The 138,590-nt window shown below is 35.6% G+C and overlaps 5 protein-coding genes and 1 pseudogene across 7 annotated transcripts; 3 read left to right on the top strand and 3 right to left on the bottom strand.

The window, feature by feature from the left end:
- Positions 1-5,781: 5,781 nt before the first annotated feature.
- LOC132558710 (zinc finger protein 543-like) lies at positions 5,782-18,235 on the top strand. Of its 2 annotated transcripts, none has more exons than XM_060223305.1 (10): positions 5,782-5,858; positions 7,446-7,538; positions 8,526-8,701; positions 9,554-9,825; positions 10,602-10,794; positions 11,888-12,129; positions 12,539-12,803; positions 13,456-13,838; positions 14,778-15,104; positions 15,505-18,235. In XM_060223305.1, the coding sequence occupies exons 1-10, from the start codon at positions 5,851-5,853 to the stop codon at positions 16,135-16,137; spliced, it is 2,592 nt and encodes an 863-aa protein (XP_060079288.1). In that variant the 5' UTR covers positions 5,782-5,850; the 3' UTR covers positions 16,138-18,235. The 2 variants fall into 2 exon arrangements, with proteins under 2 accessions (XP_060079288.1, XP_060079287.1); XM_060223304.1 differs by having other exon boundaries at positions 8,526-8,713.
- Positions 18,236-63,914: 45,679 nt separating this feature from the next.
- LOC132558712 (tRNA N(3)-methylcytidine methyltransferase METTL2-like) lies at positions 63,915-77,907 on the top strand. The gene is made up of 8 exons (XM_060223308.1): positions 63,915-63,984; positions 65,411-65,604; positions 67,936-68,027; positions 69,723-70,114; positions 70,473-70,640; positions 75,379-75,535; positions 75,914-75,979; positions 77,180-77,907. Exons 1-8 carry the CDS (start codon positions 63,982-63,984, stop codon positions 77,461-77,463), a joined length of 1,356 nt encoding a protein of 451 aa, XP_060079291.1. The 5' UTR covers positions 63,915-63,981; the 3' UTR covers positions 77,464-77,907.
- A 214-nt stretch (positions 77,908-78,121) lies between these two features.
- On the bottom strand, positions 78,122-84,757 carry LOC132558711 (ribonuclease P protein subunit p25-like protein). 2 transcript variants are annotated; one of them, XM_060223307.1, is made up of 7 exons: positions 84,741-84,757; positions 83,625-83,788; positions 82,106-82,198; positions 80,622-80,656; positions 79,471-79,512; positions 79,075-79,149; positions 78,122-78,696 (listed from the first exon to the last, which is right to left on the bottom strand). In XM_060223307.1, the coding sequence occupies exons 2-7, from the start codon at positions 83,763-83,765 to the stop codon at positions 78,513-78,515; spliced, it is 570 nt and encodes a 189-aa protein (XP_060079290.1). In that variant the 5' UTR covers positions 83,766-83,788; positions 84,741-84,757; the 3' UTR covers positions 78,122-78,512. The 2 variants fall into 2 exon arrangements, with proteins under 2 accessions (XP_060079290.1, XP_060079289.1); XM_060223306.1 differs by lacking the exon at positions 84,741-84,757 and adding an exon at positions 84,559-84,712.
- A 14,163-nt stretch (positions 84,758-98,920) lies between these two features.
- LOC132558708 (polypeptide N-acetylgalactosaminyltransferase 5-like) lies at positions 98,921-108,806 on the top strand. The gene is made up of 11 exons (XM_060223301.1): positions 98,921-99,323; positions 100,016-100,169; positions 101,142-101,305; positions 101,698-101,862; positions 102,420-102,636; positions 103,367-103,484; positions 103,844-104,026; positions 106,006-106,143; positions 106,882-106,983; positions 107,909-108,040; positions 108,663-108,806. The coding sequence occupies exons 1-11, from the start codon at positions 98,921-98,923 to the stop codon at positions 108,804-108,806; spliced, it is 1,920 nt and encodes a 639-aa protein (XP_060079284.1).
- Positions 108,807-112,959: 4,153 nt separating this feature from the next.
- LOC132558715 (polypeptide N-acetylgalactosaminyltransferase 5-like) lies at positions 112,960-123,574 on the bottom strand. The gene is made up of 11 exons (XM_060223311.1): positions 123,193-123,574; positions 122,503-122,656; positions 120,405-120,571; positions 119,840-120,004; positions 118,776-118,992; positions 116,985-117,102; positions 116,402-116,584; positions 115,652-115,789; positions 114,658-114,759; positions 113,849-113,995; positions 112,960-113,103 (listed from the first exon to the last, which is right to left on the bottom strand). Exons 1-11 carry the CDS (start codon positions 123,572-123,574, stop codon positions 112,960-112,962), a joined length of 1,917 nt encoding a protein of 638 aa, XP_060079294.1.
- A 1,841-nt stretch (positions 123,575-125,415) lies between these two features.
- Positions 125,416-127,251, bottom strand: LOC132558706 (uncharacterized; annotated as a pseudogene).
- Between the last annotated feature and the right edge of the window lie 11,339 nt (positions 127,252-138,590).

Below are 138,590 nucleotides of genomic sequence, written 5' to 3'. Positions count from 1 at the left end.
TACATTCGAATGTGAGATTTGTCAAGAATCTTTTAAAACCAAAATTGGGCTGGGACAGCACATAAGACATCGCCATCCTTGTGTTGCAAACAAGAGGCGAATACTTGCGGTTCAAAAAGATCTAGAACGCAAGAGAAACATGAGACGAGCAAATGGTGTAATCAGTAGTGAGACTGGCAATAATTGTCCAAGAACTGAACGTACCAAATCGAAAATTTTCAATGAGGATGAAGACAGGCTAATCAGGGAGATGTCCACTGCGGATCGCTGGGCAACTTGCACTGAGCTAGCCAAACTGCTCGACAATAAAACCAGTCGGCAGATACGCACCAGACGAACCACACTGAATTTGTCGAAGAAAACTGCCAATGCCCGAGCTACACAGAGTAGTATCGAGGAAATACAGTCCAATCCAACCGTGCCAATGGCCATAAACTCTGCGAAAAGTAATGAGAAATTCGCAGAAGCAGTGCAAACACGGGGCAGTGAACGGTTCGTCGGTAAGAGTGCGGAACTGCTCTTAAGAGCAGCTGCCGGAGAGTATGATCAGGAGGAGATGGGGAGGTTGTTAGCCACACTCAAATCCGAATGCGAGGGGGCAAGGGAGAAACAAAGAAAAAGGATACCCAGCCCCAAGCAGAAACGGAAGTCAAGAAGTGGCAGGCAGCCAACCCAGTCCCGATCTCAAACTAAAAGAGACGAGTACGCCTACCAACAATTCCTCTATGAGAATGATAGGAAGGCTCTCTCCAAACTCATACTTGATGGCAAAGGTAGTTCAGAAAAATGCCAAATCTCAGCCGAAACCGTACAGGCCACGTACGAAGAACGTTTCGGTGGCAAGTCCCAAGAAGTCGACTTGTCGACGTATCCAAAGCCAGAGCCTGTTAACAATGAGAGGCTGGTAAATCCGATCAGTGTAGAAGAGGTTAGGAGTGCCTTCGCAAGAGCGAATAAAGGTACGTCGGCTGGCCCCGACTGCATTGACCTCAAATTTGTTATAAAGGTCAATCCTAGTGGAGAATTTTTAGCCAACATATTCAATACTTGGCTATGTGCAGGAAAGGTTCCTGACGCAATCAAGGAGAATAGATCAATACTACTGCCTAAGGGATCCGAAGGCCTAGACTGTATTAATAACTGGAGGCCATTAACGATCTCTTCAGTACTTCTTAGACTATATACCAGCATATTGGCGAAGAGAGTACTGGGTGCGTTCAAAATGAACGAAAGGCAGAGAGGTTTTATCGAAGCTCCTGGTTGTGCCGAGAATTCTTATTTGCTCAAGAAAGTAATTGAAGATGCTAAAAAGCACAGAAAGGAGCTATGTGTAACGTTCTTGGACCTAGCCAAGGCGTTTGACACGGTGTCTCACAAGCATCTAGTTGCTGGGCTAGAACGCTTCGAGGTCGATAGTCATTTCATAGCAATCGTCTGTGACCTCTACAAAGACGTTTCAACCATCTTTCAATTAGAGAAAGAAGAAACGGGCAAGATACCTATGACAAGAGGAGTTAAGCAAGGTGATCCGCTTTCTCCACTCCTGTTCAACATAGCAATGGACCCATTACTATGTAAAATCAGTGAACAGGAAAACGGCTACAAATTTGGGCCCGAGCGTAGCGATAAGATTGAAGCCCTCGCTTACGCAGATGACAACGCTCTCACTACTGGCACACCACGAGCGATGACCAAGAACTGCAACCTGGTACAAACGTTCTGCCAAGATACCGGTATGCGGCTTAATGTGAAGAAGTCGGCAGCGATTTACTTCAAACCGGCATGTAAAAATACCTATGTGGTAAATAACTTTCCCAAACCACCTACCATAGGGGGGGAAGATATTCCACTAGTTGGTCCAGAAGAGGTAACAAAATACCTCGGTAGTAGAATCAATCCCTGGACTACGATAGATCGAAAAGATCTTGAGTCGGGGTGCATGGATATGCTGAAGAAGATAGGAAAGTCACGGCTTAAACCGAGGCAGAAATTAGTTGTTCTAAAACAATATGCACTGCCAAGGTTAACGTTTCCCTTATCGATGGATCACTATCCAAAGGGAATTTTGAAAAGTTTGGATAACATGATTAAAAGACATGTTAAGGAATGGCTTAAACTACCACTCTCTGCGCCTAACGCTCTTCTTTATTCGAAGCAAGCGGCGGGAGGCATTGGCCTCCCGCAATTTGAACGAAGTGTCCCGTCCATGAGAATCAATACGCTGCGATCAGTGTGCCACTCGAGCGACAGAAAAATCCAGCGTATGGCTGAGGTCCTGGGTACCAGCCAAGAGATTCAAGAAATAGGGGAACAGGCTGGTATTAAGATACCAACCACAAAGAAAGGCAAGGCAAAATGGCACAAGTTAGTTGAATCTGATTGGACAAAATTATCATGTGCTGGAAAGGGTAGAGGGTCACTCCGCCAATCTCGATCAAATTCCTGGCTGAGCAGTAAGTTGCACTTCTGCGAAGCAGACTTCTTGACAGGGTTACAATTACGTGGCGACACAGTACCATGTAAGGTGACCTTAGCTCGGGCAAGTAATACTCCAGATGTATTATGCCGACGATGTGGGCTTCAATCGGAAACGGTTGGCCACATATCCGGAGTGTGTCATAAAGTCAAAAACTACCGGATCAAAAGACACAATGTCTTGGTAAATGCACTGTCGGAAAAAGCCAAAGGTGCTGGCTGGATGGTTTTGACCGAGCCAAGGTTCAAGGTCGAAGGCAGAACTTATGTGCCAGACATGGTTCTGCAAAAGGACAATCGAGCATTAATACTGGACCCTACAGTAGTGTATGAAAATGGTGACTCACTGGCACAAGCCAACAACCAAAAAGTCACAAAATATAGCATACTGAGGGACACAATCCAGAAAATGCTGTCTGTGGACACTGTAGACATCAAAGGGTTCGCCATTGGTGCTAGGGGTGGATGGAGCAAGAGCAACTCCAAAACACTGAAAGGGCTCGGAATTCACGATAAAGGATTCGAAGAGCAACTTTGCCGTTTGGCACTTAAAGGAACCATCAACCTTATACGGTTGTTCATGGACGGATAGTCCTATTCTGGCATTACCTGACTAAAGACTAGGTTAACACCATGAAACGAGCACTAGAAGCAGGCACGCCGGGCTACTCCATTCTTGTTTCAGGAACAAAAGGTGTAACCATGTCCATCATGTGAGGACTCTATAAAGGGAGGAGTCGAGCGTCAGACCCTCCGGTTGCGAAGAGACAAGTTGCCAAGGTACGGCCTTGATCTCTAGGCAGACAAAGCTAACTAAGCGCCGCGGAAAGGATGGCTCACCCTTGAAGCTAACGACGTTGAGGTAGAAAAGAGGCGTCGATCGCTTGGAAGGCTGAATCTGTCTGGCTGCCCACAAGCCATAGTCTCGAATAAGACTAGGTATGCAAGAAAATCAGATATACTCTGCTATCTGACAAAAGCAGCCAAGTCGACAATGATAGACGCTTTAGGGACAGAAGGGGGTGTGGCATCTCGTTAGCTTCGTTAACTTGGCCCATCACCTGTCACGTGGACATAAGCACGAAAAGGAATAGCCTAGCGGCAATTCTGTATCAATAGCCAAATGCCTCGTCATCTAATTAGTGACGCGCATGAATGGATTAACGAGATTCCCACTGTCCCTATCTACTATCTAGCGAAACCACAGCCAAGGGAACGGGCTTGGAAACATCAGCGGGGAAAGAAGACCCTGTTGAGCTTGACTCTAGTCCGACTTTGTGAAGAGACATGAAGGGTGTAGCATAGGTGGGAGTGCAAACGAAATTGAAATACCACTACTTTTATCGTTTCTTTACTTATTCAGTAAAGCGGAGAGCGGGGCGCAAGCTCCTCGATTCTGGAATTAAGTCACCGGCCTCGCGCCGATGGTGATCCTCTCTGAAGACAGTGTCAGACGGGGAGTTTGACTGGGGCGGTACATCTGTCAAAAGGTAACGCAGGTGTCCTAAGGTGAGCTCAGCGAGGAGGGAAACCTCGCGTGGAGTAAAAGGGCAAAAGTTCTCTTGATTTTCAGTACGAATACAGACCAGTTATAACCAGAGACGTATATATCACATATGTCTCTGTTATAACCTACTTGAGAAATATCTTATGAAATTGCACATGTTTCGTACAAAATGTATATGACGGAGTCTCTAATCTTATAGTAGACTTTTTGTCAAAGGAAATGTCTTATGTACATATATATATATATATATATGACAATTCATGAATTAGTAAAATACATCGTTGCATTTCTCCATGAATAATTATCAACTTCATTTAGTCAGCTACTCCTGTAGTGCAAACACGTGTACTTCTCTTGACGATTTCCTAAGAATTCGTTTTAAAATATTCTGTTTTATTAGAAAAATTCATGAAATGCCTGTTTCGAGGGGAACGTTTAATGAAGGAGCTGGACAAGGTTTAGTAGATCAGAGACGTATATATCACATATGTCATTGAGTAGATGTTAATCCATGGTTTTACATCTCAACCGGAATGATTACACCTTAAATGGACCCCATTGGAAATAAGCCTATTTTATAGGCTTTATGGGTAATCCAAGGCCAAAGGCATTTTCATCTGGTTTTATCAAATTTCTCTCTTTTTTATTGATATTTCCAAAATTTTCAACTATTTTACTTAGAAGATTTGCAAGCACAGTGTGATTTAATTTCTGCGATACTAGTTTAAACTGTGATATTTTAAGGTATGTGAAATTCTTCTGTGATATTTTATATTTTATAATTAATAATTTTAAGAAATCCACATTAATTTATTACTGATTTTAATTGTTATTGAATTGCTTATGTAATGTGATATTTGTAATGTGTAATTTCATTATGTCTTTGCCTGAATAAACATAATAATAATAATAATAGTAATAATAATCTGGTGTTCACTGAGCCGTGAAATCATCGAATCTCTTCTCTCCATATAAATGTCCTAGATATTTACTGCCTGGCTACAATGTACATGATAAGACCCCCGAAGTGAGAAGTGAAACTCGTTTTTATAATAAAATAATATAAATGAAAGTTGATGATTAATCATCAAAATTATATGTGTCGAATGGAATGGAACCTACGGAAATTTTGTCAGCTTTTTATGATACTCTATTACTAGGTTGACACAATAAGAATGTATTTCAATTGTAAACAACGTAAACTTTCGGAGTTACGTGCTGTAATTGCTTTGCTGTTAACTGGCATTACAAAGAGGTGTAGACCGTCCATTTCGATCCATTTAGGCTGTCAAACTATGATAGACTGAAATGAAAGTGTGGGAGATCCGAATGTCCCTGGTTTCCGTAATATCCGACAGACATTTCTTCATCCGTGAGTATAACAATCTATAGAGCGTTGATGGGCGTGAATGAACTATTATACGTCCATGGTTGTTTTACCGCGGACTTAAATTAAAAAGTTCATGGGTTTTCTTCGCCGAAGCTGAGTGCTGGTGTACTACAACTCTAAATCTATTCGCTTCGTAATGGTACAATGTACAATGTGTGATTTTAGTACAACGCAGGAAAATATGGTGCTCAGTGAATAAACACGCCTAATATCTTTTAATCCTGTTCTTTCAGTGTTAAAATTGTCTTAATTAATACCTATTCTAGTTATTGCTTGAAATTTTGGTAATACAATATTTTGCATACATATATTTTCTGTTAGTTACAACGACATCGAACCGTGTCAATGCTATATTACCCGAGCAATAGAATGGTATACACAAATAAGATCGACACCGTACAAAGATGGCTGACGCTAAACATCGTTGGTAGTAAAGAAGAGGAACACTAAGGTTGTTTTCCGTCTACGCTGTAATAGAATGGCGACGTGAGTGAAGGAAATGTCCATATATATCTAGCTCTAAGTGCAGTACATGTTGATGAAATATGAATGAGAAATTCTATGTCTTGAGAAGATGAACAGCATCTGAACTTCAGTGCACCACAAGCACCTGTATCTGGAAACTTGTATGATGCAAAGTGGACCGGATTTCACTGTAGCTGATTACATTCTAGACACAAGTGTATGTGAATGCTTTGACTCAAATCAAACCCCAATCAAGCTGGAATAGGCAGGTCTGCATATTTAGTTCAAAGTCTTGGATCATTTTTAAACATATAATTTAAGTTCTTCACTTGTGAGCAAATTCTTAGGAAAGGTGGTGACCATTCGTAAATAATATGATATTTACATAAAGACCAGACCAATTTAAAAAGCTGAATTAATTTTGTTGCTTTAGTAAATAAGTGTTCCAGGGATAAAGTAGATATGTGTAGGTATTAAAAAAAACAAATTATGAAACGAGTTATTTAACTCCCTTCCTTTATCAGAATGTCAACATGGTATCTGACTTTGATAAGCTCTATAGTGGTAACATTTCGTCTACATAACAGTAATTGATGCAACCTAGAAATATTCTTCTGGAAGTGGGAAAGACATGGAGTAAAGATGCTCTGCACTAACCAAGGCAATTGTTAATAAAAAATGCTATGACAGAATTTTCACATTTCTGAATTTGTTTGACTTTCAATTTTTACCAAACATAAATGTGATTATACACCAATGTAATTGTCATGAATTAAAATTTCTTTATTCCTTCAAGTGCCCAGTGTATAATTCCAACCAATATCTTGATGTCATAACATATACACATGCACACAAAACATCAACGTAACAATAATTGTGCGATCAATCACTGGCTGTAGTGCACGGAATTGTCTTCCTTTCTTGAAGCACTAGCCAAAGCTTTATTCTTTCCAGGCACTGCCTGACTTATATTACTACACACAGAGGTCATGAAATTGCACAGAATTCACTAACTGGTCTCCAAATTGATATGATACTTTTAGATTATTTCTGAAACTTTTGACAAGATCCTCATAGAAGATTTCTCAATAAACTAGATTTGATAATGATCAAAAGAGATTTTGGAAGAGCCATACAAAGTAAGATATCAACATTTCTCTCTCATGGATTGTAATCACAGTAATTCTAAATGGTATTTCCTCATCAACAATTTCTGTTGAGTTCAGTGGCCCTTAGGGAACAAAAAAGACCTCAGCTATTCCATGCAACATTTCTAGGCTTAACTGGTGACCTCGCTGAAATGGTTGAAATACATGTTTGGACTTTGTTGATTTATTTTTTTAATAGGTTTTACATCCACTCTTATGACTCATTCATTGGACAAGTCTCTGTTGGTGATAAGTCACCTATTATATAGAAACAAAAGATCAAATTAAGTGTGATATAATAAATGTCTGGTGGTGGATTCTGGGATCATTCTTGGATCAGTGTTAGTTTTAGTTAGGTGGTACATGATATTCAGGAAAATTGATGAAGAAATATAAATTTTTTGCATCAGTATTTTCATTTTCTGTATTGTAGAACTTTAATTACTCATTTTATTTGTAGGTCTACAAACAATTCTGACCCAGTGCAAGATAAATCTAATGTTAGCATGGTTGCCCTTCCGATAGTGGATGCGGAAAATGTGACCTGGACAAGGTAAGTGTATGTTTTTTTTTGTGAAAATGTATGTCAAATATCAGTTAATATGCTGAAACCCAGTACCAATATTTTCTACAATTTTGTAAGCTGCATGTGAACCTAACTTTGCTGAGACCTTAATTACTGTAAACTAGTTCATATTTCAAGTATTTGATTTTCATGATTTTCACAAATCTTGCAGTCTTTGTTCATTGCTGTGTCGCCTGCAGAGCTGGCAGACACTTAGGGATCATTTGTCCGTCGTCGTTAGTGTCGTTGTCATCCGTACGAAAGCTTTCCAGACTTTTTTCGGTAATGCTTTGAGTTATCAAAATGAAATTTGGCAAATGGCTTTTTGTTGCAAGGGTACAGAGTAAGTTCGATTCCCGACTGTCTGTGACCCTTTTTGGCACAGTTATGCCCCTTTCAACTTAGAAAATTTCCTGGGAATATTGTTTTCCGGACTTTTTTGGCTTATGCTTAGAGTTATCAAAATGAAATTTGGTATATGGCTTCTTGTTGCAAGGGTACAGATTGAGTTTGATTCCCGGCTGTCTGTGACCCTTTTTGGCAGAGTTATGCCCCTTTCAACTTAGAAAATTTCTCAGGAATATTGCTTTGCACAGTTTTCCCTTTATGCTTCAAGTTATAGAAATGAAATTTGGTATTACAACTTTATGGTTGCACATCCAGTTCAATTTCTGGGTGACCAAGACACTTTATGCAGGCGGCACATACAGTTCCGAGGAACTCTTGTATTATATAATTTCCATTTTGTGACCATGAATATTGGCAACCTGTTTCATGCTATGGTACATGAACATTACAGAATATATGACTCAGGAGCTTGTTTGTAAACAAAGGAAGTGATTCCAGAATTTTTGCTTTGAGGTGGTTTGAAAATTTTGATAATTTCAATTTGTTAAAATAATTACAACATGCATTAATCATCAAAAACTGTTAGGAGAACAATATTAAAATCTTTGATATTATTTTTGTGCTAAGGTTACTGGATCAACCTGGAATAACTTTCCAGACCTTCCCTGTCCTTGACCTGAATGGCCAGCCAATCACAGTGAATGTTAACGCCATTGACAGTCATATACAAGCTTCAGCATCGGGATTGACAACATTGGTCCCCAATAATCCTACTATGACACATACTGACAGACCAATTTCAGGTAATGATGGACGTAAGTATCACTGTGAGTTCTTTCTAATTAAGCTGGATACACTTGCAACCAAAATTCAGGATTACAAAGTTTGCTTTGACATTGAGTACATTTCATCAGGGTTGAGAATTCTGATAATTCAGAGAGGAGCCAGTTAGAGATTTCTGTATGTTACAAAATTAAGATGAAAAATTTTATTTATTTTACAACAGGTATAAAACATTTATGCTGTTGTTGCCCAATGATATCATCGGCTCCACTACATACTGTAGGTCTCCAGTTTCTTACCACATTCAAACCTAGGCTGCCGATGTGAAAGTCTGTAATATAGCTAATGTATTACCGAATGCCCTACTTATACCTGATCACCCTGTATGGTACAGAAATCAGATACAATATCTACAGTATGTAGAATAAAACATTACTATAAAATAATGTAATTCAGTTACCAACAGTCCATTATGTTGTTTTTCTTGCTCTCCAGCAATGTATGAATTTCATATCCCCACAATAACCAACAGTCGACTTTGTTGTTCTTCTTGTTTTTACAGCAATGTGTCAGTTTCATAAATCCCACAATCACCATCAGTCAACATTGTATTTTTCTTGCTCTGTAGTAATGTATGAATTTCATAGACCCAAAAATATGCAGAGTGCTATTTCAGTTTCCATTGGTTTCTAAACAATTGCATTTCCTTTCCAAACCAAGTATGTCAGTCTGTGCATTATTTATTTTTTTAGAATTTTTGAAAGGGGATTAGGGGATTTGAGGTGTGCAGGTTTATGCCCTTCCTACAACTATAGACATGTTTTATGAAAGCAGCTTAAGATGCATGACATATTTAATTTTCTCATTGTCAGATGTGATGGTCAGGAATGGAAGTCAAGGTAATAATTTCCTCGCGGCTGGTAACAACGGTAACAATCTATCGTCAGTATTTAGTGAAGGTATGAGCATTGTGTCTTCTCAAGATGGTCTCCCAACAAACTCCAGTATACTGGAGTTAATGGAAGACCCCTATCAGCCTGGAAATGAGACATTTTTAAAAGCTGAGGAAACCAGTATTTCACCCAACGAGAATCAGCTGGTACCAGCTGGTGACTCAACATTGCTGAAAACCAGTACAGAAGAGGTAACTGCCATAGAATGTAGGGGTGTATAAGGTTGAAAAGGGTTAGTTTGAATAGAGGGTATAGTGTAGACACTTATTCTACTTGTGTTTGGAAGGAGTTTAGATATGCTTAAAATTACAAAATAGCACTACACACAGGTACAAGGATTAAACAGATGTGAAAATTCTAATGACACACAAAATAAAAAGTTACTAGTAATATTGTAGAGAGATTACCGTTGGGTGTAAATAGCACTACACACAGGTACAAGGATTAAACAGATGTGAAAATTCTAATGACACACAAAATAAAAAGTTACTAGTAATATTGTAGAGAGATTACCGTTGGGTGTAGACAATTGAAAATTTATCAGACAACAGACAGACGATAATATTCACAGTTGATATGGCTTTGTTGAATGTTAGCAGTGAGAGTTGGTAGAGCATCAAACCCAGTTAAGGTTTGTGGTTCAGTGATCAGCCAGTTTGTCCCTCGGAAAGCTGAGATCACAGATTGTCCTGTGCAGCTATAGGTTTTTGCATGACACTTGAATTAATCTGGTTGTATTGTATGGTATGGAACAGACCTCCTGTCAGTGAGGTAGCTACCAGTTACTTCACAGTGACTCACCTCAAATCGACTCTGGCTGTTAACGGGCGATAAACAATCCAAATGATCATTATTGTAAAATAATTGCTTAATGATATTGTAGATCCCTTGATATGAGGATTATAATTTTCAAAAAAATATTTAGGAAATATAAAATTTTTCTCATTTTGAATTTGTTTCATTTCAGATATTCTCAAACATCCAAGCGTTTCTGTCGGATTCTGTTCTAGAAGCTCTTATCAACACAAAGTCCACTTTTCTAGCTGACCTCCAAAATCTGAACAGTCTTGTCTGGCAGAAAGAGGCCCACACTTGGTGTGTGTCTGGCAAATTATCAGAGCTCATAGGACTCCATAGTAAACTTCTCAAACTACTCAATGGTTAGTATACTAGAAACATCAGTCATTACTTTCATTTAAATTTTGTTCCTGAACTACTTGTGTTATCATAGCAATAATTGCCATTTAAGATAAAAATAATTACATCTTTAACATCATAGAAAAATATCTGTCAAAAAATAGAGCTACATGTACAATGTACCTTTGCTGTTGATGATATTTATTGATTTTCTTTTTCTGTTCAAAGGATATGTTGCTTTTATGAATCAGCTGTTTGATTATTAAATTTATCGACATAGAGATATTTCCATGTGAATTGGTTAATACATTGAAATCTTGGTACTTTTGTAGCAGTAAAAACTGAAAAATAATTTAAAAGATATAAATTCCAGCAACTATTATTTTGTATTGAAAAAAACCCTGGTAATATATGATTATCAATAGAGGCAGAAAGATGAGTGTATTTGATTAAACATGGATAATTGTTATATGTTCTTGTTGAATTGGCACCATTTATCTGTCACATCTTTGTTGTTGTGGAAGGTTTGGTGATATTGTAAGGGAGATAAGTAAGGACATTTTCATTTGAAATAGAGAAGTAAGGAAATTGAAAAATGCTTGAAATGGAAACGAGGTTTAACTGAATGTTGTTCATTGATTTGTGTTTAAATGGACACAGTTTCTAACAGTGCTAACTTTCTGATAATGCTTAATACCCAAAAAGAATTGAAATGGATTTTTGTGTTAATAATAGACACTGGCTGAAATCTCCTTTATTTGTCTTGATTATTGTGAATAAGTGATTTTGATAGCTTTCTTATCTATATTGATGTTCAATCATGATAAAATTGATATAATTTTAAGGTTCAAAGATGATACTAGCATTATGCCATTACTTAAAAAATCAGGACTGTCAAAAGACCAGAGTGAGTATAAATAACTAGTGGAAAAGACACTGGCAAGCAGGAATTCCATCGCAAAACAAAGACATGAAATGGATTTTTAGTGTCAGCAAAACATTGACTGATCCCCTTTTGCATTGGCCTCTATAGGTATTGTAAAGTGTCTGACTGAGTAGCCTGTATAGAAATGATAGGCTTTTCTGTCCTGTTAACACGGTTATTTCTCACTGTAGGGAACAAGAAGGCTGGTAGTGAGGGAGAAGTAGAGACCTGTACAACCACTGACAAATGTATACAAACAGAACCCACAAGTGCCTCTGATTTTTCTGCCATGTGTGACATCCTCGTCCCTACTGTGTCTGCTTTTGGACGTGGAATCAGACAACCTGCCAGGTTCAATCAGTACAGTTTCATGGCAGAGGCTGACGATAATCAGGAGGAAGAACGACCAAAGAAGTCACGGAAAAAGAAAAAGGTATCTTAATAATGAAATGGAGAAATTTCAGTATGATGGGATAGCTAAGTGGTAACACAGTCATCTTTCACCTGGGTAATGAGGGTTACATAAACTTATTGTATATAAAAACGGAATAATGTTTCCTGCCAGACCACATAACTTTCTCCCATGTGCATTAGTACTTAAGATAATCCCATATTAAGGTCCCTCTTTCATAAAGGCCAACAAGTGTGATTAATATAAATCTACCAGTTTTATTTACAGATATTGTATAGAGTCTATGTAAGGATGTAGATAAAGTAAAAAATATCCAGATTTTTCAGCGAAATATTGGAGTGTATTGTAGTTACACTTTTAGTTTTGAATTGCTTTTCAATTTCATTTTTAATTTAGAAATATGAATTTTGTAAACTTTTTTGTTTTCCAGCCAGAAAATGGACCTTTATCTGACAACAAAATGTCCCAGGCTGTGGGTGGTAGAACTAATGATATATCAAAGCCACTGGAAAAGGTCAATTTCTTCTTGTCAAATGCTAAGGAGAACCAACAGCAGGGAATGACTGGCAATGTTGATGCTGTAGAAACAAACAAGCATCTAGGTGGAACAGAATATATGGGGAGTGAAAACCAACAGCCAACAGATGGGGTGGAGGCAGTAAACAAGAACACCAATGAATGTGATGAGAATGATGGTAAGAATTCACATCAGATCAAGTCACGATGATCGAGTAACGATTATATCAGGTTACAAACAAGTAAGATAGGCTAGTTTTCAGTTGATCTCAAGTTCAATCAGTTTTTTATCACTGTCTGCCGTGTTAGTGACGATAAATTTTCAAAATGAATGATCGATAAGTGAAGGAAGAAAAAAAACCCTAACACATTTGTTGCGACCTGAGGGCCATGATAACTCTTCACACTTCTTGAGTTGTTGGATCTCTACCTGAGGTCCTCAGGGAGCTGAGATCACAGATAGACCCATGCTATAATGGTTGTTTCCTTACAAGACATTTGGTACGCATAGCTTGTGATAGACCTCTACATTTTGTTGAGTGAGATAGTCAGTAGCAACTACATGGAGACCCAATTTCCAAGTGACTGTGTTATTACTGTTCACAAATAAACTTGATGCGTGGTTGGCCAGGATGTATTATAGTTTTATGTAAATGAATGACAACAAAAAAGTAGTAGGCAATAGAAATCTCATATGAGACTGATTGTTTATGTGATGGTATATCATTGGTCTGTGTATTATATCATGGTTGTGTGGTGCAGTCCATTATCATTATTTCTTAACTTGTTTATTGGTCCGCCCAAATTATAACACTTCTTGTTCTGATACAGATGAGCCAAGAATACCTAAGAAAAAGACGAGGAAAGATTACGAAAGTTTAGCGCCATTTAAGTATTTCTGCAAGATCTGTTCATTCAAGTCGAAACGAGAAAGTCACTTTGCAAAGCATATGAAACTGCACACAAACAACACTGAACTGTATGAGTGTAAACAATGTGATTTTAAGACAATTCGAAGCAGTACTCTGAAGTGTCATGAGGTGTGTCACAGTAAGTCTCTTTTCCACTGTGAACACTGTAAGTACCGTTCCACCAGCTCCGTCCTCCTACATAAACACATCAAAGGCAAACATTGCCCAGCCTCCGACAAAAGACGTCATACCAGAAATCTTTTGTACCTTCGATGTCAACAATGTTCCTTCAAAACAGTCAAGGTGAGGACCTTACGTTGTAAACATTCATATTTTACCTCAGTATTTTTTAAACTAAAGGTATCGGGCTAAAATATGATTGCACTAATAACATTTTACTTATGGTGTTTACATAGCAAATATTATGCACGCAAAAATTTATTGTCATAGTTATTTGCCAAAAAATGAGAATGTGCTAACATTTTATTGTGCCAAATTAAGTACATTTACAATAATCAATACTGTAGAATGATAACTTTCTCTAATATTAAGAAGTATTATGGAAGTTATTAGAAGCAACATCTACTCTAAAAACTATAAAGGCTATTTTTTCAGTTGTTAAAATATTCATGGTTTACTGTAAAAGTTTTTACTTTCAAGGGATTCCAATTTTCATTATTTTTGAGGAATAAAATATTTGTAAAAATCGAATACATCCTTGTTTCATGACTTTCTTGAAAAATGTACCTTTAGTGCTACTAGCTTTTGGTGTTTCAAAGTATCTAAATTTCATGATTTTATTAATTACTTCCTTTAAAATACAGAAAAATAAATTGTGCATAATCTTAAATCTAAATCTTGTCAGTCTTCTCTGAAATCTACACCTTGTCATGCTGTCAGAAATCTACAACTTGTCAGTCAGTCTCTGAAATTTACAACTTGTTAATCTATCTCTGAAATCCACTCCTTGTCAGTCTTTCTTGAAACCTACTACTTGACATTCTGTCTGAAATCTGCAACTTATCCATCTATCTCTGAAATCTGTGACTTGTCAGTTAATCGCTGAATTCTGCAACTTGTCAGTCCTATATATAGATGTATAAGAAATTTTCTGATGGTTTATAATGGTAAGTATATTAGAAGCGTAATAGTTTAGATATATTATTCCAGTCTATTAAACTATCTAGTGTATATGTAGAAAAATTTGAAAAAAAAATAAAGACCTTTAAAATTTTTTTTAAGGCTCAGAAATTTGCTCAGCATTTAAAAACCCATGGTTCAACAACACTTATGTCTGAGGAGACAGCAAAGCTTCTACAGAAAGTGGAGGAAACATCAGCTGTGGAACTTCAGTGCAAGGATTGTAATTATAAAACCATGCGCAAGGAACATTTGGCACGTCATCGAAATAATGTACACACTGACCTTCGACCTTTTCTTTGTGACCTATGTGGCTGTTCATTCAAGCGTGCAGATACCCTTACAGCTCACAAGGTCACACATATTGACAAGAAGTATCGTCTATATCAGTATAAATGTAAGGAATGTGAAAAAGACTTCAGGTCACGGGTGAGTAAAAAATTTCATCTATATAATTTACTTTCAAGGATTATCATGTGTTCTAGCTTATGGTCATTTCAGTGAGTCAGATTTAGAACTTGTGAATCAACCAAACAGCTTTTATAAAATATAAACAACATAATGTCCTATGATTTAACACATTATGATCAGAATTGTGTAATTAATTTGATTTAATGTGAGAATAATTTTTGGTTTTCTATGAAAAAGGTATTTTTACAGTGTTCATGAAGATGAGTTCAGTTAATGTCCTCTCTTTACTGTTAAAGTCTGAAAGTGATCAATCCATCGATCATTCTAAAATTTTCTAGAAAATGCTTTGATCTTGTTTATTGTAGCACCACTTTTTTGTGTAAACAGCGATGACAAGTTTAACATTTATCTCTTGTAGGCTCATCTTTCAGAACATATGGCGATGCACTCTAGTTTAAGGATGTACTTGTGTGATATTTGTGGTGTTGGCTTCAAACGTAAGTCCTGTCAACAGAAACACATGAAGTCTATTCATCTGAATCCACGTTCCTTCCAGTGTAGAAACTGCAATAAAAGCTTCAACACCAAGTATGCCCTTCTGCGTCATACTCGAACACATGACACGGCAATACCCAATCAAGTACACCCGAATGAACAAGTCTCCCTGCAGCAGATTCAGATCACCCATGCCTTCCAGTGCTCTGAGTGTGAAAAAACATTCCACACAAAATATTTATTGTTAAGACATATGCAGACCCACGATCCAACAATTCAGATACCGGAGGATATGGTAGAAGAGGCGTTACCTCAAATAGAGGCTCAGATCTCTACGTTTGAAACACTGGATGAACAGGCATTAGATACTCAGGGTTTGGACGGTCAGACGCAAGAGCTTACTGTCCAAGACATCATCACAGGAGGTCAAGTACTGGAGGAGTATGATCAGACCAATTTGACCAGCAATGAGACCGCCATAGCTACTATTTATTTGAGCAACCAATTGCCTCTAAATTTATCTCCAGTGTTGTCCGAACAAGGCACATTTAAGTAGGCTGGATACTGTGTTTAAATTTTGGAGAAATAATATGCCTACAGTCTATTTGGTTAAAGATAAATTTACATATTGTATCCTGATTTCTCAAAATGATATTTTAAAAAAATGTTCAGCTCTTCATGGCAGAAAATTTAATAAATTTTGGGCAACTGAACCGAAGTGCAAAAAAATCCGAACCTCTTACTACATAAGTGTCATTTTGTGGCAAGTAAGTGTACTTTGCTGGTCTTATTTCACAAGTAAGTGTACTGGTCTTATTTCACAAGTAAGTGCACTGGTCTTATTTCACAAGTAAGTGTACTTTGCTGGTCTTATTTCACAAGTAAGTGCACTGGTCTTATTTCACAAGTAAGTGTACTGGTCTTATTTCACAAGTAAGTGTACTTTGCTGGTCTTATTTCACAAGTAAGTGTACTTTGCTGGTCTTATTTCACAAGTAAGTGTACTGGTCATATTTCACAAGTAAGTGTACTGGTCTTAATTCACAAGTAAGTGTACTGGTCTTATTTCACAACTAAGTGTACTTTACTGGTCTTATTTCACAAGTAAGTGCACTGGTCTTATTTCACAAGTAAGTGTACTGGTCTTATTTCACAAGTAAGTGTACTGGTCTTATTTCACAAGTAAGTGTACTGGTCTTATTTCACAAGTAAGTGCACTGGTCTTATTTCACAAATAAGTGTACTGGTCTTATTTCACAAGTAAGTGTACTGGTCTTATTCCACAAGTAAGTGTACTTTGCTGGTCTTATTTCACAAGTAAGTGTACTTTACTGGTCTTATTTCACAAGTAAGTGTACTTTACTGGTCTTATTTCACAAGTAAGTGCACTGGTCTTATTTCACAAGTAAGTGCACTGGTCTTATTTCACAAGTAAGTGCACTGGTCTTATTTCACAAGTAAGTGTACTTTGCTGGTCTTATTTCACAAGTAAGTGTACTGGTCTTATTTCACAAGTAAGTGTACTGGTCTTATTTCACAAGTAAGTGTACTTTACTGGTCTTATTTCACAAGTAAGTGTACTGGTCTTATTTCACAAGTAAGTGCACTGGTCTTATTTCACAAGTAAGTGCACTGGTCTTATTTCACAAGTAAGTGCACTAGTCTTATTTCACAAGTAAGTGTACTGGTCTTATTTCACAAGTAAGTGCACTGGTCTTATTTCACAAGTAAGTGTATTGGTCTTATTTCACAAGTAAGTGCACTGGTCTTATTTAACAAGTAAGTGTACTGGTCTTATTTCACAAGTAAGTGCACTGGTCTTATTTCACAAGTAAGTGCACTGGTCTTATTTCACAAGTAAGTGTAATGTCATATACAACAAATTTTCATTTGGTGACAATAACCATGTACATTGTATTTGGATTGGAAGCGTATATTACTATTTCACATAATTTTCTAGATACCTTATAATAATACAGAAGAGAGTTTAAGGTTATGTTGATTTGCTTCCTACCTCAGTTGTGTGTTGTATGTTATACATGTAACACACAGTCACTAAAATTTAGCTTGTGAGCACATCTTTCAATAGCAGAGTGTAGTTAATTGTTTATCAAAAGTTGATCTCTGATCTTCATCTCACTGCCTAGTGTTACACTCCTTTGTTAGTTTTTATTCTCAGTTAAGGGTATGGTGCCATATTCCCCAGTATAAGCCCATATATGGTATTAAGCCCATTTATGGTAATAAGCCCATATATGGTAATAAGCCCATTTATGGTAATAAGCCCATATATGGTAATAAGCCCATATATGGTATTAAGCAAGCCTGTATGAATTGATATACAATGTAATTAAAAGCACAAATATGATTCCCTTATCTTGCAATAAGCCCAACCCTCCTGAATTTTGAGTGAGATTTGGTATATGGTATCCCTTGGATTTTTAAGCACACACACAGTGCTATACTGACCACCCTAGGCTTAATGTTTTGTTTATCATATATTACAACAGCAGTTGAATTATTTGAGAAAACATTATCGTATTTCACGTCTGTATTTATTGTTTTCAATAATTAAGTATATTCTTCAGCTTTCTGAATTGTGTTTGCCAGCTAGGCTGATTAAATTATCTATTTATATTCAGTGTAAAGCCAGTTGTATTGTTATGATAATATTTCTTTGGATAGTCTTATCTGCCTTTTAGAGATCCAATTTACATAATAAAAAATCTGTCTTCAGTTGATTCTTTTAATTTTATTGACTATTACGTGATAAATAATTTCATACAATTCTCAGTCACACTTGTCCAATTTTGTCTCATTCGTCCCATTTTACCTTCACTATGGAAACGTGTATCCTGGTCAAATTTCAACGTTACTGTGGAAACTTGTATGCTGTCCAAGTTCAACGTTCCAAGGGAACCATGACAATCGTTGGTGGGACTCTAATGGATGTGTTTGTCCAAGATACAATTATATAAGTGACTTACGACAGTCATACCAGCGAAAACCACAACTGAATGCAAAGTATAGTTGTAAAGGGTATAGCACAATGCTACAGCTGATGTACCTAACAGTTCTAGTTCGCTATACATACAGTGTAACACTTCTAACGAAGTGAGCATAAAAACAAGAAATTAAACCAGTTGGAAAAATTTATTTTTGTAAACTGTTGACATCAATATGTACACATATACGCTTTTAGTCCAAATTATTCTGGTGTTCTTCCAATTCTTTTCGCCGATAAAAGAAGTAGCTAGAACATCAGAATAATTGGGACTAAGGTGCTAAATATGGTCACTTTACCATCGAGTTATGTAACTATTATACACACATGATCAGGAAACATACTGACAATAATGAAACGTTCAACCAGTATTTCTCGTACGCTGCAGGCCGGTGAATGAAACATGGCGAATTAAGTTAGTATAGAAAGTAACAAACCACCAACCGATAGACACCATGTAATGTACAACAAAAATATAGGTTTACTGAAGGACTATAGGTACACATAGTAACATAAAGCCAGACTACAATCTCAAAAACACACTCAGAATTTGTTTACCAAAATACAAGAACTTCATAAGCACTTTCCCGGGTAGTAAAATCATAAATTTTCATGAAGCTTAATTTTCGTGGTTTTTCAAAAAAAAATTAAATTCTATTTCTAAGACGCTTGATTTCGTGGATAAATATAGCTCAATTATTCAATTTATAATTATTCAACAGTTCATGGACATATGGATTTGTGGATTAGCAGTATCCGCGAAATCAACGAAAATAAATCACTAACGTAAATGTTTGTTTCTGCAGTATATTATTTCTATACATAATATTACATATGATATATGATATTCAATTTGATTAACACTACCATGGCTCATTGTATCCAGTAAAAATTTGATATATCCTGTTTTCATGCTGGTAAAGAACGACAATTAACATTCACACATAAATTCGAACAGTATTAGTTTATCGAAATAAAATCGGAGGGTACTCCATCAGGATCGGACAGCTTATATCTTAAAGACCCTGATCAAGAATTCTATAAAATTTGCAATATTTGTTGGAAATTCCGACTATCGAAACGTCAAGTTTTGTTGTACAATTTTTGTTTAGCTGACGTTGACGTTACGCTGAATTATGAAGATGTACTACAAAATTATTATTCTATGCGAAAAAAATGTTCCAAACTTCAGCAATAGTATTTTACTTATTTAGTAATAACAATTTAAAGAATGTTTGTAAATTACTGTTCAATACAATAAATGAAATCTAAATAGTTATCTATGTCTTGTAATATTGAATTCAATTCTGTCGAATTGGTGCACGTGTTAAAAAGCAGCCTTTTTCTGTCACTGCCGGATACAGCAAAAATATATATGTGGCAGGTGTATTCCCGACAATGGCAGTGTCAGGTACAGGGTATATAACACATTGAAACTCATCCATGTGAGACGTCTAGATATAGAATATGATAGGTTTGTAAAACGGAGATCTCGCTTCTGATATCATTAGGATTTCCTTTCTACGGTGGTACATTTAGGACATACACAATGCTATTTTCTATATTAATTATATTGAGTGCTCGATATATTATTTTTAGCGCTTGATTTATTGTGTCGACCACTCGACATGGACTTTACTGATGAGCGGCTTCATATATCATAGTGACGGCCAAGACTATGGGCGACCTTCTTGACAGGGATGAAATCATACGTCTTTTTCATCTACAATACATTAAGCGACAGCCTTGCTCTATCACTGAAGAATATCGACAAAGCTTTAGTTGACGAAGAATTCTTCTAATATGACAAATTTATATCGTAAATTCAAATTGTGACAACAAAACAGTCACAGTTTCTCTTTGCTTCAGCCAAACTCCTAGTAAATACGTATGATTGTTCATAGTCTTTACTATCAGTATAATATAACTATACTATTATAAAGCGGTTTAGTAAAATCCAAATCGAGCGCTCGATGTAATATGTCGAGGATTCGAGATAAGAGTGCTCGAGACAATAAGTCGAGCGTTCAAAATAGATAATATAAAAAGATGTTTTTTTGTTTATCCTAAATTTACCACAGTACGTTTTAACCTTAAGTGATTTTATTAATAATCCACAGCGTAAACAGTAATATGAAGTAACTTCAATTGCTGAAGGTAAAACGTGAAATCTCAGTCTTGAATATTTGAAAAGAGGCTTTGATATGGAAACATTGGAAAGGATACACAAAATATGCAACGTCTCTGACGGAACATAACAATTTAGTTTAAACTATGTATAACATCCGATGTACAAAATACACCAATGGCTCAATACAGATACATGTTTACTGCGTCATCGAAATGGCATGAGAGTGCTCCTTGGCTCGGAGTCTAAGCTGGGCGAGACTGGACGCTCTCATCTCACCATTGTTGGCCGACATGTTGTATTGATAGGCATCACAGGACGCTAGAGAGTTTCCTGTTTTCAATATAAAAAGGACAAGTTATTGGGCTCTCTGTTAATAGTAATGTGTATGATTTCAATTAATTCTTCTCATATTTGATTAGATACAAAATTCTTAGAGACACTATCATAAATATTATTTATCTTTTAGAACTTGAGACTTCCATTGCAAACTATGTAATATATACATGATTCATGAGAGTACACACACACACACATATATATATAGAGAGAGAATCAAACAATTGACATGGCAAATAAATTCTCTAACGTTTTCATTTATTTGCTATGTTAAATGTTTGATTTTCTATATATACGATACTATCTATATATAGATTATTAGATTAGTAGATGTTATACATAAATTGCTTATACAATGCTTAATTTACCAACCAATCTCCAAAGAAAAGAGTAATACAACACAATGTTGATAAGAAATTATGTATGTTATGAATATATTTGATGAAACACCCATGACATTACATAGCACTTTGAGACAATATTCTTTTATAAAAGATCAGATAGTCGAAAAAATACCTGCATTTGGACTTTGACGCCTGTCATATCGGAATCCACCGGCGATGTATGGTGCCATCTGATTGGACAGTGCGTTCCCAAAGGACTTCTGCCAGTCGTTCAGGTTGCTATGGAAATACATTCCAGATAGAGGCATGGTTGAGAGTGGAGCGACGTTTGGTAAGGACGGATTGGTTCCTGTCGACATAGAGGATGGACGATTGGTCCGTCGGAAAGTTCCCAAGCCTGGAAAATATTATCACGTGATGGCGATTATTGAAATAACGTTCGTGCATCCTCTTCAAACACCAAAATCTTCGACAAATGTAGGAGACATGCATATATGATGGAATTGGTCGGCTTTTACAGAAGCATATTCCGGTCACATTTCTTTAAAGTCACAAAAAATCGAGGTGGAAACTCGAAACTTTGAAATAGCCGAAATTTTGAGATAGTCAAATTCTCGAGAGAGTAAAGCAAAATTTCGAAATAGAAAGTCGAAATTTCGAGATAAAAACAAATATATATATGCATTACATCTCAAATTTATACTATTTGTACTATCTCGAAATGTCGGGTGAAGAAAACCTTGCGTGACCGAAATAAGCTTACATAGATTTTCCCCAGTCGTTCTTTTTTATTGTCTCTGTGACGCGTTGGTTTAGTTCGACTAAAATGTTACTACTATAGTTTACAAGTAATAGCCCTATTAAGACCTTATATAAGTAAATAAAGTGGTGGTCGACTCCCCAGTTTCACACGGAAAGACATCAATCACCAGTCCTATTATTGCTGCTTTCCCGGATACTCTTTCTTCCATTGTGAAAATTGTGGTACAGAATTTCGATACAATAATTCTAGTAATTCATAGAGAGTACACTTACTAATATTTGGGAAGCGAATAAAACCAAATACACTTTTTCATCACACTCGGCATAACTAGATATGTGTTGATGAAATAACGACACCACATTTCTGTTGTTCACTGTATGTGTGGATGTTGTTTTCTTGCTACTGTAAAGTCACTAATTTTCGTGAGGGATTTATTTTCGTTGAGTTAATATGTCTGTGAAATGCTGAAAAGATAAACGTTGTACTTACGGTTTTGTGAGCAAGATTTCACCAAAACTTAAGTGTTAACAGAAATATATATTTTTGGATTAGTAGAAAATTTGAGTCCAACAGAAATGTATGATTTTACAATAAATAAAGACATTTACCGGGAGAAAGTTGATCTTTGTCAGCCATCCGCTGATGCTTTCTCCATTTTGCTCGCCGATTTTGGAACCACACCTGTTGTAATAAAATTTGAAGTAAAATTTCATTTTACATTTTAAATAAATAAATTTAAAATAATAAGTTATATCTAGTCATGTATACAGTAGTTTATGATTTTGGTTTCATGAAAAATACAGCCAAATGTTGCTTCACAAGTAAAATACTTCCAAAGGAATTTAAAACAATTTGAAACAAAATATCACTATAAAAGACACTACGACTTTATGTGTAAAATAGAATGAAAAAAACTAAACTGATGTTTAAAAAATAAACAAAAAAGAAACGAATGAATAAAAAAAATACAAAAATAGCAGAGAGTAAAAATGTTTGGTATTTTGTATTATATCAATATATATATGTACACCAAACACAATGTAGATGCTAAATAAACAATCAAATAGATAAATAATGCAGATGTTATACTAACCTGAACTCTGGCCTCTGTGAGATCGATCTTCATTGCGAGTTCCTCGCGGTAGAAAACATCCGGGTAGTGTGTTTTGTGGAATGCTTTCTCCAACTCTTCTAGCTGATAGCTCGTGAAGGTTGTCCGGTACCGTCGCTGTTTCCTCTTCCCGGGGAGACCTGTTGAGGTCAAGTCAACATGTGTGAAGGTCAAATATATTTATAACTGTAATCAACAACACCGGTTGTATTTTTCTCTCTTTCAGTAAATTCACCAATATTGCCAATAGCTAACGAGAAAATAGATCCCTTCGAAAATCACTAGTTTTATAGTATCTGCATAGAAGAATTATATCCATTAAAGACGCACAAGTGAATGGCACTATTTAATGTATATTTAAAATAAGTAACTTGTCATATTGCTGTATCGTCCTTCTAAGACTCGTCAGTAATACTAAAGGCTTACATTTAAAACCTAGAACGGCGACGGAAGAAAATCGAAAGTAATGGAAAGAAATGCAATCGATTTTTTTTTTCTTGTGTCCATCAATGTCCAAAGAATGCCAATAACGTGTATACATGTATTTTGAACTGTTTCACTTGAATACATGCATGATGACGTCATGTGTTGCCATGGTAAGAGTCAAATGGTATAAAGTGACGTAAGACAGATGTTTACTCCCATATCGATATTGACATGGGGTATTTCTGATCAATCAGAGTACAAACTTATATTTCATAAAAACAGTAACTACCTTGTTATCAGTTTAATAATATTCGTTGCATTTTATGGCACACTTGTAATATGGCTTAGTGGAGCTGGAAGTTCATGTTGTTTCTAGTGTGACGAAATAGTTTCATGACGTCAATGACATGGTGACGTCAACAAAGAAAAACGAAAGTGACAATCTTGCCAATTAATTTATATTTCCAGAAAAGTATGTTTTCACTAATGTTTACAAAAGTACTTATCTATCTCAGGTGATAAACAGAAAACTCCATGTCTATATAATATATAATTGATGATTGGTCGTTATTTTTTTCTGTCAGTTTAGACAATGCAAAAGAAACTCTTTGACTCTTTTTATCAATCTCATATTAATGGAAACTTATATGAAATCTTCCTTTTCAGTCATAGTTCGCAGAACTGTTCTGTTAAACAATATCACATAAGTACATTCGTATAGTCATAGCACCGTCTTACAATATAGACTGAAAATGTACAGAATGTGGGGTATACTTGACAGAATCTACTTCATGTTCAGATCATTCAGATATTGCATAAAAATGTTATTTTCATGCCTGCTGGTTTCCTTTAAGACCATATATTGAGCAAAAGACATTTGGCTACCTCCTCTGTTTAGGAATTGAAAACTTCAACGCTTGTGTACAACTCAGTCCAGACCTAAATAGCTTGCAGATTATGGGTATAAGTGCGCAAGTGCAAGAACAAACAAAACATCAGCAGAAGCTGGCGTATATCTACAGAACAGTCACACAGAAAGTAAGAATATGTGTAAGGCCATATTTTATAATCATGTATTGAGCAGTGCTTGTTATATGTATAATGACTTCTCAATACAAATCCGGTACCAGCAAAATAAATTAAATATAGTAGATAGTTAAAGTCACGTTATCTGATGGTTTGATACTAGTATCACTTATTTATATACATGTAAACAGATTTAATTTACAGACTGACATATACAAAATGGTCATTATATATACTTTTTATATAATTGTAAAACGCAAATTCATGGGAGCGACATACACGAATACTTTACTGTGTGAAAATCAGTTTGGTGTATGAATCTAATTACGTTCGAAAAACATGGTGTTGGAATACGATATCAAGATCTATAGCGAAAGGGTTAATGAGTTAGAATACCAGCCCCAGAAACAATACCCATTGTGAGGGTTCTTTCCTTTCGTGTCGTGTGCCTGTTTGTGACCGACGGGACAAGACTCGGGCGCGCAAACTTGCAGGACTTCCCTCAGTAAATGGATGGCCGTGGTCTACGACAGTAAATAGACGTTAACATTCTGTACAGCAACGGCGGAGTGATGGCGTGCTTTGTATAAGAATCGTCCGCATCAAATTCTGTTCTAGACATCTTCATGTCAGAAAAGGACAGGTATTTCAAAACTATTTTTAGGCAGAATGTGCATGTCTCGCAAAACTATATTCTATTTTGAGGTTGCTGAACTGTAAAATGACAGAAACAATTAACGAAGAGAAAAAGGAGAGAATACTGTTATACAGTTGAAATATTGTGGAGTCAGCACCTCTTACAGACAGCAAGTAACGTCTGCTTTCTCCGTGTCCATTATGGTGAAGGTTTGACTAACTTACTAAACATTTTCTTAGACTAACGTTGACTAATATTTATATCAATATTTATGCATTGAAATATTTCATATTTTATTAATGTTATTCTATTGATCTAGTATTAAAATACAAATACTTCATAAAACTCCATTTCGCGAGCATCACTTGTGCTCACAATCACTCCTTTACTGTTTTAACGTGAAATATATCTCGTTGTGCAGTTGTATACCTTGTTTCCCGTTTTTTACAAACAACACATATAACATCACAATCAGAATAGGACATTTAAACGATTTATATACAGTGCTTTTTATTTGTGTGTTACACAGATTGTAAGTACACTACCACACTTCTGAAAAAAAATATGCTAACAATTATAAAACTGTGCTGGTAGGTGCATGCGAGCTTTAATTGGTGTTGGTTGAAAATAGCATACCAGTGTAGCATATCAGCGATTTGTTTTACACACCAAAAACAAGTTGTCACTATTAAGATTATTTTCTTCTCATTTACAACGAAAAGTGATAACAAAGAAATGGATAGATAAGTACTAAGGTAGTTCGTAGTACTAGCAATAAAAATAACACGTAGCTACTACAGGTATATTGTCAAACAATAACTCATATTCTTACCATGTTAAGTTTTTTTAGAAATATATTTGCCCATAAAGTATTAAAATGCACTAAGAATATTTTGCGGCAATGAAATATTCCATCTGTTAATGTGAGATATCACTGTTCTACAAAAATGTCGACGTGACAGTTGATATATAGAAAAGTATAACAGTACCTTCCCCGTTATCAGTTTGGTTTCCCGCTCCCGAGGAAGTAGCACCATGGTTGATATCCTCCTGAAATCTTTGGAAATCAGAGGCTGATGATGACCCACATTGATTAGGGTCGACATGGTCTCCTAACTTGTTATTGGGACTTACAGAGTTGTTAAATCCTGAAACATATAGAAAATTAATCAAATCAGGTACTGTACATCGCCGTAGTGTTTAACATCAGACCGAGTTATACAGGTAGTGTTTAACATCAGACCGAGTTATACAGGTAGTGTTTAACATCAGGCCGAGTTATACAGGTAGTGTTTAACATCAGACCGAATTATATAGGTAGTGTTTAACATCAGGCCGAGTTATACAGGTAGTGTTTAACATCAGGCCGAGTTATACAGGTAGTGTTTAACATCAGGCCGAGTTATACAGGTAGTGTTTAACATCAGACCGAATTATATAGGTAGTGTTTAACATCAGACCGAGTTATACAGGTAGTGGTTAACATCAGGCCGAGTTATACAGGTATGTTTAACATCAGGCCGAGTTATACAGGTATGTTTAACATCAGGCCGAGTTATACAGGTAGTGTTTAACATCAGGCCGAGTTAAACAGGTAGTGTTTAACATCAGGCCGAGTTATACAGGTAGTGTTTAACATCAGGCCGAGTTATACAGGTAGTGTTTAACATCAGACCGAGTTATACAAGTAGTGTTTAACATCAGGCCGAGTTATACAGGTAGTGTTTAACATCAGGCCGAGTTATACAGGTAGTGTTTAACATCAGGCCGAGTTATACAGGTATGTTTAACATCAGGCCGAGTTATACAGGTATGTTTAACATCAGACCGAGTTATACAGGTAGTGTTTAACATCAGACCGAGTTATACAGGTATGTTTAACATCAGACCGAGTTATACAGGTAGTGTTTAACATCAGGCCGAGTTATACAGGTAGTGTTTAACATCAGACCGAGTTATACAGGTAGTGTTTAACATCAGGCCGAGTTATACAGGTAGTGTTTAACATCAGACCGAGTTATACAGGTAGTGTTTAACATCAGACCGAGTTATACAGGTAGTGTTTAACATCAGGCCGAGTTATACAGGTAGTGTTTAACATCAGGCCGAGTTATACAGGTATGTTTAACATCAGGCCGAGTTATACAGGTATGTTTAACATCAGACCGAGTTATACAGGTAGTGTTTAACATCAGACCGAGTTATACAGGTATGTTTAACATCAGACCGAGTTATACAGGTAGTGTTTAACATCAGGCCGAGTTATACAGGTAGTGTTTAACATCAGACCGAGTTATACAGGTAGTGTTTAACATCAGGCCGAGTTATACAGGTAGTGTTTAACATCAGACCGAGTTATACAGGTAGTGTTTAACATCAGACCGAGTTATACAGGTAGTGTTTAACATCAGACCGAGTTATACAGGTAGTGTTTAACATCAGGCCGAGTTATACAGGTAGTGTTTAACATCAGGCCGAGTTATACAGGTAGTGTTTAACATCAGACCGAGTTATACAGGTAGTGTTTAACATCAGACCGAGTTATACAGGTAGTGTTTAACATCAGACCGAGTTATACAGGTAGTGTTTAACATCAGACCGAGTTATACAGGTAGTGTTTAACATCAGGCCGAGTTATACAGGTAGTGTTTAACATCAGACCGAGTTATACAGGTAGTGTTTAACATCAGGCCGAGTTATACAGGTAGTGTTTAACATCAGGCCGAGTTATACAGGTAGTGTTTAACATCAGACCGAGTTATACAGGTAGTGTTTAACATCAGACCGAGTTATACAGGTAGTGTTTAACATCAGGCCGAGTTATACAGGTAGTGTTCAACATCAGGCCGAGTTATACAGGTAGTGTTTAACATCAGGCCGAGTTATACAGGTAGTGTTTAACATCAGGCCGAGTTATACAGGTAGTGTTTAACATCAGACCGAGTTATACAGGTAGTGTTTAACATCAGACCGAGTTATACAGGTAGTGTTTAACATCAGGCCGAGTTATACAGGTAGTGTTTAACATCAGGCCGAGTTATACAGGTAGTGTTTAACATCAGGCCGAGTTATACAGGTATGTTTAACATCAGGCCGAGTTATACAGGTATGTTTAACATCAGACCGAGTTATACAGGTAGTGTTTAACATCAGACCGAGTTATACAGGTAGTGTTTAACATCAGGCCGAGTTATACAGGTAGTGTTTAACATCAGGCCGAGTTATACAGGTAGTGTTTAACATCAGGCCGAGTTATACAGGTATGTTTAACATCAGGCCGAGTTATACAGGTAGTGTTTAACATCAGGCCGAGTTATACAGGTATGTTTAACATCAGACCGAGTTATACAGGTATGTTTAACATCAGACCGAGTTATACAGGTAGTGTTTAACATCAGGCCGAGTTATACAGGTAGTGTTTAACATCAGACCGAGTTATACAGGTATGTTTAACATCAGGCCGAGTTATACAGGTAGTGTTTAACATCAGACCGAGTTATACAGGTAGTGTTTAACATCAGGCCGAGTTATACAGGTAGTGTTTAACATCAGGCCGAGTTATACAGGTATGTTTAACATCAGGCCGAGTTATACAGGTAGTGTTTAACATCAGACCGAGTTATACAGGTAGTGTTTAACATCAGACCGAGTTATACAGGTAGTGTTTAACATCAGACCGAGTTATACAGGTAGTGTTTAACATCAGGCCGAGTTATACAGGTATGTTTAACATCAGACCGAGTTATACAGGTAGTGTTTAACATCAGGCCGAGTTATACAGGTAGTGTTTAACATCAGACCGAGTTATACAGGTATGTTTAACATCAGGCCGAGTTATACAGGTAGTGTTTAACATCAGACCGAGTTATACAGGTAGTGTTTAACATCAGACCGAGTTATACAGGTAGTGTTTAACATCAGGCCGAGTTATACAGGTATGTTTAACATCAGACCGAGTTATACAGGTAGTGTTTAACATCAGACCGAGTTATACAGGTAGTGTTTAACATCAGACCGAGTTATACAGGTAGTGTTTAACATCAGGCCGAGTTATACAGGTAGTGTTTAACATCAGGCCGAGTTATACAGGTAGTGTTTAACATCAGACCGAGTTATACAGGTAGTGTTTAACATCAGGCCGAGTTATACAGGTAGTGTTTAACATCAGGCCGAGTTATACAGGTAGTGTTTAACATCAGACCGTCTTATACAGGTAGTGTTCCGTCCTGTTATGACAATGCTTAAAGCAATACAAACAATGCTTGAAACAAGATGTATATATATATCTTAGATATTATAATGTATTGTCGATCAATTCACTCGATTGTCAAATTTGAAGGAATGGAGACAGCTTGATCTTTGGGTCATATCGTAAGTCTACTTAGTATTGTTAATATCCATGGTTATATGATTAAAGAACAGTTTATTTTATCAATCATTCCAGGCGATCAGAAAGATAATGATACCGTATATAAGGTACCTATCTATATCTAGATGTATTTGTACAATACGATACTACAATGGTACGTACCTACCCATATCTAAATGTACAATACGATACTACAATGGTACGTACCTACCTATATCTAAATGTACAATACGATACTACAATGGTACGTACCTACCTATATCTAAATGTATTTGTACAATACGATACTACAATGGTACGTACCTACCTATATCTAAATGTACAATACGATACTACAATGGTACGTACCTACCTATATCTAAATGTACAATACGATACTACAATGGTACGTACCTACCTATATCTAAATGTATTTGTACAATACGATACTACAATGGTACGTACCTACCTATATCTAAATGTATTTGTACAATACGATACTACAATGGTACGTACCTACCTATATCTAAATGTATTTGTACAATACGATACTACAATTTTGTTCAAATTCTTTATTAATCTTGAGTCTATCGACTGATCGGTTTAAAACAAAATTACAAACAGTTTAACTGTAATTATAATATACCCATACATGTATATGATCAATTATGTCACAATTTTTGTATCACTTTATGAATAAGTATGAATACTATTGTTAAGTATTCTTTTGTTTTTTTTTTTAATGTTATTCCCTTTTGGATCACTATGTGTTTTACCGGTTGATGGCCCTAATGTCCTTTTATGTGTTGACGGGCCGTTAAGAATGTCATAACAATACTATAATTAAGTGTTACACCCCGTCTCCTAGACGCCTCACCTAGCATACTATATGTCCTACATTTGTTTACGTGGGTAGATTAAGTGACCGGACAGTGGTCAGAGTATGTATTAAAAACACCAACTTCAAATCTAATTATACTTTTAAAAAACGATTCTTGTGCTAACCAGAATTAATTCCACTGGACAACCTGACGTTATAAAAAACGTATCATTATCTAACGCACCATTTTACAATACGTAACCTAGACGTTATAAAAAACGCATCATTATCTAACTTACCATTTTACAATACGTAACCTAGACGTTATAAAAAACGCATCATTATCTAACGTACCATTTTACAATACGTAACCTAGACGTTATAAAAAACGTATCATTATCTAACGTACCATTTTACAATACGTAACCTAGATTTTTCCACATAGATATTACATGCTGGCCAGACAAATTGACTCTTTGATATTGTAAACATGCCTGATACAATTGGCGCAATCAAATTTTGGTGACTTTTTTACGATTACAATGAATGCTTTACGCATTAACAATAATTACTGTGTAGACAGAATACAGAAATAGTAAATATTACAGTTAAATATAAGTGTAAACCGTTAACCCCCCTAAAATTACGGCTTATATAAGTACAGTTATAATACAGTTGAATACAAGTGTAAACCGTTAACCCCCCTAAAATTACGGCTTATATAAGTACAGTTATAATACAGTTGAATACAAGTGTAAACCGTTAACCCCCCTAAAATTACGGCTTATATAAGTACAGTTATAATACAGTTGAATACAAGTGTAAACCGTTAACCCCCCTAAAATTACGGCTTATATAAGTACAGTTATAATACAGTTGAATACAAGTGTAAACCGTTAACCCCCCTAAAATTACGGCTTATATAAGTACAGTTATAATACAGTTGAATACAAGTGTAAACCGTTAACCCCCCTAAAATTACGGCTTATATAAGTACAGTTATAATACAGTTGAATACAAGTGTAAACCGTTAACCCCCCTAAAATTACGGCTTATATAAGTACAGTTATAATACAGTTGAATACAAGTGTAAACCGTTAACCCCCCTAAAATTACGGCTTATATAAGTACAGTTATAATACAGTTGAATACAAGTGTAAACCGTTAACCCCCCTAAAATTACGGCTTATATAAGTACAGTTATAATACAGTTGAATACAAGTGTAAACCGTTAACCCCATAAAATGACCGCTTATATAAGTACAGTTATAATACAGTTGAATACAAGTGTAAACCGTTAACCCCCCTAAAATTACGGCTTATATAAGTACAGTTATAATACAGTTGAATACAAGTGTAAACCGTTAACCCCATAAAATGACCGCTTATATAAGTACATTTATATTACAGTTAAATATAATTTTAAACCGTTAACCCCCCCCCCCCCCCCCCCCTAAAATTACCGCTTATATAAGTACAGTTATATTACAACTAAAATAAGTGTCACTTCGTCAGAACACTGATGTTTGTCGGTGTGTTAATACCCGGACACGGGAGGAGTCGCAGAGACGGAAAACCTGTCAACCAATCAAACAGCTAAAATAAGATGTATTCGAACAATTTTTATATAACGTTAGAAGTTTACATATGTTGACTACACAGGTTTTCTTGCAAATTTCATGTCTGAAACATTGTTTTATAGCTGTATATATATATCTATATCTTTTTTATCAGCTTTTGACTTTATAATCTATCTCCCATATATAATCATACTACATCTGAAGTCTTAACAGAAATTATTTTTACGAAGTTTATATTCAGTGATATTTGTTTATTTTAGGACATCTGACCGAGCAAGAGTTTTGTTGTTATAATAACATACATAATAATGTTACATTGTTTACATCATTGTAGCCAACAAGAGAATATTGCCTTTAAATTCAAATTTAAATCCAATTAATGAATTAAAATTATTCTCATTAGTTTCGTCTTATACAACTCGTCAGTGATACTAATTTTCTGAATTGTCGAAACTAAGAAAGCAACTAAGGAAGATCCAAATTAGTTGAAATAAACGAACGTTTAAGTTTTTATCCGTAGGTAAAAATAATTCTGTTATATGAGAATAAGTAGATGTTTGAAGTTGATATCGTTTAAATTAGTTAAATTATTCAAAATCAGACGGAATGCACATCCTGTCAGTGTTAAGAAACCTCCTTAACTTGTTAAACTTAAGAGATCATTGGATATCAATCACCATTATAATTTTGTTCCATATTATTTCTGCGGAAAAAATCTTACACGACTGAGAATGAACTGTATATCACTTAATAGCCATGTGTATATACCAAATTTAGTTGGAAGACCCAGGTGGACATGTAGCGAGTCTGCTGAAACTACTGTACACTTCCTTATCTCCTGTCCTAACTATTGAACACCTCCTCCTCTCCTGTCCTAAATACTGTACACCTCCCTCTCTCCTGTCCTAACTACTATACACCTCCTTCTCTCCTGTCCTAACTACTGTACACCTCCCTCTCCTCTCTCCTGTCCTAACTACTGTACACCTTCTCTCCTGTCCTAACTACTGTACATTTCCCTATCTCCTGTCCAACTACTGTACACCTCCCTCTCTCCTGTCCTAACCACTGTACACTTTCCTATCTCCTGTTCTAAATACTGTACACCACCTTCTCTCCTGTCCTAACCACTGTACACTTTCCTATCTCCTGTTCTAAATACTGTACACCACCTTCTCTCCTGTCCTAACTACTGTACACCTCCTTATCTCCTGTCCTAACTACTATACACCTCCTTATCTCCTGTCCTAACTACTATACACCTCCTTATCTCCTGTCCTAACTACTGTACACCACCTTCTCTCCTGTCCTAACTACTGTACACCTCCTTATCTCCTGTCCTAACTACTGTACACCTCCCTCTCTCCTGTCCTAACTACTGTACACCTCCCTCTCTCCTGTCCTAAATACTGTACACCTCCTTCTCTCCTGTCCTAACTATCGACAAACAAGATCACAAAGTTCGAGAAGGCTTTCTTGTGAATATGATACCAACCGTCTGTTATTCGAAAATCCTAACATACAAGGTTTGTATAAATTGAATATATTTAAATCTGTAGAACCATTATAAATTAAATATAAACAATTTTAATAAAATCACTATGAAATTTGTCTTGTTTAACATCCTTTGTGACACTTGTCAGCACGATATACAGACTTGTTGATATTCTACATAATGTACATCCACGAGATATCTTGTGGTCTAAGTCAACAATAAATACACTTAACTTATATAACTAGTTTACAAAGGTATTCAATACTTTACCATATACACCTATATGACGTCACATTGTATTAAGATACAAATTACATGACAACATTTGTCCTTTGCAGTAATGCAGGCCTTCTTTGCTATTCTTCCCCTTTGTTTTTCCTGCCAATAATTCCCGATCTACCCCTCCTCCCGCCCTCCCTTCTCTGTTCTCTTCTTCTCCCTTTGTTAGTGATATCAGTATGTAACAGTGTCGTCCCATCGCTAATTAATGCTTAATACTTTAGAATTTGTAACTATTTCGTTGCAGCGTGGATACTAAATGAAATTCAGTTTAAGCTAAAATCGGTGTTATTTTTAGTACTAATATTGGTTTTCTTCATATATATAATTATATTACATTTTTCTGCAAGCTTCTGGCACAATAGCAGAGCCTTCACAAATACAGTATTAAATATATCTACAATTAGATACAAAGCAACTCTCACATTAAATTTATGTATGTATATTCTGTGAATATTATTAAATCTCTTCGGTGAAATACTTTTTGCTCGTGTCAACCTAATAAATAAACTCAACAATCTATTTGATCGCATGAATTCATGATTTTGTCATTGACATATGCCTTATGCCTCGTTTTAATCTATACCATGGTCAGTGAATTAAACTCGCGAAATCCCTTTGCTATATTGCAAATTATCATACTTATTCTAAAGTTATATTTCTGTTAGATATTGTCTATTTATTTTATAATAATTGATAAATTATATTTACACTCTTTTTCACAAATCTTTACATCCATACTTTGCTTTGTGACTTTAATTTTACGACAACATCTATACTTAAATCCAGCTAAGACACTTTAATCATCGTTAATGTCACCATCCCAAAATAAATTAGTGAAGAACCGATGCCTTTGTTTGTTACGTTGCTTTATATTGTCAATCCGTTGTACGACATGAAATCTAAAGCATTAAAACGACAACATATAATGTTAAAGATCTATCTTCTATAACTAAAGCTAAGTACTCGGTCATATTCTCTATGTGCCGTCATTCAGCCTTGCATTCTAATTTGAATAATATGAAATATTTTGGTTGTTGTCCATGTGATTTTTACTATCAATATAATATTATATCTTCAATTCTTATTTTCTATGCTTGATGGAATTATATCAAAAGGTGAAATTATATTTTTGAAAAATTTGATATTTATCTTAGCCTGTTTTGCATAGTCGATCTGAATTTCTTTTTTATAACCAACTTTAACCAGTATTGTATAATATGTAAACGTATAAAGATTATGCATTGTTATGTAATTGTGTACTCATTATTGTATGTCCTTTAGCATGATACCATTAGAATTCTTCTGAGTTTACTTTGAAATAAATCAGATCAACCCTTTCTTCGTCATAACTGATTTTCATATCCCTAAAGATATGCACGAAAATGCTTCATTACTCCAGAAATACAAACTGCCGGAGGGTACACCATTAAGTAAGGACATGACAAGTGTAGGACTTTTTACTGAGAAGCAAGAAGCCATTTAATATCCTTATAATTATCGCTTTGGTTCCGATAATCAATTACTAATAACTCATTTCGTTTTTAGATAAATTTGTCTCCGTGACATCTTAAAAGTGTTCGACAGATGCTATGAAACTAATTAAAATTCAAATTGTTAATAAATTAATGATTGGTTACTCATAGGAACGTTATGATCATTTTACGAAAAAAGGAAAAAATCTAGCATATTCATTTTATAATACTACAAGGCGAGAGTTTTGTACACTGGCGGATAAAAGCACAGAGTACGACATATTGAAAATACCCCAATCAATAAACATGTTCATTTCGATATGAAACATATCTCGTTTGTTTATGCTAAAACAATAAGAACAAAATACAGTCAAAATAATTGAACTATTTTTAACTGCTTTAATTATAGATAGGTAAATATGCATTATATTGCTATTTGCCCGACAATCGGAATTTAATGTGTTTCTGTTATCTTTACCTGTTCAAACGAATATGTACTTGTTATCGTGTATGTTAATAACTTTTATGTATACCAACGATAATTTGTTATTCATTTTACAATTTAGCTCAATTTTAAAACTTGTTTTGAAGGAATATTTTCACTTGTGAGTCTTTTGTACAATGTTTTATGTAGATACTTTGAATACGATAATACGGTATTATAAATCTTTAAAATACCCGGAAAAATAGAAAATATGATTATTTTTGAGGTCCGCTCATTTTCGAGTTTTCAGTATCTATTGATTGAAAAACGCTCTCTTTTTTGTCACATAAATATCCATTTCCTTAGTACGTCAGTCCCGCTCACACAATCCATGATAAACGTTGATTACGGGTATAATTGATAAACGTTTACAATCTAGCCTCGCACGTTCATGAATAAATCAGCAATTTATTTTTAAATATATTTTGTTAAAACTTCTATAGAGAATGCTAATATTTATAGAAAAGGTACAAAGAATCTATTATAAATTTGACAGCAAGCATCAATGTTCTATATACAGTTGTCTATAAAGTTATACCCGGCACACCGACACTAGTATTAGCTTCTAATCAAGTCATATAAAAATTATCGTCATTTCATCAATTTATATATATATCTATGCATAGTTTAAAAATATCGTGACTGCAACATTTCTAAGACTTAGATTGTAGGCAATATTTTAGTAATATATTTTAGATTTTCCTTGAAGATTCCTGATAAAATATAATGTAATGTAGCTATTGTTGCTAATTCTTGATTGAACTGGCACACAAATGTGGCAACAGACATGCATGTGACTAACACCTTTATATACCATAACAGAATAAGGTAAAATAGATCCGAATCATGAATGAAACTGCATCATGAAGCAGTTCTTTAGGGACTCATCATTAATGCTAGTGGCCTAGAAAGACCGTAAAACTTAAGAGGAGACAGAAAAGACTTGAAATTGAAGAACATATTAAAAACACAGATACACTTACCCCGAAAATCAATCAATTTCATTGTTTTCCATACTGCATTGTTTTAACAGAACGTACATTTGTGTCTGAACCGTGCGGCTGTTTGTATAAATTAAAACGCAACATATTTTCAGATATATGTGATAAGATAATGAAATATATGTAAAAGGATATTTACGATAAACACGATAGCTCTAAGCCCAATATTTACCTATAAAACGGTTACAGAAGTTATCTCCATGGTTTTCTGTTCCATGGTCATCCTGGTCAATAACGGAGGCTTCATTTGGCGCCAAAATACCCGTGATGCTGTAAGGTGGGGTTGGGAGTCTTCGAAGGTCAAGGGTGGATATATCCGAAGGTATCCCGAACTGATTTGTGGCCTTACTACATGTGTCCGACACATTAACGTCTGTTAAACAGGTTTGGTGCTTCTCCATTGGTGGTTCAATGTTTTCGCTAAGATGACCCGCCAAATAAAATTTAGAACTCGGCGAGATTTGATTTTCTGTCAGATTGAACGTGGTGAATATGATTTAATAGAAAACATTTTCCCGTTTGTATAGCTTCTCTTTCAGTTATCTACACAGATTCAGCCAATCCGGCCGAAATTGTTTTTATCCTTGGTAATTGGAATTGTGATACACCGAGCTGGTTTGAGTTTTAATGGCAAATTGGGCTTTTGAAAGGTTTCCGGAAAATGGTAGACCCGTCATAAGGTAACTTTAAAGGTTTCTTTCCCGCCGAAAGCAAATTCTGTCGATTTCCGGAGAACCAAAGGATTATACACAATGGCTTCCCATCGCTGTTACCAACCTCAAACTAAATTATCACGTATACATGATGTTTGGATGAAAGTTATTTATCTTATGAAAAGAAGTATAAAAATGCAATACGTTACCTTTCAAACTCGATTAAGTATAACAGATATAAACCCGTTGGTAATGGATTTTAAAATGCCAACATCATTAAAGTTGATGTAGTTATAAGATTTCACCGAAATAGAAACAAACTACCAGTATTCTGTTCGTAATTAGTGAAGTTTGACAAGCGGTAATTGGAATCACTAAAATGTCTTCAACACATTATTCTATGCTGTATAAATGTTATGGCCGGTGCTGATCAGCCCGGATGCTGCCTAGAATATCTAAGGTTCTCTTCTCCTTCTCAGGTTTGTGTGCATTGATCATCGAATGCATTGTATGTATATTCTAGTATAGTCACAATACTCGTCATATCTCTATAACCAAGTAGTGTTCATTCTTTATCAGATACCAAACCTCAGTATTAAATATCATGTATGGTAACTAAAAACATTTAAAAGTCACATTGATAAGCTCTTAATTTTGGATCGAAACTTTTTGACATGATTACAATCATGATAGAGTAACCCTGATTGTTTATTGCTTTAAAACAACATGCTTTAATTTGTTAAAAATTGTTTAACATTAATATGCTACAATTAGTATAGATTACAATCTGTTACTTAATGACAATCAGCTGGAGATGAAGTGTTTATATGTACAAGAATTACTGTTAAATCATAGATTTTCGTGGGATTCAATTTTCGTGGATATTAATCTCAGCAGTTCGTGGACATATGAATTGGTGGATAAAGAGCGCCCACGAAATCAATGAAAATAAATCACTCACAAAAATAATGTTTTTTGTTCATATTTTGCACTAGCTTTAAGCCATTTGAGTTTGAGTTAGTATTATGTTGCCATGTTGGTATGGTACACTTACAGAACAACAACTAACTCGCGCCATTCCTCAAAAGGCAATAACAAAATATAGTTCAAACACACGATTTGATCATCATATATAGATATACTTAAATAAGACTTTCTAAAATATTACTTTCGTTTACAATGGATAGGAATCAAGTTTCGAAAATGCTCTTACGTACATGATGTATCACACAATTAAAACATTCATGAAGCAAGTGAAACGAAGAACCGCTACATGATTTAAAAGTCAAACTCTAAATTGGAGTTGCTCCATCATTCAATTAATTTCGCAATTTTCAAATCTCTGGTAATCTTAGAACAACGTCAAGTATATGAGTTTATCCTGGACCGTGGTAGTGTTCTGATGAATTAAAACATGGGAACAAAGACATAGGGATAAATGGAGGAACACCTGTTTATTCACAAAAGCAAGTAACATTATCTTTCCTTTAAACCCTTTGTTACCACGTTCCTTTGAACTTCAATATTTTTTAAAAGAAATTGCTACACAGTGAGTGAATCACGCCAGCTATAACAGCCAAGGCGTTTTTCTGACGGACACGGAAGCGATGTTCTCCCCGGCGGTCTAGACTGTATGTATTTGGCTTCCTGTCATCTGGTACCGCTGTGGCATTTTCATTTGTGACCGTTTTCAGGTGTGGATATAGCGCATCATGGCAGAGCTTATTACATGGACTTGACACGTTAGAACAAAGAAGTCTGAAAAAAACTCAATGACGCAAATGTTGAGATGTTGATACTGAGCAATTATCTCATTAATACAGAGGGCAAATAGAACGAAAAACTGGAACATTATGAGTTCTTGCACCTGGAAATGGAATATATCTCCCTGGCATGAAATCTACAAATCTACCCCTGCTTTCTCGTGTGTGTGTTTGGGGGGGGGGGGGTTACTTTTACGAGAAATGTATACAGTATTATATATATGAATATTGTAAGGAAATGGCGATACCCTCGACACTTCCATTGCCCCCCCTTTAATTGTGACCTCGTTAACCAATAGCTCCCTCCCGTTGTGGAGTGTGACCTCTATAACAAATAGATCCCTTCTGTCGTAGAATGTGATATCTATAAGAAATAGATTCCTCCCGTTGTAGAGTGTGACTTCTATAACAAATATATCCCTCCCGTTGAAGAGTGTGACTTCTATAACAAATAAATCCCTCCCGTTGTATTGTGTGACCTCTATAACAAATAGATCCCTCTCTTTTTAGAGTGTGGCTTCTATAACAAATATATCTCTCCCGTTGTAGAGTGTGATTTCTATAACAAATATATCCCTCCCGTTGTAGAGTGTGACTTCTATAACAAATATATCCCTCCCGTTGTAGAGTGTGACCTCTATAACAAATATATCCCTCCCGTTGTCGAGTGTGACTTCTATAACAAATATATCCCTTCCGTTGTAAACTGTGACTTCTAAAACAAACAGATTCCTCCCGTTGTAGAGTATGACCTCTAAGAACAACGGGAGGGATAGATTTGGTTAGAGGTCATACTCTAAAACGGGAGGAATCTGTTTGATTTAGAAGTTACAGTCTACAACGGGAGGAGGAGTCACACTCTACAACGGGAGGGATTTATTTGTTATAGAAGTCACACTCTACAACAGGAGGAATCTAATTATATCTTTACATTATTAATGCTACAATTTTTAGTTTGATTATACAATAGTGATACAAATTACATACTTCAACTTGGTAACTATTTTCATTTCATTTTAATGGAAAACGGAATTAATTGATCGACAAGGTTGACACGCTGCGCTGTTCTATATTTTTTTTATCATAGATTTCACATTCTCGTTTCAGCGAAATGATAACATTGAAAAACGTTTAATAAGATAACTGACATTAAAAAGATATATATTTGTTTTGAAGAAAAAGAAACACGTGTGAAAGTTCATCTAACCTTTCTCTTATAGAACCATGTCTATTTACTAAGGACATCATGAACGTAAGATTTCTTTCATATATTTTACGCCTATCATATTATGTTCATTCACAAATTTTTGACTGTCTTTCTATAAATACTAACATCTCTTTTAAGAGTATTCTAACATAATGTTGCGTTTAAAATCGATAAGGTGCTGATATCTTAGCATATCCAGTCCATTTATTCCATAGTGCCGCCGGGTCACATTAGAAGACGGTCACAAAAGCAAATGCCACGCCGTCTGTAGAATCGCCGCGGTTCGTTAGTGTTGGTGGTCAGAAAAAATGGATCAACTTGAGTTATTAGGTTTAAACAAAATACATGTCATTTTAAAACGTTTCGTTCTCTATTCTTATATTCTGTTTGTATGAGACGTAAGGTTCAATTTATGGTGTGTTCATTTATGCATTAATTGCTACTTAGTATATGAGTTAAAATATTTATCCGCATTTCCGATGACTGAGACGATTTTCTCTTACTTTCAACATGTATATCCACACTTTTATTCCGCGTGAGATGAACAGAATCTTTCTCTCCCTTGGAGGTGATATGGGGGATCACAACCTGTGGGAAATATGATTGCGTCAGCAAACACAGGGCTTGCCTATTGTTTGCAACATATTCGTCTTTCCCCGTGCGTTGAAATCCTCCTTTCTCACCAACAAGGAAAATCATTATTTTTTTCTGTTGCCCTGCTGACATTATAAGTTATTTATTTTATATCCTCAATGCTTGTATAGTTGCCGTGATATCATGGATATGAAAGTTAACGTGACGTCATACAATTGTGACTGTTAAATGGCTGCCGCACGTTTTTCAATCGTTTGTACTCCCTATCAGTCATCGTCAGCTTGGGTCATTGCGTGCATAAGTATATATGATTTTTCCGCGTTATCGCGTTATGTACCGCTTTGATTTCATAAAGTACTGAAATATCGCACTGCCGAGACCATATTACAACAATTCTCTGATTGTTCCATAATAATTAAGAATCTGAATAATACGTTGATGATTCTACCAAAGGTCTTTTAGATCATCAAGTACAGAACTTGTCACTGTGCTGCTGCTGTATACAATTTTAAAAATATTCCGCTAAAGGATCTAAAATCGGAAACGAAGGGAGATTGCGCTTTGTATCTATGAACTATCATCAGTTATTAAAAAAATACGCAGATACACATGTAATCAACACCTAGTTTTCAAAGGATGAGACAATCAAAGCCATCTTTACAAATGTTCAGGATCACTTTAAGATACAGTATTTAAGTTGAATCATTATGTATCATATGAAATTGTTTTTAAGCTGATTAATATGATCCAGCGTCAGATTTTGCAGCCAGATTAGTGTCCGACTAAATGAAATATGGCATTTAAACGATGTGTGATAAAATCTGAGGAAGCGTTTTAGGGGAATATGTAGTGAATAATATAAAAAATTATATAAAAAATATTTATCAGTCGATTCAGACCACTCCCACGAAGATATCTGGAAAGGTTTAATAACAATTACAAGTTTTCGGGTATTTGGGTGTGTTATCAGACCGATGGAGTTATAAATCTTAATTAGTACACAAGTGTATTGACAGACGTGACTAGTATATGTGTACTTAAATTAATGTGTCGGTGCTTCATCATTCACATTACATAACCAGCGTAGATATCAACATGTAATAGGCAAACGTAAATTGGCTGTCTCTAATGGAAACTGAAATTTTTAGTGTGTAATATTTTCACAGATAATTTCAGATCTGATTTCAAGCCAAATATTCTTTATCAATGTCTAAAGCAGAAAGTTTGTCTAAAGCAGAAAGTTTGGGTTAAAACAAATGCTGAATCAGAAATCATTCATTCCAATTTTAATGTGATACAACTTGTGTACAACATATTTACGTTTGTTATCAAAACTGATGCTCCTCAATTCAAGTGATAATAATGGTGACAGAAAACGTTCTACAATTATCGAGGAAAGCTCTATCATTTCAAAGAATGGAGATAAGTGACGATTGAACAATCGCGCTGCGTGATAATGGAACTTGAGTTGTATTTTCTGTCTTTAGATTCCGATGGACAGATACATATTTTAAAAAGAACTGTTAGTGAATTAGAGTACCTATATACTAAAATCTCTATGTAGCACCGAAAATAGAATTCTTCACCACATTTCAAAAAGTCGATAATATTGGATAGTTGTGACGGATATTCCTCTCTCCTCATATTTCCTTCTCGGATGTTCAGTTTTTTGGGTCGTTTCAAAGTCACTCTCTCGTGATGATATGATTTGCTTTTAATGTCTTGGTGTATCTTACGTCCATATTTGTTAATCTCTAATTAATCGTGATAGACTTAAGTGAGAAAGTTACATATATACGATATCGAAGCTATGCCAAATTTAATCAACCTGACCTTTGATACAAACGCAACAGCACCACATTGCCATAGATGAATTTGGAGATAATAAAATCGCTTTTTAGTCGTAATATTGTTCGACACTGCTGCCAAAGAAGTGTCGATATCGTTACGATGTATAAATACATAAGTTATTCATTAAATTGTGTACTTCGTATGTCCAAAGAAAAAACTTACAAAACCTGTCCTGACCAAATTACGATGTAGCAATGGAAACCCCATTTACAGTATTTAAAGACAGGACAATTTGCAGAGTATATGTCGATGGAGCTACTATGTGGATTGAAACTTCAACAGTGGCGCACCCACAGATTTTAAATAGATTGGAGCGAACAGTGATCCAGAATGCAATGTTACGATATAACAATGTCGAATGATCGTCTGTATATTTGTACCTAACCGTAGATAATCATATAATCTCTACGCTAACAGTGCAACTGAGTACATGCTAACTAACACTCAACATGTCATAAGCTCAGATAGGATACAATTCGATTCTCTTTTTAAATAAATGAAATGGTGATTCATACAAGATCGTTTGTTTATAGTAGAATGCATTCCCTTTATGGTGACAGTGTCTGGAATCGTTACCAATGTTTTGCATCAATTAATTAAAATCAGATTGGTGTACAATTGAAGTATAAATGTGATTTTGAGCAATGATTTCATCATCCTTCAGTGTAAAGAATCTAAAATAAAGGGATGATGATGGACTAATGCCAACTATGTAGAAATCACGTTCTCGAATTTATGGACCTGACAGAACACATGTTATAGATAAGTTCTTATATAGCGCGTCTTTTCATTAGTTGGTCGTAATGCATCCAAAACCGACTTGTGTATATGTTATACTAGCCATTCAGAAAAACAATTGAGCAATGACCTCATAATCAACTTAAAATCCTTATTATTGATGATAACAGGACCTTTGTGTTATACTGTATAAGATCTGGAGGGAGAAGAGAATGAAATGTACACATGTTTTCAACATGGAACGATATTATACATGGATTTAAAGATATTCACAGGCGTGTGCTTGGTAATATTCTATGCCTATACAGTTATTATGGAATATTGAGGTTTGGTTGCCGCAGCAAAATCGTGAAAGGACTAGAACCTTTCCCTCGATCCTTCCACACAGTAAAGGCAATGTCCACGTGATTTCATTAGGAAAGTCAGAGACCACGCACCCGGTTTTTACCGAGACGATTGGGTCCAACAAAAAAATATTTCCCTTGGTTTTACTCCGGATTCCATCATACAATAACATCCTAAACACGCTTCGATCCAGGCAAAAATTAGTAATTTGATATTAGCTGGTATGTGTTGATTCCCAAGTAACCTACAATCACATAAATAATATCATTTCAAACTCAAATAACAAATCTAATTTAGATACTTAAAAGCTTCGCATGTAAATTTGCATAATTTGTCTGAGCAGCGTCCAGAACGAATGCTGTGTAAACACGATGAACATCCTCCGACGGTGGCAGTCGTTTCTCATTCGCCAGCACACAGCGCTTGAGACTTCTTAGTCCCGTCTGCTTTAAGCAGATCTCGTCTTCCATGTGCAGTTCGTACATCTGGTGCATCTGGTCAGAATGTCTGTGAATAACGACCACCAGCAGACAATGCTGGATGGTTCTCATACGAGCGGTCCTATCGGGTTAACGATTCGATCTTAATCGTAGAAAATCATTTGATACAAATCCACACAATGCACAATCAATCTCTGCTGAACAATCAAACACGGAAAACGATAACGCACCTGGGAATGAAAATAAAACCTTTATTGATATATAAAATTTGTTCAATATCCGAATTATTCCTTAGCCTAAAATGTCAGACCATCAAGTGCCACTCAAACGTATGACAGTTTTTTTCTCAAACCAGAACCAGTTTAATCTTTCTCCGTGCACTTTTATTTGTACTGCAGTGAACAAATAAACCTCTTTATGTATCCATTGTGATCAGTGTGATCAGTGTGTTTATTTTCAAACATAATTCGTTTTAACTCGATGAGCAAGAACATCTGATAATCAGTTTCCAGGTTTGTAAATAGTGCATTTCATATTTGTGAAAATTATCAAGATGTTTTCCGTTCCGCCCCGCTTGAGTATTACTTTGTTACACAGTAAAAGTTTATTAACTAGTCAGTTTATCACTGTGTCGCTTCTGTCCTTACATCATCATGGCGTTGGAATTGTATCGCGATCATTGAATTTATCATTAACGTGTTGTAATCGTATTTGATATGTTTCGCATATAATTGTCACATCATGGCATTAGTACATATACGTAACACTATCATTAACATGACTGAAACATGAATAGGCAGGTTAAGATTATACGTGTTGATGATTCTGACATCGCTGTCCAAAATATTGGTATCTGAACTGGTCCATCGGTGAGATGATTGCCAGCTCATCGATTTTCTGATTCTTAATGAATTCTATTTTTTATAGCCCGCAATACTGCGGTTGCAGCATCGAGAACCAGTGACGTGTACAAGCGCGTTTTCTTGTCAAAGAATTGAAGATGTTTTTCATTGAACAGTATTGAGTTTTTCATTTTTCTCAGTCTGTTACCTTGTGAGCGGATACTGGTGTTACTGCAAGAACATTCGATACATTTGAGGAATATGTATAACGCAACAACATTACACTTCACGTGCATAACTTCCAAGTATGTGCCAAACTTTGTTATCATTGCCGAAAGAAATTCGTCTCGATAGGTCCGTTCAAGGTCATTCGGAACAAAACTGATAGCAACCGCAATGTTAGGGTCAACATTGTATAGTATTGGTTCTATCTCCCATAGACTGACCAAAGCTTTTCTGGGATTTCCTTGCAAATAATGAAACAAGGCGAGATTTGTCATACCCGAGAGTCCACGATCGTCGTACAGACTAACAGGATATGTCAACGATATCCCAACATTGTAAAAGATTTCCACTTGTTCACTTACAGACCTTAGGCTGGGGGTTCTTTGCAAGTAATCGGCGAAAAGTCGACAGAGAAGTGATCGAATGCATGCAATCATATTCACCGATACAATTCTTTCCAGATCAGTAATTGTTGTAGCCAGTGCTTGATACACGAGTTTGTTATCTTTCGTCCCTAACTCACCCAGAGTAAAGGAAGTTGTACCCGCCTCCATTAAAGCAAATATGTGTTCTACAGATATTTCCGAAGTTGAAGTTTCAATCAAAAGCTTGTGAATCTCACTTTGCAAGTTTCGTCTTGGACGTGACATGAGCGCATCGAAAAGCTCGTCAAATTTCTCATCACAAACACATCTCAGGAACATTTTTGATCCCTTGGGTAAAACATAGCTCCCAAAAGCATCTGCGATCTTTTTGCAATCTTCGGGAAGCATATGATCAATGAGATTGTTTTCTGTCACAAACAGTTGTGGCAGTGTCCTTGTATGAAAGCAATGTTGGAGAAACAAAAGGCAGACTGATACACAGAGCAGAAAGTTTTCATCTGACCATACGTCTGGCTCAAGTTTTTCACATATCCACAGGAATGCAGTCTTTACGTAGTAGCTTTTGAGAGTATCCTTTTGTAAATCTTGGTCTTTCTCAATTTTCCCTTTGATAAGCTTGAGAAAATAATAACATGCAAATTGATTGTCCGACAATTGTCGTATCAAATATTTTTCTGCAGATGCAAATGATAAACGAAAATCTAGTGTTGGTTCCTCGCTGTTTGGGTGTTTGGCAGCAACAACAGTATATCGGATGTCCATCAATTTAGACAATACATCTTTATTTGGCCAGTGTCGTTTCCGCTCTAAATAAGACTTAATGAGGTGCTGTGGATTTTTGCATTCAAGAGCAAAAACCCAGTCGCATTTGAGTTCTTCAAACGTCAGCGCGGGTCCATGAATTGACATAGGAGGACCTACAGCGTTTTCCTCACGGGCCTCAAGTATGATAGTGTTCATGGAATTACGTATAAAAATGTCTCTATTCCTCTTCATGATGTCTCTGGGGTCGTAAACTAGTATGGCAGCCCTCCTATTACCTCTATGGAATTTGAGTCTGCAATAGCCTTTATGACAGTCTTGTGTGTCAATGACGAACATCTCCTCAGTGAGAGTAATATCTGAAAACGGAAAACAAACTGAAGCAACTTTATTGTCATAAATAGCTAAAATATCCACGTCATTAGCGAGAAAGCCTAGCCCCTCACTTCTGCTTCCAACAGTCTCCAACCGAATTGGAATATATTTAATACCGATCGTTGTAGCGATTTTAGAAAGCTGCGTAAAGAAATAGTTGTATACATCATCTTTCGCCTCAATGAATTTGCGACATCGTATGTACTCTCTCATACATCGAAATAATTCCTTGTTAACTATTCCAGCTAGCGGGTCTTGCTTTAAGTATGTTGCTGTTTCCAGCAAGTCATGTTCCAACTGTGTGTTTTCGGGTTCGAAATGTTCCCTCCTTAATAGATATTCTAAACCATCCAATGCACTGAGAGTTTCCATGGATTCCATGAGACACACTCGAGCGGTTCTTTTTCTCCTACATTAAGAACTTTTGAACTTCATACGTAACGTTTTTTTATCATTAATACCAGAGTTAGTGAAAACCGCTTTTAAAGTAAAACAAAGTACCCATCCTCGTCAGAAATAGTATTAGTCTACACACGAGTCTGTCACCACAAATGTCCTCTGGGTTGCTGAAGTCATTCAATCCTCATTTGTCTCCTACTGTTACTATCAGATATCATATTTTAAATGTGTTGCAACTTATTCGAGTTGAGCTCCAGTGATCAATTTTCTTGGAGCACTGGGTAAACATTCCTGTGTAAATTTTCTCTGAACTAATATCATCACTTGCATCCTTTCATTCTAGTGTTAGTTCAGAAAGTCACCAATCTTACCATTACAATCTACATACTGATTAATGTCGGGTCCTCTTTTCTGTACGATCTACTTCCTTGTTACAAGGAATTCGATATGACCAGGTACTTATGTAAAAATATGTAAGAGTATAAACATGTATACACATGTGTATTATCATACGTCATCTGGGACATCGTGTATACCAAATGGGATAAGTTGTAAACTTTCGGTGTGTACTTTAAATACGTCTGGCTTCTTATATTACAACATGTTCCTACTGTCAATGTCGCTGTAATTTTAAATAGCGTACGTGGCTATCAGTTTACTTTATACTCGCGTTTATAAGCCCTTTATACATCAAATGGTTGGCCTGCTTTCCAGTTAAGTTACCCTCTGTAATATTTCTCCATTTCGCCCTTCTCATTTTAACCTTAAACCCTGTCAAACGTTTCATTTCTGAGTTATGTGCGTCTGTAAAATCTTATGTTTTCTTGGGATTGAAATTTCGTGGTTTTCTCAAAAATAGAATTATTACATTTTCGTCGACAATTGATTTCTTGGATAAATCGTGCTCATAAAATTGAAATGTAATATAGTTATAGAAATTGATAAAGATAGATAAGTATGCAATAAAAGGTGAACAATAAGAGAAAAAACATAGATTTTGAAGCCAACTTTGGCAGCAAATGAGACAAGATTATGACAACAATATTGACAATTATTTTCTAATTACCAAAACACGAAAACATTTTTGGACAGTTAGGCATTATAAAATACATTTCAATGATATGTATTCGATATGTATGGATTGATTGTGTTTTTTAAGGGAATAAATTGAACAAAATGTTTAATTCCTAAAACTGTCAAAATCTGGATTGTTAGTTCAGAAGAATGTATCTATATGTATATGTGACCCTGGTAGTGAGAGTAATATGGAGACATATGTGTTGTATATGTTTAGCGTGATATAAGCATATCTACCACATTTACTCCGGTCCTACCACATAAACTATGGTGGGATGGACATCCTTGAGGTCCTATTTATCGTAAGTGATAAATGCTGATATAACACCATGTACAGTTAGATAAATATTGTTAAAGTTGTTAGTTGGGATGAAGAAATAAAATCGCAAGAAAAGCCTGACATAGAAGATATTTCATGATTTCCAAATTAAATGCATCCTTGTTCACGAAGTCTCGAAAACATGAAACAGTTAAATTAAAGTAGCATGTAGTAAATGACAAGCAAGAACCCTTTATCCATAGCTGAATTCATGGCGAAAACGTATTAGCGAATTCGGACAGCTTTTCAAGTGGATCATAAATATGTTTTTGTGTAATACTGTTATCACATTGTAATTCTAACCTCTATGAAACAAGCATTTCCATTGGCCATTTTTTTTATATTAACACCCAGAAACGTGAAGAAATAGACGTCAGTTTGTAACGTCAAGTTTGATTGGCCAATACAAATGGCCAACGGGCCCGTTATCGATATCAAAAATATTAGTCTGTGATTGAATTATAAGGATAAACTGTGATTAATTAAAGTTAATCTTGAATTACTGTAAGTGTATTCAATCATGGACATGACCAGGAACAATATCAATATCATGGATATTTGAGTTATAGAATTCATGACACACACATTTTCTTATAAAAGACAAGTCGAATTATCGTGCATGAATTCACCATCAATAAATCTAAAGCTGGCGAAGATGATGGAAATAACACGGTATTAATGCAACAAAACAAAAGAAAGGAAAAGAACAAAAAAACAAACAAACAAACAAAAACAAAACAATAATAGAAAGACAATTTTTAATGAGTTCTACATATTTATACTACTGGAAACGAGGCGATACATCGGTATGACCTATTCGGTGTTCACTGGCGTGAAGTGAAATCGAAAGCCCCTCGTGCCTTTTTATCTACATACCACGCGTCTGGGGTCTGATTGTCCTATCTGACATGGGATTGTCCTATCAGACATGGGATTATTGTACTATCAGACATAGGATTGTCCTTTCAGACATGGGATTGTCCTATCAGACTTGGGATTGTCCTATCAGATTGTCCTTTCAGACATGGGATTGTCCTATCAGACATGGTATTGTCCTATCAGATTGTCCTTTCAGACATGAGATTGTCCTTTCAGACATGGGATTGTCCTATCAGATTGTCCTTTCATACATGAGATTGTCCTTTCAGACATGAGATTGTCCTTTCAGACATGAGATTGTCCTTTCAGACATGAATTTGTCCTATCAGATTGTCCTTTCAGACATGAGATTGTCCTTTCAGACATGGGATTGTCCTATCAGATTGTCCTTTCAGACATGGGATTGTCCTTTCATACATGAGATTGTCATTTCAGACATGGGATTGTCCTATCAGACATGAGATTGTCCTATCAGACATGAGATTGTCCTATCAGAATGTCCTTTCAGACATGAGATTGTCCTTTCAGACATGAGATTGTCCTATCAGATTGTCCTTTCAGACATGAGATTGTCCTTTCAGACATGCGATTGTCCTATCAGACATGGGATTGTCTTTTCAGACATGGGATTGTCCTATCAGACATGGGATTGTCTTTTCAGACATGAGATTATTGTCCTATCAGACATGGGATTGTCCTATCAGACATGGGATTGTCCTATCAGACATGGGATTGTCCTTTCAGACATGAAATTGTCCTATCAGACATGGGATTATTGTCCTATCAGACATGGGATTGTCCTATCAGACATAGGATTGTCCTATCAGATTGTCCTTTCAGACATGGAATTGTCCTTTCAGACATGAGATTGTCCTATCAGATTGTCCTTTCAGACATGGGATTGTCCTATCAGATTGTCCTTTCAGACATGGGATTGTCCTATCAGACATGGGATTGTCCCATCAGACATGGGATTGCCATCAGACATGGGATTGCCCTATCAGACATAAGATTGTCCTATCAGATTGTCCTTTCAGACATGGGATTGTCCTTTCAGACATGGGATTGTCCTACCAGACATGGGATTGTCCCATCAGACATGGGATTGCCCTATCAGACATAAGATTGTCCTATCAGATTGTCCTTTCAGACATGGGATTGTCCTATCAGACATGGGATTGTCCTATCAGATTGTCCTTTTAGACATGGGATTGTCCTATCAGACATGAGATTGTCATATCAGATTGTCCTTTCAGACATGGGATTGTCCTTTCAGACATGAGATTGTCCTATCAACATGGGATTATTGTCCTATCAGACATGAGATTGTCCTATCAGATTGTCCTTTCATACATGAGATTGTCCTATTACATTGTCCTTTCAGACATGGGATTGTCCTATCAGACATGAGATTGTCCTATCAGATTGTCCTTTCAGACATGAGATTGTCCTATCAGATTGTCCTTTCATACATGAGATTGTCCTATCAGATTGTCCTATCAGACATGAGATTGTCCTATTAGATTGTCCTTTCAGACATGGGATTGTCCTATCAGACATGAGATTGTCCTATCAGATTGTCCTTTCATACATGAGATTGTCCTATCAGATTGTCCTTTCAGACATCGGATTGTCCTATCAGATTGTCCTTTCAGACATGGGATTGTCCTATCATATTGTCCTTTCAGACATGGGATTGTCCTATCAGACATGAGTTTGTCCTATTAGATTGTCCTTTCGGACATGAGATTGTCCTATCAGATTGTCCTTTCAGACATGGGATTGTCCTATAAGACATGGGATTGTCCCATCAGACATGGGATTGTCCTATCAGACATGAGATTGTCCTATCAGATTGTCCTTTCAGACATGAGATTGTCCTACCAGACATGGGATTGTCCTATCAGATTATCCTTTCAGATATGGGATTGTCCTATCAGACATGAGATTGTCCTATCAGATTGTCCTTTCAGACATGGGATTGTCCTATCAGACATGGGATTGTCCCATCAGACATGGGATTGTCCTATCAGACATGAGATTGTCCTATCAGATTGTCCTTTCAGACATGAGATTGTCCTACCAGACATGGGATTGTCCTATCAGATTGTCCTTTCAGACATGGGATTGTCCTATCAGACATGAGATTGTCATATCAGATTGTCCTTTCAGACATGGGATTGTCCTTTCAGACATGGGATTGTCCTATCAGACATGAGATTGTCCTATCAGATTGTCCTTTCAGACATGAGATTGTCCTACCAGACATGGGATTGTCCTATCAGATTGTCCTTTCAGACATGGAATTGTCCTATCAGACATGAGATTGTCCTATCAGATTGTCCTTTCAGACATGAGATTGTCCTATCAGATTGTCCTTTCATACATGAGATTGTCCTATCAGATTGTCCTATCAGACATGAGATTGTCCTATTAGATTGTCCTTTCAGACATGGGATTGTCCTATCAGACATGAGATTGTCCTATCAGATTGTCCTTTCATACATGAGATTGTCCTATCAGATTGTCCTATCAGACATGGGATTGTCCTATCAGATTGTCCTTTCATACATGAGATTGTCCTATCAGATTGTCCTTTCAGACATGGGATTGTCCTATCAGATTGTCCTATCAGATTGTCCTATCAGACATGGGATTGTCCTATCAGATTGTCCTACCAGATTGTCCTCTCAGAATTGTATGCGGTCAACTGCTTGACCACACATTTTCCTGGGTTTCTTCTAGTTTCTTTCCACAGAAAGATTCTTTGTCCCTTCCGTCTTTGCTGATAGGGGTTATTCATTTTCCAAATTTATGTGAGAAATGTAATTTAAGAATCTAGAAGCTTCGCAAGCAAATCTGTAACTATTGTCTGAGCAGCGTCCAGAACGAATGCTGTGTAAACACGATGAACATCCTCCAACGGTGGCAGTCGTTTCTCATTCGCCAGCACACAGCGCTTGAGCTTCCGTAATCTGGTTTGTTGTAAGCAGATCTCGCCTTTCATGTGTAATTCGTACATACATCTGGTCAATATGTAAACAGCTAATGCGTTACATTTGACTGGCATAAAATCCAGCTCTTTACAAAATGTTTTAATCATCTTGGTGAGAAATGGATCACACCAGAGCCGAGGAAGATCTTCAACAACAAAATAAATTGAAAGAACTCGATAGATGTTAGCCTGGTTCAATATGTTCTCAATCTCAGCCAGACTTACCATAGCCTTCCCATAATCCCTATTCAAGTAATGAAATAAAGCAAGGTTGGTCCTTCCCGAGAGTTCTTGGTCATCAAACCCACTGATAGGATACATCATCACTAGTGAATTTCTGTAAAATTCCTCTGCCAGCTTGTTGTTGTTCCTTATAAATCTCGGATATCTGTGTATAATGTCCGCTAGTGAACGATATAGCAGGGACCTGATACACGCTCTCATGTCAGGTTGAACAATGTTGTCTAGATCGCGGATAATCATTTGATACAAAACTCTACATATCGCAGTATCGGGCCCTGCTGTACAACCAAGCACGAAAAAAGAAATCGTACCTGACTCAATAAGATTTGAAACAAGGTTTATCGCCAGTTTTGAAGTTGATATTTTTAGAAATAATTCTGCAATATCTTTTCGCAAGCTTCTTCTTGGTCTTGCCAAAATTCTTTCAAATTCCTGGTCGAATGAATCGTTACACCAACATTTCAAAAACTCTCTCGCATCCACAGGGGGAAGGTACTTCTCAAGAGCATTTTTCACTTTTTCACAGTCCTCGTTCTCCAAGTGGTCAATGAGGTTGTTGTCGGGTATGAACAATTGTGGAAGAGTCTTTGTACTAACACACTGGTAAAGGAATGACAGGCAAATAGACGTACAGAGCAAAAAATTCTCGTCTGTCCAGATGCCAGTCTCCATTTGTTCGCTGACCCAAAGTAATGCCATTTTGATGTAGTACGATTTTAGTATATCCTTCAGCTCGGGATAATCTGATTCAATTCGCCTTTTAATGATTTTTAGGAAACCGTAGCAGGCAAATTGATTGTCAGAAAAGTTCCTGATCAAAAACTTTTCGGCAGATGCAAATGAAATTCGGAACTCTAGTGAAGGCTGGGCACTACATGGATGACAAGCACCGACAACTGTACAATGTATGTTCTTTATCCTGTCCGTCACAGACGCGTCGGGCCACTTTCGGAACCGACTAAGGTACGCTTCGAATAGGTCATGTTGCTGCTCACATCTAATGGCGGTTACAATGTCATGTCGCATGCTTTCGTTCATCAGAGCGGGACCATGGATGGAACAATGGTGTTGCTCCTCGTTATATATATCGGGGATCTCCATGAAAGATACATTGAAAGTGTTAGTAAAGAACAAATGTCCATTCACCCGTTCATAACTACAGTCACATATGGGAACCTGAGAGACATTTTCATTCTCCCCTTGCAATCTGAGTCTGCAATATCCGGGATGGCAGTCAGATGTATCAATGATCAGCGTATTTTCATGGTAAGCCTTTTCACTTGAAGGAAAACATGAAGAAAATGTCGTACTGGTGGTGATTATGTCCGTATCATTTGCTAGAAATCCGAGTCCTTCACCTCGACTCCCCACCGATTCATATGTCACCGGTGAAAACGGCAGATCTACTTCCTCGGCATCTTCTGCTATTCTAGACAAGAAAAAGTCGTATGTGTCCATTTTGGCCTCCATAAACTTTCTTGACTCTCCGTATTCTCTCATAGCTTTGAACAACAGGTCGTTGATTATGCTAGATAGTTCTTCATCTTGCTGAAAGTCTGATCTCTTCACATTATGCTGAAGTCGAAATGCTAGCTTTGAATAATTGGTTACTAGCATGTGTTGCTTTAAAAATGACTGCTTGTCTGTTGTTGCCATGGTTAAATTGAAATACGGAAACGATTTGTGTTGTGTATGTGTCAATGAGATGGCAATACAAACAGCATTTAGAGGAAATAATGCAGTGTTCGTCGGCCACACGATCCATGTAATAAAACGCAACACATCCGGTGCATATTTCAGGCCTTGATGTGTCTCGCATCGGAAATTCGTTCAACAATCTTGACTCAACTGTCACCTAACTTAACATTTCTTGTCTGTGTTCTTACAAAACTTATTTATAGATAATGTGTTATTCAACAGTATTGACATGCATGACTGCTTCAAAACACAGTCAGTGGCGGTATTCTCTGCACAAACACAAACGTTCTGTATTGCATCATAGAGGCATGAAAGGGGACCACGTGATTCATTTCAACATGCTGTGAATTATTTTCGACATTCCAACAATACCTGGTATCCTTGCTTAGTTCGACGAAAATATGTCCGATAGAAAAATAATGATTTTATATGAAAGTTTAGATCTATGGATAATTAAACGTTTTAAGTGTTGCATTGTCTGGTCATTGTTTGTCTCAATGTGTAAACAAATCAACACTTCAATACAGTATAAAACTACCATCAGACATACTGTACAACACTAGTACTGGTCATGAATAGACAGTATATAACTACCATCAGACATACTGTACAACACTAGTACTGGTCATGAATAGACAGTATATAACTACCATCAGACATACTGTACAACACTAGTACTGGTCATGAATAGACAGTATATAACTACCATCAGACATACTGTACAACACTAGTACTGGTCATGAATAGACAGTATATAACTACCATCAGACATACTGTACAACACTAGTACTGGTCATGAATAGACAGTATATAACTACCATCAGACATACTTTACAACACTAGCACTGGGCATGAATAGACAGTATATAACTACCATCAGACATACTTTACAACACTAGTACTGGTCATGAATAGACAGTATATAACTACCATCAGACATACTGTACAACACTAGTACTGGGCATGAATAGACAGTATATAACTACCATCAGACATACTGTACAACACTAGTACTGGGCATGAATAGACAGTATATAACTACCATCAGACATATATATACTGTACAACACTAGTACTGGTCATGAATAGACAGTATATAACTACCATCAGACATATATATATATACTGTACAACACTAGTACTGGGCATGAGTAGACAGTATATAACTACCATCAGACATATACATACTATACAACACTAGTACTGGGCATGAATAGACAGTATATAACTACCATCAGACATATATATACTGTACAACACTAGTACTGGTCATGAATAGACAGTATATAACTACCATCAGACATTTATATATATACTGTACAACACTAGTACTGGGCATGAATAGACAGTATATAACTACCATCAGACATATACATACTATACAACACTAGTACTGGTCATGAATAGACAGTATATAACTACCGTCAGACATATACATACTATACAACACTAGTACTGGTCATGAATAGACAGTATATAACTACCATCAGACATATACATACTATACAACACTAGTACTGGTCATGTATAGACAGTATATAACTACCATCAGACATACTATACAACACTAGTACTGGTCATGAATAGACAGTATATAACTACCATCAGACATACTGTACAACACTAGTACTGGTCATGAATAGACAGTATATAACTACCATCAGACATACTGTACAACACTAGTACTGGTCATGAATAGACAGTATATAACTACCATCAGACATACTGTACAACACTAGTACTGGTCATGAATAGACAGTATATAACTACCATCAGACATATATATACTGTACAACAATAGTACTGGGCATGAATAGACAGTATATAACTACCATCAGACATACTGTACAACACTAGTACTGGGCATGAATAGACAGTATATAACTACCATCAGACATATATATATATACTGTACAACACTAGTACTGGGCATGAATAGACAGTATATAACTACCATCAGACATATATATATATACTGTACAACACTAGTACTGGTCATGAATAGACAGTATATAACTACCATCAGACATATATATATATATACTGTACAACACTAGCACTGGTCATGAATAGACAGTATATAACTACCATCAGACATATATATATACTGTACATCACTAGCACTGGGCATGAATAGACAGTATATAACTACCATCAGACATATATATACTGTACAACACTAGTACTGGGCATGAATAGACAGTATATAACTACCATCAGACATATATATATATACTGTACAACACTAGTACTGGGCATGAATAGACAGTATATAACTACCATCAGACATATATATATATACTGTACAACACTAGTACTGGTCATGAATAGACAGTATATAACTACCATCAGACATATATATATATACTGTACAACACTAGCACTGGTCATGAATAGACAGTATATAACTACCATCAGACATATATATATACTGTACAACACTAGCACTGGGCATGAATAGACAGTATATAACTACCATCAGACATATATATACTGTACAACACTAGCACTGGGCATGAATAGACAGTATATAACTACCATCAGACATACTGTACAACACTAGTACTGGGCATGAATAGACAATATAAAACTACCATCAGACATATATATATATATACTGTACAACACTAGTACTGGGTATGAATAGACAGTATATAACTACCATCAGACATATACATACTATACAACACTAGTACTGGGCATGAATAGACAGTATATAACTACCATCAGACATATACATACTATACAACACTAGTACTGGTCATGAATAGACAGTATATAACTACCATCAGACATATATATACTGTACAACACTAGTACTGGGCATGAATAGACAGTATATAACTACCGTCAGACATATACATACTATACAACACTAGTACTGGTCATGAATAGACAGTATATAACTACCATCAGACATACTGTACAACACTAGTACTGGTCATGAATAGACAGTATATAACTACCATCAGACATATACATACTATACAACACTAGTACTGGTCATGAATAGACAGTATATAACTACCATCAGACATACTGTACAACACTAGTACTGGTCATGAATAGACAGTATATAACTACCGTCAGACATATACATACTATACAACACTAGTACTGGTCATGAATAGACAGTATATAACTACCATCAGACATATATATATACTGTACAACACTAGTACTGGGCATGAATAGACAGTATATAACTACCATCAGACATACTGTACAACACTAGCACTGGGCATGAATAGACAGTATATAACTACCGTCAGACATATACATACTATACAACGGTAGTACTGGTCATGAATAGACAGTATATAACTATCATCAGACATACTGTACAACACTAGCACTGGTCATGAATAGACAGTATATAACTACCATCAGACATACTTTACAACACTAGCACTGGGCATGAATAGACAGTATATAACTACCATCAGACATATATATATATACTTTACAACACTAGTACTGGTCATGAATAGACAGTATATAACTACCATCAGACATACTGTACAACACTAATACTGGTCATGAATAGACAGTATATAACTACCATCAGACATATACATACTATACAACACTAGCACTGGTCATGAATAGACAGTATATAACTACCATCAGACATACTTTACAACACTAGCACTGGGCATGAATAGACAGTATATAACTACCATCAGACATACTATACAACACTAGTACTGGTCATGAATAGACAGTATATAACTACCATCAGACATACTATACAACACTAGTACTGGTCATGAATAGACAGTATATAACTACCATCAGACATACTATACAACACTAGTACTGGTCATGAATAGACAGTATATAACTACCATCAGACATACTGTACAACACTAGCACTGGTCATGAATAGACAGTATATAACTACCATCAGACATACTATACAACACTAGTACTGGTCATGAATAGACAGTATATAACTACCATCAGACATACTGTACAACACTAGTACTGGTCATGAATAGACAGTATATAACTACCATCAGACATACTTTACAACACTAGCACTGGGCATGAATAGACAGTATATAACTACCATCAGACATATATATATATACTGTACAACACTAGCACTGGTCATGAATAGACAGTATATAACTACCATCAGACATACTGTACAACACTAGTACTGGTCATGAATAGACAGTATATAACTACCATCAGACATATATATATATACTGTACAACACTAGTACTGGGCATGAATAGACAGTATATAACTACCATCAGACATATATATATATATACTGTACAACACTAGTACTGGGCATGAATAGACAGTATATAACTACCATCAGACATATATATATATACTGTACAACACTAGTACTGGGCATGAATAGACAGTATATAACTACCATCAGACATATATATATACTGTACAACACTAGTACTGGGCATGAATAGACAGTATATAACTACCATCAGACATATATATATATACTGTAAAACACTAGTACTGGGCATGAATAGACAGTATATAACTACCATCAGACATATATATATATATACTGTACAACACTAGTACTGGGCATGAATAGACAGTATATAACTACCATCAGACATATACATACTATACAACACTAGTACTGGTCATGAATAGACAGTATATAACTACCATCAGACATACTGTACAACACTAGTACTGGGCATGAATAGACAGTATATAACTACCGTCAGACATATACATACTATACAACACTAGTACTGGTCATGAATAGACAGTATATAACTACCATCAGACATATACATACTATACAACACTAGTACTGGTCATGAATAGACAGTATATAACTACCATCAGACATACTGTACAACACTAGTACTGGTCATGAATAGACAGTATATAACTACCGTCAGACATATACATACTATACAACACTAGTACTGGTCATGAATAGACAGTATATAACTACCATCAGACATATATATACTGTACAACACTAGTACTGGGCATGAATAGACAGTATATAACTACCGTCAGACATATACATACTATACAACACTAGTACTGGTCATGAATAGACAGTATATAACTACCATCAGACATACTGTACAACACTAGTACTGGTCATGAATAGACAGTATATAACTACCATCAGACATATACATACTATACAACACTAGTACTGGTCATGAATAGACAGTATATAACTACCATCAGACATACTGTACAACACTAGTACTGGTCATGAATAGACAGTATATAACTACCGTCAGACATATACATACTATACAACACTAGTACTGGTCATGAATAGACAGTATATAACTACCATCAGGCATATATATATACTGTACAACACTAGTACTGGGCATGAATAGACAGTATATAACTACCATCAGACATACTGTATAGCACTGGGCATGAATAGACAGTATATAACTACCGTCAGACATATACATACTATACAACGGTAGTACTGGTCATGAATAGACAGTATATAACTACCATCAGACATATATATATACTGTACAACACTAGTACTGGGCATGAATAGACAGTATATAACTACCATCAGACATATATATATATACTGTACAACACTAGTACTGGGCATGAATAGACAGTATATAACTACCATCAGACATACTGTACAACACTAGTACTGGGCATATATAACTACCATCAGACATATATATATATACTATAATAGACAGTATATAACTACCATCAGACATATATATATATACTGTACAACACTATTACTGGGCATGAATAGACAGTATATAACTACCATCAGACATATATATATATACTGTACAACACTAGTACTGGTCATGAATAGACAGTATATAACTACCATCAGACATATATATATATATACTGTACATATAACACTAGACATATATATATGACTAACAACACTAGTACTGGTCATGAATAGACAGTATATAACTACCATCAGACATATATATATATACTGTACAACACTAGTACTGGGCATGAATAGACATGAATGAATAGACAGTATATAACTACCATCAGACATATATATATATACTGTACAACACTAGTACTGGGCATGAATAGACAGTATATAACTACCATCAGACATATATATATATATACATGAATAGACAGTATATAACTACCATCAGACATATATATATATACTACAACACTAGTACTGGGCATGAATAGACAGTATATAACTACCATCAGACATATATATATATACTGTACAACACTAGTACTGGGCATGAATAGACAGTATATAACTACCATCAGACATATATATATATACTGTACAACACTAGTACTGGGCATGAATAGACAGTATATAACTACAATCAGACAAACTATACAACACTAGTACTGGTCATGAATAGACAGTATATAACTACCATCAGACATACTGTACAACACTAGTACTGGTCATGAATAGACAGTATATAACTACCATCAGACATATATATATATACTGTACAACACTAGTACTGGGCATGAATAGACAGTATATAACTACCATCAGACATATACATACTATACAACACTAGTACTGGTCATGAATAGACAGTATATAACTACCATCAGACATATATATATATACTGTACAACACTAGTACTGGTCATGAATAGACAGTATATAACTACCATCAGACATATACATACTATACAACACTAGTACTGGTCATGAATAGACAGTATATATAACTACCACAACACTAGTCAGACATATATATATACTACAACACTAGTACTGGGCATGAATAGACAGTATATAACTACCATCAGACATACTGTACAACACTAGCACTGGGCATGAATAGACAGTATATAACTACCGTCAGACATATACATACTATACAACGGTAGTACTGGTCATGAATAGACAGTATATAACTACCATCAGACATACTTTACAACACTAGCACTGGGCATGAATAGACAGTATATAACTACCATCAGACATATATATATATACTTTACAACACTAGTACTGGTCATGAATAGACAGTATATAACTACCATCAGACATACTGTACAACACTAGTACTGGTCATGAATAGACAGTATATAACTACCATCAGACATACTGTACAACACTAGTACTGGTCATGAATAGACAGTATATAACTACCATCAGACATATACATACTATACAACACTAGCACTGGTCATGAATAGACAGTATATAACTACCATCAGACATACTTTACAACACTAGCACTGGGCATGAATAGACAGTATATAACTACCATCAGACATACTATACAACACTAGTACTGGTCATGAATAGACAGTATATAACTACCATCAGACATACTATACAACACTAGTACTGGTCATGAATAGACAGTATATAACTACCATCAGACATACTATACAACACTAGTACTGGTCATGAATAGACAGTATATAACTACCATCAGACATACTGTACAACTCTAGCACTGGTCATGAATAGACAGTATATAACTACCATCAGACATACTATACAACACTAGTACTGGTCATGAATAGACAGTATATAACTACCATCAGACATACTGTACAACACTAGTACTGGTCATGAATAGACAGTATATAACTACCATCAGACATACTTTACAACACTAGCACTGGGCATGAATAGACAGTATATAACTACCATCAGACATATATATATATACTGTACAACACTAGCACTGGTCATGAATAGACAGTATATAACTACCATCAGACATACTGTACAACACTAGTACTGGTCATGAATAGACAGTATATAACTACCATCAGACATATATATATATACTGTACAACACTAGTACTGGGCATGAATAGACAGTATATAACTACCATCAGACATATATATATATACTGTACAACACTAGTACTGGGCATGAATAGACAGTATATAACTACCATCAGACATATATATATATATATACTGTACAACACTAGTACTGGGCATGAATAGACAGTATATAACTACCATCAGACATATATATATACTGTACAACACTAGTACTGGGCATGAATAGACAGTATATAACTACCATCAGACATATATATATATATATATACTGTACAACACTAGTACTGGGCATGAATAGACAGTATATAACTACCATCAGACATATATATATATATACTGTACAACACTAGTACTGGGCATGAATAGACAGTATATAACTACCATCAGACATATATATATACTGTACAACACTAGTACTGGGCATGAATAGACAGTATATAACTACCATCAGACATATATATATACTGTACAACACTAGTACTGGGCATGAATAGACAGTATATAACTACCATCAGACATACTGTACAACACTAGCACTGGCATGAATAGACAGTATAATTATGAATCTTCGAAGTTAAAAAAACTATTCATTCTCAATCTGACGTCATCTGTGATGACTCTCTTCACCTATTCGTTCCAGGGTGAATGCTACAGCATCGTTTAACTTAGCTGATGACATCACAATTGGCTGATCAATCACTTTTATAAATACTATAATTACATGTAGCAGTAGATATAGAAGGACAGAAAATAATCACACACCTTACGTACCCGTCAATATCTCGGCATTGGGCTCATAGATGTTTGATTCCGTTGCCGCCAGTGATCATTCTGCCTGTTAACGTCGGAACTTTCGATCAGATCTTCTAAGTGAGGTTCATTATCTCAAAATTCAAATCATGAAATAAGATATGTGATTTAATATTTTGTTAATGAGTTTAGATCTATAAAGAATAGACTATTTATAGTTAATGTGATATCTAGTTTACATATTTTATTTTGAGAGATGATATTTCTATTCTAATTCGCTTAATAAAATATCTCATTTCATAAGTGAGATATCTTATTTTTAAATAATATGATATTTCAAAGAATATTAATTAAGATATCTTTGTCGTTGAATATCAGCCTTTTGTTAAAATGAGTTAAGTGAATGATATGTCTGATCTGGTAAATTAGATATCTTGTACATTTTTCGTACAGAGTCAACATTGCTTTATTAATCAATGTCGGTTTGGCCTCTCATAAAGAAATATCTCCAAACAGTTAGAAAAAAAATGTTTTGTCGGATTTATAGCCCGTCACGGACTTAAACTTAGAAATATCATCTGTATCAGATGGGCGTTTGTTTTGAATATATCCGAAGTGAACTTCTCACTGACGTCGACCACAACACGCGTGTATTGGTGTCACACAAGAAAATGTTGTGAAACAAGCTACAGTGTTGAACATGTGCTGAACTACGACATGCAGGAATCTAGTAGTAACAATGATGCAGCCGAAGGGGCAGCAAGGCCCCAGTTTGGAAATCGTCTCTTAACGGACCCCAAAAACGTGTTTGAACATAACGCATGGTATGTTTGAATAGAGATGTAGGCTAGGGTAAAACAGTCTGCTGAAGCCTAGCTATCTTCTGATCTGTTTTGACGGGGAACAATCACATCCCTCCATCAACGTTAGTCAGGTTGGGCAAAATCCCGCATATGGGTAATAGTCCTTCATTTTAGGGATAGTTACTGGTTTGAGTAGTTAATTACTCAAATTCAGAATCATTTTGAAATAGAAACACTTGAACTTGTTTTTATCGTGTAGCCATGACGTATATGTGATGTATATACATACCACAGAAGACTTCCCCTAATATTGTTCTTTAGATCAGAACTGTTTACTTGTTTCATACAATTATCAGATCAAGCCTTGACCTACTTCAACAATGTAAGCTGTTCACACGGCGAGATACTACATAGTATAGGACAGTCTTTATTGTATCATCAGGTAGCTATTTAGACAAACATGACCAGTGCTCAAACGCTTATTGTTTTTTTGGTTCTCATTCCACAAAACAACCAATTTATTCACTCATGACACATGATAAATATGAAATGTACACACTTTCCTAATCATAAAAGCTCTGAAACAAGGCTGTGGTAATTGATATGAATTCAAGCAGATAACTGCACAGTCGGCTCTGCTGTGCTAGACAACTGTCAAAATAAACACTGGTTCCTGAAAAATGTGCATACTTCAAAATGAATTCATTTATTTTGTGTATTTTCGCAACAATATTGACTTATCAGTTTTTTGTGTATGTGTACATACATAAGAGGTTCGAATATCATTATATAGAATGACATCACTACAACAATGTAAATGTTTGATATCTTAATAGGGTGTTACAATAAATGTTCAAATTTTCATCGGTGTTTGCCATTACACCAGTGTTATTTAACATCCTGTGGAAAACATAACAGGAACTACCTTGAATTTGTTACAGCTGGAAATGTACATGAAATATCTCTCCCAAGATTACACAATTTAAATCACTGATAAGTATTCAGATTAAACAGCTAAAAACCATTTTTTGTGTTTGATAATTGGTCTGGTGCAGCATTTTAATTTTTAAAAGATCTATAGATCTAATCATTAAAGTTTCAGACTTGATTTTACCATAGCCTACAAGTCCAAAGAGTTCTGACCATCTCTCTGCAGTTATTTTTTTTCATTGTGTCAATCATTATTGAAACGATGAAGACAGAAAAAAATGCAGATAGATAGTGTGAACCCTTTAGACTTGTAGGCTATGGTAACTCTGACTTGTTGGTTTTCATCTATTTACATAAATTCATCAGATTCTACTACATGTACACTGCCACCCACCTGGTAATGCACAGATCTAATATACAGGTAGTTACAGTTGTTCTACTTATAATAAACTATTTTGAATAATTATCTGATTAAAAACAAAAAAATAGACAAAACTTGATTTAATTTTGCTTCCAGATGAGTGTCCTGTTAAGAAATCTGTTAAGAAAGGCTAGACTTCCTATACTGAAAGTACAGATACTTTCCCTGGCTGACCTGCGTCAGACTTGCAGCAATACCCATGTGAACTGTAAAGAGTCCAACAAAAATAGACCTCCCTTTGGAGCAAGACCCTTGGTCAACCCTGATAATGTTTTTCTCTTCAACAATTGGTAAATTACATGTAACTTTTTTTTCTTATAACTCTAAGTAAATAAATTAACCCAGTTGTTGTCATTTTAATCTTTAGTAACTCAGCTACATAAGCATCATCAAAATGAAATACATTGTGAACCAAGTTCATCAGGTTCCTACACCAGGGGGTCAGAATATAGGTCAGTAACTGGGGTATTCAGTACAAACAGGTGGTCAGTACAGACAGGTGATCAGAACAGGAACAGGTCATCGGAGCAAGGAAGTAGACAGTACAAACATACAGTCAGTGCAGACAGAACAATACAGCTGGTCAGTGCAGACAGGTGGTCAGTGCAGGCAGATCAGATGGTCAGTTCAGTATCAGATGGTCAGTGCAAGCATATAGTCAGTGCAGACAGAACAATACAGCTGGTCAGTGCAGACAGGTGATCAGTGCAATAAAGTGTTCAGTACAAACTGGTGGTCAATGTAGACAGGTAGTCAAAACAGACAGGTGATCAGAATAGAATGGTAGTTAATGCAGACAATTAATCAGAAGAAACAGGTGGTCAATGTAGACAGGTAATCAGCACAGACAGGTAAACAATACAGACAGGTAATCAGCACAGACAGGTAAACAATACAGACAGGTAATCAGCACAGACAGGTTAACAATACAGACAGGTAATCAGCACAGACAGGTAAACAATACAGACAGGTAATCAGCACAGACAGGTAATCAGCGCAGACAGGTATACAATATAGACAGGTAATCAGCACAGACAGGTATACAATACAGACAGGTAATCAGCGCAGACAGGTATACAATATAGACAGGTAATCAGCACAGACAGGTAATCAGCACAGACAGGTAAACAATACAGACAGGTAATCAGCACAGACAGGTAAACAATACAGACAGGTAATCAGCACAGACAGGTAAACAATACAGACAGGTAATCAGCACAGACAGGTAAACAATACAGACAGGTAATCAGCACAGACAGGTATACAATACAGACAGGTAATCAGCGTAGACAGGTATACAATACAGACAGGTAATCAGCGCAGACAGGTATACAATATAGACAGGTAATCAGCACAGACAGGTAATCAGCACAGACAGGTAAACAATACAGACAGGTAATCAGCACAGACAGGTAAACAATACAGACAGGTAATCAGCACAGACAGGTAAACAATACAGACAGGTAATCAGCACAGACAGGTAAACAATACAGACAGGTTAACAATACAGACAGGTAAACAATACAGACAGGTATACAATACAGACAGGTAATCAGCACAGACAGGTAAACAATACAGACAGGTAATCAGCACAGACAGGTAAACAATACAGACAGGTTAACAATACAGACAGGTAATCAACACAGACAGGTAAACAATACAGACAGGTTAACAATACAGACAGGTAATCAGCACATACAGGTATACAATATAGATAGGTAATCAGCACAGACAGGTAAACAATACAGACAGGTAAGCAATACAGAAAGGTATACAATATAGAAATGTAAAAAATACAGACAGGTAATCAGCACAGACAGGTATACAATACAGACAGGTAATCAGCGCAGATAGGTAAACAATACAGACAGGTAATCAGCACAGACAGGTAAACAATACAGACAGGTTATCAGCACAGACAGGTATACAATACAGACAGGTAATCAGCGCAGACAGGTATACAATACAGACAGGTAATCAGCGCAGACAGGTATACAATATAGACAGGTAATCAGCACAGACAGGTAATCAGCACAGACAGGTAAACAATACAGACAGGTAATCAGCACAGACAGGTAAACAATACAGACAGGTAATCAGCACAGACAGGTAAACAATACAGACAGGTAAATAATACAGACAGGTAATCAGCACAGACAGGTAAACAATACAGACAGGTAATCAGCACAGACAGGTAAACAATACCGACAGGTTTACAATACAGACAGGTAATCAGCACAGACAGGTATACAATACAAACCAGTATAGATTTAGATGGTCAATGGGTATTAAAACAAGTCATTTGTTGTTTTAAGTGCACTTCCTAAAGAAAATATAAAATATACAAATATCTCCATAGACCAATAACTTGATGTCATATTATGAAATTGGGATTTGGTTTTTAAAAAGATATCCTACCACTGCTTAGTCCACTATGTATGGGTTACATGTGAACTGCAAATATTTCCATATCAATTAGTTCAGGAATAAAATGGATTCCTGTTGAGAAATCATATTGATAAGTAAACTGGTAAATGTATTGATAATCACTTTTTATTGTGATGTATGATAGATAGTTATCTATTTGGAGTGAGGATAAGCAGCTATTTGTTATGTTTCAGGGACAACGTTGTGTGGGATGATGAACAGGAATCAGATGCCATGAGGATAACTTCACACCAATTAAAGGACCAATTGTCAGACGAACAGCAAGGTGACCATTCAGTTATTGTTCGTTTTGTCCATATTACAGTATTATAGTACCAGAAAAGAACATTTACAGATGTTAGTCAATAAAAATGTAAATATCAACAGCAGCATGATAAATAAGAATATTGACATAAAATTATCATTATAGAGACAGAAATTTTCAGTCTATGTGTATTATGGTTTGATTTTTATTATATTTAATTTTGTAGTGTTTTGTAGAGTGTGCAAAATGTATAGACTTAAGCTTCAGTTTTTAGTTTCAGTTTTTTAGGTCATCTGACCAGAAGGGTCGAGATCACCTATAGCCATCGTGCTTCATCCGTCGTCGTCCACCGTCCATAAACTTTTCATTCAAAAAACTTCTTCTCAAATACTAGAAGGCCTAGGGGGCTAATACTTGGCCCATAGCATGCTGGCATGGAGCCCTACAAAGTGTGTTCAAATTAATGACCTTGACCCACTTTCAAGGTCACAGGGGTCAAATATGTTAAAATATACAAACAACTTCTTCTCAATAAGCAAAAGTCCAAGAGTGCTGATATTGGGCATGTAGGATGCTTGGAGGACAGGCTACAAAGTTTGTTCAAATGAATGACCTCGACCCACTTTCAAGGTCACAGCTGTCAAATATGTTGAAATTTTTAAACAACTTCTTTTCAACAACCAAAAGGCTCAGAATGCTGATATTGGGTCTGTAGGATGCTGCAATGAAGGGCTACCAAGTTTGTTCAAATGAATGACCTTGACCCATTGTTTTAATAGCAGACTCACTGTTGTTAGAGTTTGGCTTGCTTTTTGTCAGATGACCATTAAGGCCCATGGGCCTCTTGTTTTTCTTTTGTATATAGAATAAGTTACAGAACTATAAATCATATACCTATCTGTGTGGGATTTATTTTTACGGTAATACATGTTCAGAGCCAGTCTGAATTAAAATCCATTGCTCAGGGTTTTCCATAAGAGCCGGTCGCCGGCCAATTTGACCGGCTACTCTGATCATTTGGCCGCCTACACCAATCCAGTTCCGTAATAATGTTCCGTACACGACTACACGTACACGGCAGGCCAGCCGCCTATGTTTATTACACAGCCTACTACTAACAAAATTATGGAAAACCCTGATTGCTATTATTTGTAAGAAAATAACAACTTTGGTATCCATATTGAAACCATTGTTATCATAACTTGCCTTTGTAGACAATACATACCATATTGTGTAATCACAAACAAAACTGCTAGAAGCATTTTACTTTTCGATTCTGATAATTTCAGTTGTAGTCACATGACTCCCATAAACAAAATGGCAGCCAATATGAAGCTATTGTTTAATGATATAGAAGTCTTGTAAAGTCCATGTCTCTAATAAGTCTTTATTTGCAAATTTAAAGCCATTTCTAGATCAACGTTTATAAAGACATTTATGGATGTGTCTGGAGAGATAAGTTTGTGAAATAAAGTATTTGCCAAATCTAAGTAATACAGTGGGTAGATTGTAATTTATGATTGTACATGTATTTCAGTAGGGGATGTTTCCTGACATTGCAGGCAATTCAATATGCCTGTTTAAAATATTTTCAGCTCAAAACAGATTGAAATTCTGAAACGTTGAATTCGATAGGCAAGAAATTAACATATACATGTATATGACAAGAAAAAATCATAACAGCATTATCATCAGTTCCTTCTCTTTGTTTTTCAGCTGAGTATGATGACAATGCTGGCAACTACTGGAACAAATTCTATGGTCAGCACAACAATAGGTTCTTTAAGGATCGGCATTGGCTCTTCACAGAATTCCCTGAACTGGCGCCAGAGTCAACTACCATCTCCCAGGAAGTGTCACATGACTCTCAAAAGAACGATAGTTTTAGTCATTATCAGGAGAGTTCGGAAACCAATGACCGACTGAATCTAGATCCTGTTAGTGACTGTGATGTTTCAGGAGGTTCTCAATCCTGTGGCTCTGACAGTCAGAGCAAGGACAATTGTGACAAACTGAAGGACTTTTCTGTACAAAAGATTACTCATTTACACACATGTGAAAACGAATCTGGTTTTCCTGGACAAAATGCAAAGTTTAGAATATTTGAGGTATGTAACATTTTCAATAGATTTAGGGACTCAATATATAGGCATAAGTTTTTTTATGCCAACTCCAGATTTCATAATCCGATGATATTTTATGTAAGGGTTGTTTTATCCAGAATTGCCTCTATTTTCAAGTGAAATTATTTCTTATTAAGTCAAATTCCCCAATTTGAAATTTCTTGTTGAAAATTTCATTTCCAATTCACCAATTTTCTTCCCAAAATGAAGTGAAAATGCTCCATATCAGACTAATGAAAAAAAATACATGTGTCTCTTAAATCCCAGATCTGGTGTGAAATATTTGTTAAAATCTAATACAAGACATTATTACACTGTTATAGTGTCTGATAAATACTTACAGGTGGGATGTGGGGTAGGAAACACAGTGTTTCCCGTCCTCCGTACAAACAACGACCCAAACCTGATGGTTTACTGTTGTGATTTCTCATCTACTGCAATACAATTGGTAAAGGTAAGACAATTTTCCACTGGTCTCATTTCTCAGTGCTTAAAGTTTTGTTTTAAAGATGCAGAAACATGTTGATAACTCACTTAATTGCTTTGAAAATGAGCATTGAAACAGGGCTCTCACACCCCATTTTGGGACTGGGGCCCAGGCCCCTAGAATTGGGGAAAATATCGGCGTTTTCCTTAGAATTGGGAAAACTTGGGGTCTAAATTGGGAAAAAAGATACTATTTTGTATTGGGAATTCGGCCCCAAATCTGGCAGATCGAGAGCCCTGTGAAAGGAAGAAAGAGATATAATGGCTGTTCCGGTAAAACATCTGTTACACTCCAGGTTTTGTTGAGAGATACCGCCCAAACAATTAACTGATAGTTTGCTCAGTGGTAATAGGCAGGAAACCAAATCATTGATAGAAGTAGTTTATTTTTGAGTTTTGGGGTTAGGTTGATTAGTCTATCAGGAATTTTTAGCGGGTATCCAATTTTTGCAAATGTAGTGACCTTTTTGAAATCGCAAACCTCAAAATCACAAAATTTTTGTTTTTCTTCATTTCATTGTAAACACATGAGTAATACATCAGGCTGATGTACCTACATACACCCGAGCACTTTCTTGTCCAAACACTTGTAATAAATAAATACTATACAAAATGTAAATCTCTTATCTAGATGGCTGGTCAGTGAGATCTCCAACTGATGTTAGAATCTACACTGATGTTAGAATCTACACTGATGTTAGAATCTACACTGATGTTAGAATCTACACTGATGTAAATCTACACTGATGTTAGAATCTACACTGATGTTAGAATCTACACTGATGTTAGAATCTACACTGATGTTAGAATCTACACTGATGTTCATCCTAAAGTCTTCAGAAGAGGCCTTTTGAATTTCTGATACAGTAAAATAGCAAAAAACAAAAGATGCAAAATTGAAATAGGTACATTTTGGATATTTTCACACACATACAGACCTTAAAGGACATAACACATGATATACTATTTTACATATGGGATAGTCCTTAAAGGACACCCAACACATGTACTCACCTCACACACATACAGGTCATCCTTAAAGGACACCCAACACATGTACTCACCTCACATACATATAGGTCATCCTTAAAGGACACCCAACACATGTACTCACCTCACACACATAGGGAGGTCACACTCAACACATGTACTCACCTCACACACATAGGATGTCAAACTCAACACATGTACTCACCTCACACACATACAGGTCATCCTTAAAGGACACCCAACACATGTACTCACCTCACACACATACAGGTCATCCTTAAAGGACACCCAACACATGTACTCACCTCACACACATACAGGTCATCCTTAAAGGACACCCAACACATGTACTCACCTCACACACATACAGGTCATCCTTAAAGGACACCCAACACATGTACTCACCTCACACACATACAGGTCATCCTTAAAGGACACCCAACACATGTACTCACCTCACACACATAGGGAGGTCACACTCAACACATGTACTCACCTCACATACATATAGGTCATCCTTAAAGGACACCTAACACATGTACTCACCTCACACACATATAGGTCATCCTTAAACACACAGGGAAGTCACACTCAATACATGTACTCACCTCACATACATAGGATGTCAAACTCAACACATGTACTCACCTCACGCACATAGGGAGGTCACACTCAACACATGTACTCACCTCACACACATACAGGTCATCCTTAAAGGACACCCAACACATGTACTCACCTCACACACATACAGGTCGTCCTTAAAGGACACCCAACACATGTACTCACCTCACACACATACAGGTCATCCTTAAAGGACACCCAACACATGTACTCACCTCACACACATACAGGTCATCCTTAAAGGACACCCAACACATGTACTCACACACATACTCACACACATACAGGTCATCCTTAAAGGACACCCAACACATGTACTCACCTCACACACATACAGGTCATCCTTAAAGGACACCCAACACATGTACTCACCTCACACACATACAGGTCGTCCTTAAAGGACACCCAACACATGTACTCACCTCACACACATACAGGTCGTCCTTAAAGGACACCCAACACATGTACTCACCTCACACACATACAGGTCGTCCTTAAAGGACACCCAACACATGTACTCACCTCACACACATACAGGTCGTCCTTAAAGGACACCCAACACATGTACTCACCTCACACACATACAGGTCATCCTTAAAAGACACCCAACACATGTACTCACCTCACACACATACAGGTCATCCTTAAAGGACACCCAACACATGTACTCACCTCACACACATACAGGTCATCCTTAAAGGACACCCAACACATGTACTCACCTCACATACATACAGGTCATCCTTAAAGGACACCCAACACATGTACTCACCTCACACACATACAGGTCATCCTTAAAGGACACCCAACACATGTACTCACCTCACACACATACAGGTCAAACTCAACACATGTACTCACCTCACACACATACAGGTCATCCTTAAAGGACACCCAACACATGTACACACACATCACACACACACATACAGGTCATCCTTAAAGGACACCCAACACATGTACTCACCTCACACACATACAGGTCATCCTTAAAGGACACCCAACACATGTACTCACCTCACACACATACAGGTCGTCCTTAAAGGACACCCAACACATGTACTCACCTCACACACATATAGGTCGTCCTTAAAGGACACCCAACACATGTACTCACCTCACACACATATAGGTCGTCCTTAAAGGACACCCAACACATGTACTCACCTCACACACATACAGGTCATCCTTAAAGGACACCCAACACATGTACTCACCTCACACACATACAGGTCATACCTCCTAAAGGACACCCAACACATGTACTCACACACATCACACACATCACACACATACAGGTCATCCTTAAAGGACACCCAACACATGTACTCACCTCACACACATACAGGTCATCCTTAAAGGACACCCAACACATGTACTCACCTCACACACATACAGGTCATCCTTAAAGGACACCCAACACATGTACTCACCTCACACACATACAGGTCATCCTTAAAGGACACCCAACACATGTACTCACCTCACAGACATACAGGTCATCCTTAAAGGACACCCAACACATGTACTCACCTCACACACATACAGGTCATCCTTAAAGGACACCCAACACATGTACTCACCTCACACACATACAGGTCATCCTTAAAGGACACCCAACACATGTACTCACCTCACACACATATAGGTCATCCTTAAAGGACACCCAACACATGTACTCACCTCACACACATACAGGTCATCCTTAAAGGACACCCAACACATGTACTCACCTCACACACATACAGGTCATCCTTAAAGGACACCCAACACACACACATACAGTACTCACCTCACACACATACAGGTCATCCTTAAAGGACACCCAACACATGTACTCACCTCACATACATACAGCTCATCCTTAAATGACACCCAACACATGTACTCACCTCACACACACATACAGGTCATCCTTAAACCCAACACATGACACACACATACAACACATGTACTCACCTCACACACATACAGGTCATCCTTAAAGGACACCCAACACATGTACTCACCTCACACACATACAGGTCATCCTTAAAGGACACCCAACACATGTACTCACCTCACACACATACAGGTCATCCTTAAACAGGACACCCAACACATGTACTCACCTCACACACATATAGGTCATCCTTAAAGGACACCCAACACATGTACTCACCTCACACACATACAGGTCATCCTTAAAGGACACCCAACACATGTACTCACTTCACATACATACAGGTCATCCTTAAAGGACACCCAACACATGTACTCACCTCACACACATACAGGTCATCCTTAAAGGACACCCAACACATGTACTCACCTCACACACATACAGGTCATCCTTAAAGGACACCCAACACATGTACTCACCTCACACACATAGGGAGGTCACACTCAACACATGTACTCACCTCACATACATATAGGTCATCCTTAAAGGACACTCAACACATGTACTCACCTCACACACATACAGGTCATCCTTAAAGGACACCCAACACATGTACTCACCTCACATACATACAAGTCATCCTTAAAGGACACTCAACACATGTACTCACCTCACATACATATAGGTCATCCTTAAAGGACACCCAACACATGTACTCACCTCACACACATACAGGTCATCCTTAAAGGACACCCAACACATGTACTCACCTCACACACATACAGGTCATCCTTAAAGGACACCCAACACATGTACTCACCTCACACACATACAGGTCATCCTTAAAGGACACCCAACACATGTACTCACCTCACACACATACAGGTCATCCTTAAAGGACACCCAACACATGTACTCACCTCACACACATACAGGTCATCCTTAAAGGACACCCAACACATGTACTCACCTCACACACATAGGATGTCAAACTCAACACATGTACTCACCTCACGCACATAGGGAGGTCACACTCAACACATGTACTCACCTCACATACATATAGGTCATCCTTAAAGGACACCCAACACATGTACTCACCTCACATACATATAGGTCATCCTTAAAGGACACCCAACACATGTACTCACCTCACACACATACAGGTCATCCTTAAAGGACACCCAACACATGTACTCACCTCACACACATAGGGAGGTCACACTCAACACATGTACTCACCTCACATACATAGGGGATGATAGAGGTTAATTATGGGTCAGAAAACTATTTAAATCTCTGTATTAATTTTTTCAGAATGCAGTACGTTATAGACAAATTAGCCAAACATCTAAAGCCAGGAGGAACCATCATGTTTCGGGATTACGGCCGATATGATTTAGCACAACTACGATTTAAAAAAGGTAATTTGCCTTCAGAATGAAAAAATAAAATCATTTGATGGAATATTATTTCCTTACGTCAGAGATCTAATAGCTGTTTAAAACTTTCAGTGCTGGAAATATGAAAGTATCAATATTTTCAATAACTCACCAGAAATGTCACCAGGTACTTTTTATTATTCCGTAATATTTATTCACTCCATGTAGTTTGGAAATGAGAGGAAATGATGTATTGAAGTGCTGGCTTTCTTGTAGGGTAAATACAGCCTATGAGAGGCATTATACAAGGACAGTTTTTACTTCAAATGGGAAAGTATGTTTCTGTCATGAAATAGCTAAATTCTCTCTTTCTTTTGATGTAAACTGTGTGTACAATGTATAATTGCTATATTATTACAGGGAGATGCCTTTCAGAAAACTTCTATGTCCGAGGAGATGGCACTAGGGTGTATTTCTTCACTCAAGGTAGACAAACAGTTTGTACAAGCTTCATCTCAGGATATTCACATTAAGTTTTGGATTTTGTCCTTTAATTCGAAAGATATCAAAATGTTTTATTAAAATCTTCAATATATTTCTAAAAGTATACTAAGGATCAGATTCACAGAACAATTCCTGACTCATGAAGTTTGTAATGAAGATTTTTTTCTTATATGTTAACAAATAAGTTTGTGATTTCAGTATGTAAAAACACAAAGGAATGGAGTTCAGTGTAAGAAAGAATGTTTGATTTCTATGGGACAACATCAGGGACTAAAACCTCATTTTAAGAAAAACTATGTTAATCCATTTGGTTTAGTATTTAACAAAACAGTTAAGATATACAAAAAATCCCCATTCATCTCACAATGATTAAAGAATAATCACAACATAAGATGAGGCTGGGTTTGTTAGTTAGTTAACCATTTTTGCCCTCTTATTGGGAACCTGCCCCAAGAAAGCCCTGTAGGAGGGTAAAACCAGCCTACTAGTTACTGTATAATCATATATTTTTTGCCCTCTTATTGGGGTCCTGCCCCAGGAAAGCCCTGTATGAGGGTAAAACCAGCCTACTAGTTACTGTATAATCATATATTTACTGCCCTCTTATTGGGAACCTGCCCCAGGAAAGCCCTGTAGGAGGGTAAAACCAGCCTATTAGTTACTGTATAATCATATATTTTATGCCCCCTTATTGGGAACCTGCCCCAGGAAAGCCCTGTAGGAGGGTAAAACCAGCCTATTAGTTACTGTATAATCATATATATTCATGAGACTCAATTTTCTTGGTTTTGAAAAATACTATATAATTACGTTTTCATAAGCACTGGGTTTTACATATTTATCTTGCTCTCAAAATCCAGTAATACTATAATCCATCTAAATCTTTATCTGTAAAATCATTTCAAGGACATATAAATTGATGGATGAAGAGAATCCATGTACTTCATGAAGATAGATCCCTCACAAAAATTAACAATTTTACAACAATAACTTTGTAAACCTGGCCTCATCACCTGTTGCGATTGATCTCTGCAAACTTTGCGTCTTTCAATTTCCCTGCATGTGTTACCCACACGAGGGGTCTAGGAACCAAATTTTGGTATCAAATTAAACTCAAATACAATCAGATATATAGTGGATATTGTACAACCAATTTTCATATTTGTCTCGATCTGGTTTCAGATGAATTAAAAGACATGTTCACAAAGGCTGGGTTAAAAGAGAAACAGAACTACATAGACAGACGACTACAGGTTAACAGAGGAAGACAGCTTAAGATGTATCGAGTCTGGATCCAGTGTAAATACACAAAACCAGACAGTTCACATGCCAGGGTCACTGGTGATCATGGGCAGACAACTCAGAATTTACAGAGTGGATCTAATACTCCAGATACTACAGAAACAGATCAAGCTTCTGGTATTGAAGAGGAGACAACTGAATTATCATGTGGTTCAGCTTTATGATTGAGGCAGACATTTCTAGTTACCAACTTAACAACACTTAATGCCTCTTAACACCTTCAAGAGTGATTGACTTGGAAGCAGCATCCTGTGATTGGGATGACAGTTTTCAGTAATTGTGCTCTATAAATTTAAGCAAATTAACTTGAAAGCATGCACCGAATATTAATGTGCATCGTAAATGTATAATATGCTTTTTCAGTTTTAAAAAATTGTCATCAACAATCAAATTTTCTGTCTAAAAAAATGGTTAAGATCTTCAAATTCTGACAAACTACTAGTTATTATTTTAAGTCCTCCAACAGTTTTTAACATCACAGTAAAACAAACACTTTTTGTCAGTTGATGTGTGTATGTACAAGATTATAAATGACCATCTCTAGTAGTTATTGCTTGTCTGTTTAAATTGTTTTAATGTTTATAATATAAAGATGTTTATAAAATGTGACTAGGAATTAAACTATTTCTTTATTCATAAGTCTGTTTTGATAATTTTAATTTCATGATTAAGACTGTAAGATTCCAGTGGTATACCAATTCTTAAGACATAGGTGCCGACTTCTGGGTTGTCAAAAGAGGCCGACTTCAACCACAGTGATAAGTGATAACATTTATCAGAAGAGTGTTATATAACATATTAAATGTTCTCAGAACAACTCTCAACATATGCACAATTTCCTTTAATAACTGCAAAAAGTCATTACAAAACAGTATTCAACAAATGTATTGCATCTTAAAACATGCATCTTTAATCACATAGGAGAAAACTTGGGATTGTTAAAAAATCCAACACAACATCTCCGCTAGAACAAACCGAACTAAGGAATATCATCCCTTCATCATAATCTGGAAGACAGATATAATGTGTGTGATACAATGTGCTGAAGGAATGGATTTCTGTGTCCATTATAGATTAAAATTTCCATTTTCCAATGTCTCATTTTCTCAGCACTGAATCTAACAGTGGTATTGTCCTGAATTCTTTTAAGCATTTTCTTCAGGTAATGACATGTCCATGAATAAGAAATGTTTCCAATCGTATCTATTTGTATTCACGTTTTATCACCTCTGTCTCCGGTTTTGTTTTTGTTGTCTTTCTGATTTTTGCCTTTTCGTTGGCGTTTGGCAGTCGCTGATCCTGGCTGACCAGAATCCCTTCCATGTTTGTGTGATGTTGCACTATCTTGTTGTGATGATGATGTCCATAATGAACCTAGAGATCCAGGAGCCTGGTACCTACAACAAACCCACATCAACATGTTTATATACAAGTTTACTGCTCATCATTGGTTAACAGGATAGAACATAGTAAGGATATGAAATACAGAACAGAATCAATATAAAAACTTTTCAGTATTAAATCATTTTAACGATTATTGGCCATTTTGATTTTATGATTTCCAGTGGACAACAACTATTTCACCATCACTTGATACTGGGGAAAGGTACTTGACATATAAACATCCAATAAAGATACTTGTGTCACAATTTTAATTGTTTATCAATTTTGTTGACATACTTCATGTACTACATGGTTTTTTTTTGATTGACAGTACTTCAAAAATAAAAGCCCACAAACATTGACAATTTTACAGTATCAAATGAAATGCCTACCCTGGATCAGTTGTGTCCAGTTGGTCTTTGGACAGAAGAATACAGATAGCAGGAATGTCTCTGTTCACCTTGAGTCTGGAATCGCAGTACATTATTTCATTTCATTGATTAACTATTCAATGCACCTGTATTTTTCTAATTTTGGATTATACTCAAGCACATGATATTCTTGTATTTTTTCAAAGTTCTTTAAATAAAAGTTGAGGTAAAGTCATAATCCCACCACAGCCACCAAATACAACATTTACTGAGAGGTTACCAATTCAACTAACAATAAAATAAAACTCAGTATTTTTTAACGTCGGATACAGACACTCAGCTGAACTGATACAAATAGATTGACAAGAACATAACTACCCTTAAACCATCTCATTAAGATGTACGTGAACAACTTACCTGTCAAGGCCCTCAAGCTTTGGTTCCCAGTATTCTTCCACTCTAATAAAAACAAACATGATATATTATTTTATAGAATTCAGAATAAAACACGGAAAGTTAAAAGTTTACACATACAGTTTGCACTAAATCATATATAAGATAGTTTTTGCTTGGAAATTCATTACATATTAAATATGATCGTTTTAATCCAAAAATAAGCCTAAGGAGTTAACACCAAATCTCACAACTGAAAGTTGGAGGGTATCCTATCCTTGTTTCAGGACAATGATAAATTTATAGTATTTATTGCTGTTCCTAATGAAACTACAATTAGTATTACTAGGCATATGCTTATTGCCTTATAATTAGGGTAAATATAGGACAATAGAAAAGGTAGTAAGGCCTACATTACTGTACGCTTCATAACATCCTGTAAAATCCTTGATTTTCGTTGATTTAGTGGGAACTCTTAATCCAGGAATTTCTATGTCCATGACTGTTTAATTGGTTTAATGACCTACCTGTATTTTTATTCATGAAATCAAGTGCCAGAAAAAAGACATGATTTGAGAACCACAAAAATTGAGCCCCACAAAAAAAAAACATGATTTTACAGTACTAGCATCTTCCTGTAAAAGTTTTACAAAAAGCCCACTGCATGTTTAAAGAATGTGAAATGCAAATAAATTCAGAGTTCTTAATCCATTAACCTAGAATAGAAAACAAAAAGACAAAGAGGGACAATGACACCATGCTCATTATTGGAAATCAATATCTTTGATGCATTTCAACAGTACAATCAGTGTAAATATAATTACACACAGGAACACAAAGTTTATTAAATCTAACATTGAAAATTCTTCACAAAAAAAACTTTACAAAACAAACAACAACAAAAAACCCAGACATTCTTGTTTTATCACTTAAGATTGTTTTGATTTGTCCTCTACTTTTTCTCAATAAGTATTGATAAATATTTTTTCAGCCAATTACTGTAACGTTACTGAACTTACCATAGTAAAAATAACACTATTACTACATGACTTAAATCTACATTTCATAAACAAGGTAAGTATAGTAGTTTGGAATTTTGATATTTCTCAGAAAGATATATCTTAGTTGAATTTTCTTAAATGACAATTACAATATGTTGGGAAATGACAAATTACCTTCGGTTCATAAGCTTTGTAATCTGATGTAGTGACTGTAAAAAGAAAATATAAGTTATAACAAAGTCAACATCATGATCAGTACAGTATTAAAAATATATTATTCATAAATCATGAGCACCAAATGTACCTTGCCCACGAAGTGCAAACTTTTTATCTTCAAAAACTTGAAAAAGTGTCATGGCAGTGGGTGTGAAAATCCTGAAAAAGTGTCATATCGGCAGGTGTGCGCGTAGGACGAACAGTCAAATTTTGTGACGTCTAATGAGGTAAAGTGATGTTATATATTAAGAAGATCTTGCCACAATGACAAAGATTAAAGCAAAATTGATGTTCTGTTTGTAAGTTTTGTTTGTTTGTAAGTGCTGTTAGTTGATAATTCAAACCAAGCCCCCAGAGTAGCTTCTTATCTTGGCGCCAACTCGCACATACAGTGTTCTGTACGCTTACGTCATGTCGAGAATTCTGTAAAATATATTGTTCAAAATTTATTAATAGTTCAACCACACTGTACTTCTTTTTTGAAATATATAGTAATCGTATTGTTATTAAAAAATAAACTAGTTTTGGATGCTTGTAAAATAGTGATTTGAAAAATCGCGGCATTATTTACGCAGAAAATTGCCGCTAGAGGGCTCTAACTCTTTTCGATATTTCAGCCAATGAGAAGGCCAGGATCGGTCAATTTTGTCTGAAAGGCCTTCGCAATAGGCTATGCGTACTGAGTATGTTTAGCCTAAAAAGGAATGATACAAGTGTTATAATACAAATCACATCCATGTACAAAAAGTTGGTGAGACATAAATGTCCCCGCCACCAAGGCCTCGACCTTGACCCCCTGAAACACAGCAATGTCTAAAGTCTACTCATTCTTGATCTTTGCATAAGTTTGGGCAAAATTTGTCAAAGAAGGGAGCTGATTGGTGATTACATCGAATCAGGACAGGGCAGACGTGGTCAAAGTTTTTAACTCTAACGGGGAGCAAATTTGTCTCAAAGGATTAAATATTGTGATTTTTTCAAATCATCACTAGAAAACAACAAGGTACATAGGTTTCACTTCTTCAGAGAATCAAGAGAAGTTAAAACTTGTGGGCAAAGACTGGACATTGTCAACACACTGTTTATAAGCAAGTAGATCCATAAAGCAAAGACATATATCCATTTCATGATGCTGGTAGTTAAGAAAATCAAATTTATTGAAGACGGTGTCTTAGAATTTTTAATAATTTGTAAAATTAAGATGTTGAAAATGAGATTGTGCAAACTGTTGTTCAGAGTATATAAATGTACATTTATAAGCTTACTCCACAAAAAATCATTTCTCAATCTTAATTTCATTCCCTACGTTTCGATATCTAGATAGTACTTCATACATGTTTTAATTGATAAATATTTGCTTCATCTTTGTTTATATACTGGGTATCTGATTTGTAGGCACATCGACCAATGTATCATGAAGCCGTTTGAATAAATCTATTTACTTTATTTTTCCTTTTCATAATCTCTGCACACGATATTGCTTTTCCTATTGCCTGTCCTGAAGCATTCCAGGTCATCTGTTTAACTTCAGGTTCCTGGAACAAAAAATCACATTTAACAATAAAACACCATAACTAGTAAAGAAATGATTATTAATTAAGTTTGAAATTCTCATTGGCTCTTTAATTTATACAAAATATACATATTTGATAAGTCCAATGATTTTTTGACCAAGATATTTAAGTCCTGGATTCATGCTTTTCCTATTGGAATCATGCATACTTTTGAGATCACAAGCACATGTAGAGGAACAATCCTGTTTCCCAACCCACTCATTAAAATTTTAGAAATTATGTTCTGGACTTGCTTGAAAAAATCCCATAAGTATTACTGATGTTTAAATGATAAGAAAACTAGGCTCTCATAAATCAAAGTGGTTCACTTTTGTTTCACTCTTTTAAGTTTCAAGACTCTTCCAAGATTTTCATATCAACAAATTTAAAATCAGTCAAACTATTCTCTGATTTAACAGACAGTTTCCTATCTCTGATTTAACAGACAGTTTCCTATCTCTGATTTAACAGACAGTTTCCTATCAAACATTCACAAATGAGTTATATACACCTTTTTCAGAAAAGATATTTCATCTCATCTGGTCAGGCCAAAAACATCATTATGAATTTGCAATTACATATTTGAAAAAAATAAATAGATTCTGTTTAAAGATATCAGTGAAAATATATGTTAATTTCTATTTACTTATATAGAAGAGTGATCATGACTTGAAAAGTGCTTTCCTGTACATGTTATCTTCATTGGGGTTTCAGTTCATTATCTACAGATATCACCATTAAATAGAATAGTCTTACAGTTGTTCATTTCAAATATTTCTAACACAAAATTTATCAATTACTACACTTGTATTTGCCCTCTGAAGATTACAAAACCTATGTAAATCTACAAATCATCACCTTAACAAGTTAGAGTTCACCAAATTGTGGTGTACAGTGTTTTTGTTTATGAAGATGAATATCACAGACGAGTGAATTCAACATCGACCAGCTTAACAAGATTAGTAAATTTATAAACGTTTATTCTTGATGACAGGTTTAGCCAGTTACGGCTCGTCAGGGCAAAGTTACGACAATTTTCAGCCCTGAAGTACCACCAAAGTGGTACCTCTTTACACGCAACATCTATGGTCTTATCTATGAGGATGTGCAAGCTTTCATAACAGTTTTAAGATCTGCATGACCCCAAAGGTGGAGTGATATTTACATTCTGTAAATAAGCCCATGTCAAGTAATATACAATTGTAACTAAGCACACTCATATATGGCTGTTATTTTGTATACAAACTAAAGCTATTTCATTGTCCTGTAGTAAGGATCTGACCCCATCCCTGGACTTTGAGTAAGTGGTCCGGTGGTGACCAACCATATCATACGATTTTGTTATTGTACGTGGGTACAGTGAACTTTAGTGAAGACATATAGGTTTTGATTCTTGATCTATTTTCACCTTTATTTTTTTCATGGAATATCCAAGTAGATTCCTAAGCTTGCTGCCCACTGTAACTTTCATCTCCACTCTAGAACTGTCCAGGGGAAATGGTACATCCATGGAGACCTCAAGTACCTCTCCTTTAGTATAATTCTCCATCCTGACACCAGGGAGTTTTACCTCTACAAAAGCATGGATAAACTGGCACTGAGTTAGTCAACTGCAAAAGCAAAAAGCAATAAAACTGAAAAACAATTTTCTGGCCAGTGTTCCCTGGAAGCGATACTGATGCATGTATATGCATATAATTGCCATGATGTCATGATGGGTAAAGCAGGATTTTTTCATATACAATGTACTTACAATATGCATGATGTTAACCCGGCTTTGGCTGCGCAGGTATTTTGAACTACAGTATTTTCCAGATGATGACAGAAAAATTACATTGACATGTAAAAGAGTATATATGATGAATATATCATGGCCTTAGCTATAGGTATCTAAATCAATGAATGCATATATATGCTATTAAAGAAAATATATGTACATAATTTAACAGATTCTGGAAAAAATATACATTTTTATCTATCAACTGTACATGTACTTTGAAATGCATAGACTTTATTGCTCATCTAGCTTCTCCTGAAAACGAGTCATATTTGAAGTCTTCATTTGTGAACAGGATTTCTCCTATACAACCACAGTTTTCTTGGTTTTTACAGACAATTTATCACCTGGAACCCGAGGTCAAAATATCGTTATAATATGAAAATACAATGAACATCTGAGCATCGACTAAAGCTCTGTGCGTGTTTCCGAGCTGACGAGTTTAGGTCAAGTAACGTAGCCATTGTCGCAAGATCGACAATATCACATGTATCACAAAAAGTGCAATATAACAATGACATTTATCAATACAAAACATGCCTATAAAAGGCTATACACCACTTGCCAATTTCGTCATAACCATCCATTCAATGTTGACGGTGTCGGTGAGGTATATATGATAGAAAGGGTTTCTATTTTAAAACCAAATATATTTGATGCCATTAACTTATCGACAAACAATTAGGGGAGAATTGGTTACTTCGTTACAAATATCGGTTACACAAATCCATATTATCACATCTGTACCGTAAGTCCAAGCGTGTTGCCAAAAATCTTGGTGAGGAAAATGCTTGCTTAAAGCGAAAGTAAACTATAGCAAAAGAATTGGCCGCATCTATTCCGGATCTCTGAAACATTTTACTTTCAACTAAAGAATATGCAAGTATAGCCCCGAAATTTGGGGAAAAAATCAGTCAGTCTAATTCACATCAAGTATAAACACGACGCATAACTTTATATCGTATGATTTATGTATATATAGAATATATGTATTAAGCGCGTTTCTCAATTACAATATATTCTTTCAGAAATGTATCACATAAACGAATTTATCTATAATTGTCACTAATTTCGCATTAAAAATCAACCATTAATGGCGAAACAAAGAATGATTTTCACCAACCTATATCTTGAACTATATTAAGGATTTTGATATTGACTCTATAACTCTTAGATATCAGGAAAAATTTGAAACGTAATTACCTCACTCACAGACAGTTAGTTAAATCTGGTCACGTGCAATGTGTAGTCTAACGTCAGTTGGTGGTCTGCCACGTATCATTTAACACTTCTTGTTATCGCTATTTCTTGAGAGGTATTGGACGGGTCTTTCTCTCGTCTGATATGTAGATTCTGTTAGCACCAAAACTGTGTCATTTGAATTTTGGAAAGAGGTAGGTGGAGGGGCAGGTCGAACTTTTTTTAATATGAAAAGAACAAATAAAGATAGCAGATGTTGGTTGATACGTAAGAACCACCTGGGATTTCTTTAATTGATATTTTAATTGGTTGGGAAAAAGGTGAGCTAATGCCATACTGTGGTCATCCGTCCGTTGTCCAAACGTTTATGTAAAACGTTATTAGTCATGAACAGCTGAGTGGACTTTGACCAAATTTGGTCAAAATCATGCTTGGTAAAGGGAACTCAATTTTCAAATTCTTAAAGCATTCATCTGAAGGAATGCCTGGATTCTGTGCCATTTTGGTGTGAAACATCCTTGAGTGAAGGAATCAACTTTGTATAAACGGTGGGTCTCGGCCCCTTGGGGCAAGAGAGGAAGTGCCAAGTAATAAAATATTCTCATGATCCTGACCCACTTTTGTCTGAAGCATCCTCATCACTACATCATCAGCATTACATTCTCATCACTACATCCTCATCATCACAACTTCAACACAACATCTTCAATATCAAAACCTCACCAACACAACCTGTATGTCAGGTTATTTAAGGAACCCTATTGGTCTCAATTTTATATTCATATTTTGTTTTACATGTGAATAAAGCTCTTTTACAATCATTTTATCCCGATATCTTTATCAATCACAAGTCTAAACAGACACTGAGAAAGACATAAATTGACCATTAAAATATGAATTCCGTCAATTTCCACGTACACAAAAACTAGGAATCAATTTATTTTCATCAATTAGCTTTTCTCGCTTGATATATAACCATTTCATATACCTGTATGCCAGGTTATTACAGAAACCTATACGTCTCAATTTTATATTTCATTTTACATGTAAATGATGTTCATATTTTCCAATATCGTTGCTGTTACCTTGCAATAAAATATTCAGGTAATTTTGCGTACGAAATAAAGCCTTATTAGATCTAGGAAATACAGGTACAGCTGTGACTGGTGTTAAACGTAAGGTGTCTTAAATCATCGACGACCTCCAGCAGCGATCGACCTAAATGTGCCACACCTAGGACAACACCTATCACGTGACCTGTACACTGGTAGACCTGTCGGCCTACAGAGATAACCAGCAGGTAATACACGGACATCGGTATCTGAATTACAACTGATTAACATTAGAAGTATTGAACAAATGTATGTCTTTCATTTTATAAAGAGAACGATGAAATATTTTGAAAACGAGATTAGCATTGCATGAAATTACATATGTGTAATTATCGTTACTATTATTTTAATTTCAAATACAGTCTGAATTGTCGGTGTCATTGGAAAACGTTTCTTTAATTTGACGGTGATTCTCTACATTATCGCGGGTTTAGAAATACATAACCGGTGAGAGTACTATAAGCTGTCAATGCTTTGAACCACATAACAATAATTAAAGTATATCTCCTATGAGCCCACATTGCAAACCGTCATATCAATTTAATTACATGCCGTTATCATTTTACGACTTACAATGTATCAGTATGATACAAATATAACAAGGACTTTTCTTTAAAGAAAACAATTCTGTGTTGTCTGACACCAAGTACATGTTTACAAATCATATATAAACCAGATTAAAACCAACACTTCAAAACGCTGAATAAAAAAACCCTGATTGAAACAACACTAAATTGATCCTCTTCATCATCGCGCTTTTATCCAGCCCCGCCTACAATGGACAAAGATCGAACTCTCTAATCATGTGACATTCTGCTATATTGTATCAATTACACAGTTATAAGTATTCTTTTAACATGAAAAAGGGGGTCTTGGTGATTGGTCCATATCAAGTGATTGTGTGTGAGAGGCTTTTGTAACGTCAACATTGGATGTTTGTACCGGTGTTGGTTGTAACATTGGATGTTTGTACCGGTGTTGGTTGTAACACTAGATGTTTGTACCAGTGTTGGTTGTAACATTGGATGTTTGTACCGGTGTTGGTTGTAACATTGGATGTTTGTACCGGTGTTGGTTGTAACATTGGATGTTTGTACCGGTGTTGGTTGTAACACTAGATGTTTGTACTGGTGTTGGTTGTAACATTGGATGTTTGTACTGGTGTTGGTTGTAACATTGGATGTTTGTACCGGTGTTGGTTGTAACATTGGATGTTTGTACCGGTGTTGGTTGTAACATTGGATGTTTGTACCGGTGTTGGTTGTAACATTGGATGTTTGTACCGGTGTTGGTTGTAACATTGGATGTTTGTACCGGTGTTGGTTGTAATACTGGATGTTTGTACCGGTGTTGGTTGTAACACTAGATGTTTGTACCGGTGTTTGTTGTAACATTGGATGTTTGTACCAGTGTTGGTTGTAACATTGGATGTTTGTACCGGTGTTGGTTGTAACACTAGATGTTTGTACCGGTGTTGGTTGTAACATTGGATGTTTGTACCGGTGTTGGTTGTAACATTGGATGTTTGTACCGGTGTTGGTTGTAACATTGGATGTTTGTACCGGTGTTGTTTGTACCGGATGTTTGTATCGGTGTTGGTTGTAACATTGGATGTTTGTACCGGTGTTGGTTGTAACATTGGATGTTTGTACCGGTGTTGGTTGTAACATTGGATGTTTGTACCGGTGTTGGTTGTAACATTGGATGTTTGTACCGGTGTTGGTTGTAACATTGGATGTTTGTACCGGTGTTGGTTGTAACATTGGATGTTTGTACCGGTGTTGGTTGTAACATTGGATGTTTGTACCGGTGTTGGTTGTAACATTGCATGCTGGTTCTAGTGTTGGTTGTAACATTGGATGTTTGTACCGGTGTTGGTTGTAACATTGCATGCTGGTTCTAGTGTTGGTTGTAACATTGGATGTTTGTACCGGTGTTGGTTGTAACATTGGATGTTTGTACCGGTGTTGGTTGTAACATTGGATGTTTGTACCGGTGTTGGTTGTAACATTGGATGTTTGTACCGGTGTTGGTTGTAACATTGGATGTTTGTACCGGTGTTGGTTGTAACATTGGATGTTTGTACCGGTGTTGGTTGTAACATTGGATGTTTGTACCGGTGTTGGTTGTAACATTGGATGTTTGTACCGGTGTTGGTTGTAACATTGGATGTTTGTACCGATGTTGGTTGTAACATTGGATGTTTGTACCGGTGTTGGTTGTAACATTGGATGTTTGTACCGGTGTTGGTTGTAACATTGGATGTTTGTACCGGTGTTGGTTGTAACATTGGATGTTTGTACCGGTGTTGGTTGTAACATTGGATGTTTGTACCGGTGTTGGTTGTAACATTGGATGTTTGTACCGGTGTTGGTTGTAACATTGGATGTTTGTACCGGTGTTGGTTGTAACATTGGATGTTTGTACCGGTGTTGGTTGTAACATTGGAACACTGTTTGTACCGGTGTTGGTTGTAACATTGGATGTTTGTACCGGTGTTGGTTGTAACATTGGATGTTTGTACCGGTGTTGGTTGTAACACTAGATGTTTGTACCGGTGTTGGTTGTAACATTGGATGTTTGTACCGGTGTTGGTTGTAACATTGGATGTTTGTACCGGTGTTGGTTGTAACATTGGTGTTTAACATTACCGGTGTTGGTTGTAACATTGGATGTTTGTACCGGTGTTGGTTGTAACACTAGATGTTTGTACCGGTGTTGGTTGTAACATTGGATGTTTGTACCGGTGTTGGTTGTAACATTGGATGTTTGTACCGGTGTTGGTTGTAACATTGGATGTTTGTACCGGTGTTGGTTGTAACACTAGATGTTTGTACCGGTGTTGGTTGTAACATTGGATGTTTGTACCGGTGTTGGTTGTAACATTGGATGTTTGTACCGGTGTTGGTTGTAACACTAGATGTTTGTACCGGTGTTGGTTGTAACATTGGATGTTTGTACCGGTGTTGGTTGTAACATTGGATGTTTGTACCGGTGTTGGTTGTAACACTAGATGTTTGTACCGGTGTTGGTTGTAACATTGGACGTTTGTACCGGTGTTGGTTGTAACATTGGATTGGATGTTTGTACCGGTGTTGGTTGTAACATTGGATGTTTGTACCGGTGTTGGTTGTAACATTGGATGTTTGTACCGGTGTTGGTTGTAACATTGGATGTTTGTACCGGTGTTGGTTGTAACATTGGATGTTTGTACCGGTGTTGGTTGTAACATTGGATGTTTGTACCGGTGTTGGTTGTAACATTGGATGTTTGTACCGGTGTTGGTTGTAACACTAGATGTTTGTACCGGTGTTGGTTGTAACATTGGATGTTTGTACCGGTGTTGGTTGTAACATTGGATGTTTGTACCGGTGTTGGTTGTAACATTGGATGTTTGTACCGGTGTTGGTTGTAACATTGGATGTTTGTACCGGTGTTGGTTGTAACATTGGATGTTTGTACCGGTGTTGGTTGTAACATTGGATGTTTGTACCGGTGTTGGTTGTAACATTGGATGTTTGTACCGGTGTTGGTTGTAACATTGGATGTTTGTACCGGTGTTGGTTGTAACATTGGATGTTTGTACCGGTGTTGGTTGTAACATTGGATGTTTGTACCGGTGTTGGTTGTTGTACATTGGATGTTTGTACCGGTGTTGGTTGTAACATTGGATGTTTGTACCGGTGTTGGTTGTAACATTGGATGTTTGTACCGGTGTTGGTTGTAACATTGGATGTTTGTACCGGTGTTGGTTGTAACATTGGATGTTTGTACCGGTGTTGGTTGTAACATTGGATGTTTGTACCGGTGTTGGTTGTAACATTGGATGTTTGTACCGGTGTTGGTTGTAACATTGGATGTTTGTACCGGTGTTGGTTGTAACATTGGATGTTTGTACCGGTGTTGGTTGTAACATTGGATGTTTGTACCGGTGTTGGTTGTAACATTGGATGTTTGTACCGGTGTTGGTTGTAACATTGGATGTTTGTACCGGTGTTGGTTGTAACATTGGATGTTTGTTCTAGTGTTGGTTGTAACACTAGATGTTTGTACCGGTGTTGGTTGTAACATTGGATGTTTGTACCGGTGTTGGTTGTAACATTGGATGTTTGTACCGGTGTTGGTTGTAACATTGGATGTTTGTACCGGTGTTGGTTGTAACATTGGATGTTTGTACCGGTGTTGGTTGTAACATTGGATGTTTGTACCGGTGTTGGTTGTAACATTGGATGTTTGTACCGGTGTTGGTTGTAACATTGGATGTTTGTACCGGTGTTGTACCGGTTGGTTGTAACATTGGATGTTTGTACCGGTGTTGGTTGTAACATTGGATGTTTGTACCGGTGTTGGTTGTAACATTGGATGTTTGTACCGGTGTTGGTTGTAACATTGGATGTTTGTACCGGTGTTGGTTGTAACATTGGATGTTTGTACCGGTGTTGGTTGTAACATTGGATGTTTGTACCGGTGTTGGTTGTAACATTGGATGTTTGTACCGGTGTTGGTTGTAACACTAGATGTTTGTACCGGTGTTGGTTGTAACATTGGATGTTTGTACCGGTGTTGGTTGTAACATTGGATGTTTGTACCGGTGTTGGTTGTAACATTGGATGTTTGTACCGGTGTTGGTTGTAACATTGGATGTTTGTACCGGTGTTGGTTGTAACATTGGATGTTTGTACCGGTGTTGGTTGTAACATTGGATGTTTGTACCGGTGTTGGTTGTAACATTGGATGTTTGTACCGGTGTTGGTTGTAACGTTGGATGTTTGTACCGGTGTTGGTTGTAACATTGGATGTTTGTACCGGTGTTGGTTGTAACACTAAATGTTTGTACCGGTGTTGGTTGTAACATTGGATGTTTGTACCGGTGTTGGTTGTAACATTGGATGTTTGTACCGGTGTTGGTTGTAACATTGGATGTTTGTACCGGTGTTGGTTGTAACACTAGATGTTTGTACCGGTGTTGGTTGTAACATTGGATGTTTGTACCGGTGTTGGTTGTAACATTGGATGTTTGTACCGGTGTTGGTTGTAACATTGGATGTTTGTACCGGAGTTCGTTGTAGCAATAGAAGGGTGTACCGGTGATGGTTGTAACATTGGATGTTTGTACCGGTGTTGGTTGTAACATTGGATGTTTGTACCGGTGTTGGTTGTAACATTGGATGTTTGTACCGGTGTTGGTTGTAACATTGGATGTTTGTACCGGTGTTGGTTGTAACATTGGATGTTTGTACCGGTGTTGGTTGTAACATTGGATGTTTGTACCGGTGTTGGTTGTAACATTGGATGTTTGTACCGGTGTTGGTTGTAACATTGGATGTTTGTACCGGTGTTGGTTGTAACATTGGATGTTTGTACCGGTGTTGGTTGTAACATTGGATGTTTGTACCGGTGTTGGTTGTAACATTGGATGTTTGTACCGGTGTTGGTTGTAACACTAGATGTTTGTACCGGTGTTGGTTGTAACATTGGATGTTTGTACCGGTGTTGGTTGTAACATTGGATGTTTGTACCGGTGTTGGTTGTAACATTGGATGTTTGTACCGGTGTTGGTTGTAACATTGGATGTTTGTACCGGTGTTGGTTGTAACACTGGATGTTTGTACCGGTGTTGGTTGTAACATTGGATGTTTGTACCGGTGTTGGTTGTAACATTGGATGTTTGTACTGGTGTTGGTTGTAACATTGGATGTTTGTACCGGTGTTGGTTGTAACACTGGATGTTTGTACCGGTGTTGGTTGTAACATTGGATGTTTGTACCGGTGTTGGTTGTAACGTTGTAACATTGGATGTTTGTACCGGTGTTGGTTGTAACACTAGATGTTTGTATCGGTGTTGGTTGTAACATTATATGTTTGTACCGGTGTTGGTTGTAACATTATATGTTTGTACCGGTGTTGGTTGTAACATTGGATGTTTGTACCGGTGTTGGTTGTAACACTAGATGTTTGTACCGGTGTTGGTTGTAACATTGGATGTTTGTACCGGTGTTGGTTGTAACACTAGATGTTTGTACCGGTGTTGGTTGTAACATTGGATTGTACCGGTGTTGGTTGTAACATTGGATGTTTGTACCGGTGTTGGTTGTAACATTGGATGTTTGTACCGGTGTTGGTTGTAACACTAGATGTTTGTACCGGTGTTGGTTGTAACACTAGATGTTTGTACCGGTGTTGGTTGTAACATTGGATGTTTGTACCGGTGTTGGTTGTAACACTAGATGTTTGTACTGGTGTTGGTTGTAACACTAGATGTTTGTACCGGTGTTGGTTGTAACATTGGATGTTTGTACTGGTGTTGAGAAAACTTTCCACTTCAATGCCCTTATCTTATATATATATTCGTGTACACAAAATCTCAATTACACAGTTTCAGTGATAAATTGTTATATTATATCAGAATATATTATTTACAACATATCAGATTGAAATCGGTATTGCCTAAATGAGATCCCAAGTTGATCAAGAAGATATACACTTTGAACTGCTTCATTCATGGTTTTACCGAAGCGTGTTTTTGCAAGATTTTTACATCTACATTGAACACGACACATGCTGTATATCAAGTTATTGAGGCCGTACCGCGTCGCAATCCGATGTACAATGTATATTTCAGTTCTATTTCTTTGTGTTAGGATGACAATGCACAAACACTTGCATACAGTAACTGCTTTTCATTTACGTTTGCACAAAATGGTCCTCCACATGATGTTCAGTGAGTTAGCCACCAAATATCTAAAAACAAATCCGCTTCGAAATGACTGCCTGTTTGATAACCACAGCGAATACATCAAAATGAATAAGCAGATAAATTAATGAAACAGAAATACGCTTTAAATATAAGTGGTGCTCAACTGATACACGAATAAATTGATTTGTATTTCAGAACTATTTTAAACGGAAAAAATGTATGACCACCAAGTAAGTACATCTTCCATAATATGACAATATCGTCTCCGTAAAATATCATTTTGATACATTTGATTAGCTGTGTTTAGAGTTAGAATGTTCTGTTTAGAGACAAGACACCATTTTGTATACCTCTATTTTATCAATATCATATACATTGTACCTAAACATTATGTGACTAACACTAGACATGTTCTCCATTGGTGGGCGGTCACTTGTACTCCTTATCAAATACATTGATTTAGTGTTTATTTCTAACTTGTTTTAACTTGATCTGTTTATATGAGAAACATCTCACAGTTTAGGCTGTTTATATGAGAAACGTCTCACAGTTTAGGCTGTTTATATGAGAAACGTCTCACAGTTTAAGCTGTTTATATGAGAAACATCTCACAGTTTAGGCTGTTTATATGAGAAACGTCTCACAGTTTAAGCTGTTTATATGAGAAACGTCTCACAGTTTAAGCTGTTTATATGAGAAACGTCTCACAGTTTAAGCTGTTTATATGAGAAACATCTCACAGTTTAAGCTGTTTATATGAGAAACATCTCACAGTTTAGGCTGTTTATATGAGAAACGTCTCACAGTTTAAGCTGTTTATATGAGAAACGTCTCATAGTTTAGGCTGTTTATATGAGAAACGTCTCACAGTTTAAGCTGTTTATATGAGAAACGTCTCACAGTTTAGGCTGTTTATATGAGAAACATCTCACAGTTTAAGCTGTTTATATGAGAAACGTCTCACAGTTTAGGCTGTTTATATGAGAAACGTCTCACAGTTTAAGCTGTTTATATGAGAAACATCTCACAGTTTAGGCTGTTTATATGAGAAACGTCTCACAGTTTAGGCTGTTTATATGAGAAACGTCTCACAGTTTAGGCTGTTTATATGAGAAACATCTCACAGTTTAGGCTGTTTATATGAGAAACGTCTCACAGTTTAGGCTGTTTATATGAGAAACGTCTCACAGTTTAGGCTGTTTATATGAGAAACGTCTCACAGTTTAGGCTGTTTATATGAGAAACATCTCACAGTTTAAGCTGTTTATATGAGAAACGTCTCACAGTTTAGGCTGTTTATATGAGAAACGTCTCACAGTTTAGGCTGTTTATATGAGAAACGTCTCACAGTTTAGGCTGTTTATATGAGAAAAGTCTCACAGTTCAGGCTGTTTATATGAGAAACATCTCACAATTTAAGCTGTTTATATGAGAAACGTCTCACAGTTTAAGCTGTTTATATGAGAAACGTCTCACAGTTTAGGCTGTTTATATGGGAAACGTCTCACAGTTTAGGCTGTTTATATGGGAAACGTCTCACAGTTTAGGCTGTTTATATGGGAAACGTCTCACAGTTTAGGCTGTTTATATGGGAAACGTCTCACAGTTTAGGCTGTTTATATGGGAAACGTCTCACAGTTTAGGCTGTTTATATGAGAAACGTCTCACAGTTTAGGCTGTTTATATGAGAAACGTCTCACAGTTTAAGCTGTTTATATGAGAAACGTCTCACAGTTTAGGCTGTTTATATGAGAAACGTCTCACAGTTTAGGCTGTTTATATGAGAAACGTCTCACAGTTTAAGCTGTTTATATGAGAAACATCTCACAATTTAAGCTGTTTATATGAGAAACGTCTCACAGTTTAAGCTGTTTATATGAGAAGCATCTCACAGTTTAAGCTGTTTATATGAGAAAAATCTCACTATTTGATCTGTTTATATGAGAAACATCTCACAGTTTAAGCTGTTTATATGAGAAAAATCTCACGATTTGATCTGTTTATATGAGAATCGTATCCGTTGACTATTATTGAACTTATAAACATGTTGTTGTATAGTTTTTAACTTCTCGTCAGTGGCCCTTGAAACGTGTCTCCAATCTACTAATCATTTGTTTTATCACAGCTGTTACACTGGACCTATTGTATGGACATGAAATTGTTGTCAAGCAATTGAGAAATGAGGAAATCTATATCTAGTCATTAATGGAAGGGAACATGAAGAAAATGTACAATACAATGTGTATGTAAGGAAACTAAACTTGTAGGTATAAGGAAACCTGTATTTGTGATACAATACAATGTATATGTAAGGAAACTAAACTTGTAGGTATAAGGAAAACTGTATTTGTGATACAATACAATGTATATGTAAGGAAACTAAACTTGTAGGCATAAGGAAAACTGTATTTGTTTGTGATACAATACAATGTATATGTAAGGAAACTAAACTTGTAGGTATAAGGAAACCTGTATTTGTGATACAATACAATGTATATGTAAGGAAACTAAACTTGTAGGAATAAGGAAAACTGTATTTGTTTGTGATACAATACAATGTATATGTAAGGAAACTAAACTTGTAGGTATAAGGAAACCTGTATTTGTGATACAATACAATGTATATGTAAGGAAACTAAACTTGTAGGTATAAGGAAACCTGTATTTGTGATACAATACAATGTATATGTAAGGAAACTAAACTTGTAGGAATAAGGAAAACTGTATTTGTTTGTGATACAATACAATGTATATGTAAGGAAACTAAACTTGTAGGTATAAGGAAAACTGTATTTGTGATACAATACAATGTATATGTAAGGAAACTAAACTTGTAGGTATAAGGAAACCTGTATTTGATTGTGATACAATACAATGTGTATGTAAGGAAACTAAACTTGTAGGTATAAGGAAAACTGTATTTGTGATACAATATAATGTGTATGTAAGGAAACTAAACTTGTAGGTATAAGGAAACCTGTATTTGTGATACAATACAATGTATATGTAAGGAAACTAAACTTGTAGGTATAAGGAAACCTGTATTTGTTTGTGATACAATACAATGTGTATGTAAGGAAACTAAACTTGTAGGTATAAGGAAAACTGTATTTGTGATACAATACAATGTGTATGTAAGGAAACTAAACTTGTAGGTATAAGGAAACCTGTATTTGATTGTGATACAATACAATGTGTATGTAAGGAAACTAAACTTGTAGGTATAAGGAAAACTGTATTTGTGATACAATACAATGTGTATGTAAGGAAACTAAACTTGTAGGTATAAGGAAAACTGTATTTGTGATACAATACAATGTGTATGTAAGGAAACTAAACTTGTAGGTATAAGGAAAACTGTATTTGTGATACAATACAATGTATATGTAAGGAAACTAAACTTGTAGGTATAAGGAGACCTGTATTTGTTTTGAGAGGAGCTCATGAATCGTAAAAAAATCAACTGTGATGATAATATATATTCATTTATCTCTGAGTGCTCTTAGTATACAACTAATTTTTTAAAGGTCTGAGTTGTCAAGTCAAAACCTGTCTACATAAATGTTAGAGTTTATCAGGAAGCTAAAATCGCTTTAGTGGTTGTGTTTGGGTAAGATACTTAACTTCTCTGGATTAAAGAGACATCGCAGAATATACCCGTAAGAAGAAATAGTTGGATGAGATTCGGGGTCCGTCTGAGACAATCCCAAGGTAGTAGATAGAGTAAAACAAACTTTTCAATCATCAGTTCCCAAAAACGTCATCTGGATACAACGCAGTAAGTCGGTACTAAATATGGACGAGGGGCCCCATAGTCCCTCGCACATCTAGATGTTTTGAATAAAGCGTAGCCGAATCGACTTTCATGAGATAGTCTTCTGCTACCAGCTGATGAACGTGTGGAAGAATTCGATCTCATCTTACTATAATCTTATTGCCATCTTATCATACCACTGTGTTGTATTTAAGATGACACATGTATATACTACAGCCGAAAAGTCGCGTAATTTTATTACCAACTCGTACACTGTAATCATCTATACAAAACACACGCTTTACGCTGGTCATCTGTTTGATGAAGGCGACTGTGTAGGCATCTAAACGTCACTTATAATTTACAGTGTTTGTTACGTAAAGGCCTTCTATTCGATAACTCATTACAAACCAGAGGAAAATGGTCCGTGATGCTTATCACCGTATATTCTACTGAAGAAAAATAAGCATTATGATATCTAAAGTGCAAATAAACTATTATTGATATTTTTCATTGAAATATATTGTTCAGTAAAGCTGTCCGCGTAAACTTTGTCGTCAAGTTATCTGAACGATAAAAATCAATCATTGTTGGTTTCCTAGTTACTCGACTGTGAACAGCTGTTGCTCAGCGAGATAAGATGGGACGGCGGTCTAATAAGATGCATATGTGGCAATACACGTATTGATGAAATAGGTGACGCGTTTTGTTAAACTCGATCAGTTGTCATTTTCAAGAAATCTACAAACAAAAAAATGAATTGCGTGATGTAAAGTAGCGGGGACGCGGAGAGGAATTATATAAGTATTCATACTGACTGATAAAACCTAGTAATGTAAGTATATAAGTAATCAGGGTTTGACTTTGTGATGAAGCATTTCATAATCTTTGTCGTGATTTCTATAGCAGAGTAAAACTTGAGGAGTGAAACATGTTATCATACAGTACAATGGTCAAGATTACTAGAAGCAATGGAGTTTCTCTATGGGGAGCTGAAGTCGGTTTACACGATGGTAGATCACGTCTATGGGTAGATCAAATATGTCCGTAAGTTGTGTGATCACGTCTATGGGTAGATTAAATATGTCCGTTAGTTGCGTGATCAAGTCTATGGGTTCATCAAATATGTCCATTAGTTGTGTGATCACGTCTATGGGTAGATCAAATATGTCCGTTAGTTGTGTGATCACGTCTATGGGTAGATCAAATATGTCCGTTAGTTGCGTGATCACGTCTACGGGTTCATCAAATATGTCCATTAGTTGTGTGATCACGTCTATGGGTAGATCAAATATGCCCATTAGTTGTGTGATCACGTCTATGGGTAGATCAAATATGTCCGTTAGTTGTGTGATCACGTCTATGGGTAGATCAAATATGTCCGTTAGTTGCGTGATCACGTCTATGGGTTCATCAAATATGTCCATTAGTTGTGTGATCACGTCTATGGTTTGCTTAAACATGGATATAAATTGTTTTAACTTGTCTATGGGTTTTTATAATGTTTGTGTCGACTGCTAGATTACTTTCTTTGGGTCATCAGATGATGTCTAGTAAAGGTTTGATTATGTCTATGGGATGTGTAATTGATAATTTCCGTAGACAGAACAATCTGTCCTAGATACGAAATGTCACTTCAGCATTTCAACATCATGACATCCACAATGTCATACACCAGTCTACATATGTAACGTTAGCATGCATACAGGAAAATGATAAATATATGGTAGCTATATCTGGTGTATATCAACGTTAAACATAAATGTGATTATCATGTTGTACAATGTTATTGTATATCAATGGAATGAAAAATTAATACAACTGTATTTACTATACTTAATCACAAGTTTGGATTGTTAGAATATGTAAGCGATTTTACAAACCTAAGCTTGATATAGTTTAGTACAGGTTTACGATAGATAAGATGTTTTTGTACATGTAATGTGATAATATGCTATATTAAATTTCCATTCTATCATATAATACATTTTATGATGAACATAAATAATATTGATATCTTTGATACTATTATTGTTTTCTTATTGCGAAGACATAAAATTCTCATTTAGGCAAATAGTCGCTTATTTAGTTTGTGTTTCAGAAAATCATCAAGTCAACACTTTGTAATAACAGTAAAATGGATTCTACTTCCAGATTACCCAGAATGCCACGAATGCGTTTAAAGAAACACGTTAAAAATCTAGGCGTGTTATGTTTCTTTTTGTGGTGTGTGTGGTTTTTTATTTATCGTGATTTTACAAACAATGATAATACTCGGAAGACTGAAGTAGAACTGGAACAATCGCATCAACTCGGTGTAATTAAACCTGACGGTCAAAAACAAACAGAAAACCTAAGGGAAGATCCATTAGAGCCACAACCCAGAAATAATGACGTGGCAAATAATGTGCTCAAAAATAAAGATCAAAATGCTGGCCTTAACAAAAGGAATGACATGAAAGAGGAAGATAAAGTCGTTGAAAAAATACAAGAGGATGTTCCGAAGAAAAATCTCGTTATAAACGGCGGAAAGGATACCAAAGATGAAGTTGTACCATCTGGACCAGGTGAGCGAATACAATATTTGTCTATTCAGATATCGATCGATCATTTAACATCTGGAATGCATATTCTAGATCGAAAATAAACTATTTCCGACTTTTTTGAATTTATGAATTTAATGCAGTTACCGCCCTTAGTTAATACGTGTCCTTCATGCCATATCTTATGCTAATGAAGCATTTTTCCAATATATTTCGTCCGTTGTGATATTGATGGATGTTAGCTAGTATGTTGAAATTAAAATTTGACTGAGATATTAAAATCAATGCTAAATCTTGTAATATACTAGAGCTTCAAATCAAATATTTTTGGAGTGGATTTTATTGAAGCATGAAATTATTGCTTTATTTGACAGTTATAAGTGACTTGATTGAAAAGATGCCCGTCCTGGCACACGAAATTCCACTTGACATATGAAATTTTACAGTACAGCCAAATACACCCTGTAATTTCATTACTGTCTCATACACTGTATACTTCATACTGATCATTTGTCTGAATAAAAAGACAGTGTAGTCCTCAAAACGTATCACATCAATTTCGAACGGTTGTGATACAGGAACATCTATTCAACATACATTACCAAACCTGAATGAAATATTTCGAGAAGTTAAAGTGACTCCTGTTTATGTACATAAACATGAAAATGGATTAAACCAGTGATAACTGATCCTAATGCCTTTTTTTCTATTTAAAGGTGAGTTAGGGGACGGTGTAAATATTGATGAAAAGTCACTGACCCCCGAGGAAAAGAAAAAGTACAAAAAAGGATGGAAAAACAATGCCTTCAATGAATATGTCAGTGATATGATTTCATTAGACAGGTCCTTGGAGGATACACGAGATCCAGAGTAAGTAGGAAGATATGTGCTGTCAAATAATTTTCGTTTAGCATCATTTTCATGGTTTTTCGAAGGTATTTTTTCGTGGACAGTTGATTTCGTGGATATTACTTATTTTGATATATCATGGACTTATACATTCTTGGATTTAGAGTACCCACGAAATCAACGAAAATAATTCCTCCGCGAAAATTAATGTGATTACAGTATATAACTATGATTTATCTGCCATTTCTCTTGTATGATATTATAGGTTACATACCAACGTAGGAAATATACTCAACGTTTTCTATTATCATGAAGAAAAACACAATTATTTAATTTCCTCTTTCCTTCTTCAGATAGAATTTTATTTGTAATGTTGTGTTGGGTCAATATTGTGCTCCTTAACTTTGAAACCTCTTTCATGTTCCTGTCAAGATATCTTGGTTAAGGTATCATGATTAGCTTAGTGTGGATTTGTTTAGTTTCCGTTTTTGTCGCTGAGTTAGACTATCACTATATACCTTCTATCACGTTTCATGTCATTGTTCTTTTTGTTACCTTTATTAATGTCAATGATTTTCTGTATCGGTAAAACTGAAAGTCTCACATGTTTATTGTCAGTGGACGAAAATGTACTGCAAGTTATGAAAGGTGACCGATAAGTAACCATGATGTTGTACCGATAAAGCACACCGTACGTCTATTTATTTGATTAAAATAGCTAATGTGTCCTCGGTGATTAAGTGGGGAAATGGAAATTGAAGACATGACAAGGGGACTTTTGTTTCTTTTATTATTAGATATAGATATCATATGGGTGAAAGGTTAAAATTGTCATTATTTAAAACAAATTTGAAGTAGCTTTGCATCATTGATAGATGCAAAACGAAAAGAACAAAAGTAAGTAAATAAAAACATAAACTCAAACAAACTAACATAGATAAACAATAGAACAAAAACGAAAACAAATGTATTCACTCTCTTATCTACTTTCAGATGTAAAACCATGGTATACAGTAATTTGCCAGACGCGAGTGTCATTGTGACATTTCATAACGAGGCTTGGTCTGTGTTACTAAGGAGTGTCCATAGCATTATAAACCGTACCCCACCGGAACTACTGAAGGAGGTCATCCTTGTAGATGATTTTTCGGACATGCGTAAGAAAAGCATAACGCTTTCAACGTTTTGAAATTTATGAGTAAAAGCTCTATTGAGCTATCACTTCAATATCAAAGACACGGTTCTGTATTTCATCCAATTTATCCTCAATTGTTACTCAAACATCACTGTTTGAATAGTTTGAACAACAGGTACTCGTTTATTTCACAATATTTTAATATGAAAACAATAAGAATATAAAGTGATATAAAATTTCTTACTGGCAGGACTAGGAAAAAATGTAAATATGAAATAAATGTATAAAATTGTGATTGCATGTACTTATTTTTTATTTTAAATTTGTCTTAAAACATCGTAATTGACGCAACAGATTGCGTTGTGTCAGGTACCTGGATGTATTAATGATTTATGCTACTTTTAATGTTTTAAGCACATCTGCATACCCCACTGGAAGAATATATGAGTCGATATGAAAAGGTTAAAATAGTGAGAGCCAGCAAAAGGGAAGGACTGATCAGAACAAGACTTCTTGGCTACAACAGCGCCTCCGGAACTGTCCTTGTGTATCTTGATTCCCATATAGAATGCTCGGATGGTATATACTATAATCACTTTAAAATAAAATATTTTTGTTGGACAAAACAAAAATGAAACTCCCCAAAACATTGATGATTTTACAGTGTAAGAAATAATTAGCTATTTTTAAAGAATTTTCTAACTTTAAAAGTGAAATTCGGTTGATTGGAAATATTTAATTGATATTTGATTAAGAAGGTCAAGAACTTCCGCCTTAAATCAATGACATTTATCACATTTATGAATGACGACGAAACCTTTCAAGATGTTTCCTTAGTTGAGCAATTCCTCCTGTTGTATATATATTCGTCCATTCCAAAAGTACATATATAGTATACGTTAATGAATAATATGACATAGATATGTCGACCAATTTATTGTTGCCGTCCATGTGTTATGAATTGTAAACAGATAACACATCCTTATACTAGTCATTTGAACAATGTTTCTAAATGTTTAACAAATTTCTATCTCTCTCTATGTATCGGGGAATTTTCCTGAAGAAATAGTGATTTGATAATCATCTTTTTTGTTTATACATAGCTTTAAGAAAGACTTTATTTTTTTGGTCTTCAGGTTGGATTGAGCCACTGCTAGATCCCATCGCTCGTGACAAGACGACCTCAGTTACACCTATAATTGATGTGATTGATTTCACAACATTCCGCTTCAAAATCGGTAAAGCAAAAGACGTACAGGTCGGAGGATTTGACTGGTCACTCGTGTTTAACTGGCACATCATACCAGAGTCTGAAAGGGCGCGTCGTAATTTTAAAGACTATTTACCAGCAAGGTACGGCCTATTAATTTGTAACTAAATAACAAGAACAGTGTATGGATTAAATTGACTGCTGTTGATGAAAATAATGACTTAGACTGCATCATACAGCTGTTTTTCCTTCCAGGACTCTCGTTATTGATACCAAGTGCTTTAAACGGTTATCTGCATTATACATTTTTTAAAGTGTTTATCACTTAAAATCATATAGCTTTTAATTCACGGACGTCGTATGACGAGGTTTCTATTTCCAAGTTGGTGCTATTTTTGTTTGGATTTTTAGTCGCTATATTTGTGGGTGAAATAACATCGCTAATATAAATGCACTGACAAGAAATGAGGAAAAGCGAAAGGAATTCGTTTTGATGATGTAAAGTTTTCTTATGAAAAACAATATACAGTGCACATGCACATTCATACGTATGTGCATTTGTATATGTACACATGCCACTCGGTCGTTAATCAAATCAGTAAAACAACAAGAAAATACCAACATTTCAACATAATCATTGTTCAAACTCAAATTCAAACCATGAACTAAAGAAAGATTTACAAAGTATAAAGAAGTAAACTATACAAGGAGAATAAGACCAGTAAAACAGTAATTATCATCTACTCCATCGTCAACACCAGCCATTTATTACATTCGTGCTTGTATCTGTTGGACAAAGTCCTACTGAAAACGGTTGAAATGCCGTATTTGAAGAATACACAGGGTAGGTAAACACGTGTTATTGTTTGACAGGTCTCCTACCATGGCAGGGGGTCTGTTTGCGATCAGTCGAGAATATTTCACTGAAATTGGAACATACGACGAAGGAATGAATATTTGGGGAGCTGAAAATTTGGAAATATCATTCAGGGTAATACTTTGCTAACCCAAATTGCTGAACTATTATTCAGGGTTTTTATTCATATAATTAATATGAAAACAACAGAAATATCCTTTTAAAATTTTTGATAGAATAAAGCTTCAATGTCATTCAAGGTCGTTTCTTAAACAGCCGAGGTAGTAAGTGCTGACTATCAATATTATAAAGAACGACAGTAATAATTGTTTCGATAAAATGTAAAATATTTTATCTTCTATAATCAAATAACAAGCAATTTGACTTCTTTTGCATTCGGTGATCCTTTTCTGAAATGATTGCTATAAAATCTTGACTATGTTGGCCCTATGCATTTGTGTGATGACGTCATGCATTCTGTCTCTTGATACTAGATATGGATGTGTGGAGGAACACTTCTTACCGCCCCATGTTCCCATGTCGGACATATATTCCGGAAACGTTCCCCGTACACCTGGCCAGGAAAAAATATCCTGTTACGCAATAACCTTCGTTTGGCTGAGGTGTGGCTCGATGACTTCAAGACCTATTACTACGACAGATTATCTGCAACAGCTGTAAGAATAATTATTAAATTAATTTGGTAAAAGCAAGGAAGGTACATACCTTGATCATAGTTCATTTACAATAGGTAGAATAACTCATTTTACTATATATGTAATCTAGATAATACCGCTAGTAATGTTGGGTACACGGATTTAACAACATTAAAACACTTGAAATTAAATCGATCAAATTAGCAAATGGTTATGTTGAAGTACTTTTCCATATTTTTACAAAACATCAACAATGAATATGTAAAACATCTACATATCTCTAGTTACTGCTAGTTACTTCATTTTGAGCTTTATCAATACTTCAATATTTCACTTAATCTTATAGTATTGTCATAATTGTTTTTGCGGAAGATTGATTTTCATTTTTCCTTTCAGAATATTTTATTGTCATGGTGTTATTGACAGTAGGAATTGGGCAACAGGTAGAGCCTATGAAAGCCCTCTCCTTACAGTGCATAAACAAGTATACAGACACATCAATCAAAATTAGAGATAACAGATAATAATAATATTAGGAATAAGAATGTAGAAGATAGATTCAAATGGATGATTATATAACCGAAATGCAAAATAGGCATCACCATCGTTTGTATTATTGAGTTCCAGAACAGTAACATAAACTAAAAAATACAAATTAGGTATCACAAGATATTACAAGACTGGGTCAAAATATGTCCATTTGTGGTGGGACAGGCTGCAGGTTCAAACAGTCCATTTGCACATAATCCTGAGCTGAGTCCCTAAAATGGACAGGCGGACCCACACTTGAGACATCAAATACAAATGAGAGATAGAAAAGATAGAAGTATAGAATGGGATGTACATTTGCTAAAATAGGCGACCAGTGTCAGTTATGAATCTCTGAACTATATCAAGAATAAATTTATTCATGTTTGCATCAAGTATAGGAGAACCTTTGAGAAATGTATCAATTGTAGGAGGTATAGAATCACTAAGGTCAGAAAGGGAATTAAAGAGGAGTTGTCTCTGGTTAGTAAAGAAGGGACAGTGGAAAAATAAGTGGGTACAATCTTCAACTGGGTGGCCACAGTTACAGGCAGGGTTATCTTTAAGGTGGGAATTGAATAAATCAAAATTCAAATTACTTGCAGAGTTTCTTAGTTGACATAAAATTATGTTAGTTTTTCTTTGTCCTTTATATTTGAAAGTATCATTACAGTGGAAAGGAGGAATGGTAGCTTGCTGTGATAAAAAAGATTTTTTTTATCGCATAAATAGAAGTTAATGAGGGATACAGACAAGATGGGCCATTCCATTCATTCATGAGTTTTGGAAAGAAGCTAGTGCTATAATGACAAGTTTTTGTATGGGGCACATCAAACAATCTATTGTGTCGAAGTGGATAAGGAGCATTATTATTGTTTATAAAAGGTTGGATAGAGTCAAATACATGAGGAGGGCATCTGTTATTTAAAATCTTTTAAAAAATGGATATTTTGATGTAAATGTCTTCTTTTAGCTAAGGGTATTAATCCAGACTCATTATATAGAATTGCATGACTGGTGCCCCGTCTTAGGCCAGTTATAATGTGAATTGCCTCTAATTGAACTGATTCTAAGATGTTGCATTCCCTTTCTGTGCAATTAGCCCAAACTATATCAGCATATTCTAAAATAGGACGAATAAATGTAATATATATTAATTCAAGTGACTTTCTGTCAATTTTGTACTTTAACATTCTAAGTACATTTATTCGTTTATAAGCTTTCTCATAGATAGAGTTTATTGATTTTCATTGAATTGGAGAGTACTTTAGATCCACAAATTTATGTATCCGTGAAATGATAAATAGATAAAGGTTGCGTAATGGTACTAGTGGAGTGTGTAAGATATTTGACGAAATCGAAGAACACGTGTATGTTCGGAAAACCACGAAAATATAAGACTCTACAGTAGGACAGAGTGCATTATAAGTTATAATGGCTGGGTTTTTTTTTTTGTGTGTGTGTTTTTACAGATAAATGAAACAAATTATGGAGATATATCGGAGAGGAAAGCTCTAAGAAAACGGCTGAATTGCAAAAGTTTCTCATGGTTTTTAAAAAATGTGTTTCCAGAAATATACATTCCAGGAAATTCTTATGCTTCCGGAGAGGTAAGTTTGTGTAAACGAATTACTCAAAATGTTTGTTATAGTATATACATGTTAAAACAATCTGTCAGAACATTTGTTTTCTCGTGGGCTACCAATCTGTCGTAATATTACATTCATTGCAAATGTAAATGGCACAGCATTAAAGTCACTGTCTATTTGTGAGCTAGAATTAAAATGCACCTGAAAAACTGATGTCGGTTGTGAGAATCTTTGAAAACCTAGTCTCCAAAACATAGATAAATAGATTCTGATCACTGTTTTATTATTTCAAAAGTCTTTGTGAAAGAAAACATTTACTTTATGTCGTGTTGTCCTATGTTTCATTACAGACAAAATGTTAGCGTTTTATTTGTATGTGATAACCCTTTAGAAGTAAGAAATTAATTGTTTGTTGCAGGTATCCAGTGTGATGTAATCATATTGGTTTTCTTAACAATACATTGATTCTTTTAAAGTACTAAGCCAGATATACAGTTATTTAATTAACTGACACGGAAATATGACGGCCAACATATAGAACAATATTATAGTGTTAATAAGGACCTGACTTTAAAATCAAACGTATCTTAATAAGTAACATGTATAGCAGTGAGGTTTGAGAATATTTTAACGTGTTCCGGTGCATCAAGAATCTTATATATGATATACCATTTTGTATGACATGACAGGTAAAATAACTTGATTATTAAAATCAGTTTTACTTTGCTAAATGATTATGTTACATTCTGTATTTAACAGATACGAAACAAGGCGAAACCTATTTGTTTGGATGGAGTAGACAAAGCTGAAGCTGGTGTTATTCTAAAAGCGTATCCCTGTCATAATCTGGGGGGAAACCAGGTAACACAACTGTTTTGTTAGTGTTTTTACACCCTCTATACTCCTGGGGTAAGGACACTTTCGCTATCTTCACCATTGGAACATTTCCTGGCAAATTTGAAAATTCTATGCAAGACACCTCGTGGATAGGCTGAGAATACTTGTTTGATCCTTTGATGTACATCAAACGAATCTCGAGGTCGCATATTGGTATGTTTCATTGGCTTTGAAGTTGAGTGTCGCTCCTTTGGGGTCCCTAATAAGTATCAAAGTGCGCCTGATCATGAAACCTGCTCTGGACCAGACAAATTTTTTCACCTGTGCCTCAGATGTTTCCAGGAAATGCTACAGGTGTACAGATAACGATAGTGACCTTAACCCCTGGAGAGTCGAGGATGGTGGATTTAGGATGTCAAAATACATGTTTTCAGCTGGATGTCTTTATTTACAAAGAAATATGCAGATATTATACCTTCAGTCGAAAAGTATTAAATTTCAAATTTTACAATACTTAATTGATAATTGGTTAAACGCAGTTGTCCTTTCATTCCTAGTTATTCTGATTAAAAAAGTTAAAGAACATGAAAATTTAGATTTCATGAAGAATGTTTTGTCTAAGTAATGTTTCCCTTCATCCTTCAGTATAAATTGCATATCTATATAACAAAGAAATATTTTAATTGCAATGTTCATCTGTTTTTGGTAGATTATCCGAGCCTCTAATCATTTGTCGATATTCTGTATCCACATCATGATAAAAAAAAACAAAATAAAAAATGTATGAATTTACAATTTGATATTAAACTTAACGTTATATATGTTAATATTTTCTGCATTTGTCAATTATATACATCAAATTTTCATGGATGTAATCAATGAAACGACGAGTTATTTACATTTATGTTAAATCATTTATTCATAACATTCTAATTATTTCAATTAATAGTTCTGGCTTTACATGAAGGACCGTTCGTTCAGACGGGATGTTTTATGTTTCGACTATTTTACTCCAAAGAAAGAAATACATCTTATTCCATGTCATGGAATGCGTGGAAACCAAGAATGGGAATATAGAGAAGTGAGTTGCTATTTTAGATACAATAATGATCATTTAGAATTATGTAAGTACATTACATGTAACAGAAGGTGACACTCAGGTATAACCTATTAACTATATCATTAAGATTATCAAAATCGGATATCACTTACAGATGACAATAAGTGATCATGTTACCTAGAGTTAAGATTATTTTCAAATGTTTTTAGAAGTAAATGATTAAATTATTTGAAAATCGAGCAAAAATATTTTGTTAAAGTTTAAACGCACAAAGGATTAAACATGGAAAAATCAGAGAAAAATACAGAAAGACCACGAATAACAATAATAAATATGTCAAAGCTGTTACGCAAGGGAAACCATCTTCTACTTCAGTGATGGCAACCGCTGTGTAGACTGAAAAAGATGCTTTATCATGCATGATGTTTTAAAGAAAGTATAGCCACGTAAACATTAAACCTCTTAACATTTGGTCGGAAAAAGCATTCAAATGATAAATTTCATGGACAATAATTCTGGCCTGTAGTCTTTCTTTGTAACTTGTGACGAAATATGTTTTTGGACGATTGTAAAAGTAAGATGACATTGCAAAATGATTTTAGTACTTGTCATGTCTAAATAATTCTTTTTATTCCATCCTCAGGACAATACTATATACCACGTAAATACCAAAAAGTGCATCACGCTGGCATTTGATGGTAGTTCTGTGTTAATGGAGGAATGCAGGGGCACAGAAAATCAGTTGTGGGCAATGAAAAGAAAATCAGCAAAGGGGCCAATTATTTAATTGAAGTCCGTATTATTCATGTAATTCTGAGTTGTTATTTGTGTTGGTTGTGTGGTGAAATTGTCATTAATAGCTGAATTTTTAGCCCGGCACACAAACCATAAGATAGGAAAACTTTTTGATAATTCTATGTCTGTAGGTTATGTTCTGCACCATGATAGAAATGTCAAGTGAAATTATAAAGGTATTTTAATGTAAACTCAAAAGGTATGGCAGATGACACGTGACATTGTGTAGCCCTACTTATTACATTGTGTAGAATTACAATTGATATTTAGTAAACATGACATTGTGTAGACATAAATTCATTCGAATACAGCTCAGAAAAAACCAAATGTACCTGACGCTATTCTAAAATTATCAGATGTATGAAAATAACGAAATCTAATCACGTGACTGCAGCACTTCACCGTCTAGATTTTGACATTTGTTTTGATTGCTTTGGATGTTCCTTAGCCGCCTCCGAAGCATCAAAATTTAGATCACTGACGAGTCCTAAAAGGACGAAACATCTATGTGATGCATTTTAATTCATTGTTTGACTATACTGTATCTAAGTCTTAACTATGAAAAGGTGTTATTCACTTTTGCTTTCTGTACAATCATTGTGTAGACCAACATAATTATGTGTTGACTTACATAGACTCATGCATGCTATTTTGTAGACTGATGGCAGTTTCTTTAAGATGGTATTGTGTAGACTCACGTATGACATTTTGAATACTCACAAAATGAAATCGTGAAGATTAAAGTATGACTTTGCAGTTCATGGTAAAGGCGTCCCAATTGATATTCTGACATTTTGTGAACTAAAATCTAAAATTTTATTGATTCAATGAATGTGATTGCAAATTATGTTAATAAATAATTCTGTTATACGAGACAATACCTTATCCAGTGTAAGACAGGATGCTGTCTATAGGCTACCCTTTACAGATTATATTGTATAGGGATATATCATACATCAAACCTGTACAAAATCAATATAAGGAATATCAAATATCTGTTCCTACCATAATGTCTATTAATAAATGTTAAGTTTTGACACTGCGTTTGGTCTTTTTTCTCGTCATCAGCATTAGAACAGTTGTTTGTGAGATGACGTTTACACTTACATTAAAAATAATCATATTTTGTACAGGTATTCAGATTGTGTAAGTCACTATATTATACCTGATTTTTATTGAATATGACATTGTAATTCTAATTTGTAATGTTAAAGTCATAGTATTTAGATAAAGTAAATTGTCACCAAAGATGTTAAACATATACTGTTCCGTTTAGTTTCTCCTCGCATCCTATAGCTTTTATGCTAACGTAAGATTTTACTCGGAAGAAATATGTGTATTTCCAGAAACACATCAGAATATGAAGCAATATGAATATTTACATAATTTTCGACGTCCGTTTCTACATTAAGTTAAAAAGGGGAAAAAAGGCGATAGACAAATATCATAAATTTTAATTTCTATTGAGTTTGTAACAATTGTGAAAAAAGTTTACCAATTGATATTAATCACTGTTGTTGGCTCGGGAGGAGGAGCGCGAAGGGTCTTACTTTGGGAGGAAACTGGAGTACCCGGGGAAAACCTACGTGGTCGTTCAGATGACTCCATATCTTTTCACGTCCATTCCGGAAATCGAACCACGGCGCCACCCGACTACACAAATGAGACACCTTTATCATACATTTGACTAAGCACCTTGTTTTATCTTTATCAAACTAGCAACATGTTAATTTATTGTACAAGTATCTTAATACAGCATAATATAAGAAGTTAAAAAGAAGCATGCTAGTAATCCCCATTCGTGTTCTTTTTAAATGAACAAAAATCACATATGCTATCAAAATAAGTTAAACGTAGAACCAGCACAACAATACGATTTTCTGTCCATGCCTTCAAATTCTAGAATAAAATGATTTCTAATAGGAAAATAAAGGGTATTTTTTCAAACGAAACGAAAACTTTAGAGATTTTCTCAGTGCTTACATATTTAGTAACTTAAATTCCACAACAGAAATCAGAACATTATGCAACGCTAAATATTATTTATGGATTTACATGCAATACACAGTATGCGTGGCGGGAAGCAGCGATTTCGTAGGAATACGCACGAGGAAGAGTTGAAATAAATGGAAGAAACACGCTTAATGGTTGGTAAGGTGCCACCATTCAACACACATTCATCAATGAAGATATATGTCAGAGCTAATATAACAGCTCGTAAATATGTGAATAATCATTGCTTTCAATAGCAATCAATAAGTAACTTTGTTAAGAAAACTCAAAATTAAAATATTCTTTATATCATTTTAATTCTATCTTTATTTTTGAAGTTGTTTCTGTTGATATAAAACATTTGATGTTGATATCAATGCTACATTTGACGACGAAATAAACGTTGATATAAGATTTTCATCCCCAATACGTTATAACGTTTGATTTTTTCCATCATAACATTTACTGTCATATATTGAACCAGTGAGTCTAATTGAGAAAGACACTTATTCTATATGTATGAAGTTCTTACTCGTCCATGGCGACAATACGGTAAACTCATATCTTTACGTGTTTTTCAAAATTCATGGTTCTCTACAGAAATTAAACTTTTCTGTGGGCACTTGGTTTGTAAATAAATCTTGCTCACGGAATCCAGCAATTTGCAATATACACTATGTTATCGTTTGTCTATTTTTCTATCCAATGAAAATAAAATCACCTTTAAAATTAATTATTTTACAGCATTTGAGGTTAAAATACGTCACGTTTTGACAAAAAAGGCAAAATTTGCGAGTCTCGAATTATACATAGTCAATGGTTTACTGCGAGTGAGGTATATATATCCAACAAACCTACAGGCACGATTGGACTGGACAATATAGGATGATCTAAGCAAAATATATTCAGGCTGCCACTTATCCGCCACTTACACCGGAAACTTTGAGAAATCCTTAGCAACCAGATCAAGGAATATCACAAGAATACAGAGAGAGAAAGAGCACTACGTCGAATACCTCCGCTGTAGCCTAGCCTGCCTCTAAGTCAAGTGATGGTCTTATCAGCAATAACGGACTGATCATTGCTAGGCACAGTAAGGACTTAATAAACCATTATGTACTGGGATGCACCCATAACAGCACCGGCAACACATACATGCACAAGTTTTTCAAATTCAATCTATCAGCGATTCGTGTAGTAATGATAAAATCTGCTCGTTTAGAAATCAAAATGATTGCATGTTATCACAGACTGGATTCTTTTATCATGTGTTCTAATGTGATCATTGAATGTGAGAAACATGTTTGTAATATTTCCTTTTTAATCTTTTCGTTTTTCTCCTCTAATACTTTCACTTTAACATTCGCATACTCATATACAATTTCAATGACTGTCCATTCATTGACTGCTTTAAGGAAGCTAACATGGTCCTCGCTTTAGATATTATTTTAATATAAACTTTGCTACTATCAACACATCAACAGAAATAGTATCGACTATATTTTATTGATATCAAGAGCAATGGTGGCCATGACATACGTTGGGGTCTTGGGGTACTCCTGACAATATGTCCGTCCAAATCACTTTTTACGATGATTTTCCTAAATTCAAGTTTGCATGAATGCATTATTTTCAACCAATACTACCACATGTACCTTTTTCAGGAATCAATATATATATACTAACCAACAAGTGGCAATGCCGTATCCTAAATAACGTCGTCTAAAATATAGGGAAACACGACACAAAATGCGACTAGTGAACGCCTACAAAATTGTATGTCAAATAGAAACATCAACATAAAACATGATCGAAATTAATATTAGCACAAAGACTACTAGAAGTATGACCGGGTGTTCAGGAAGGATAAGAATCTTTTGCTTCATATGAAACTCGCTATATAAAGAAAGGCAAACCCAACTAGTCTCCTAAATAACAATTTCATAGACTAACGATATTGTATTAATTTGGTACTCTGACATACCATAAATTCATATAAATATCTAATGTCAAACATCTTTCATTTGGATGGTTATTGTAAAAAAAAGCAATCAAACAAAACGTTGTTTTATAACATTTCCATTTAGATTGTTATTAATAAAGTTCTGATCCACTATTTTGTGACAAAACGCACAAGTCACTATCACATATTTCTAAATAGTCGGCCCTCTAACTGGTTTTTTCTCCATTATCCACAACTGACTGTCCGTACCTCGACATTCCTCCATAAAAACAGATCGACCATCAAAAGCCAGCGTGATGCACTTTTTGGTATTGACATGGAATATGGTGTTGTCCTGTGGGTGAAAGTTAGTGTAGGATAATTAGTGGTTAATGACAAAAGACTGAAACATCAACCTTGTTAAAGGTTGATTACATATATCCATGCTGATTAAAAATATATCTTTATAAACTTTGTTACGTATTTCCTTGAATATTTATGTATAAATGCTTATCACTTTTATATTGTTAATGCCTTATTGACAGCTATCAGCATTCAAGAAAGCTCCATGATAACGAAATTTATCTATGGAGTCCTTAACAGATTAAGAAAAACGTATCAATATAAAAACCTATTCTTAAATTCTTTTTAAAATCTTTTACACAATTAAAATGTTTATAGAAAAGACATACACGTTAATAGCATCTCTACCTTTGAACACAATTCAGAATGAGATACAATAGTGCCAAATAAAGAATAAAACTGCGTAAACCATATTATGTTTATAAGCACATAAATATTGATGTTATCTGTCTGCATTATGGTTTTTATATTAACTATATCTTATGGTAAGATCTGTATTCACATCAGTAACATAACTTTGTTTATATATCCAATCTTTACTGATATTTCTTGACTGAATAACATTTCATTTCTTGTTCCAATCTTTACATACTTTCGTGTTTTATTTAATATTATTGGATAACTCAATACAGAATTCCTTGCTCTTTTTCCGATACTGATTAAGTTAAATTCCAAAACCAGAATGCACACACGTCGCTGGAGTTTGTCCTGGTGCAGTAATACTGATCTATACCTACCTCTCTGTATTCCCACTCCTGGTTTCCACGCTGTCCATGGCATGCAAATAATTGTATTTCTTTATTTCTTAATTCGTTATTTTGAATGAAATAGTCGAAGCACAGAATATCTCGTCTGAAAGCACCGTCCTTCATGTGGAGCCAGAACTACAACAGAACGGTAAACCCAACCAGTCTCACGAATTAATTACAACGTCATAGACTTACGATATCGTATCTTTCATGTGAAGTCAGAACTACGACAGAACGGTAAACCCAACCAGTCTCACGAATTAATTACAACGTCATAGACTTACGATATCGTATCTTTCATGTGAAGTCAGAACTACAACAGAACGGTAAACCCAACCAGTCTCACGAATTAATTACAACGTCATAGACTTACGATATCGTATCTTTCATGTGAAGTCAGAACTACAACAGAACGGTAAACCCAACCAGTCTCACGAATTAATTACAACGTCATAGACTTACGATATCGTATCTTTCATGTGAAGCCAGAACTACGACAACGACAAGAAACAGCCTGAATTAGTTGACGTGATAACAATATTTTATAGACAGGTCAAATTTAAGGAGATAATACAGACATATGTGAATCTTCAGATGTATTATTGTTATCTAAAATAACAGCAGCGTTCGCCAATAGTCAAACGTTCTATGTGTCACTTAATATTACCATTTGACAATGGTTGAAATATATTCATAGAATTCCCCTATTTTTCACTTTCTCCAAGTTCTGTTCTAGTTGTTCTAAAAGCGTAATTAAGCACGGTTTCACATCCAAGTGATAACATTGTTATTATTACCTGGTTTCCGCCCTGTTGATGACAGGGATATGATCTTAAAATATTATTAGCTGCAGCTCTGTCCTTCCCATCCAAACACACTGGTTTTGCTTTGTTGCGTATCTATAAAATGCACAAATAAAACCATCTTTGTAAACTAGCATACATTAAAATGTTCGTTTTCATAGGTAATGCCACATTCAACCGTGAATAGTTATCTTAGAACCTAATTAATATAACTGTAGTTATTGTCAAATTCCTAAAAATATAACGATTTCATTAAATTTATTTAGTAAATCTATACGCATCTTTAATATGCTGTTTTAGCTACCAATGTTTGACTGTTGACAGTAAATGAGACATATCAATAAACAAGAAAGATTCGTTAAGAAATGAATTCACAGCAAAGTAGTCTTACCAGTTTGTTTGGCATTAAAATAAATCGCAATTTGTACTAAATACTAGTGTTCCTTTTTTCTCCATCACACAGTCCTTCGAAGGTAATAATTTGATTGAGAAGAACGATATATTTCATTCGAGACCTCTTGGTATTTTCCAAGTGTTAGCACATAAGTCACTTCTGCGTATCTTAACATTGAATTGCCTTCATTGTCGATAAAAAAAGGCACTAGCAATAGAGTTATACTTTAAGTGGATTGATAAAGTTTGTACAGAAGTGGTAGATGTATGTCATAGGAATACACAATGATGATTTTTGTTTATGTGAATTATATATTTCTCACATATATTTATATATCAGACAAAGGTCGATATGTATTCCAGTTCTATGAGATGGTCCTTATTTCAACAGAATCTCTACTATTCCATTAAAATAGATCAAAATTTATCCTAACACTGACAATATGTATTGAATTGTTAGCTACTATCCATTTGTCTCCTCTTAGATGAAAATTTAAAACATCATAAATCATCTGTTATAGGTTTTAAGTAATTCTGAGAAAAACATAAAGGAAATAAGAGTAAAATGTACCTGAACAATAGCGGACTATCTTACCTCTCCAGATGCTACAGAATTCCCTGGAATGTATAATTCAGGAAACACATTACTCAGAAACCACCTAAAGCTTTTGCATTGGAGACGTTTGCGTAAAGCTACCCTCGCTGATATATCTCCATAATCTGTTTCCTTTACCTGTTAATACAATATTACAACGTGAATCAGTTCCATTACAAATACATTCTGCCCAGTACAGCGACTCGTACTTGTGAGAAGACGCCATCGCGACGTCTCCTACACATTAAAATGACTTTCTATGATTGCCAAGATTGCTAGCCCTTCCGGAACAGTATTTATGTATTTGTATTTTTTTTTATATTTTCCTTTATTTCATGAATATTTGAAGTTTGATTTAGAGTATGTTGACATGATGTTATTGAATACTGTAAAATCGTACCCATCGTTAATGCCTGAATAGTTTCAATGAGTGAATATATCGGCACGGATAAAGCATGTTATTGAAGGTCTGAGTGTATACCACCCTGTTAATGATCAAAATCTATGGGAAGACAAAACAATAAAGAATAGCTGTAAGAGTATACTAATTATTCGTAATGTCATACATCATATTTATATTACTCTAACTAGATATATGTATAAAGATGCACTTTACACAAAAAAGACTGAATATCTACAAACATTCAACTAATATATGGTACCGATATGCATTCAGAAAAGAAAAACTATACATTAACTTATGGTAACAAAACGGCGTTTTATGTCTGTTGAACAAAAATATATTCCTACCTTACTTTGAGAGACACGCCCATAGTAATAGGACTTGAAGTCATCGAGCCACACCTCTGCCAATCGAAGGTTATTGTGTAACAGGATGTTTTTGCCTGGCCAAGTATACGGAGACGTTTCCCGGAATACGTGGCCTACACGTGAGCAAGGGGCTGTCAGAAGCGTTCCTCCACACATCCATATCTGACAGAGAAGGGAGCTAGACACAATCTACATGTATGCAGTGCATATTATTGGTATGTTTGTTTGACGTGCGCCCTCTGTATGTGACCTCTTTTAAGACATTCACTTAGACCAGTGCGAAATAAAGAAAAAAACAGCATGATAAAATTTCTGTAGTCGACATTCCAGTATTTTCTAAAAATGTATTTGTAATGAGACATCGTTCAAGGTTTTTGTTTTCATCTTTTTAACTTGTGTCACAGTGCATAACACAAAGACAATAGAATTTATTTCTTTTCTTGATCGCCCATTTACAATCAATGAAACCAACTGAGCCACAAATATCCCGTTCTGTTTCATTTAGATAAATTTAAACATGCTATTCCCGATGTTGTCATAAAGTTAGTACTCATAACCATACCCGAAACGATATTTCTAGATTTTCAGCTCCCCAAATATTCATTCCCTCGTCGTAGGTACCTAGGTACGTAAAGTACTCTCGACTGATTGCGAAGAGTCCTCCAGCCATGGTTGGAGACCTGTAATACAATTAAACTAGGTCACCTGTTCAATACATCAGTAGTATATCTTCCTCATACCATTTTCTGCAAGGACTAAATGCAAACTGCTAATAATTTGTCAAGTTCACGATTATTACTCACTAACAGTTAATTATTTGTCTCAACAGAGCAAGTGAAAGATATGCCGAAAGAGTAGGAATGGTGTGAAAATCTTGTTAACAGAAACAGAGAACAGTAAAATATGTTGAATGCCAGCAAGCAAGGAAACCATGGTAACTTTTGAATGTCTTTGTCTATGTTTTGAGGTATTTTAAAATTCCTACTAGTGAAAGACAGAGTTGTCTATAAGTTTGTAACCAAATCAGAAAATTAAATGCATGATATCATGATACAACTTTATACTAGATTAAGGTCGTTAACAAGTATGTATGACGAAATGACTTAGGAACCGGCGGAGGTTCTGTGCCACATGAAACAGTGGTCGGGCTGAACCATTTTATATATATGAAAAAAGCATATATGAACTTTTGGAACATGATTTATGCATTCATCTACGAAAAATATTAAAAATAGCAAAGAAAAAATAAAATACATATTATAGTGTGTATTTTTTTGTTTTTTGTTTTTGTTTTGTTTTTATTTGTTTTGTTTTGTTTTTTTTTTTTTTTTTTTTTTGTTATTTGCTTTTTTTAATTAAATAAAGTGACAGATCAAAATAAAAGTAGTAACATCGACATTAGTTTATAGAGTTTATCTTCTGAGCAAGGATCATTTAGAAGTTTTGCAATACCGACTCTTTCAAACGCTAAAAAGGCACAGGCAAACAAACCAATATGAAGACAGAGCAGTCGACACATGATATTTATTTCGGCATGTAAAATGATAGAACATAATTTACCCATGGTGTACTCAGATCAGTCGTTGTTTAGTCGCTATGGTCATTTACATAAAACATACATAGAAATACAAACTTTATTTCACAACAATTGCGAGACAACCTATCAGCTTATATTGATCACTCTTGTTGGCCTGGATGGAAACGCACGGATGATTTTACTGTGGTAGTTAACCGGAGTACCCGGGGGAAACCCACGTGGTCGGGCAGGTGACCACAAAGCTTTCCACGTCCGGTCTGCAAATCGAACCCAGGACGGCTAGGTGAAAGACGAGTGGGTTACCACAGTGCCACCTGACCCCCAATATTATACATATAATATTAACATAAAAATTAGTTCTTTTGTATAAATACTTACTTAAATATTATTTGGCAAATTTTAATCTGTTAATGATAAATAGAACTTCAATAATATATAAATGATATTATATCAATTTTCTTTTCTCAAGACTTTTTGATGACACCAAACCTTTTTTGGAAGCAATAATAAACCAAAATGGCCAGCAAACCATCGGGACTATGTTCATAACTCAAAGTTTATTCCTGTGTGAGTGCTCATTAATGTTCGTGGGGGGTTTATCTTCGATGAATTCATGAATTCTCAGTAACTCATATTTCCATGAAATGTTCAAAATCTGTACCATTTTTAGACTATATCTATTTAGAGTGATTAAAAGATCAACGAAAATTGCACCGCATAAAAATATCTGATACTCGGTATTCAATGTTTAACAATTCATGATTGTGATCTGAAACGATAGAAAAACCACAGGAATCACTGCAGCATTTAACCTACCTTGCTGGTAAATAGTGTTTAAAATTTCGACGTGCCCTTTCAGAATCTGGTATTTTATGCCAGTTAAACACGAGTGACCAGTCAAATCCTCCGACCTGTACGTCTTTTGCTCTACTAATTTTGAAGCGGAATGTTGTGAAATCAATACTTTCGATTATAGGTGTGACTGAGGTCGTCTTGTCACGGGCGATGGGATCTAGCAGTGGCTCGATCCAACCTGTAGTCATTAACAAAGAAAGTCACCTTTACACTTTCAAGTATAAAAAAAACGTTATCATCGTTTGTAGATAGATTCTGTCTGATCATCATCATCATCATCATCATCATCATCATTTTATAGTCTAAACAAACAGCGGAGTTCGTTGTGTCCTCCAGGGGTTTCCGAGCGGAATGCTTGCTGCTGTATTTGTATTTGTTATACAAACGACTAAATATGAAGGAAAATGTACGAACTTCACATTTCAGGCACTACGTCCAGTAGAAACATAAAGGGAATCTCCGGGTACAACGGTCATGAACTGGTTTGCAGTCGAATTCGGGTTATCTACCTGGCTTGTAGCTTATGGAACTTCGTTAGGCAGGACAATGAGGATTAAAGGTCTTGATAATTATGTTTAAACAAAACTGTTTATTCAACACTGGCTATAGGTTCAAGAACAAACACAACACCTTTACCTGCAATCTCAAAATTTAGAATCTCACACGATCATACTCAATACAACCACACATACAACACAACACACAACCATACAAACCAACTTAACACCATACATGACCCCAGCCCCCAACCACCACCCCTACCCCATCACACATACTATATAAATAGTATTTCTACACAAACCGCGGTATATCTGTGATAGTATATAGATAACTTAATTCCTCTATCACTACTCACTATGTAACCAGTTAGAATTAAAACTTTACTCCTGCTAAACACATAGTCTAAAACTTAATCCAACGATCCTACCCGCGCATGCGCAAGAAAAATCTATCTTTTTCAAAAACTTAAATCTATCTTGAAACTTCTACTATTGAACAAAAAATAATTCAATATTTGTACATACCTTCCAAGCATTCAATATGAGAATCAAGATATATCAGAACCGTTCCAGAGGCAGTATTGTATCCGAGGAGTCTTGATCGAATCAGTCCCTCCCTTTTTCTTGCTCTCAATATTTTCACTTTATCATATCGACGCATATATTCTTCCAGAGGTTCTCTTAAATGAGCTTCAAAAATAAGTTTTAAAATAAAATTGAAAAGAAAGTTTGACTAAACTGGGCACATGGGTTTCTCAGAAACTAAGATTACTTAAGACTACGGAAACGTTCCAATGTTTGAATCATTATTATTGGAAAATATTGAAACACCATATTTGTCTCGGGACATTTGCTTTCATTCTCCTTGCACCTCCGTGTAGGTTTTCTTTTGTCGGGAAAGTTTGTCAGACTTGACGTTTAAACATCAGCTTTTCCGATCAGGCCAAGTAAGAAAAAAGATACACCGCAAATGTAGATATTTTAGAAATGTATAACAAAGCAATAATCCTGACGAATATTAGCAGATCACGTCACACACAACTGGTTATTTTGTACATCTGTATTGTTCTAGTACTCGGAAGGTACTTACCCATATCCGAATAATCGTCCACAAGAATTATCTCTTTTAATAAAGTCGGTGGGGTACGGTTTATAATGCTATGGACACTCCTTAGTAAAACGGACCAAGCCTCGTTATGAAATGTTATGATAACACTCGCATCTGGTAACATATTACTGTACTCCATAGTTTTACATCTGATAAAAAAACAAAGAAAATTGTAACGTGAAATAGGATCAATGTTAGGCATCTGCTGTACTAGTTACAGAAATAATGTTTTTATCATAAATAGTTTGATGTTTGTTTTTGTAACAGTTATTGGCAGGCAGTTAGAACAAAAGTAATTGCTCTCTCCGAATTATATAATATTGATATATAATAAATGTGTAATATCATATAATATTGATTGTAATATATGTATAATATTATATAATATTGACTGTAATGTATGTATATTATTATTTAATATTGATTGTGATATATGTATAATATTAAATATTATTAATTGTAATATATGTATAATATTATATAATATTAATTCAGACCTTACTTTAATGATTGATATTCACCAATGATAGCAAGCGTCGACACTTATAAGGACATTAATTAACATCACCTGTGTCACTAAAATGTGTTATCGGAGGTAATTGTATGGTGTATTGGTGGTAATTGTATGGTGTGTCGGTGGTAATTGTATGGTGTATTGGTGGTAATTGTATGGTGCATTGGTGGTAATTGTATGGTGTGTCGGTGGTAATTGTATGATGTATTGGTGGTAATTGTATGGTGTATCGGTGGTAATTGTATGATGTATTGGTGGTAATTGTATGGTGTATCGGTGGTAATTGTATGGTATCGGTGGTAATTGTATGATGTATTGGTGGTAATTGTATGTTGTGTTGGTGGTAATTGTATGGTGTATTGGTGGTAATTGTATGTTGTATCGGTGGTAATTGTATGGTGTGTTGGTGGTAATTGTATGATGTATTGGTGGTAATTGTATGTTGTATCGGTGGTAATTGTATGTTGTATTGGTGGTAATTGTAAGGTGTATCGGTGGTAATTGAATGGTTTATCGGTGGTAATTGTATGGTGTATCGGTGGTAATTGTATGTTGTATCGGTGGTAATTGTATGGTGTGTCGGTGGTAATTGTATGGTGTATTGGTGGTAATTGTATGGTGTATTGGTGGTAATTGTATGGTGTATAACTATATAAATGACAGGTACCTATTTTGGTAGTGTATTGTTAATCTGGATTAAGATATTATTTGAAAGTTTTACTAATATCTTGGACAGCTGAATAATGTACAGCAGCTGTGCAACACAATTATTTGTTAACTGAGTATTTTATAATTGACTGGAGTTACGTGGCAGTTTTATTTCAGATGCCTAATCACTCCAAAATAACTCCGAGAGTTCTTACCTAAGGAATCAACTCAAACCATCAATATTTTGTATTTTATCATGGTTGATAGTGAAACAGCTTGAGTAATGTCGGCAGAGGTTGTTGTTAAAGGTCACTGGCAACAACAATATATTCCAGGTCTCATTTGGCTGCAGGTGAGTTTGAGTTCCTGTCAGCGCTTCGGATTTTTCCGTTAGCTTTCGGGAATCTTTGAAAAACATAATCTGTGGAAGTCTCATATAAAATGATAGTTTGATAATCGATTTTATTCAGCAGTGATGGTACAAGACACTTGATGTGATGTGTTGATCTAAACATTATATGATACGTAAACGTGTCCTTAATGTCGAAGTCGAGGATGTTTTATAGTATGTGTACATGTGTTATTGTGTAATTTGTATACTTCCCCTGTAGATTCCTGTTCTATGTTCTCTTTGTCTACTTTTGTTTTTGTTTTTGTTTGTTGCTGTTTTTGTTTTTGTTTTTTTTTTTTTTTTATTTTTTTTTTGTTCTGTGGTCCCTGAGAGGAATGGAGCAGTAATGAGCACGGAAGTATAAGGAAATCTGGTTTCCGGAAGTGATATCATAATCATAAACCGTCTTTTTTACCTTCATAATTTATTGGTTGCATGAATTTCCGTATTTAAGAACTCATGACAGCAATTAAGAATATAGAATTCTAATACTTCCGGTAGGATAACTCCGATAATATATCACTTACTCTGGATCTCGTGTATCCTCCAAGGACCTGTCTAATGAAATCATATCACTGACATATTCATTGAAGGCATTGTTTTTCCATCCTTTGTCGTACTTTTTCTTCTCCTCGGGGGTCAGTGACTTGACGTCAATGTGTACAGCCTCACCTAACTCACCTTGGAAAAGGAAAGAGAATAAGTCTTAACTTACTTATTACACAAGATAATTTCAGACAAAATTATGTAGTATCTTATACAAGGATTTCAGTGTCTACATAAGCAGGTATCTTTACAAATATTCTAATGTTTCATTGGTTGCACTCAAAGTTGAGATTGAGACGCATGAATATTTCTCATTATAGTAATAATTGAATTATTTTTGTCTGAAGGGTTCAGAATATTTTTTAATCAGTTAAAAATATCTTTATGTAATGTTGCCGATATCAAGAAACCATTTTCGCTTATCGTAAAGTTCCAGGTCTCTTCGTAACTTTAGCAGTAATTTTGGAATTAGATACAAATAACTAAATAGTGCAAGCAAATACCGAAATAAACGAACGGAAAGCAATTCAAAGACCCTGTTATCAGACATTCTTTTCTTTTATTTATTGATCTATTTGAGAATAACATCATTTTCATTTCTATAATAGCTCGTTTCTAACAGAATTACTATTTCAGTTGTACACGCAAAGAAATAAGAGAAATTCACTCACCAGGTCCAGAGGACACATTTTTAATATTAACTCTGTCTTTGTTACCTTTCCCGTCATTAATGTTAAAATGCCCTTTAGAATTCATATGATCCTGCACTTTAACGTCAGCTTTTCCATCTGGAATTACTTTTCCTGTTTTTTTAACAATTGTTTTAAAATGTTTCTTGTTTTCCAAGCCTAAAGATAAACGTTGCCGCTGTGTCAGACCACTTTCTAATTGATCTTCATTGCGTTTGATTAATTGTTCCTTTTCCACTTGAAAATCATCATTGTTTTCAATTTTGGCGAGTTCGTCACGGTAAACAAACGTCCAGAAAAAACAAACAAAGGAAAACACCAAAACTAATTTGATTACACATCTCTTTAAATGTATTCGTGGCATCCTTGAAAATCTGAAAAAAAACCCAATAAAATTGTCACTCAATCCGAAAGTAAAAAACAGAAATATTATATCTAAAACAATAGTGTGCCAAATCTGGCAATTTTTGAAAGCTACAACTTGAAGTATCGTAAAATAGAAATACTTAAAGTTGAGTTATCTTTGTTGTCCGAAATACCATAGATAGCAGAAAGTTAGAGTTCTGTATAGAAATAGATGTATTGAAAATCTCAAGAAAAATGACCCAGATCTCGTCGATAGCACGTGTGATTCTGTTATAACAAAGAAGTAACTTTATGCTGGACATTGTCCCTGTGTATTCTGCCTAGAAATCTTTACCCTGAAACTTTTACGGTAATACAGCAGTAATTTAAATCTTCAGTTCCTATATCGTATAACATGAACAAGTTTATAATACACAATAATGTCACGTGATCAAAAAAGGGGAAATCCAGTCAATAAATATACCGAAAAAGAGAGACATTAGCATTTCCACCTCAAAATTATTTCCCGTGCAAATTTGAAGCAAATTTGATACTTACATTTGTGTCACCTTAAGTGGAAATAATTGACAATATCTTTGAATAGATTCACTTAAATTTTTTTTTTTTTTTTTTGTATTTTTATACTACATTTTGAGGATCCTTGAAGCTAAACAAAGCATCACTTTAACACATCATCATATGCCACTTGTTTTAGTCCTTATTGAATGGTATTCGTGTACACTGATCACAAATATTATATAATGAATCCAAAATATACTTATTTAACCGAAAATTCAACTCCTCGGTGTAAAGGTATGATGTTTAATGTACACAATACTCTACACAGGTCTCGGTAACATATGTTCACACACGTGTGCAACGTAGATTTGTAAAAAGTATATTCAATGTCCCACATATCTGCAAAGTATTTGTCCAGAAAAATAATTTCATTCCAAATAAATAAAATTATGTATACATATATGAATTAATACCGAAAATATCCATTATTCTTATAATCTACAATATTTATCGATTTGAGTTTTGAATTCGTATTTTGATACCCATCGGAGTAATTGTTCAAGTTCTAATCATTTTAGTTATGATACCATCGGGGTATTTTTACGTATAAAATAAATGTATCCTTACCCTTTGTGAACTTGTGTTATATCATGGTTACCGGTACCGATTATTATGAATTCTTAATGAAAATATTTAGAAACTGAATACTGCAAATTTATTGGGTTTTTTATCACTGTCTGTGCATCGTCATTGTCAATTGTCATAATCTTGTCTGGATGTACATCTGTTGACATCACGTGACGAGGAAGACAGTATATACGTATTTCACTGATTGATTTACAGCGCTATAGCCACATCTTGTAATATTGATGAATAAGTTTTCGGTGACAGCTGTGTTTAAACAAACAGAAGACATATCAATGATAGAGTGTGCTTGCAATAAATGTCTCCACAACCAGAACATTTATAGATAAAATGTCACTTTGAGATATTTCCCCAAATTCTTTACTGAATTTCAAAGAAAACACAATAAAATAGTAAAATAGTTTTAATGATAAATTATATACTTTCAATTGGTTTGTTCTTTGGGTTTTTTTTTATTTTCGTTGTTTTTGTGATCGAAATTAATTTGCAATCAGTACTCAAGAGTATTTTATTTCTATGTATAAAGAAGAAATGAAGTTGTCGTATAGCAATGTTTGTTCCATAACGTCCTCATTAACGTCAACAAAAATCCATTTTGTTCCGAATGTTGTTGTTAACCCGCTAAGATATGAACCATTGCTAATAGAACTTAACAGTGTAATGTTTCCTACATCATTTCCAACATAAACTTATAACTTAAGATATTTTTCTTTCTCCACATACAGATATACCCTTCCACTGAGTTGTTTCTTTGTCACCAACTTCAAGACAATTATTCACCTTCCGTAGCGACTTCCTCAACAGTTTCCAGAACCTTTGAGTTGCAGACTTGAGATCAGATTCTGTAATATCAGTAATACTTGGCCATTTTAAACAGACAACTTGATCCCATATCGTGCGAACAACCTTCGGTTTTCACTACGTTTGATATCACCAGTGAAAAATAACAATATTATCATGTTTTTCGCCATCGCGGAGTACATTTTTACTAGCCACCGCCATTTCATATATCCCGCGCTCACTGTGGATAAACTTATAGGATGCTTCGATATCGCATCTGATATATTATCTGCAATAGATTTCCCGGCAACGAATGTCAAATCATAGCAACAAAATGTTCTGACTTTAACAGCACTGGCACAACGTTGTTTGAACCAACTGCCATCATTTTGGGAATACGCTACAAAAATATCATATTTATAATGTGTTACATGGCGTATTTTCGACGCTGAATCTCGCCAGAACTCTTCCTTCGACGAGTATACAGAACCACACCTACAACCAGGAATACGATGATGAAAATCACTGATACTAGAAACCTGTCTTCAGTGTTTGTTGTAGCTGATTAATGTATCTAGGACTGGATTCATTTTGATAAGATTTCCATCGGATGTAAAACAGGTGAGCTGCTTCTTGTCCGAAAATTTCTTCTGTCGCAAACATCCATGAAGGGAATTGCACGTGATCAAAGAACATTGAAAGGATTGTTGGAAATGTTCATATTGCAAATCTTCAACATTACAGTCTGTAAGCGTCGACATGGCATTATATCGAAGATCAACTTTCTCAAAAGCAAACATAGTTTTACAAAATATGACTGGGAACAAACGTTATTGACAAGTATTATAGTTTCCAAAGAGCTCGTTTGATCAGTAACCGTAGCCAAACGTATTTTTTTTCAAATGATTTTCCGTCAAATCAACGAATGATAAATATTAAACAAACAAATTGAACTATTTACTAAGTTGTCCTCACAGTTGCCTCGCTTCGCCTAAAATTTGACCTTAATGACATTCAACTCCTTACCTCCTGAAATGCCATGTTTACCATGTCTCTAATTAGAAAATTATGGAAAACCTTGATGTAACGAAGATTTCTAGGAATAAAACATAATTGCTCCCTTTTGGAGTTCACTTCTTCGCGATGCTAAACTATTCTCATTTGTTGTCTGTAAATGTGTCAACGCAGGGAAAAAACTAACAATATAAACAACTGGCCATTTATAAATAGATTAAATGTCCAATACTTTCAAGCATTGTCGAGTTGTCAAGGATAAAAGTACTTGTTCTTTCGCTTATGTCATTTTTGTAAAGAGACATTTTTCAACACAAATTGTTTTCAAGGATATGAATGGTGAAAACAGAAATTCATTGCTGCCAATGTCAGTCATGGTTTTATTATATAAACAATAAAGTGCTGTTAGTACTCATTTCAATTCAATCCTACTTGCTACAAGTGATGGCAAACGCTTCAATTTCTGAAATGTTGAAAATGCGTTTATTTGCAATTCTTTAACTGATTAAAATTGTGATAGGAGAGCAAACTAGATCAAGAAATGAGGAATTTATAATCGATGTTTTTCTATATTCAGAGATTTAACATCTTTAAGAAATACTAATGTTATGAGAATTTATTTTCAAGCGAAAATCCATTTAAGATATCGATATTGAGAGACTCAATGTTAACCGGGTAGGCAAGAGCTATTTCTGGATAAACTTTATCTAGATGGAAAAGGTGCCCTCTCCAATCCATTTGAAAGATTACAAAATAAATATTCAACAATATAAAAACGTAAAGAATTTTCAGTTACATTGAGTTTTATAGGTCCGTTCACAGCATTCCTTTGAATAAGTTTCAAATCATTGCGATGAAGCAATAATAATTATAGATTCCTAAAAAAATTGAACGCAAAATTATGGACAAGTTTAATGTTATTTGATGGAAGATCTAGAGACACGGGTAATCCATTCAGAACATTCGTTATGGCACACTATGTGTTTCTCGGTTTGATTCTTTTGTCGAACAGCATCAAGTAAAACAAACAAATAAATATATTTCATCTTTCGCCGAACAGCATCCAGGTATCCCGCCTGAAACAAACAAGTAAAAATATTTCATCTTTCGTCGAACAACACACAGATAAAGGGAGGTAAATCATAGAATGAATTCGTACATTCGTGCCTAGTGCACATATGATAATGTTGATAAAGCACTTGTGTCGAAATAATTGATAACGCTATTATGAATTGCCTGGTGAATAAAGATTTCCTGAATGTCACCTCTCTAGGGAAAATACCCGTAACTTCGCCGTTAAATCACTGTTTATGAGGCATTACCGGTTTGAATCTCCATCAATAGAAATACTTTCAGATAAAATAAGCTATCCTTACAGACGTCTAAAGTCGTTTTCATTTAAAAAAGAATTCTCATAGCGATAACTAGATAGCTAATAGAAATTATATACCTCTTGGAAATTAAAACGACAATATTTTCAAATAAAAAGATACACATCCTCCAGTAATTGTCTGTTTGTGAGTCAATCCAAAGCAGGATATCTCAGGAGAATAGTGTTTTAATTGTATATATGTAGTTGTTATTATCATAACTAAACGGAAACAGATTAGTTTGTTGATTACTGTACAAAGGACAATCTAAAGGGAAAGAAGACAAAGTTTCGTATTATATAGAGTAGTGAGACACAGTTTCGTATTATATAGAGTAGTGAGACATAGTTTCGTATTATATAGAGTAGTGAGATATAGTTTCGTATCTTCAAGAGTATATAAGTTTCGTATTATATAGAGTAGTGAGACATAGTTTCGTATCTTCAAGAGCAATGAGACACAGTTTCGTATTATAAAAAGAAATGAAACCCTGTTTCGAATTCAACAAGACAGATACAAGCCGGACTATAATATTATAAGGAGTTCAACTTTTTTTTGTAAAATTTCTGGCTTGAGAGAAATGTATACAAATTTGTGGCTTGCTTTAAATTGAATACTGTTAATGATAATGCTAAATATTTAAATTAATAATACACAATCAGTTTTATACCACATGGAAGATTTTGCGTTCTTGAATATTTTCAATAAAAATCTCCCGCAATTTTTTATCCCCATTCCGTAATATATAATAACTCTACACAAAATGTGTATCTAAGATCAATAATAGTACAGATGTGGGTGATAATGAACTTTATTATCGTTTTGATAATCCTGTTTTTAGATTTCGTGTTTCTTCAAACAGGTAACCTGTTGGCCAATTTACTTTAAACATACATGTTTTGGATATAATACTTACCCTCACCTAACACCCTAATATAATCTAGCTGTTACCTGTAACTGAACGAGATCGGGGTATCTCAGCTGAGGGCTAAGATCTTGTAACATAATCCAAACTGAGGCGTTAGCCGAGGTTAGGATGTTACAGGATCTGAGCCCGAGTTTCAGGGGTATAAAGTGGGATATCCCTGTCTGAGGTGTGAGATAGAAAAATCTAGGATGGGGTATTACGTGGGATATCCCTGTCTGTGGTGTGAGATAGAAAAATCTAGGGTGGGGTATAAAGTGGGATATCCCTGTCTGAGGTGTGAGAAAATGTTCTCCCTATTTATCAAGACAACTCTTACAATTTCATATTTTTATGATGCTTGTCACCCTCTAACGAATATAGATTTGTTGGGGAAGGTAAACCTTTTGATATTGCCCGGGATATATTTCGGTACGTAATCTGTGTAAGGGTGGTGGTCTTGTTTCAGGTCTATTAGCATACAGCCGTGAGATTTAGACGTTACGTCGTCGTAAGCTTCTCGCAGAGGAGTGCATCCTCCCGGAAACATCTGTAGAGACAACCGTCTGATTTGCGAGACGTCTCCATGGCTTTACATCAACACGATGTAACGGTCGTTAAGATATTTCGTACGATGTACATCACGCTGATGTTTCTGTGATGACTCTTCTTTGTAAACAACGACGTCACACTTGCATCCGCTTCCGTAATCAGATCGTCAAAGAATGCTTAGTGCTTGAGCGAAGCTTTCTCACGATCTTGATTAGGTAATCCTTCGTGACAATCAACGCCCTCTACAAAGACAAAGATATTTTCATATTTTCCGTAACACTACACGGTACGACTGGAAACGGGCGTCATCACTTCTCGGATGTTTCTTCAATCTTTTGCGAACATTTTCTTTCCACTTCCGGTAGTGCCTTCAATTAGGCATGTATTCAAGGCAAGAAATGACTGACGGGATCGGGTGGCAACATGTGTTCGGGTACGTCGCTGATTTTGAAAGGGTATTGTTTTTCTTCGATCGGTATACTTTTCTCCGATGAAATGTCAGGGAGATATATTACATGACATATCATCTTTTCTTTTCATGTTTACTGACTTTGAATATTCCCTCGTGATTGAAAATAAATCGGATAAACGTGATCGTTAGGCATGATGTAAATATGGTGTAAATATATTTTCAATACCCCGTATTTATACTTATTTTGGGGATACATTGTTGGCATTGATCAAGAAATCTAACGTTTTTAGCAAGTCTAACCAATAATGCCAATTTCTTTCCTTTATCTTTTTTTTAAGAACTTCTATCTTCCTTCCTTCTTTCTTGACCATAAAAAGAACCCTGTGTTTGCTCGTTGTTGAAATCTTTGACTTTAAACCAAGGTTTCTTATAACTCAATCTCACCTTATCTCCTTTATTACATTTGTACGACCTTCTCTTCAAAAGCTTCTCATCCTTTCTTCTGATAGAAATGAGATGTTGGGTGTCTTCATTTTTGTTCTCGGGGGCGAAGCCGTGCAGCCTCGAATATTTTCTACTGTTGTAGCTTCGAGTGATATCCGGTAACATGTCGGTGAACCTGTATGTCTCATTCGAGTGGAAGCACCTATACATGATACTTTACAATTTACCTTTGAACGATTCGGCAAAAGCAGCTTTGTGAGCACCGCGACTCGCTACATGTGTGACGCCGATGGATTTACAATAGCGTTTAAACGAGTCGTTCAGAAACTCCTTTCTGAGGTCCAATCTGACAAGTTGTTGTTTTCTTTCGGTAAACATTTCTTTGTAAGCTCCCAAAACTGTGGTTTCTTTCTTGTTTTTAAAAGACTTTAACAGGAAAAATAATTGAGGACACATGTCTTCGAACACTGCAGTGATCTTGGTTTTGTAGCCAATCGATTGATCTTATAGTTACCTTCATGTTTATACTATCAAACAACCGAGAGGGATAAAACATAAAACGTACTGGGGATCATGCCAAATCTTCCTCAGAAAATCGTCTTGCTTTCTTGACAACATTTTCCCCTACGACTGACAAACACCTCCTATTTTTTCGATGCAGCAAAAAACAGCGAACAGTGGCAGAAAAACAGCAGCAAACATCAGCTAACAACAACAAATGTTAGATTATTGGTCATCATTACATATTTTGAAAAAAAAAATTATAATGATAAAAATGTTATTTTAGCAAATAAAAAATGAGATAATTTTAAGAAATTTCATTAATTATTTTATACGTTTTTTTAATAAATAGTAGTATTTTTGGGGAAAAACTGTAACAAAACACGCCATCAACTTTAAGCAAGCAATCAACATTCTTTCAGTAAAAAAATGTTTTAATATCATTATGATACAAGGCATATAAAAAGATGAGCAATTTTCTCCTTGTTTCAGCCTGATATTATATGTAAATATTTGAGATAGTTCATTTCCATTTTCAAATATGGTTTGGTATCGGTATACAGCCTTGAATATTTTACCAGTTATATTGCTTTTTTGTCATAAACTTACAAGCCACACCGAACCAACGCTTTTCTGAAATCAATGAAGGCACAATAGAGTTTTTTGCCCAACGACAAATATGATGATATCAGCACGTGTTAAATAAAATCATTGGCCATTGTCAAATGACTTTTCATGAAACCTGCCTTAGCATTACCAATAAAGTGGATTTCGTCGGGTAGTTGGTATAACCTGGTATTTAAAACCGCTGTACAAACTTTACCCATGAAACAAGTGTTATAGCTCTGTTAAACAAGTGTTGTAGGTCTGTTAAAAAAAGTGTTATAGCTCTGTTAAACAAGTGTTATAGGTCTGTTAAACAGGTGTTATAGTTCTGTTAAACAAGTGTTATAGCTCTGTTAAACAAGCGTTATAGTTCTGTTAAACAAGTGTTGTAGCTCTGTTAAACAAGTGTTGTAGGTCTGTTAAAAAGTGTTATAGCTCTGTTAAACAAGTGTTGTAGCTCTGTTAAACAAGTGTTATAGCTCTGTTAAACAAGTGTTATAGCTCTGTTAAACAAGTGTTATAGGTCTGTTAAACAGGTGTTATAGTTCTGTTAAACAAGTGTTGTAGCTCTGTTAAACAAGCGTTATAGTTCTGTTAAACAGGTGTTATAGTTCTGTTAAACAAGTGTTATAGCTCTTTTAAACAAGTGTTGTAGCTCTGTTAAACAAGTGTTATAGCTCTGTTAAACAAGTGTTATAGCTCTGTTAAACAAGTGTTGTAGCTCTGTTAAACAAGTGTTATAGCTCTGTTAAACAGGTGTTGTAGCTCTGTTAAACAAGTGTTAAAGTTCTGTTAAACAAGTGTTGTAGCTCTCTTAAACAAGTGTTGTAGGTCTGTTAAACAAGTGTATAGGATCACCTTTGTTTCTGTATAGGGGTCTAGTTATCCCAGTACTCCAACTCTCCGGTATTAAACCAGTATCCAGTATAATGCTAGAGTTTAACTTGTATAGGTAGCATAATATCCTCTGTACTTTTTATATATTATCTAGTTTTTAATTGAGTTTACAACTTCTTCGGGAGTGATGGGACCATTAAATATTATCATAGATACTGGCGTTCTTAGTCGGTGTTTCGAAGACTTTGTCTTCACCTTCTGGTAAAAAAAAAGATAAAGCAGGGTCCAGTGTTATTTCGAAAAGTTTCGAATTAAGAATTGTTGTTATAATAACTGATCATTTTTCATCGCTAAATAATTATAACTACGAGTTTTTCGTTTAATTTTCAATCCGTATTATCAGCCAACCATTTTTACCAAACCATACGAAATGTGCTATCTTACCACCCATTTGTTCCCCAGATACTGTGTAGTGCTTGTGTGCTCACGATGCACGCACGATATAGAATGTATGCCAGGTGTGCGTTCGAAATTTTTGATGTGTTGTGTGCTACTACAACTGTATAACATAGATTAAAAAACTGTCAAAACATAAAACAAAAGTCGTTATTTGCCTGATTTTCACCAATATTTGTCAGTATCCTGATGGAGATAAGGCGTAGAAAAAGGACCTTTCCTTAGTTTGAAGTAGGACAGAGAATTTTCCTCGGGTACTCCGGTTTCCTCCCACATTTAGACCCTTTGGAAGGGAAGAGAACACGGTAGAACGTGCTTCACAATTACTGAATATTAAATTTTATCTATATCTAGGTATCTTTCGTTTCATTCTAAGAAAATGTTGATTCAGTTTTATGAAAACATTTCATATAGCAACGCTGAATCATGATTTGAATTTCGACTAAATTTATTCCCATTTTTTTAAGTGTTTATGAGATATATTTTGTAGTCAATATTATGCATTCATGTATATATTTATAAATATCATACAAACACGATATTGTGACCTTAGGGAATGCATCAACAATCCAAATATACATGTAAATCGTATTTTGTATTCTATACGGTGATTGGATTCTCCAATTCCGCTAATTATCGTCATTTTCTACATCGTAAAGTCATACCTCACTAAAGACTATTAAAATTGATAAAATATTACTCAACATGGCCAAAAAAATAATTTCGTTACATCGGTCAATTATATCTAATTTACGTCTTAATCTAGATAAGATAAGGTGTATTACCTAACAGGGAGTGTTCTGTCTTTAATACAGTCTGCATGTATTATATAACTTAATGTTACATCAGAAATAATCCCAATGTTACGGGCATCAAGGGACGAAGCGCGCAGGAACAATTAAAGCTATGCGTTTTAATACTTTTTCCGTGTGACTTATTTACGATAAAAGTTGTGACGAAATAGAAAAAAATATCACGCAAAAAATATACCAGGGTTACCAAGCAAGAAAAGCATACCCGAATTATCACGAAAAAAATGTTCCCGGCTTACGCCACAGAGATTAAATTACCAATGTTAGAACATGAGGACAAAGTATACCTGGGTTACCACACAGGGACAAAGTATACATAGGGTACCAAACAGAGACAAAGGAAACCTGGGTTACCACACAGGGACAAAGTATACATAGGTTACCAAACAGGGACAAAGGAAACCTGGGTTATCTCATAGTGACAAAGTAAAAATGGCTTACCACACAGGGACAAAATATACTTGGGTTACCACACAGGGTCAAAGTATACATAGGTTACCAAACAGGGACAAAGGAAACCTGGGTTACCACACAGGGACAAAGTATACATAGGTTACCAAACAGGGACAAAGTATACATAAGTTACCAAACAGGGACAAAGTATACCTAGGTTACAAAACAGGAACAAAGTATACCTAGGTTACCACACAAGGAAAACGTATACATAGCTTAACAAACAGGGACAAAGTATACCTAGGTTACCAAACAGGGACAAAGTATACCTAGGTTACCACACAGGGACAAAGTATACCTAGGTTACAAAACAGGGACAAAGGAAACCTGGGTTACCACACAGGGACAACGTATACTTTACCAAACAGGGACAAAGGAAACCTGGGTTATCTCATAGTGACAAAGTAAACCTGGCTCACCACACAGGGACAAAGTATACCTGGGCTACCACACAGGGACAAAGTATACCTGGGCTACCACACAGGGACAAAGTATACATAGGTTACCAAACAGGGACAAAGGAAACCTGGGTTACCACACAGGGACAAAGTATACATAGGGTACCAAACAGAGACAAAGGAAACCTGGGTTACCACACAGGGACAAAGTATACATAGGTTACCAAACAGGGACAAAGGAAACCTGGGTTAACACATAGTGACAAAGTAAAACTGGCTTACCAAACAGAGACAAAGGAAACCTGGGTTACCACACAGGGACAAAGTAAACCTGGGTTACCACACAGGGACAAAGTATACCTGGGCTACCACACAGGGACAAAGTATACATAGGTTACCAAACAGGGACAAAGGAAACCTGGGTTACCACATAGGGACAAAGGAAACCTGGGTTACCACACAGGGACAAAGTATACATCGGGTACCAAACAGAGACAAAGGAAACCTGGGTTACCACACAGGGACAAAGTATACATAGGTTACCAAACAGGAACAAAGGAAACCTGGGTTACCACACAGGGACAAAGTATACATAGGGTACCAAACAGAGACAAAGGAAACCTGGGTTACCACACAGGGACAAAGTATACATAGGTTACCAAACAGGGACAAAGGAAACCTGGGTTATCTCATAGTGACAAAGTAAAACTGGCTTACCAAACAGAGACAAAGGAAACCTGGGTTACCACACAGGGACAAAGTAAACCTGGGTTACCACACAGGGACAAAGTAAACCTGGGTTACCACACAGGGACAAAGTATACATAGGTTACCAAACAGGGACAAAGGAAACCTGGGTTACCACACAGAGACAAAGGAAACCTGGGTTACCACACAGGGACAAAGTAAACCTGGGTTACCACACAGGGACAAAGTAAACCTGGGTTACCACACAGGGACAAAGTATACATAGGTTACCAAACAGGGACAAAGGAAACCTGGGTTACCACATAGGGACAAAGGAAACCTGGGTTACCACACAGGGACAAAGTATACATAGGGTACCAAACAGAGACAAAGGAAACCTGGGTTACCACACAGGGACAAAGTATACATAGGTTACCAAACAGGGACAAAGGAAACCTGGGTTACCACACAGAGACAAAGGAAACCTGGGTTACCACACAGGGACAAAGTAAACCTGGTTTAAAACACAAGATGAAATAAATGTACCTAGGTTACCACACAAGAACAAAGTATACCTAGGTTACCACACAATGACAAATCATGTCAGGGTTACCACATAAGAACAAAGTATACAATTACAACAAAAAGATAAGATGTACCTAGGTTACCACACAGGGACAAAGTATACAAGGGTTACAACACAAAGATAAAAGAAATGTACCTAGGTTACCACACAAGAACAAAGTATACCTAGGTTACCAAACAGGGACAAAGGAAACCTGGGTTATCTCATAGTGACAAAGTAAAACTGGCTTACCAAACAGAGACAAAGGAAACCTGGGTTACCACACAGAGACAAAGGAAACCTGGGTTACCACACAGGGACAAAGTATACATAGGTTACCAAACAGGGACAAAGGAAACCTGGGTTACCACACAGAGACAAAGGAAACCTGGGTTACCACACAGGGACAAAGTAAACCTGGTTTAAAACACAAGATGAAATAAATGTACCTAGGTTACCACACAAGAACAAAGTATACCTAGGTTACCACACAATGACAAATCATGTCAGGGTTACCACATAAGAACAAAGCATACAATTACAACAAAAAGATAAGATGTACCTAGGTTACCACACAGGGACAAAGTATACAAGGGTTACAACACAAAGATAAAAGAAATGTACCTAGGTTACCACACAAGAACAAAGTATACCTAGGTTACCACACAGAGACAAAGTATACCTAGGTTACCACACAGAGACAAAGTGTACTTGATCAACCTAACAAGAACAAAAAATACTCTGGTTACGACACCTGAAATGAATCATTAAAATGAAAAACGAGGATAAAATAAACCTCAATCCAAATTGAGGGACAAAAAACACCAAGACGTCAAAACTGGTCAAAATGCACAACTCTGTTATAAGTGTGAATTCACACTACACACTGAAGACAACACTACACACTAACGATAACACTACACACTGACGGCAACACTACACACTAAAGACAACACTACACACTAACGTTAACACTACAAACTAATGGTAACATTACACACTAACGGTAACAATACACAACACTAACGGCAACACTACACACTGACGATAACACTACACACTAATGGTAACATTACACACTAACGGTAACAATACACAACACTAACGACAACACTACACACTGACGGTAACACTACACACTAAAGACAACACTACACACTAAGGGTAACACTACACACTAACGGTTACACTACACACTAACGGGAAAACTACACACTAACGGTAAAACTACACACTAACGGTAACACTACACAGTAACGGTTACACTACACACTAACGGCAACACTACAAACTAACGGTAACATTACACACTAACGACAACACTACACACTAACGGTAACAATACACAACACTAATGGCAACACTACACACTAACGATAACACTACACACTAACGACAACATTACAAACTAAAGACAACACTACACACTTACTTTAACACTACACACTGACGGTAACACTACACACTAACGACAACACTACACACTAACGGTAACAATACACATTAGCGGTTACACTACATACTAACGGTAACATTGCACACTAACGGTAACACGAAGACAAAACACTGATAGACATCACTACAGCAAATAGATCTTAGATGTCAAACTAAACAGCCGGCGGATAAACGATAATTGAATACGCATTTCTGATATTGACGAAGTTGCAAATTCAAAGTGGCATTGATGGAAATTGTGAATAAACGGTCATAAATAGAATTTTCTGTGTTTTTTGTATGAAAGCAGTTTTATCATAACGAGAGGATGTAAAATTTTATGTATCCGTGAGTGAGCAGCGCGAGTGAAGCATATCGAGAACATTACTTACATGATCGATTTCTAGATCTCCGTCGATACCTAATGTTTTACTGCACACGTTAAGACAGTGATAACAATAGTACGGTTCTATGATAGATAAGTAATCAAAGAAATTGGAAGAAAAATCAACATATTCTATTGTACAAACACTGATCTCACACAGCCTAAGGGAAGGAAATGTAGCGCTTTAATTAACTCCTGCAATAGAAGGCGATGTTTACAACCATGCAATGAAATAGAAACCCCAAGTCAATTATCGATCTCCACGTGACATGTTAAGCATCAAGTAAACACGACAGGTGAGATATCTGATGGCTACAGTGGCTGAACAAATATGGATCCTAAACAAGTTGAGATAATATCACTAAAACATCATTGTGTCTTTTTCAGGATGGACGTACGTGTTACAGCTGTAATGCTTATCTCCTTCATTCTCTCATTCCTTCAAGGTAACATTGTTTTATATTTGTTTTATATCACTTCTATAACTAATCATCTAGTTTTAATTCCTGTTTAGATGTTAGATTTATTTCATTTACTTTATAAGAAAAACACTAATATTTAATATGAATTTGGTAAGTTTGTAAAGCCTAGTTGGTTTTATTTCGCGCTTCCTGAGTTGTAATTTTTGTATTTTATTTTGTACCGATTTCCAGTTTTGTAATCATGAATGGATATTGTGAATAGATTTCAGTCTATATCATATTATCTGATGGTTACAAAATGTATTAATGCTATATAATCATATATTTTCGCGAAGCTCAAATTTCACAGTTTTCAAAAAAGATACAATTTCCCTGCCACTTTCTTTTGTGGTTAAATGTTGCTCACGAAATTCATTAGTGTTTTACTCCATAACAACTTTTCATACATTTATCATTTTGTGGACATATTTTCGGGGTTTAAAGTATCCATGAAATAAGTAAAGAAAATACCCCCATAACACGATAACTAGTGGCTTTATGGAAAGTTATTCTCGCCGATGAAAGTTGTCGTCAGTAACTTTAAGATTTTTAAATGTAAACTGGGTGTTATGAACATCAATAGTAATCAATTACGGAGGGGATGGGCGGGGAGGGGGAGGGGAGGATGGGGGAAGGGAGGAGGAGGAGGAGAGGAGGGGAAGGAGGCGGAGGGGGAGATGGAAGACATAAGAACGACTCAAAATATCTTTTGTTTATATACTCCAAACTTTGTAACTTTTGTCAGATTGAATTACTAGCTATTAGCGATTATCATGATTACGTAATGGTTAACTACAACA

This window comes from Ylistrum balloti, unplaced genomic scaffold (assembly GCF_031769215.1).
Source record: "Ylistrum balloti isolate Yb309-2 unplaced genomic scaffold, AGI_CSIRO_Ybal_v1 Utg370814, whole genome shotgun sequence".
NCBI lineage: Eukaryota > Metazoa > Mollusca > Bivalvia > Pectinida > Pectinidae > Ylistrum > Ylistrum balloti.
The sequence above is the reverse complement of the archived record's forward strand: the minus strand, read 5'-3'. Positions and strand labels throughout refer to the sequence as shown.

What these genes read in the sequence shown, in the direction of transcription:
- LOC132558710 (XM_060223304.1), top strand. An exon ending in TGAAAACCAGTACAGAAGAG is followed by an intron (nt 9,826 to 10,601) that starts GTAACTGCCATA and finishes GTTTCATTTCAG; the next exon opens with ATATTCTCAAACATCCAAGC. An exon ending in ACTTCTCAAACTACTCAATG is followed by an intron (nt 10,795 to 11,887) that starts GTTAGTATACTA and finishes TTCTCACTGTAG; the next exon opens with GGAACAAGAAGGCTGGTAGT.
- LOC132558712 (XM_060223308.1), top strand. An exon ending in ATTGTCAGACGAACAGCAAG is followed by an intron (nt 68,028 to 69,722) that starts GTGACCATTCAG and finishes TTTGTTTTTCAG; the next exon opens with CTGAGTATGATGACAATGCT. An exon ending in GGTGTATTTCTTCACTCAAG is followed by an intron (nt 75,980 to 77,179) that starts GTAGACAAACAG and finishes ATCTGGTTTCAG; the next exon opens with ATGAATTAAAAGACATGTTC.
- LOC132558711 (XM_060223306.1), bottom strand. Translation starts at nt 84,580, where the DNA reads ATGGATGGTTATGACGAAATTG. An exon ending in ATTCCATGAAAAAAATAAAG is followed by an intron (nt 82,199 to 83,624) that starts GTGAAAATAGAT and finishes TTTTTGTTCCAG; the next exon opens with GAACCTGAAGTTAAACAGAT. An exon ending in TTATGAAAAGGAAAAATAAA is followed by an intron (nt 80,657 to 82,105) that starts GTAAATAGATTT and finishes TTCTTTTTACAG; the next exon opens with TCACTACATCAGATTACAAA.
- LOC132558708 (XM_060223301.1), top strand. Translation starts at nt 98,921, where the DNA reads ATGCCACGAATGCGTTTAAAGAAACACGTTAAAAATCTAGGCGTGTTA. An exon ending in CCATATAGAATGCTCGGATG is followed by an intron (nt 101,863 to 102,419) that starts GTATATACTATA and finishes TTTGGTCTTCAG; the next exon opens with GTTGGATTGAGCCACTGCTA. An exon ending in ATAATCTGGGGGGAAACCAG is followed by an intron (nt 106,984 to 107,908) that starts GTAACACAACTG and finishes TTCAATTAATAG; the next exon opens with TTCTGGCTTTACATGAAGGA.
- LOC132558715 (XM_060223311.1), bottom strand. Translation starts at nt 123,574, where the DNA reads ATGCCACGAATACATTTAAAGAGATGTGTAATCAAATTAGTTTTGGTG. An exon ending in GGACGATTATTCGGATATGG is followed by an intron (nt 120,005 to 120,404) that starts GTAAGTACCTTC and finishes TTATTTTTGAAG; the next exon opens with CTCATTTAAGAGAACCTCTG. An exon ending in AGGAGTGGGAATACAGAGAG is followed by an intron (nt 113,104 to 113,848) that starts GTAGGTATAGAT and finishes TTTCACCCACAG; the next exon opens with GACAACACCATATTCCATGT.